At 43.5% G+C, this 121,896-nt stretch overlaps 1 protein-coding gene across 3 annotated transcripts; it reads right to left on the bottom strand.

The window, feature by feature from the left end:
• Positions 1 to 5,094: 5,094 nt before the first annotated feature.
• RIPK2 (receptor interacting serine/threonine kinase 2) lies at positions 5,095 to 83,067 on the bottom strand. Of its 3 annotated transcripts, none has more exons than XM_077270785.1 (12): positions 82,719 to 83,066; positions 67,041 to 67,194; positions 56,121 to 56,276; positions 52,212 to 52,363; positions 36,903 to 36,952; positions 35,801 to 35,962; positions 34,848 to 34,927; positions 33,876 to 33,965; positions 22,555 to 22,606; positions 22,374 to 22,466; positions 20,472 to 20,546; positions 5,095 to 8,004 (listed from the first exon to the last, which is right to left on the bottom strand). In XM_077270785.1, exons 1-12 carry the CDS (start codon positions 83,009 to 83,011, stop codon positions 7,718 to 7,720), a joined length of 1,644 nt encoding a protein of 547 aa, XP_077126900.1. In that variant the 5' UTR covers positions 83,012 to 83,066; the 3' UTR covers positions 5,095 to 7,717. The 3 variants fall into 3 exon arrangements, with proteins under 3 accessions (XP_077126900.1, XP_077126902.1, XP_077126903.1); XM_077270788.1 differs by having other exon boundaries at positions 7,912 to 8,004; positions 20,438 to 20,546; positions 82,719 to 83,067; XM_077270787.1 differs by lacking the exon at positions 20,472 to 20,546 and having other exon boundaries at positions 7,586 to 8,004; positions 82,719 to 83,067.
• Positions 83,068 to 121,896: the final 38,829 nt, after the last annotated feature.

Here is a 121,896-nt window from a genome sequence, read left to right as displayed (position 1 = left end):
TTTTTATGACCTGCATGCCCATATAGATGGCTATGAATTACTGTATCTCCTCTGTATGATGTTCTCCTGGCAGACCTGACTGCTTTTTAACATAACAGGTTCCTATTAAATTAGATGTATATATGGTTGATATTGATATTATCAAGACACTCTTTGACGATCGTGAGACAATGGACGTAAACTTGTTAATTTTGGTTGTTGTTTTGCAAAGTAAATAAATGGAAGACTTTTTTCTCAATTTAAAATTAACTTTTGATAATAAAAACAACCTACAACACAGAGTCTACCTGTTTCCCAACTTACAGTTCAAATGAGAAAGGGAAAGCGAAAGAAAGGCAAAACAGCAAAAATAAAAAATAGCAATTTATAGCCCTGAATATTTTGCCAAGTATTTCACTTACAGCCCCAGTCCGCATGTTTTAATGAGTGCATTGTAATCGCATTATCCAAGTACAGTGTCACGAAGGGCCCATTTTCACGAGCCAACTTCAGCTACATGCAAGCCAATTGATGGTTGGTCAATGTCCTGTTAAGACCGGCAAATAATTATAATATCTGCACAGAGCGATCGTTAGCATATTCAGTGTGTGCACAAAAAATATCATGTTATCGGCAGCATGTCACATGATTGCACAGGACAATGTGCTGCAGAGAACAATGAGTTTTAAGCAGGCTTAAAAATCATTGCACCTGATGAACGAGTGTTTTGCTCATTCGTCGTGTAATTGCTGGCCTGTTTTGTTGAAACCTCAGATTGGGATATTTCTATGTTCCTATCTTTCAAGCACCTAAGATCCTCCATAAAAAATGATATGAGACTTAAGTGCATCCATGCATAAAGCTCTACAAATGTCAAAAGCGTCATACCAGTCTTTAACTTCTAGGCCCTGCAGATGATTAGAGCCACATAGCCTGACAGGGTGAAGTATGTTAAGATTAAGACTAATTTCTCCATTTTCAAATGCTGTGTGCAAAAATCTATTCTAAAACTCTCTTGGATTTTTTTTTTTAGGAACTTTATACATATTTGTTGCAATAATTCCTGAAAATATTTGTTCAATTATCAAGTATTTTCATGCATTTTTTTTTGTTTAAGTAGCTCTCCACATGAGGTTTGAGGGGTAACATCTCTCCATGGGGACAGTGACACGCCTGACATTCCAGTTTAAGGAGACTTGTAGGCCATTCAACACTCCGCTGAGAAATTATATATGCATATTGCCTTTTCACAGAGGAATAAGACTTGAACTCTAGTGAGTGCACCCTACTGGAATTAGCAATCTTAAAAGTTAATATTGACCCTTTAACAAGTCTTGCAATATGATTTATGATAAAAGCCCCATCAGAATTTGTATTTGTGTTACATTTCCTCAGTGCAAAGCATTAGATCTGATTTAGCTGTATGACATGCCTCTGACTGGGATCTAAAGGGTAACATAGCTCCTTGTGGAGAGGGACATGAATGACATTCCAGTGTAAAGAGACTAATAGGCCATACAATGCTCCTCTGAGAAAATAAATATGCAAATTGCCTCTTCAGTCACACTCATTAATTAATTGTTTAATTCCAACTCAGTTTGATCACCAGTCTAATTCATGCTCTCCTGTGTAGATGTACACAGGAGCTCAGTCTCGGGCTTCCCATAAAATACAGGATGACATTATCACTGTTCAAATTTTTCCTGGCATCTTCCAGATTCTTCACCTCTCCACCCAGCGTTTCCCTCTTAGGCCGGGGTCACACTTGCGAGTGTGATGCGAGAAACTCGCGCGAGTCTCTTCCATCAATACCCAGCACTGTTGCTGGCATTTGGGACCGGAGTGTGCGGCTGCATGCATTTCTATGCAACTGCACACTCCAGTTCCAAATGCCGGCGGCAGTGTCGGGTATTGATGGAAGAGACTCACGCGAGTTTCTCACATCACACTCGCAAGTGTGACCCTGGCCTTAGTTTCACTCTATGACCTCCCTTGCAGCTAAAGATGGAGGACATGTATAAGACTGTTTAACCTCTTAGTGACAGAGCCAATTTTGTACTTAATGACCAACCCAATTTTTACAATTCTGACCACTGTCACTTTATGAGGTTATAACTCTGGAACACTTCAACGGATCCCACTGATTCTGAGACTGTTTTGTTTGTGACATATTGTACATCATGTTAGTGGTAAAATTTCTTGCCCTCTTCTGAATGTTCTCATGAACTACAGCCTTGGAAAAGTTTCCACGCTCGAGTTCATGTGAGTTCATCCTGCAGAGGGCGCCTCACCGCGACTCAATGTAAGTACAGATCACCCAGCTTTCCTTTCAGCACCCGGGGTTTACAGGTACGAGCGAGTGCTTTAGCACAGCTCCTGCCTGTAAATTGATTTAACCCCTTCAGATGGATTTACTTCGTGGGACGTGACAGTTCATCAGAAGGTATGTATATTGTTGGTTTATTATTTTGCCAAGCGAGGGTCTTCAGGTGGATTGAGAGAGCAATAAAATATTAAAACAACCTGTGTGTTTATTTCATTAAAATAATTTTTAATAATGTGTGTGTGTGTGTGTTTTTTAACCCTTTCATGCAATTGGATTAATAATGGATAGGTGACATAATTGACACCTCTCCATTATTAATCTGGCTTAATGTCACCTTACAATAGCAAGGTGACATTAACCCTTCATTATCCCATATCCCACCGCTACATGGGAGTGGGAAGAGAGTGGCCAAGTGCCAGAATAGGCGCATCTTCCAGATGTGCCTTTTCTGGGGTGGCTGGGGGCATATGTTTGTAGCCGGGGGGGCCAATAACCATGGACTCTCTCCTGGCTATTAATATCTGCCCTCAGTCACTGGCTTTACCACTCTGGCGGAGAAAATTGCGCGGGAGCCCACGCCAATTTTTTCCGCCATTTATCCCTTTATTTTAGCAGCTACAGCACCCAAATTTTGCACATACACACTACTAACATTAGTAGTGTGGAATATGCAAAAAAAAAGGGAATATGAGATGGTTTACTGTATGTAAAGCATGTCTCATATCCTGTCGGGTTTGTGAAGGAGAAATGAAAAGCCGGCAATTGAATTACCGGCTTTTCACATATATTGCGCTGAATTAAATATAAATACAGAATATATATATATGTGTCTCAATGACATATATATATATATATATATATATATATATATATATATATACACTGTATATATTTTTTAACGAACATTTGAGCACTTAAATCCATTAGATGTCGGTTTTGCAAGCCTGAGATAAAATATCGCAGTACGGATGCCATACGGATTACTTACGGAGGATGCCATGCGCAAAATACGCTGACACACCCTGCCTACGGATGACATACGGACCACTATTTTGAGGACTTTTCTGCGTATTACGGCCGTAAAAAATGGACCGTATTTTTATATGCTGAGTGTGAGGCCGGCCTTATAGACGCCTCTTCATTACTAAGCCGTGGACTTGATGTCACCGGACAATACACAGGTGACATCAACCTCACAAATATGAATCCCTCCTGTCACTACTACAGGGCAAGTGGGAAGAGCCGGACAAAGCCCCAAAACTGGCGCATGTAATAAATGCGCTTTTTCTGAGGCCGCTGCGGGTTGCTATTTTTAGGCTGTTCCCTTACCAGCCTGAGAATACCAGCCCCCAGCTGTCAGCTTTAGCTTGGCTGGTTGTCAAAAATGGGGGGACCCCAGGCCATTTTTTTTTCAATTATTTATATAAAAATTAAAAAAAAACAGTATGGTGGCCTCTGTATTTTTGATAACCAACCATGCTACTGATGACAGTTGAGGGTTGCAGCTTGCAGCTGTCAGTTTTGCATGGCTGGTTATCAAAAATACAGTTGAAACCACATCAATTTTATTTTTAATTATTTATTTATAGCACAATTGATGGGTCAATTGATGTAACTTTTCCTGGTGTCTGAACCTAATTTTAGCTTTTTTGGCCCCCCTAAAGGTGCTGTCTATGTGTTTGGTTTTGTCTCTCATTGAAGTCACTGGGGTTCAGGTACATTCGTCGAACCTTTCGATGAACATGTTCGCCAAACATCAAGACTTTCACTTATCCAAACCTTGAAAGGTTTGCTCATCTCTAGACCTTACATGACAAGCAGTTTATTTTTACCTATTGTGTCCCCTATATCTTCATAGATTTTAAGCTTAAAAGCAGGGTCCTCACTCCTCTTGACTCCTCTTGGTGTGCATTGAACTATGTGTTACTATGTCATGTTTTTATTCTTTGTAAATTTCATCTTTGAATTGTAAAGTGTTGCTAAATACGTTGGCGCTATAGTAATAAAAAATATTACAATATTATAAATCACACCTTTGTCCATAAGTGAAAGTGGGGCTCCAAAAATTCATCCCATCAACCATTCTGGCACATAATATTTTTTGGAGGCAACCATATGATCCTCAGTATCACAAGTACAAACTAAGGGCACGCTCACAGGAGCGATGATTCTCTCTTCCTAGAGAATAGGGCCTATTATTGTATTGACACTCGCCTCAAACTCTATTCAGAGTTTGATCCGAGTGTGATATTACTATGATCCGATTCTCTCCAGAGAAGACAGAGAATTTAATTTCTCCATCTTCTCCATTGTCAGTGTCCGCTTTAAATTGAACTGCACTCGGATGATATCCCAGTGCAGTTTTATGTTTTATACACAGGCATAGACTTGAATGAGATTTGAATGAGAAATAAAGCGCAGATCTGCACTGCCCGATAGTGTAACATTGGTCTGAATGCTATCTGATAAAACATCAGATAGCACACGGTCGCATTGTCTTAAATCAGATATCCAGTATAGTATAAAGGGAGAAAAATGTAAATATGAATTATTTAGTTACAATATGTTTGTTAGAGATCCCAACAAAATAATTATGCTGCTATATATGAAATTATTGTTTCCCACTGCAATTTTTTATGGAATATTGGAGGCAGTGTCCAATTAAAACATAATTTTGGTATGTTTGAGTCTGACGCTAGATGTGGTCAATCCCTAGTCGCCACGACCCCCAAAGCCATCCCCACACTTATAATTTGTCCCTATGAAAACTAAAGAGACCACAATTTGGAATGACTTCGCTACAGCAGCCTTTTATTAAAAACAAATAATAACATAACAGAAGTATTTTCACTAACTTGTTCTAAAAGACTAAATTCACTCCCATCAAATAATACAATGGAAATTAATAGTACAATGAAGAATGGTTCTTGGAGCTACAAAGATTTGGCTACTAAAATTTCAAATATGAAAGTTTTGACCCAAGTTATTGTCAGGACTCTGAACATTTTTTACCTTTTGTGCATTACTGCCCTCTTCCAAGATGGCGTCTTTGGTCTCATGTGCACTGTGTCTTCCTGCTATAAAACTCCACCCCAGCCTTCAGTCTGTGCTAGAGTATTCTGCCTTGCATCCAGCTTATGACCTCTGATTACTCCCTGGCTATACACCTGCTCCTGTGAACCTGTGTGGTGATCCTGCTACTCTGCTCTGAGTTCCTGCTGCATACACAAGTTTCCAGTAATCCTCCTTCATCTGCTGCTCGTGTTTACTTCATCTGCATTTGCTGGACATGTAAGCTGCTGCTGCTTTGCATTAACCTGAGACTATTAAACAGGCCTCCCTGGTTGAGCTAAGATATGATTTGAACTGCCTATAAGCATATCTATCTGTGTCTGGACTAAGACAAGGATTTATTCGTGTCAAGTATCCTCAAGAATAACTGTGCTTCATAGACTTTATGCTTGATTGCATTTTTCTCTGAAGACTGCTAAGCTGCGTTTATTATTTCCACCAAGTGTTGTGGACTTGAGTTTCTCTCTGCACCTGTTTGAATCACCGTGTGATAATATAGACTTTACCACTTATAAAACTGTGTCCTGTAGTTGTCTTGTTCCACGCAAAGAGTCTCCTGAGTTATCCCCTATAATTATTACAGTTATTGCCACTGGCTCAGTGGCATGATAGAACATTTAACATGAGTCCCAACATTTACCAAACTAACCAAATTGTTCTCCATCAAATGAGGGCCCATAACCTCGAAATATCCCCAGACAACCACTTTTCTACCAACCTCAAGAACCCAATAACAGTGGCAGTAACCCAGATATAACCCATGTTCCTCACTATGTTAAGTCAAGCAGCCCATTGAGAAAATAAAGCAGCATTCATCATAAAATACTCAAGGTAAATCAAACAAAAGAGTGGACTTTCCCACTCTGCACCCTGTCTTATATCTGGCTACCAAAATTTCAAATATGCCAGCTTTGACCCAAGTCATTGTCACCGGCTCAGGAACATCATGAACCCCATAAAATGAGCCACAACATTCACCAAACCAACCAAATTGTTCTCCATAAAATAAGGGGCCCATAGCCTTGAACGATTCCAAGATAACCACTTTTCTACCAACTGCAAGGTCCCAATAACAGTTACAGAAACCAAGATATAACCCATTTTCCTCACTAGATTAAGCCAAGCAGACCATTGAGAAAAGAAATATCCAAGTGGGCATTTTTCCTACTCTGCACCCTATCTGATGTTAAGCATGCTCCAATCTCGCCTTTCCTACTCTACTTCTCTCCCTACCCTACAAACACCACTCTGGATCTACTTTCATTGCTTTCAGCCTGGACTCCGGTCCTCTTCATGTAGGAAAAGCTGACTCTGCTATGTTTAAAGCAGGACCTCCGGAGCAGTACTTGACACAGAGATTCAAAGACCACCACAGACAGAAGTCATGTATTTCATCCTTCAGACCTAGCACTAGGCAAAACTAATAACTCCAGTATTAGTTTTACCTCGAGTTTTCCTAATACGGACATGCATATTAGGCTGTTTCTGTATCACCCATTCATTTCAATGGGGAATGATCATGCACTACTCACCACACATAAAGACTGGGCTCCAGTCTTCAGTAGAACAACTCCTTTAACATCCAGTAATGACTTTGCATGTTATACTGTGCAAACGTTTTAACCAGAAGTTGAAAAATGTTGCAAAGAATGAATCCCTGGAGTACTGGGCAAAGGGCACACATGACCGTAGGAAGTGGAGAACCCTCAAATCCGGGAGTTTTATATTGATTGTATTAGATTGGGTGTTTCCCTTTTTAGAATCAGGAGTCCTTTTCACACCAAAAAATAAGATGTGTATATTATTTTATTAGGCTATATAGTTTGGGTTATGTGCTAATAAGTAAGGGTCCATCCAATACCCAGAAGTCATTCTTTTTAAAATAGAAGTGTTAATAGCCTATTTTTATTAATGAAAAAATGCAAAGTGAATGAAGAAAAGAAAAACCTAAATCAGATCAATATTTGGTGTGATCGCCCCTTTGTCTTCAAATCAACATAAATTCTTCATCATTATCACCTGTATTATAATTGGTTACTCATACATGTGACTATAATCCTAATAATCCTACTAAATCCTTCATTTTCTGTAAGTGTAACTAGAAGAATTGATGCTGTTTTGAAGACAAAGGGTGGTCACACCAAATATTGATGTGATTTAGATTTCCATTTTCTTCATTCACTTTGCATTTTGCTAATTGATAAAAATGAACAATTAATAATTCTAGTTTTAAAAGCGTTCTTACTTTACAGCATGTTTTTCAACACCTGTTTAAAACTTTTGCACAGTTTGCATATTTTCAGGTCATTTAAATACACAAATCTTAATATGAGAATTTCCTCAAATTTCTGGAAAGGGACAGAGATCGCTGTGCCTATTTTCTTTCAGTTTTTGCACAATAATCCTGGCAAACGATTCTCCTTGCAAGTCACAGGTGTCCATAAGATTCCTGACTTTTCCACTTCTTGTACTCTTCGATTTTATCAGTTCGTAATCTTCCATGAAAATAATCGAATGTGAAATGAGAGCGTCCAGGCACTGATTCAGACAGGCGTCCGTCATTTGTTTTACGATTTGATCTCTCTTCTGTTGGACCCACACTAGCGCTGCTGACTCCTGTTCAGGATCTATTAGGGCACATTATTACAAGGATGAGGACATAAAACTCAATCTACTGTATATACTATATAATGTAGAAAGAAAAACAAAAAACATATTATAGACTGCGACTCTTGTGGAGGGACAAACCATCAGGCCAAACTTATTTCTCCTTATTATTGTTCTTGTCTTATATTCATTTTTATCACTTAATATTGAGCAGAATTAAGTCTATTGCCTAGCTGCTATTGTTAATGCATGTTGCAATAGGGTTAAATTAAAGCCATATACCGTAATTTGATGTTTTTTTTTCTAAAGTTTATAAAAAAAATAAGTCATACTTCTGTTCTTCAGCGCTTGTCCCTTGATCAAAAGTTCCAAACACAATATGATGCCCCCAAAGTCCTCTACACAGTATGATTTCCCACATAGCACCTCACACAATATGATTTCCCCTCAAAGCTCCTCACACTGTACGATGTCCCCTCACACAGTATGATGCGCCCACAAAATTTTCCACACAATATGATGTCCCCTCACACAGTATGATATCCACACAAAGCCCTCTCACATAGTCTGATGTCACCACATTACAATGTCCCCACGGAACATCTCATACAATATGATGTCTCCCCACTCAACCCCCTCACAGTATAATGTCCCCATGCAATGATGTCTCTACAAAGTTCTCTATGCATGTTGATGTCCATACTAACTCCTTCACAGAATAATGTCCCTACACAGTCCCCTAAGCAGTATGATGTCTCTACAAAGTCCCCAAGCAGTATGATGTCTCTACAAAGCCCCCAAGCTGTATGATGTCTCCACACAGTCCCCAAGCAGTATGATGTCTCTACAAAGCCCCCAAGCAGTATGATGTCTCCACACAGTCCCCTAGCAGTATGATGTCTCCACACAGTCCCCAAGCAGTATGATGTCTTTGCAGAGCCTCCCACGCAGCATGGTACCCCACACAACCAACCATGCAGTATGATGTCCCCACACAGCCCCCACTTAGTGTAATGTCCCCTCACAGTATTATAATGTCCCCACACAGCCCCTCACAAAGTATGATGTCCCACTAGGGTTGAGCGAAACGGATCGAACAATTTCAAAAGTCGCCGACTTTTGGCAAAGTCGAGTTTCGTGAAACCCGACCCGATCCCAGCGTGGGATCGGCCATGCTGTCGGCGATATTCGCGCCAAAGTCCAGCACCGGCTTACACGGTGACACAAAGGAAGGTGCACAGGACATAGAAGAGGAGGTGATAGATGACACAGTTGTTGACCCCGATTGGCAGCCATTGGGGGAACAGGGTGCCGCTGGCAGTAGCTCTGAAGCGGAGGAGGAGCCGCAGCAGGCATCAACATCGCAACAGCTTTCATCTGGCAGGCCCGTATCTGGCAAAAACGCGTGTCAAAACCAAAATCAGTTGTAGGACAGCGTGGCCATCCGGTTAAAGTAGCACAGTGTGCAATGCCTGAAAAGGTATTCAATAGCAGGAAGAGTGCAGTCTGGCAATTTTTTAACCAAGATCCGAATGATCAGTGCAAAGTGATCTGTAAGAAATGCTCAAGGACCTTTAGCAGAGGTCAGAATGTCAAAAGTTTAAATACAACTTGCATGCGTAGACATTTAACCACCATGCACTTGCAAGCCTGGACTAGCTACCAAACATCTCGTAACGTTGTTGCACCCGCTCAGAATGAAGGTAGTCAGCAACGCTACATTGCTTCCCTCACTGTAAGCCCACCGGTTAGGACACCACCAGCAGCAAATGTGGAGGTATCGTCGCAAGGCCAAAGCAGTCAGGGAATCAACAGGTTCTTGGTAGGAAACACTGTATGTAGGCCAACAGCAAGAATAACATCACCAACCCTCTCTGTCTGCCATGTCCACCACCACCCCCGCTAGTTCCACCATATGCAGCTCTCCAGTCCAGCTCACCCTACAAGAGACTCTCGTTAGGAAAAGGAAGTACTCATCCTCTCATCCGCGTACACAGGGTTTGAACGCCCACATTGCTAGACTAATCTCGTTAGAGATGATGCCCTACCGGTTGGTTGAAAGCGAAGCTTTCAAAGCCCTGATGGCCTACGCAGTGCCACGCTATGACCTACCCAGTCGGCACTTCTTTGCGAGAAAAGCCATCCCAGCCCTCCACCAGCATGTCAAAGACCGCATTGTCCATGCACTCAGGCAATCTGTCAGTAGAAAGGTGCACCTCACAACAGATGCATGGACCAGTAGGCATGGCCAGGGAAGTTACGTGTCCATCACAGCACACTGGGTTAATGTGGTGGATGCAGGGTCCACAGGGGACAGCGATATTGGGACAGTTCTGCCTAGCCCACGGTCTAGGAAACAGTTGGCTGTAGGCGTTCGCCACCCCTCCTCCTCGTCCTTTAGCAGAAGCGAGAGCTCGTCCACAGACCGCAGTCGCACGACCACTCCATCCGCAGCTGCCAGTGTTGCACACGAGGTGTCCCATTATGGAACAGCTACTGGTAAGCGCCGGCAGGCTGTGTTGGAAATGCAGTGTTTGGGCGACAACAGACACACCGCGGAAGTTCTGGCCAAGTTCTTGCAGCAAGAAACTCAGTCATGGCTGGGCAGTGTACATCTAGAGGCAGGCAAGGTAGTCAGTGATAACTGAAGGAATTTTATGGCTGCCATAGCCCTTTCACAACTGAAACACATTCCTTGCCTGGCTCACACCTTGAACTTGGTGGTGCAGTGCTTCCTGAAAAGTTATCCGGGGTTACCCGCCCTGCTCCTGAAGGTGCGAAGACTTTGCTCGCACATCCGCTGTTCGCCTGTACACTCCAGCCGTATGCAGAACCATCACCGATCTTTGAAGCTTCCCCAGCACCGCCTAATAATCAACGTTGCAACAAGGTGGAACTCCACACTGCACATGCTTCAGAGGCTGTGCGAACAGAGGCGTGCTGTTATGTATTTGTGGGAGGATACACATACACGGGCAGGCAGTTGGATGGCAGACATGGAGTTGTCAGGTGTGCAGTGGTCGAAGCTACAAGACCTGTGTCAAGTCCTTCAGTGTTTTGAGGAATGTACATGCCTGGTTAGTGCAGACAACGCCATCATAAGCATGAGCATCCCCCTAATGCGTCTGCTGATGCAAAGTTTGACGCACATAAAGGAGCAGGCGTCTGCAGCAGAGGACGAGGGAAGCCTTGATGACAGTCAGCCATTGTCTGCTCAGGGAAGTCTCCTGGACGAGGTGGCGGACGAAGAGGAGGAGGAGGAAGAGGATGATGGGGATGAATATTTATGGGAGGAGGAAGCTTCTCAGGGTTCAATAGAAACAGGTGGTGTTGCAAGGTCAGGTACAATGCTTTTGAGGGAGACAAGTGATGTTCATTTGCCAGAAAGTGCTCCTCAACCCAGCACAAGCAGTGAATTGACACCTGGAACATTGGCCCACATGGCGGATTATGCCTTGCGTATCCTAAAAAGGGACCCCCGCATTATCAAAATGATGACCGATGACGATTACTGGTTGGCCTGCCTCCTGGATCCACGCTATAAAAGGGAAATTGCAAAATATCATGCCACATGAGAACCTTGAGCAAATATTGGCTACCAAACAAGCAACTCTTGTAGACCGCTTGGTTCAGGCATTCCCAGCACACAGCGGCGGTGATGGTTCTCACACGAGCTGCAGGGGGCTACAAGGCACAGGTGTTAGAGGTGCACAAATCAGATGTGGTGTTGGACAGAGGGGTTTTATGACCAGGTTGTGGAGTGATTTCGCAATGACCGCAGACACGACAGGTACTGCAGCATCAATTCAAAGTGACAGGAGACAATATTTGTCCGGTATGGTTACTAACTATTTTTCCTCCCTTATCGATGTTCTCCCTCACACGTCATTCCCATTTGAATACCGGGCATTCAAAATAGACACCTGGCCTGAATTGGCAGAATATGCTTTACAGGAGCTTGCTTGCCCAGCTGCTAGTGTGCTATCAGAAAGAGTATTCAGTGCTGCTGGTTCAATACTGACCGAAATAAGGACTCGTCTGGCTACCCAAAATGTTGATGATCTAACCTTCATTAAGATGAACCAATCATGGATTTTGAATTATTTTGCCCCACCTTTCCCAGCTGACACCTAGCTTTCCTGTAAAAAGGTCGTGCTTTTGGACTTGTCTTACTGACTGCTCCAATTTCTCCATTTGCAGCTGCTATATGTCCACCTTAGGCCATTTTTACACCTCCCTAAATGGGCTGACTCCCCCCATGGGGCCGTGGTCACCACTTGGTGCACCGTTTGGCTGAACAGGTGGGTGTGCCCACTTTTGGGCGCCGGCACTGGCACAGGGTCCCTCATAGTACAATGAAGTGTCTCCGGCGGTGGTGGTGCACACCCAACGTCAGACACACCGTCGTAACATGAGGGGCCCTGGGCCAGTACCGCCGCCCACGAGAGAGTGTTCCCCCCCAGCTCAAATTGTGCTCAACCACTTGCAAAATTTCCTCTCACTGCTCCACCACTGTTTAGTCTGTACTGTTAAATCCTTCAATGGCACTGCCAATACCAATTTGTTGACAAGATTGATGCTAGTAAAAATATTCAGGGGCCCTGTCCTACATTTACACCAGTTAATACTTTGCGCTAGCTACCACTGTCTGCAAGTCAGCAGAGGAGCCCACCCCTGTACCTAGGTATGCCACCTGTTTATTTGTGAATTTTGTTTTTGCCAGACATTAACCTCACTTTATTATTTTGGCCTACTAACTGTGTCAGACACTCCTTACAGTTGTCCTCCACTGAACAAAGCTAGGCCGCCTGCGTACTCCTATAACCTATTTTTAACTGCATTTTGCCTATTACTTTTTTGGCCCTACTAACTGTGTCTGCCCCTCGGTGAAATCGTCCTCCACTGACCACACCAATGCTGCCTGTGTACCCCTGTAACCAATTTAAAACTGCATAGAGCCTCGTTTTTTTATTTTAGGCCTAGTAAGTCTGCGCCACTCCTTCCAATCGTCCTCCGCTGACCACACCAATGCTGCCTGTGTACCCCTGTAACCTATTTAAACCTGCATAAAGCCTACTTTTTTATTTTAGGCCTAGTAAGTCTGTCTGCGGTCCCTCCTTGCAATTGTCCTCCGCTGACCACACCAATGCTGCCTGTGTAACCCTGTAACCTTTTTTAAACTGCATTGAGCCAACTTTTTTGTTTAAGGCCTACTACCTGTGTCTGTCTGCGCCACTCAATACAGCTGTCCTCCTCTGAAAAAAGCTGAGCTTCAATTGTGAGGTTTTCAGCCTATAGGAATTTGAAAACTGCATTGGGGCTAATAGTTTGGTTGGGCCTACTAACTGTGTCTGCCGCTCATTGGTGTTCTCCATGTTTTTTTTCGTGAGCTTCAATCTTCAGGCTTTCGGCCTATATTTTTTATATGAAACTGCATTTGGGATACTAGTTTGGTTGGGCCTACTAACGGTGTCTGCCGCTCCTTGGTGTTATCCTCCACTGAACAAAGCTGAGCTTCAAACTTCAGGCTTTCGGCCTATATTAAAACATTTTAAACTGCATTTGGGATACTAGTTTGGTTGGGCCTACTAACGGTGTCTGCCGCTTCTTGGTGTTCTCCAGGTTTTTTTTCTTGAGCTTCAATCTTCAGGCTTTCGGCCGATATCAGATTTAAAACTGCATTTGGCCTACTAGTTTGGTTGGGGCCTACTAACGGTGTCTGACGCTCCTTGGTGTTCTCCTGTTTTTTTTCTCCTGAGCTTCAATCTTCAGGCTTTCGGCCGATATCAGATTTAAAACTGCATTTGGGATACTAGTTTGGTTGGGGCCTACTAACGGTGTCTGCCGCTCCTTGGTGTTCTCCTCCACTGAACAAAGCAGTGTCACCTGTTTACTCCTGTTAACAATTTTGAACTGTATTTGGCCCACTTTATTATTTGGGCCTACTAACTGTGTCTGCCTCTCATTACAGTTGTCCTCCACTGAACAAAGCAATGCCGCCTGGTTAGTCCTGTTACCAATTTTGAACTGCATTTAGCCCACTTTATTATTTGGGCCTATATCTGTTTCCTCCTCATCCTGCCCATTGCCCAGCCAGTGCTACATGAGTCTGCTGGTACACTGACCCAGACCACTACATTCCCCTTGCACTCTACACAGCCAGAATCTGACCCTGCTGAAAGTCAGGTTCCCCTTCCCGCATACTATACCACCTTACACGGGGACAAAGAGGAAGGCGCAGGTGAAAGTGCAGGTTCCTTCATCAGGTGAGGAGGGCATACTCGTTGGCGACGTCACTGTCACAGGGCCCCTCATAGTACGCAAAAGTGTCTCTGCCTGTGGGAGGCGCCCCCGCCGTCAAACACAACGCCGTACTTTGAGGGACCCTGTGCCAGTGCCAATGCGAACGAGTGGGCCCCCCTGCTTGCTCAGGATCACATCACTTGCGAAGTTGAAATACTTACCTCTCCCTGCTCCACTGCCGTGACGTAGTCCGCGTTTCCTGGGCCCACGAAAAACTTGAGCCAGCCCTACCCCCCCTCAACTTTAGCCAAATGACTCCCAATTTTCAATGCCTAACTATTATTATAAGGTAAATTAAGATTCACAAGCTTAAGTGACACGAATTGATGTTTTTGACATTAAAATGGGCACTGTAGGTGTTTTCCTGTCCTCCACACACTGCCGACTTTGCTCCCCATTGACTTACATAGGGTTTCGTGTTTCGGTCGATCGCCGACTTTGCTCGATAATCAGACGCTTTCACTCAACTCGACTTTTGACAAAGTCGGGTTTCGCGAAACCCAACTCGATCCTAAAAAAGTGAAAGTCGCTCAACCCTATGTCCCACAGTTTCCTCATAAGTACTGATAATTAAAAAAATAAACAAAATTACTAAACTAACACTCTTTCTTTGCTGCTTTGATCTTCACTGTGTACTGAGGCTCCACATACCAGTTGCAACAAAGTGATGTCATTATGCCTGCTGCGCTCTCAGAAGCACAAGTTCAATGGTGGAAGAAGAATCTGACAACTCTCAGTTCCATCATTGTATTTCTGATATCTACATCCCGAGGATAATTTAAATAATATCTCATTTTCTGAGAGTAACTTCAATTCAAAGCAGCTGTCTGTAGATGGATCTGGTTAGGTTAACCCATTAACCCCCGGGGCTTTTTTCGCTTTTGCTTTTTTCATTTTTCGCTCCCCTTCTTCCCAGAGCCATAACTTTTTTATTTTTCTGTCAATATGGCCATGTGATGGCTTATTTTTCTCAGGACGAGTTGTACTTTTGAATGACACCATTGATTTTACCATGTCAGGTACTAGAAAATGAGAAAAAAATTCCAAGAGCGGTGAAATTGCAAAAAAGGTACAATCCCACACTTGTTTTTTGTTTGGCTTTTTTGCTAGGTTCAATAAATGCTAAAACTGACCTGCCATTATGATTCTCCAGGTCATTTTGAGTTCATAGACACCAGACAGGTCTAGGCTCTTTTTTATCTAAGTGGTGAAAAAAAATTCCAAACTTTGCTTAACAAAAAGAAAAATGCGCCATTCTCCGATACCCGTAGCGCCTCCATTTTTTGTGATCTGGGGTCGGGTGAGGGCTTATTTTTTGCATGCCAAGCTGATGTTTTTAATGATACCATTTTGGTGTAGATACATTCTTTTGATCGCCCACTATTGCATTATAATTTTTGGCTCTGCTATATAGAGGCGATGCTCAGATTGCCTCTATGTAGTAGAAATTCAGCATTGCTATGAGCGCTGACCAACCTCTGGTTGTCATACCGATGCGCCGATGACCCCTGATCACGTGACGGGGGTCACCAGTGCGCGCTTTTCCGGCCCAATGGCCGGAAGCGTGCGTTAAATGCCGCTGTCTGAGCTATGATGCAGTGTTGTGTGTAAGGGTCATACATTGACTTATAGGGTAGTTAAGTCCAATATATGGCATCAGGTGGATAGGCTTATTCATCCTAGAGGACAGCTAGTTTACTTGCAAAAAATATTATGGGCAGTTCATGAATCTACAGGGGTTTGTGAGTATAAAAGTTGAACTTTACAATCCCATGTCTTATGTCTACCCACTAACTATAGGATTTCTTTAGTGACTAGAGGTGATCTTTTTTTGCCTTGTGTAGTTGCAATGGTTGCTGTTAACCCTGTTAGCTAAAGATCGGGCAGCTCCCTGATTCCTATTGACAATGAAAACATTTTTTTTCTGATACCAATTACTTAAGTAAATAAATTCTGATTAAAATTAGAAAAATATAGCTGAAAGTCAACAGTATATACCATACCTGACAAGTACAGTCTGAAGGACACATCCAACTCTTTTGCTGTCCCTGTCAAGCCTCTGAAGAGTGATCGCCAGAAATCAGACATACCGTATATACTCGAGTATAAGCCGAGATTTTCAGCCCATTTTTTGGGGCTGAAAGTGCCCCTCCCGGCTTATACTCGAGTCATGGTCGGCAGGGGGGTCGGCGGGTGAGGGGGAGTGATGACTGTCACATACTCACCTGCTCCTGGCGCTCCTGGTGTGGTCCCTGCATGTCCCATGGTCTCCGGCACCTTCTACCTCTGTTCAGCGGTCACGTGGTACTGCTCATTAAAGTAATGAATATGACCGCTGAAGAGAGGAAGCGGGTGTCGGTGCCCGGAGACCATCTGTCCGGGAGAAGCTTGCAGGGACTGTGTCGGGAGCAGGTGAGTATTTCATATTCACCTTTCCCCGTTCCACTGCCGCTCCGTCTTCCGTGTCCTCTGCAGTGACTGTTCAGGTCAGAGGGTGCGATGACGTGTGAGGCTGCCGTCACACTAGCAGTATTTGGTCAGTATTTTACATCAGTATTTGTGAGCCAAAACCAGGAGTGGAACAAATAGAGGAAAAGTATAATAGAAACATATGCACCACTTCTGCATTTATCACCCACTCCAGGATTCGGCTTACAAATACTGATGTAAAATACTGACCAAATACTGCTAGTGTGAAGGCAGCCTTAGTGTGCATGCCGCCCTCTGCCTGAACAGTCACTGTGGAGAGACGGGACGCTGAGGAGCAGCGGGCAGCAACGAGAGGTTAGTATGTAATTTTTATTTTATTGCAGTAGCATTACATGTGGCACATTTTTATATGGAGCATCTTATGGGGCCATAATGAACTGTATGGAGCATTAGGCTGTGTGCACACGTAACAGATTTTTCGCGTGTTTTTCGCTATAAAAACGCTATAAAACCACGAAAAAAACACTCACATTAAGCATCCTATTTAATGGAATGCAATCCGCATTTTTTGTGCACATGCTGCGTTGTTTTCCTGAGCTGAATCGCATTCCAAAAAAAAGCATGTTCATTCTTTGTGCGGAATCGAGGGGATTCCGCACACCTAGGAATGCATTGATCTGCTTACATCCCGCATGGGGCTATGCCCACCATGCGGGAAGTAAGCAGATCATGTGCGGTTGGTACCCAGAGTGGAGGAGAGGAGACTCTCCTCCACGGACTGGGCACCATGTAATTGTTAAAAAAAAAAAATTAAAATAAAAAATAGTGATATACTCACCTTCTGATGGCCCCGGAGTCTTCCCGCCTCTCAGCGGTGCACGCGGCCGCTTCCGTTCCTATAGATGCTTTGTGTGAAGGACCTGCGATGACGTCGCTGTCACGTAACCGTGATGTCATCGCAGGTCCTGCACACAAAGCATCTATAGGAACGGAAGCCGCTGTGGAGATCGGCTGCCTTCGGAAGGTGAGAATGACCATTTTTTTTATTTTTTTTAATTATTTTTAACATTATATCTTTAACTATTGATGCTGCATAGGCAGCATCAATAGTAAACAGTTGGTCACACTTGTCAAACACTATGTTTGACAAGTGTGACCAACCTGTCAATCAGTTTTCCAAGCAATGCTACAGATCGCTTGGAAAACGCTAGCATTCTGCATGCTAATTATGCTTGCAAAACGCTAGTTTTTAGCAGGAATATGCATGCCAATTCCGCATGCGTTTTACCCGCGGCAGTAGTTGCAAAATTGCCACGGAAATTTCCGCTGCAATTCTGCGACGTGTTAACTTAGCTTTATACGTGGCACATTTTTATATGGAGCATCTTATGGGGCCATAATGAACTGTATGGAGCATTATATGTGGCACATTTTTACACTTAATCTGCTGATGTCTCAATCAATTTTACTTTTATTGGTATCTATTTTTATTTTTGAAATTTACCAGTAGCTGCTGCATTTCCTACCCTAGGTTTATAGTCGAGTCAATAAGTCTTCCCAGTTTTTTGTGGCAAAACTAGGGGTCTCGGCTTATACTCGGGTTGGCTTATACTCGAGTAAATACGGTAATAGTCAGCAGTGATTTCACAGTTCTAGGACACATTGTGCTCATGACCTTTATAGGGCATAGACCTGGCCCTTAGATGGAGCTCGGTGCACATGCTACGCTGAACGCACCTGTCTTCTGCCCCCCGCCATGCCGCCTCAGTAAAAAGTAGTTTAGGTCCCCGCAATGTGCCTGTGGATAAAGTCTGATAATGTTTGTACATCTAAGTGCAGCTGTATTCGTTTGTTTGTGTATTGTGTAGTCATGGCATTTTGCGACTCTTCTCACTTGCTTTATGTTACGAGGTCTTGGTCCTTTTTACTTCTTCTTCAAGTATACTATTAAAGGTAAGGTAATTTAAGCCTCCATGTTTGACTGAGCTCACTTCCCATCAGCCTAACGCCCCCTTCACACGTCCATTTTTCATGTTCACATGCGGTCTGTGTTTTAAGGACTGCAAATACGGACACGCGCACACCCATTGTACTCAACAATGGTGCGCACATGTCAGGTTTTTTTTACATGGACCATGTGTCCGTGTGAAAAACCAGCAGACATGTCCATTTTTAACCAGCACCACGGATGAAATCCGCACTGCACACATGCACACTGATGATATACGGATGACATCAGTGTGTCATCAGCATGACACGCATCGGCGCCTGGGAAAAACCAAACAGTTTGTGCTGTTTCCTGGTGCTGGGTGCTAAAGGCAGCTCTCATCATTGTCGCCTGCTCTCCCTGTGATCAGCGAGAGCAGATGACTCTCATGATAGTTGTAGTCAGTGGCCGACGTATGTATATATTGCAAGCTGTAACTGTCCTCATTGCCGCCTGCTCTCCCTGCCATCAGAAGGCAACACTGAATGGAGTACTATACAATTTATAAAATTATATATCACAGTTTTTTTTTATTAATACACAATATTATAAAATTATTTTTAAATGTTTACAACAAGGACAGAAAACATAGTATAAAATCCTAGGTCATGGGTCTGACAAACAACTTAGTCACAGTGGACAGCAGTTAATGATGAAGCGCCACATAGATCCTAAAAAAGTCATAATCTAGTTGATTCATGACCTATACTCCAAACATAATCATTTTTTCTTATAATTGCCATCCCATAGAATTTTCAGGCTAATAATAAGTATTTGGTATATTATTTATCCCATTTTCCATGTAGACAATAAAAAATTCCACTGCCAAGATAGTTTCTCCATCATTATAATAATATAGTGGAAATACAGAGGGTTATGTGTTGATGTCCCCCAGGACCTGGCTCAATCCCGGATGCGCATTTTGCGGTAGCTTTTCCAACAGGGACCTATGTTTTTGTACAAGATTCTCTGTCCTTGTTGTAAGGATTTCAAAATAATTTTACAATATTGTGTATTAATTAAGCAAACTTTGATATATAGTTATTATAAATTGCATAGTACTCCACTCTTTCTTGAGTTTAATATAATATAGGAGTTTACTTTCGCTATATATCCTTTAAAAACTACATGGGGGCACATAAATTGGCTTCAATAAAAATATGTTCCCAGCCTTTTGGTATAAAATAATTTTCTGTGAGTTTAATGTTGCCAACGCTAATGATAGTTGTAGTCAGCAACCGGTGTGTCTAGCGGTAATTAAATAATTAAAAAAAAAAATACTATGGGCGCCCACATTTTTCACAACAAGCAGAGGGAAAGCCGACCAGTGGGGACTGATATTAATAATCTGGGAAAGGGTCTATTAGCCCTAAATGTTCCTAGGCTATTAATAACAGCTCACAGCTGTTTGCTTAGCCTTTACTGGTTAGATTACCTGGTACAACCTTATTTTTGTGTAATGATGCAAATCAATTACATAATCATAATGTCTAAACCTACCCTTAAAGTGGTTTTCACAATTATTTTTTTTCTGTTCATTGGCTCGTGCAGCCTTAAAAGTAGAAAATGAGCAGTTCCTCAACTCCGCTGCAACGGTGTTAGACTAAACCATAAAATGTACTGCTTTTATAAAGTTGGAAAAATATTTTTTTAGCAAAATTAAGTTCATCTGAACTGAAACTCCTCACAGTCCTAGTTTCCCATGTGGCCAATAAAGAAAATTATTTGCCCACCTCTGGTTTATTGGGTAGTTTAAAATCTACTTACATATACGATGAGGAAATTCTATTTCATCTCTTGGTTTACTTTCATCACTTAGATTCAATTTAATTCTTCCTTTTTCTACAAAATAAAGCAGTAAATAACTTTTCTCATCCTAATATATACATATATATATATATATATATATATATATATATATATATATATATATATATATATATATATATATATATATATATATATATATTGTAGCATAGTGCCCACTACGTGTCTTGGGGGACACTCGCTTGGCACGGGATTAATGCAATCAGGCACTATTTTCTATCAAAAACACAGTCTCTTTGGTTTATTTCGCACAACATAAACCACATCCACAGGAACTTAGTAACAGCTTGAACACCATCTGGACATATTCAACTTTACCACAGTTCGTCTCTGACCCCGGTCAGCATTACACACGGTTTTCAGACCGTTACCCGTTGGCAACCTTCACGGGTTCCTGGACACCTTTTGGCCTCAGAGGTGCCCCAGACACAATGTCTCTCTCTTCTTTCACTCTGACCCCGGTCAGTACAACACACGGATCTCCATCCGTTACCTGTTGGTGCCACACAGGTTCTCGGATACCTCTCTTCCTTAGAGGCATCCTGCAGACATTCACACTCTGTGTTTCCTTTTCTCCGACCCCGGTCAGTACAACACGAATCTCCATTCGTTACCTGCCATTTCCGCACAGGTTATCGGATACCTCTCTTCACCAGAGGCATCCTTCCGACATTCTCACTCTGACGCCGGTCAGTACAACACTGATCTCCATCCGTTCCACAGTCTGGTCTGTGCGAGGTCCATGTGCTCTCCAGGGAGCCGACACTCCCAACACAAGGGGCTCTCTCCAGGACCTTCCAGCACAGACCATTCAGATCCACACTCAGAGCCCATGTGACCAAACCTCAGTCACATTATATGCTACTAACCACTCCCTTAGATGGGAGTGTGTTTGTGTGGCTAGTTTGTCCCGCCCATCTCACACAACTAGCCTAGTAAATCTCCCTTACAACTATACCCTAGATATACACACTCCTGAGGGACTACAGGTCCCAGAACAACAACATTGCATCAGACTTACCACGCATACTCCCTCTGCGACACATATCGCCCATTCACAACACTGCCAGTCACTGTTTTACCACCATTATCACAACAGATATGCCTCCATGCATATCCCAAGGAACACACACAGTGCCCCCTAGCTGCCACAGGGGTCACTATACTACAATAAATATATATATAATTTTATATGAGGCAGTGACCTGTGTCATATGCGAGGGCCAATATATATCCCCCAGGATGCAGATGGAGTCCTATTAGACCCGCTGGAGTGCCTTGGGGTCACAGCAGGAAGTCTGTGAGTCACAGGGCAAATTAAAAGTAAGTGTGGATCTGGTCAAGCTGTTTGTCCTGGGCATTATTCAGGGGAAGCTGGTATAGGCTTTTATTTTTGAAACTGACTGCAGGAAGGAAGTTTCCTCCAGGCTGGGTCTTGGAAGTGGCCCATGGGCAAAGATTCCAGTTTGAGAGAAAAACTCTTACAGCAGAGGGTTGGGTGTGTCAGTGCGGAGTTGCATGGTGTAGAGCAGACAGCTCTGCAAGAGCACTACCTGTGTGAGGGAACACAGAGCACAGCGAACTCATGGCACCCTGCAGCGCAATATGGTGGTGCGGTCGCCCTCGGCAACCGGATGCATTTATGGACTGTTTTGTTTCCCGGCTGCGATCCGGAGAATACTATTTATTTTGTTTGTAAGTTTTTGGACATTAAATCTACATTTAGTTTGAACTTTCCTGGGCCACTGCCACATCACTGCACAGCAATGAAATAGTTTGAATTCTTGTACTAAAAGTTAATAATCCAATGACATCCCTGATATTACTGGTGCACAATGATACCTGTAGTGACCCACGGCAGGTGACCCTCATCATGGAAAGGGTGTGAACCATGTCTGACTCCAGAGTCCGAGATTGGGGAACACTGTATGGGAACTTTAATAAAAACATTAAAGAAAAGGTTGTAAATGTCTACTGTACAATGGGCAGTGATTTAAAAAATAATTTGCTATTAAAAACTTACCATCTAAATTTGAGGATGCGGAATTAAATCTAGAATAAACCGGGCTGGACATCTAATGGAATGAAAAGACAAAAGTAAACTTATGTGACAAATAATCTTCATCACTGCATTGTAAAAGATCTAGGATTTTTTTTACAGTTTTTGACATAGATGTAATAATACGGTTGAGTGTGGTCGCGTGGTGCAGGCTAAGGAGTTGTGCTTGCTTTACACACGGCTAGTGCCGACTGTTACATATTCAGCATTTTTCGATCACTGTTTTTTAGCCTCTGTAGTGCCGCTGTCAATTTCTGACAGTAACAACTAAATGCTGCAATCCTTCCCAGGCTCCCATCAGCCCACAACAACTGATCACTAGGTGCTGATTAATTGCTTAGGCCGTTGTGGGCCTGCTGAAGGCATCCATGCCTGCCATTTTGGTACTCTTTTGAAGCTCATCCACAGGCTGGGCTTTATAGTGTTGCAGTGTAGAACAAACAGTCAGATAATTGTCCCCTCTGGGGACAAAAAATAGGCCATAAAGTGAAAAAAAGGTTTTTAAATATTTTGAATAAAAAAAAAAAAATACAATAATTTGTTTCCTACTTTAAAAATAAAGATATTAAAAAAATAAAATAACAAATTTAGTATTTCCGCAAGAGCGGAAAAATTCTGACCTATCAAATCATAAAATAATGTAACTCGTGAACGATGTAAAGCATAATAAAGATTAAAACGCTAGAACTGTTTTTTGTCCACACACCTCATGCAAAAAATGCAATGAAAAGGTATTAAAGCATTGTATTTATCAAAAAATGATATCAATAATGATGTCAGCTTGCTGCTTAAAAAAAACAAGCTCTCATGCTGCTTCATTGGCCAAAAAATAAGTTAAAGATCTTGATACCAATTTTTTTTTTTCAAATTCTGATTTTTTTTTGCCCCATTTAAATAATAACCAAACCGCATAAGCTTTGATATCATCGAGATAGCAATGACCGGAGGAATGATGGTGCTAGGTCAATTTTACTGTAGAAGTGAAACCCAAAACTTGTAATCGAAATCATCTTTTTTCACCATTTCTCCACACTCATTCCCCAAGAAACAAGCCCTCGTACGGCTGTGTTGAAGGGCAAGTAAAAAGTTTACAACTCTTTCAAGGGGTGGAAGAAACAAAAGCGCAAAAATGAAAATCGGACGTGGAGGAAAGGGGTTAAATGGTAGCATAAATCTATGCTCTAACTTTATTGAGATATGCTTCTTGTGTTTTCAACTACGGTAAGTTAAGAAAACCGCATTTTTTGGTCTGAGATTCTGAGTGCTGCTCATGATAAAACTGACATCACACAGACAACACTAGGATCAATGTCCTTTAATTGGGCTGTCTGGATAATTTTTTTACAGACCAAAGCGGAGTCTGAAAAAAATGTCATCATACGTTAGTTTCTTCAAGTTAAGTGCACAAAAATCCTCATCCTCCGATTTTTACGGATACCTTGCAGTTCTTAAAAGAAGAAACTATATTTATTTTTGTAAATGTTAAAGGGGTAATCCCATCTCCAAGATCCTATCGAAATATCTAGTAAGTGTAATAATAATAATATTAGCAAATACTTCCAGTTAGAAATGTGGTGTAGTTCTTCTCATTACCTATGTCACTTACCCCATGTGTAGGGCATTGCAGTAGCTTAGGTATCCATGGTTATGATCACTAGCAACTAACTGTCACTAAGTGGGTGTAACCATGGATACATAAGCTACTGCAGTGCCCTGTACAGAGGGTAAGTGACATGGCGAATCAGAAGAACTATGCTACGCTTCTAATTGGAAGTAAGTGCTAATATTATTATTATTATTATTATTATTACACCTACTACATGTTGGGATAGGATCTTGGAGATGGTAATACCGCTTTAATAAACGTAGATGTAAAAAACAGATTGCATATGGATTACCATACAGTTAAAAAAGAGTGTTTCTTTTTTCTTTTTACTGGATAAAACTCTGACATTTTTTGATACATGCTGGTGTGAACTTAGCCTACGAGGATTACACCATCCTCCATTCAGACTGTTATTTATTCTATTAGTCTGGCAAAACGTAACTTTTATTGTGTCGTGTGATTTTGCAAAAAAAAATATTTTGCTTATTGTGTTGAAAGAAAGTTCTTTCCACGGAGTAATAAAAATGAAGAAGTACATCTCTGATGGAGAAGGAAAATACATGGAGGAATATTAAATGTACTTTTGTGGTTTTCTTTGTGTTCATTGCTCTGTAGTATGGATGACTCTTTTATTTGTTTGGAGTCCCGAAATAGTGCAGTCCTTTTAAGGCCGGGGTCAGACAAGAGTACTAGAGCGTAATTCTGACCGATGCTATGCCATAAAAAATCGCATAGCACTTGGACCAATGTTAATCTATGGGGCAGCTCCTATCATCCGTTGTTTTCTCGGCCGTATTATACAAGCGAGTGAAATCGCAGCATGCTGCGATTGTCACCGTATTATGCCCGAAATACGCCAATGCAAGTCTATGGGTGCGAGAAAAACTCACACACCACACGGACCATCAGTGTGACTTGTGAGAAATAATCACCGGTGTTCTATAGAAAAGCCGGCAATTCAGTGCGGTGTACAGTAAAATCACACTGACAGGTTAGGATAGAATAGAAAGAATAAATGTCCACACATAGTATAGGTGGCATGCACTCATATGAACTCTGTAGCGTGGGAAAATATTCAGAAACTTTCACACGCTACAGAGTTCATGCCACCAGAAGGCGCAGCTTCGCTGACGGCACTGCTAGTCACCAAAGCTCCATTCCCTGCATTTTATTCATTCTCTAGTCTTTAACAGCCAGGAGCGGACGCATTTAGCAGCGCTCCCAGTTGTAACTGTATTTAACCCCTTGAGATGGATTTACAGCGTGGGACTTGACTGTATGGTGGACAGGTATCGGATATTGTTGCTTTTTTATTTTGGAATTTTTTACAGGAGAACGAGGGTCTTCAGTTGGATTGAGCGTACAATAAAGATAATAAAACCTGTGTTTTTGTTTATTTCCTTAAAATACTTTATTCTTAATGTGTGTTTTTTAAACCCTTTCAGACTAGTGGCTTAATAATGGATAGGTGTCTTATTGACACCTCTCCATTATTAACCAGGCTTAATGTCACCTTACAATAGCAAGGTGACATTAACCCCTTATTACCCCATATGCCAATGAATTGCCCGCCAGGGCCGTGGGGTACTCGGTACCGGGTCCGGTACTCACAGGGGGATGTCATGGTGGTGGCGACCCTGTCCGTGGCCCTGGGCTCCCATGTTAAAGGGAATGTCCTTAACCCCTTCATGCCGCGGCCCTTTTTCGTTTTTGTGTTGTCGTTTTTCGCTCCCCTCCTTCCCAGAGCCATAACTTTTTTATTTGTCCATCAATATGGTCATGTGAGGGCTTGTTTTTTGCGGGACGAGATGTACTTTTGAAAGACATCATTGGTTTTACCATGTCTTGTACTAGCAAATGGGAAAAAAATTCCAAGTGTGGTGAAATTGCAAAAAAAGTGCAATCCCACACTGGTTTTTTGTTTGGCTTTTTTGCTAGGTTCACTAAATGCTAAAACTGACCTGATATTATGATTTTCCAGGTCATTACGAGTTCATAGACACCAAACATGTCTAGGTTATTTTTTATCTAAGTGGTGAAAAAAAATTCAAAACTTTGCTAAAAAAAAAAAAAGCGCCATTTTCTGATACCCATAGCGTCTCCATTTTTCGTGATCTGGGGTCGTGTGAGGGCTTATTTTTTGCGTGCCAAACTGACGTTTTTAATGATACTACATTTGTGCAGATATGTTCTTTTGATCGCCCGTTATTGCATTTTAATGCAATGTCGCAGCGTCCAAAAAAACATAATTCTGGCGTTTCAAATTTTTTTCTTGCTACGCTGTTTAGCGATCAGGTTAATGCTTTTTTTTTTATTGATAGATCGGGCGATTCTGAACTCGGTGATACCAAATATGTATAGATTTGATTTTTTTTTTTATTGTTTTATTTTGGATGGGGCGAAACTTTCATATTTTTATTTTTTTTTCATATTTTTAAAAACATTTTTATTTTTAACTTTTACCATGCTTCAATAGCCTCCATGGGAGGCTAGAAGCTGGCACCACGTGATCGGCTCTGCTACATAGCAGCGATCTGATGTTCGCTGCTATGTAGCAGAAATGCAGGTGTGCTGTGAGCGCCGACCACAGGGGGGCGCTCACAGCAGGCCAGCATCAGTAACCATAGAGGTCTCAAGGACCTCTATGGTTACCATCCTAATGCATCGCCGACCCCCGATCATGTGACAGGGGTCGGCGATGACGTCATTTCCGGCCGCCCGGCCGGAAGCGCCGGTTAAATGCCGCTGTCTGCATTTGACAGCGGCATTTAACAGGTTAATAGCGGCGGGTGAATAGCGATTTCACCCGCCGCTATTGCGCGCACATGTCAGCTGTACAAAACAGCTGACATGTCGCGACTTTGATGTGGGCTCACCGCCGGAGCCCACATCAAAGGGGGAGACACGACATGCGCTGTAATAGTACGGCGCATGTCGTGAAAGGGTTAAAGGGGTTTTTAATAAAGTTTGTGTTCATGACGCCACCTGTCGTATTCGGTCAGTGGGGACCAACGTGATATTATGGCAGCTAGGATGGTACAACTTCCCACAGGTGTAGTGGGAAGTGGTTCCCCAGGGCTCCCGGTGTAAAGATGAGGATGGTGAGTGGTGCAGTAAAGAATGGAGGACACAGGTTTTCAGTCTCTTTACTTGGTTGCCTAAAGGCTACAGGCAACCGCAGTCCAGGGCACCAGATCGCAGGTACAGGCAGGGTGGGTCCGGCCGGCTTGGAAGCGAATTCAGAGTCCCCTTTACCAGGTGGAGTTAAAAGCCTTCCTCAAAGCGCAGTGGTTTTGTAGTTCCTTACTGCCTATGGCTTCTGGCAAGGTCCTCACAGTTCTCTCTGTCCTCCATAAAAGTGGGACACAAACCCATATGACAGGTGGCTCGAGCCTTTTTACAGGGTCTCTATCATGACCCGGGCTCTATGTGCCACTGTGCCTCCTGGGTATTAGGGCAGACAGGTGATGTGTAATCCAGCTGTCCTGCCGGTTTCTGCTGTGCCTCCTTGAGTCCGACACAATCTTGGTTTTCCGGATACTGGGAATCTGCGCTCTGCAGGGAGGTAGCCCAATCGCAGCTGTCCTCCCCAGGTGTCAGTCTACTGTGCTTCACTCTCCTGCATGGTCACTAAATGCTGTTCTTTCCTTCAGTATATCACTATCCAGGAGCTGCAGCACCTCTGGCTGCACAGCCCCTCACACGTCCTTCTGCCTCAGACTGCTCCAGTCTGCTGTCTGGCACTAACTGTTTAACTTTCCCTCCAGACCAGAATTTATATATAGGGGAGCCACCCATAAACTTGATCAGAGCTCCCCCTTCTGGCCTGGAGTGTGAACATGTTGAGTGCTTTGTGATTACCTGATAAAAGGAATCCTTCATCGCTTCCAAGTGTGACATCACTCTCCCCTTGAGAAAAGCAATGCCACTGTGACAACCAGGACCCTGGGGCGTCACACCAATGCCACAGGGCAGTGGGAAGAGAAAGGCTAAGTGCCAGAATAGGCGCATCTTACAGATGCGCCTTTTCTGGGGTGGCTGGGGGCAGATGTTTTTAGCCACGGGGGGGCCAATAACTATGGTCCCTCTCTAGGCTATTAATATATGCCCTCAGTCACTGGCTTTCCCTCTCTGGTGGAGAAAATTGCGCGGGAGCCCACACCAGTTTTTTCCGTGAATTAATCCTTTAGTTTAACCCCTACAGATCCCAAATTTTGCAATCACACACTGCTCACATTATTAGTGAGGGATATTTAAAAATAGAACGGATATGCAATGGTTTACTGTATGTAAACCATGTCTCATATCCTGTCGGGTTCGGTAAGGATTTAGCAAAAGCCGACAATTGATTTACCGGCTTTTATGCTATCCAGCTCTGTGTGAAATATAAATATATATATACAGTATATATGTGTCTCACTGACATATATATATATATATATATATATATATATATATATATATATATATATATATATATATATATATATATACAGTATGTTTTCACCAATATTTGAGCCCATGGATCCATTATATGTCCATTTTGCAAGCTGGCGAGAAAATCTCATCATACGGAAGTCATACGGATGACACACGGATACTTTTTGGAGAAAAAATCGCATCCGTGCATTGAATACGGATGACATACAGTTCACTGTTCATGAACATTTCTGCGTATCTCGGCGGTAAAAAACGGACCGTATTTTTATACCTTAGGTGTGACGCCAGCCTAAGGGTGTCATTGAATGTTTTGGGGTGGTTCCAGTTTTCTTTATAATGTGTTTCTTAGTATTTTTACTCGGCCAGATGTTACTTAAAAATCTACAGTTTATTAGGAAACACCTTATATACAAAAGGATCAGATTTATCATTTAAATTTTTTTAAAGTCACTTTTCCTTTTGCGTCTTCTGGTATTCATTGACATTTATTGAGCCAAATTCTTCAAAAAGGAGGACATGGTTCATGAAATTTGTACAAAATAAAAAAATCTCTTTAATTTTGTCTTTTTTTCACCGTTTTCAAGCAAAAGGTTCAGTTAAAATGTTGCAAAATTTGAGCACAAAAATCACTTTAGTGGGGGACTGGAATAAATTTGCAAAAATTATTTGCAACTTCTGAAAAAGTCACAAGTAATCAATTGGCTGCAAACATCTGGAAAATAAAAATCATGCCCATATTGGCAAACTTATAAAAAAAGACAAAAAGTCAAAGGTTAAAAAGAAGAATTTGGCACAAATCAAAATAGGCTAATATAACCAAAAACTAGACAAAAAAAACCCTCGCACAACTACAATAATGAATTGGGTCCAAAGTGTTTTATGGGGAGTAGTTTCTATATTCCATTTTTAGTGTTTTTGCAATTTTTTAGATATGGTGCTTTCTTTCTTATATTTTTCTTTCAGGCTTCTCTATAGCATTTAATATATCCCAGAATAAAAACCAACACATTTTAATGCTGGATCTTACACTATAAGGCATGATTGAGACTGATAAAGGAGTTTTCCCACAAAATTCATTTTAATTAAAAGATCTTGGCATAAAAATAATTTCCACAAATTGATGTGCTAAGAAAAAATGTTTCTAGTCCAAGATAATCTTATAAATGTGCCCCTGTTGTGTACTGTGTAATGGCTGTGTCTCACCGCACAGGAACATAGTCTGATTATATACATACATACAGGGAGGAAAATAAGTACCATATATACTCACATATAAGCCGAGTTTTTCAGCACATTTTTTCACCCCTCTCAGCTTATACACAAGTTATTGTCCCAGAAAGATGGCAGGGGAGGGGGAGTGGTGGAGCAGTGGGTCACAGAGGCAGGAGCCGGCTGCTGCGGCTAAAGCCTGTGCTCGCTGCTAAAGAGAAATGAATATTCACTGCATTGGCAATGAATATTCATTTGTCTTATTGCACACACAGTTACAGCCGCAGCTGCTGGCTTCCAGCACACATCCTACTTACCTTCCCTGCGCGTCCTCACTGCATATCGTTCCAGTGCCAGCAGCTCTTCTGGCTGAGCAATCACGTGTCCCCCGCTCATTAAGGCAATGAATATTCACTTTTCTCCACTCCCATAGGCGTGGAGTGAAAATTCATTACCTTAATGAGCAGGGACATGAGATCGCTCGGCCGGAAGAGCTGCTGGCACCGGAACGAGATGCTGTGAGGGTGCGCAGGGAAGGAAAGTAGGATGTGATTTTTTTTATTCTTTTATAGGAACCATGCATACAAGGACAGGGATGGGGAGCCATGCATACAAGGACAAGGAAGGGGAGCCATGCATACAGGATAGGAATGAGGGGACAATGCATACCCGGCTTATATTCGAGTCAATAAGTTTTCCCAGTTTTTCGTGGCAAAATTAGGTGCCTCGGCTTATACTCGGGTCGGCTTATACATGAGCATATATGGTATGTGATACACTGTTGATTTTAAAAGTTTCCCCACCTATAAAGAATGAAGAGGTCTGTAATTTTTATCATAGGTACACTTCAACTGTGAGAGACAGAATTTAAAAATAAAAACCAGAAAATAACATTGTATGATTTTTATATAATTGAATTGCATATTTTTGCATGAAATAAGTATTTGATCATCTACCAACCAATTCTGGCTCTCACAGACCTGTCAGTTTTTCTTTAAGAAGCCCTCCTACTCTGCACTCATTACCTGTATAAAAGACACCTGTCCACACAATCAATCACAATCCCACCTTTCCACCATGGCCAAGACTAAAGATCTGTCTAAGGACACCATGGACAAAATTATAGACCTGCACAAGTCTGGGATGGGCTACAGGACAATAGGCAAGTAGCTTGGAGAGAAGGCAACAACTGTTGGCACAATTAAAAGAAAATGGAAGAAACACAAGATGACTGTCAATCTTCCTCGGTTTGGGGTTCCATGCAAGATCTTGCCTCGTGGGGGTAAGGATGATTCTGGGAAAGGCCAGGAATCAGCCCATAACTACACAGGAGGTACTCGTAACTGACTTGAAGAGAGCTGGAACCACAGTTTCAAACATTACCACTAATAACACTACGCCATCATGGATTACAATTCACCAGGTCCTGCAGATTTTAGCCAACAACCTTCTTCCCTCAGTAAGAGCATTGAAGATGGGTTGTGTCTAGGTCTTCCAGCATGACAGTGACCCTAAACACACAGCCAGGGAAACTAAGAAGTGGCCTAGCCAGTCTCCAGGTCCTGAACCCAATAGAAAATCTTTGGAGGGAGTTAAAACTCAATATTGCCCAGTGACAGCCCTGAAACTGGAAAGATCTGGAGAAGAGCTGTATGGTTGAGTGGGCCAAAATCCCTGCTGCAGTGTGTGCAAACTTGGTCAAGAACAATAGGAAACGTCTGATCTTTGTAATTGCAAACAAAGGTTTCTGTACCAAATATTAAGTTCTGTTTTTCTATTGTATCTAGTGTTGAGCATTCCGATACCGCAAGTATCGGGTATCGGCCGATACTTGCGGGTATCGGAATTCCGATACCGAGATCCGATACTTTTGTGGTATCGGGAATCGGTATCGGGATTAATATCAATGTATAAAAGAAAGAATTAAAATAAAAAATAGGGATATACTCACCTCTCCGACGCAGCCTGGACTTTACCGCCGTAACCGGGAGCCGTTGTACCTAAAAATGCGTGCTTGAAGGGCCTTAGATGACGTCACAGCGCTCTGATTGGTCCGTAGCGGTCGCGTGACCGCTACGCGACCAATCACAAAGCAGTGACGTCACCTAAGGTATTTCAAGCGCTTGAAAGACCTTAGGTGACATCACTGCTTTGTGATTGGTCGCGTAGCGGTCACGCGACCGCTACGCGACCAATCAGAAGCTGCGGACGTCTTTTAAGGTATTTCAAGCGCTTGAAAGACCTTAGGTGACGTCACTGCTTTGTGATTGGTCGCGTAGCGGTCACGAGACCGCTATGGACCAATCAGAGCGCCGTGACGTCATCTAAGGCCCTTCAAGCGCGCATTCTTAGGTACAACGGCTCCCGGTTACGGCGGTAAAGTCCAGGCTGCGTCGGAGGGTGAGTATATCCCTATTTTTTATTTTAATTCTTTCTTTTACACATTGATATGGATCCCAGGGCCTGAAGGAGAGTTTCCTCTCCTTCAGACCCTGGGAACCATACAGGATACCGTCCGATACTTGAGTCCCATTGACTTGTATTGGTATCGGGTATCGGTATCGGATTAGATCCGATACTTTGCCGGTATCGGCCGATACTTTCCGATACCGATACTTTCAAGTATCGGACGGTATCGCTCAACACTAATTGTATCATACACTTATTTTATACAATAAAATGCAAATTAATAAATTAATTATGTAAAAATCATACAATGTGATTTTCTGGTTTCTTTTTTGGATTCTGTCTCTCATAGTTGAAGTGTACCTATAAATTACAGACCTCTCCATTCTTTGTAGGTGGGAGAATTTGCTAAATCATCAATGCATCAAACACTTATTTTATCCACTGTACATACAATATCACGTGATTGGCAGGACATTGTCTGTTTACATTGGACAGTGTGCTTCCAATAACAAATGAATTTTAAGCTTGCTTAAAAAATCATTGCAACTACCAGACAAGCATCTTACTAATTCTTTGGGTGTTTGCTGATCTGTTGAGTTTGCAGTTAGTCGAGAATGGGAATGTTTAGGAATGTACATTCCCTGATTATTAGCTGCTCTAAATGGGCTTTACAGGGGTATTCCCATCTTCAAGATCATATCCCATTATGTAGTAGGTTGAATTATAATTATATTAGTAATACCTCCAAATAAAAATTTAATATAGTTCTTCTGACTCGCCATGTCGCTTACCCCATGTGCAGGGCATTGCAGTAGCTTAGGTATCCATGGTTACGACCACTAGCAATTACCGGATTTTGTCGAGATCTCAATCTGCACATGCGCAGCCTCTGGCGGCCATTTTCCCAGAGTCCACTTCACTGAAAACAATAGCAAGCGGACTCCACCGGCATCCTGGGACCCACCACCACCTTCTAGCTCCGGCCGCTGCCAGCTTCCTGCAGCAGCAACCAGGCCTCTTGAGACTCTGCTCCGCCGCAGCCCCCACCCCTGGTACATTCAGATAAGATGCACGCCCATTTTCCCCAAAAATTTTGTGGAAAAAAGTACATTTTATGATCTGAAAAATGCAGTAACTAACTAACTGTTACTATATGAGTGGGTGTAGCCATGGATGCTTGAGCTACTGCAATGCCCTGAACACGGGGTAAGCAGCCTAGCTAAGCAAAATAAATATATTACATTTCTATTTGGAGGTATTTGCAAATATAATTGTGACTTGTCCTGAGGAAGAAGTTTGTTATACTTTGAAACACATTGACAATAAACCGCATTTATTTATCCTGGATCCTGATTTGTTCTCTGGAATTCCCATTGGCATTTTTGGCAGCGCAGAACAAAATCCCTTTTCTCCTTGCTGTTGTATCATGGACAACCTTGTGGGTCTACAGCAGCCATATCAAGGGCAGTGTATGTTGTGGTTTCACAACCCAACCTGGTGAGCAATTCCCTGTACCGTGGCATCCTTGTCACTCGGATAAGACACTATTGCGCCATTGTGTTTTTCAGCTCCTCTGCATTTCATTACACATTATCATAAAAAGATGCATGCTATTACTTACCAAAGAACTGCTCTGTGAGAAGATTACTGGAGGTACATATTCATCCATGGATTGTCTTGATGTTGAGCTGCAGGAGATATTGTTTCTTGACTGTAAAGATAGATAGTATATGTTGATATAAAATAGTAATCTGCATTTACTGAAATCGGAAATTTAATATAAGTAGGAAATTCTATATTAAAGAAGTTATCCCACCCAATGTGATACATGAACAATATGATAGTTTGGATCCATCAGCTGAGACCTTGATGATCTAGAAAAAATTATGAATGACGCTGTAGTGCACAGGTGCGACCACCACTCTATTCCCTTCCACAGGTCCATTGGAGCAAGAGTGAACATGACAGTGAATGGAGCGGTGGTCACGCATGCCCACTACCATTCTATGCAGAGAGGAACCAGGAACACTAGTCTCCACTGATCATTGGGGGTCCCAGTGATCAGACCCCATCAGTCTATTTCCAAGAACTGCAAACTGTTTAAAATAACAAAAAGCATGGTTCTTTGATCCCCTCTTGATCAAGAGCAGATGCTGCAGCCTATCCATCATCGTCATTTGTAAGCAGCAGGCAATGATGTGCTGTGGTTGCATGTAACCACTATCGCGGATCTGTGGCCTCAGCAGTCACATGTAACATACAGTATGGCACCTGTTGGCTGAGGACTCTAATCAGCGGCAGCTGTCATATGTCCGCACAGAACATCATTGCTGGCGGCTTGTAAACCAAGACTGGAGGGGGAACCCCGAAAACATCTGTGCTGGAACATCAGAGCCTTGAAGAGGTGACAACCCCATCAATACCGTAAGTTAGCAAACTTTGTTTATAGGATGATTTTGGCTGAAGTACTGCTTCCATTCTGGACCTCAAGACAAAAACCATATACTAAAGACAATGCACACGGCCGGCGCAGGAGAGGTGTAGGACTATGTCAGCGTATCACATCAACTAGCTGTAGACAGTGGTAACTTGCTTTTTTTATTTGCAGTATCCCCTCCAGCATCGAGATGTCATCATATTTTGTAATCACTGGCTCAAGATCCAGTAGACACTCTGAAAGCAAGTCAAACAAGAAAAAGCATTATTAATAATAATAATAATAATAATAATAATAACAAAAATAATAATAAAATGGTAGCTGGAAATTACATATGTCGAAGTAAAAATGACCCCAGTCTTTCCTCATCTTCTTAACTTCTACAACACTACCTTATTTGCCAATAGTCCTGATTTAACCTTGCCGCGAATTATGCTAATTCGCTTTATGACAGCCTACATAAAAGCTAGGATTGTGCAAAGCAGATCTATGGTCCTTATAATAGGTTATCATGTAGGCAGACTACCGAGTATACACCCTATAATTTAATCAATACTTACATCAGTGTCCGTTAACCAGTGGCTAAGAGCTACATGTGACTTTCTACACCCCCACATGCTACAAGCTGTTGGCAGCGGTGGGCGCTGCATTAGTTTCACTGGGGGATCTCATAGTATTCTTGAATCTTGGTTAAAAGACATCTTTCTGGGCTAGAGAACTTGTAAACCCTTGTTTTACACATAGAAAATACCACTTATTTTTGCAATAATCTCTGGAGGCAGATTCTCAGGGAGATCTAAGTCCTGACCATAGATCTTAACAGATCATTTGCATAATAAGAAAAACATGTATTTCTCTGGAATAATATATGAGATCATAGATATCAAGGTATCATTTTATTCAGCTTCCTATAACCTGCATGCCTTGTAGATGGCTTAGGAGGGTTAATCCCACTGACAGATTCCCTTTACACACTGTATAATGGTTGTTAAAGATTTTGAGAAACTGTTTTCTTTTCAATGTTTTTTTTTCCTCTATGTTCTCTAAAAGTGTTAATATAAGCAGCACATCTTCTCCCAAAAAGACATTCATGTGATAATTTTACTCACTTAGAAAAGCAGGTCTATCATTGGGATCATTGGCCCATCCGGACTCCATTAATGACACAAATACGTCCCTGTCGGGAATATCAAAGGGTAGATACTCCTCAGTAGTGTCTGGTCTACTTCCTTTTGCTACACTGAACATTATCTGCATTGGATTTATAGCACCTGTTCAAATAAATCAAAGTTGAATTAACAATCCCATAATATAATCATCACTCATATAAAACAGAACAACAGTAACAAAAATACCATAATATATGCAGCAATATCCATAGCTATTACATATCATATGGTGTGTATATTTCTATATATATGATGCAAAACACCAGTCTTAAAGGGGTTGTCCAGTGTAATATGAAATGTCTGGAGTCACTCTGTGTGACTGCAGACTTTTGAACACCCCAGCTTATGCATTGTGCACTGCATGGATTTGCCGTTTTTTGAGCCAGGAATGCCGATAATGTATATTTAGCGAGGCCGTGCCCACAGAGCAGCCGCGTCCATGGGACAGTTGCACCCATGGGACAGCCACGCCTACTAGACAGCCACGCCCACTAAACTGGTTCCAATCGGGAGTTTGCATATCGCCTTTCAAGGAAATCTGTCACCAGGTTTTTGCCCCCTAATTTGACAACAACATAATGTAGAGACATAAACCCTGATTCCAGTCATGTGTCACTTACTGGGCTGCTTGGTAAAGTTTTGATAAAATCACAGTTTTATCAGCAGGAGATTATCACTAAAGGACTAGTAAAGTACACCCGCTGCCATGTAGGTCAACCCTGCCCCCACTACGGATTGCTCTGGTTATTCACATGTACACAGAAGGCTGCTAATCAGTTATGTGCATTGGTTATAGAGATCTCAGCATTTAGAGAACTGGTCGATCTTTGATTTTCTTCAATACTGCAGCAAGCAGCCCAGTAAGTCACACGTTACTGTAATCAAGGTCTCTGCCCCTATATAATGTTCTCAGATGGGGTAGCAAAAACCCGTTGACAGATTCCCTTTAATGAATCGGACCCTTTAAGAACATACTGAATACTATAAAGTAGCGGAGCATTAGTGTTACATAGCACAGATTGCAGTTCTCTTTGGTCATTACCTTCATACGGTTGTCTTCTGGAGAGAACTTCCCACATAATAATGGCATAGCTAGAACATAAAGCAGACGTGGCGCTCAGTTATTTCTAGTCATCACATTGGAATACATCACAGCATTGCACATTTCTAAGGCCAGATGTTTAGAGACATAACAACACGTGACTTATATGACAGATACAACATGGCAGGTAACTTGATTGCAGCCATTTTTTTTCTCCATTTGAAGTCCTTCTGTATCTGTTAATTAAATGACATCGCTTTATGTCGCTCTGACAGATCTCACCAGGCGCTCACAGACAATAATGCACTAAGAGGTGGGAGCAGAACATGGTAGGATGATTCAACTCATTAAGGAAAAATTAGTTTCGAACAGGGAGCAGCTATAAGTGGTGCCCAAAGGTCCCTATGCCAGGTAGGGAGAAAACAGTGTTATGATAATGGCAGGATGGGGCCTCTTACAGATATTTTATTAGTGTCCTTGATCTTAAAAGTGGATATGTCACTATATTTCACAATACAAACTACATATTAAATCAATCTCTTAGACCTGATGAAGCTGCTGTATTTACTTTTTGATAATCCATGTTAGACTGGCTGTAAAATCCTTGATGAAAGTCAATCTCTGCCCACCTAGCCTGATTTTCAGCTTCTCAGTGTCCCTCCTCATTGCTGCTGAGTCTCACAATGCTCTGTACAAGCTGCAGCTGACAGACAAGCTGACAGGGCAGAGAGTGAATATATCTGGACTCATACTTTCTCATAATATAGCTGGACTCGGTATCACAACTGTTCAGCCATTGTGACATGGATTTTCAAAGTAAATTAATCAGTCTCAGGTATAGTAGATCTCTTTAATAATCTATGCAATTTATATTGTGAAGTCTGGTGAGAGGTCCACTATAAAGAAGTTGTTTCACTACATTTTATAATGCCGCTATCTTTTTGTAAATACATACTGCTGCCTTAAGTGCCTTTGAGCAATGTTATCACTGACAGGTCAATCTGCATCACATGACCCTGAAACTCCACCCACAGCCAAGTTAATCAGGAGAGTGCCTGCAACTGGGTCATGGCTGGCTGATGCAAAGGATTCTGGAACTTGACGTGATATTAGCAGTAGTGATGAGCGAGTATACTCATTGCTCGGGTTTTCCCTGAGTATTTTGGCGAGCTCGAGATTTAGTTTTCGTCGCCTCAGCTGCATGATTTGCAGCTGCTGGACAACCTGAATATATGTGGGGATTCCCTAACAAACAGGCATACCTCACAGGTATTCAGGCTGTCCAGCAGCTGCAAATCATGCAGCTGAGGCGACAAAAACTAAATCTCCGAGCACGCCAAAATACTCGGAGATCACCCGAGCAACGAGTGTACTCGCTCATCACTAATTAGCAGATGCCAGTGGCAGCTGCAGCCTGGGTCCTGTGATGTAGACTGAGCAGTCAACGATAGCGCCGCTCAATGGCAGTAGTATATACTTACAAAAAGACTTATATACAAGGTTTAAATTGATAGCAGCATTATAAAATGAAGTGGACAACCCGCTAGAGCAATGGTTATTGACAATGACTTCCGTTCTTGGGACAAGTTGGTGGGATGAAAAGACTGGTATGCAAATAAATAGGAAAGAAAGAAAGATGGTGGTGTAGAGCTAATATACACTGCTCAAAAAAATAAAAGGAACACTTAAGCAAGAGAATATAACTCCAAGTAAATAAAACTTCTGTGAAATCAAACTGTCCACTTAGGAAGCAACACTGTTTGACAATCAATTTCACATTATGTTGTACAAATGGAATAGACAACAGATGGAAATTATTGGCAATTATCAAGACACACTCAATAAAGGAGTGGTTCTGTAGGTGGGGACCACAGACCACATCTCCATACCAATGCTTTGTGGCTGATGTTTTGGTCACTTTTGAATGTTGGTTGTGCTTTCACATTTGTGGTAGCATGAGATGGACTGTCAGGACCCTGAACATTTTTATTACCTTTGGTGCATTACTGCCCTTTTCCAAGATGGCGTCTTTGGTCTCATGTGCACTGTGTCTTCCTGCTATAAAACTCCACCCAAGCCTTCAGTCTGTGCTAGAGTATTCTGCCTTGCATCCAGCTCCTGATCCTGGTGACTCCCTGGCTATATACCTGCTCCTGTGAACCTGTGTGGTGATCCTGCTACTCTGCTCTGAGTTCCTGCTGCATACACCAGTTTCCAGTAATCCTCCTTCATCTGCTGCTCGTGTTTACTTCCATCTGCATTTGCTGGACATGTAAGCTGTTGCTGCTCTGCAAAAACCTGAGACTATTACCCAGGCCTCCCTGGTTGTGCTAAGATATTATTTGAACTGCCTTATAAGCATAGCTATCTGTGTTTGGACTAAAACAAGGACTTATTCGTGTCAAGTATCCTCAAGAATAATTGTGCTTCATAGACTTTCTGCGTGATTGCATTTTCCTCTGAAGTTCACTATAGACTGCTAAGCTGCGTTTAATATTTACTCCAAGTATTGTGGACCTGAGTTTCTCTCTGCACCTGTTTGAATCACCGTGTGATAATATAGACTTTACCACTTATAAAACTGTGCCCTGCAGTTGTCTTGTTCCATGCAAAGAGTCTCCTGAGTTATCCCCTATAATTATTACAGGATACTCTAGCCAGAAAAGAGGAGACTGCTGGAACAATGACTGCAGAAAGCAGATTAGAGCAGGTGTTTTCCATAATTAGATCACTGCAGAAAGATGTGGAAGGTCTGCAAAAGAAGTTTGGAAGCTTTGAACACAATCAACAAGTGTTTGGACAAACTTTGCAGGACTTAAGCACCCGCATGGCAGCCCAGGAAAACAAACTTGCTGGCATAGAGTCCCAGTATGTACGGGCTTTTCAGGACATAAGCATGCAAATAGCTGCACAAGCGACTTTACCCTCTGGGCAACCGCCACCAGCTAGCCCACCTAAGTTGCCCCCATTCAGATTTAATGGTGATCGCGACAAATTTCGTGGCTTTGTGAATCAATGTATGCTATATTTTGATGTGCATGCTGACCATTTTCCTACTGATAGATCCAAAGTATTGTGTGTAATAATGCTGCTGAACTCACGAGCGCTCGCCTGGGCAAATCCGATGATTGAGTCTCGTGACCCACGGTTAAATTACTTGGATGATTTCTTGGCATTAATGTTTGATGACCCTAATCGCCGTGCAACCGCTGAATCTGCTTTATTGTCTTTAAGCCAGGCTAAAAGTTCTGTTATTGAGTATGCCACTGAATTCAGGAGATTAGCGGTAGATACCAATTGGGACAGTTATGCATAATTGCCTATTTTTAAGAGGGGTCTGTCTAGTATTGTAAAAGATGAATTAGCTTGCTCTGAGTCACCACAAGAGCTAGAAACGTTTATACAGCATTGTGTGCACATTGACATTCACCTTACTGAGCGTAGGCAGGAGAAGTTTGCTGCATATAACTGTATTTCTAACTTTTCCCTTCCTTCCAAAGAGCCTGCAGGTAAAACCTCTCGGGAGGTGGAGGAGGTGCCCATGCAAATTGATTCCGTTCAGAGGCGCAAGATTAATAAGCGCCGGGAGCATCGCCATCGTGAAAGTCTATATTTCTACTGCGGTCAGTCTGACCACTTTTTAATCAACTGTCCCAAGTGTCCCAAGCGGCCAACAAGGTGCTAGCAGCGGTAGGAGAATTTGACAACTGTGATGATGAATCTGACATCTCTGAATGTAGCCTGCCTTTAAACGTTGTATTCCATTCACTTTCTATGACTTCACCCCCCAAGGAGCTTAAGGAAAAGAACGCTCACTGTTCTCTCCCTATTAAGATCCTGTGTTCAGGACAGTGGATTTCCAGTGCAGCTATGATCGACTCTGGTGCAGGTGGCAATTTCATGGATATCGCATTTGCCAAGGAACATGGTATTGAAATTCAGCAAAGAGCCTCTTCACTTACCATGGAAACAGTGGATGGGTCACCTTTAATCTCTGGGCCTGTGGATCAGGAGACCATACCCCTTGAAATTTTGTTGGAGCCTAATCATTAGGAGCAACTTTCTTTCTTGCTAATTTCTTCTCATTTTCCTGTGATTTTAGGCATTCCTTGGTTGCGTTCTCAGAACCAAATTATCAACAGGGAGACCAAGGAGATTATCTTCCCAACAAGGAGCAACTCAGCGTTAACTGAAGCTGTCCCCTAGTCCACAGCTATGGAACCACCTGTACAGGTATTTACTTTACCTTCAGCATATAAAGAGTTCTCTGACATCTGTGACAAGAATAATGCAGATCAGCTTCCTCCACACAGGCATTATGACTGTCCCATTGAGCTGTTTCCTGGGGCAGCTATTCCTTTTGGTAACGTATACCCGTTGGCGGCACCTGAGCTTCAAGCCTTAAAGGAGTATATTGATGAAAATCTGGCCAAAGGCTTCATACGTCCTTCTTCCTCACCAGCAGGGGCACCTATATTTTTTGTAAAAAAGAAGGATGGGACCCTGAGACCCTGTGTTGACTATCGGGAACTCAATAAGGTAACCATACGAAACCGTTACCCTTTGCCTCTGATTCCCGAATTACTGGAATGAGTCCATCATGCTAAGGTGTTCTCTAAACTGGATCTTCGTGGGGCTTATAATTTGGTGCGTATTCGTCCAGGGGATGAGTGGAAGACAGATTTCAGATGCCGGTATGGACACTTTGAATATCTTGTGATGCCCTTCGGGCTTTGTAACGCCCCTGCAACGTTTCAACACCTTGCTAATGACATTTTCAGAGATTTGTTGGACCAGTTTGTGGTGATCTATTTGGACGATATACTAATCTTTTCTGACTCTCTACAGAACATGAAGAACATGTCAAAACTGTTTTAAGACGTCTGAAAGAGAACCATCTGTATATTAAGCCGGAGAAATGCGAGTTCCATCGTTCTGAGATACAGTTCTTAAGTTATATCATCTCTCTCCAGCGGCTGAACATGGAATCTGGTAAGATTCAGGCTATCCTTGACTGTCTGGTACCCAAGAACGTTAAGGAGGTCCAACGTTTTATTGGTTTTGCAAATTTCTACAGACGCTTCATTCAAAATTTTTCTGATATTGTCCGTCCCATTACTTCCTTGACAAAGAAGGAAAAGCCCTTTAAGTGGTCATCACAGGCTCAAGAAGCTTTTGATTGGCTTAAGATCTGTTTCACCTCAGCACCACTGTTGATACACCCAGATCCAACACTTTCTTTCATTGTGGAGGTGGACACTTCTGATAATGCTTTGGGGGCTATTCTCTCCCAAAGAAATGGAGAGAATGGTCTGCTACATCCTTGTGCTTTCTTTTCCCGAAGACTAACCTCAGCAGAGAAGAATTACGACGTGGGAGACAAGTAATTACTGGCTATTATTGTGGCTTTCAAAGAATGGAGGCATCATCTGCAAGGAGCTGCACAACAGATTATAGTGCTAACTGACCATCACAATATAGAGTTCCTTAGATCCGCTAGATGTCTATCTCCTCGTCAGGCTCGTTGGAACTTATTTTTAAATCAATTTAACTTTGTTATCTCGTACCGTCCAGGTTCTCGTAATGGGAAGGCTGATGCTTTATCCCGAATCCATGCTGCGGATTCCGTACCTGGAGCCCCATCCAAGACTATTCTATCTGATGCCAATTTCATCGGAGATATCCACGATCAGGACTTGTGGAAGGAGTGCAGGGAGGCTTATGACGGTGATGTATTTCTGGCCAACCCACCTGTGGATATTAATCTTGTCTTTAAGGGTGGCATGTGGTTCAGAGATGGACATATCAACGTCCCTGAGGTCGTCCATCTGCAGATCCTCAAGTTGGTACATGACTCCAAGTTGGCTGGTCACAGGGGGGTACAGAAGACACAAGAGTTCCTGAGCCAATTCTTCTGGTGGCCAACTTGCCTGAAGGATACCAAGGACTATGTTCTCTCTTGCGAGGTATGTGCTCGTTACAAGACTCCTCATGTGGCACCTACGGGTCTTCTACAACCATTACCTGTTCCAACCCGCCTGGTCTATATCAATGGACTTTATTGTGGAGCTGCTTACATCGGGGGGCATGAATACAATCATGGTGGTAGTTGATCGCCTGACTAAAGCAGCTCATTTTGTTCCGTGCACCGACCTCCCTTCAGCTAAAGATACAGTGAACTTGGTTATACAGAATGTATTTCGGTTGCATGGGGTCCCGGATGAGATCATCTCTGACCGTGGAGTACAGTTCACTTCAAGATTCTGGAAGGGGTTTTGCTCTGCACTCAATATTAATGTCTGTCTCTCTTCCGCTTACCATCCCCAGACAAATGGTCAGACTGAGCGGACCAACCAGACGCTGGAACAATATCTAAGATGCTATGTCAGCCATCTCCAGGATAATTGGTTGGAGTTGCTGCCGTTAGCCGAATTTTCATATAACAATTATCAGAGCGCCTCCACTAAATATACACCTTTCTTTGCCAATCTGGGTTATCACCCGTGTATCTTACCTAGGTCTCCAGTTCTCCGGTTCCAGCAGTGGAGGAAAGGCTGACAGCGATGAGGCAAAATCTGGAGGTTCTGAAAGAATCCCTGACCACAGCTCAAGAACGTTACAAGAGATCGGCTGATAGATTCCGTAAACCTGCACCCATGTTCAAGGTAGGAGATTCCGTGTGGTTAGCAACTAAGAATCTGAAGTTAAATGTTTCTTCACAAAAACTTGGACAGAAATTCATTGGCCCTTTCAAGATCAACGGTATTGTGAGCTCTGTGGCCTGCCGGCTGAAGCTGTCTAGGACTATGAAGGTACACCCAGTTTTTCATGTATCTTTACTAAAGCCTGTATCTCCTAATACCTTCCAGGGACGTGTTGTGCCACCTCCGCAGCCTGTGGTGATTGATGGGCAAGAACAATTTGTGGTGGAAGAAATTATTGATTCCATGATTCGCAGGAATCTGCTTCAATATCTGATAAGATGGCAGGGATATCCCCCCGAGGAAGACTCTTGGGAACCTGTGGAAAACATCAATGCCCAACAGAAGATTTCTTGTTTTCATCAGAGATTCCCTGAGAAACCAGGTCCAGGATCGTCCTGAGGCCGCTTCTAAGGAGGGAGTAATGTCAGGACCCTAAACATTTTTATTACCTTTTGTGCATTACTGCCCTTTTCCAAGATGGCGTCTTTGGTCTCATGTGCACTGTGTCTTCCTGCTATAAAACTCCACCCCAGCCTTCAGTCTGTGCTAGAGTATTCTGCCTTGCATCCAGCTCCTGACCCTGTTCACTCCCTGGCTATATACCTGCTCCTGTGAACCTGTGTGGTGATCCTGCTACTCTGCTCTGAGTTCCTGCTGCATACACCAGTTTCCAGTAATCCTTCTTCATCTGCTGCTCGTGTTTACTTCCATCTGCATTTGCTGGACATGTAAGCTGTTGCTGCTCTGCAAAAACCTGAGACTATTACCCAGGCCTCCCTGGTTGTGCTAAGATATTATTTGAACTACCTTATAAGCATAGCTATCTGTGTTTGGACTAAAACAAGGACTTATTCGTGTCAAGTATCCTCAAGAATAATTGTGCTTCATAGACTTTCTGCGTGATTGCATTTTCCTCTGAAGTTCACTATAGACTGCTAAGCTGCGTTTAATATTTAGACCAAGTGTTGTGGACTTGAGTTTCTCTCTGCACCTGTTTGAATCACCATTTGATAATATAGACTTTACCACTTAGAAAACTGTGTCCTGTAGTTGTCTTGTTCCATGCAAAGAGTCTCCTGAGTTAACCCCTATAATTATTACACGGACTCAACAACCCACACAAGTGGCTCAGGTAGTGCAGCTCATTCAGGATGGCACATCAATGCGAGCTATGGCAAGAAGGTTTGCTGTGTCTGTCAGCATAGTGTCCAGAGGCTGGAGGCGCTACCAGGAGACAGGTCAGTACACCAGGAGATGTGGAGGGGGCCGAAGGAGGGTAACAACCCAGCAGCAGGACCGCTACCTCAGCCTTTGTGAAAGGAGGAACAGGAGGAGCACTGCCAGAGCCCTGCAAAATGACCTCCAGCAGGCCACAATGCATGTGTCTGCACAAACAGTTAGAAACTGACTCCATGAGGATGGTCCGAGTGCCCGACATCCACAGATGGGAGTTGTGCTCACAGCCCAACACTGTGCAGGAAGCTTGGCATTTGATACAGAACACCAGGATTGGCAAATTCACCACTGGCGTCCTGTGCTCTTTACAGATGAAAGCAGGTTCATACTGAGCACATGTGGCAGACGTGACAGAGTCTGGAGACGCCGTGGAGAGTGATCTGCTGCAAGCAACATCCTTCAGCATGAACGGTTTGACAGTGGGTCAGCAATGGTGTGGGGTGGCATTTCTTTGGAAGGCTGCACAGCCCTCCATGTGCTCGCCAGAGGTAGCCTGACTGTCATTAGGTACCGAAATGAGATCCTCAGACCCCTTGTGAGACCATATGTTGGTGCGGTTGGCCCTGGCTTCCTCCTAATGCAGGACAATGCCAAACCTCATGTGGCTGGAGAGTCAGCAGTTACTGCAAGATGAAGGCATTGAAGCTATGGACTGACCCGCCTGTTCCCCAGACCTGAATCCGATTGAACACATTTGGGACATCATGTCTCGCTCCATCCACCAATGTCACGTTGCACCACAGACTGTCCAGGAGTTGGCGGATGCTTTAGTCCAGGTCTGGGAGGAGATCCCTCAGGAAACCATCTGAAGCCTCATCAGGAGCATGCCCAGGCGTTGTAGGGAGGTCATACAGGCACATGGAGGCCACACACTACTGAGCATCATTTCCTTGTCTTGAGGCATTTCCACTGAACTGTAACTTTTTTTCCACTTTGATTTTGAGCATCATTCTAACTCCAGACCCCCGTGGGATATTAGTTGTGATTCACGTTGATAATTTTTAGGTTTTATTGTTCTCAACACATTCCACCGTGTAATTAATAAAGATTTACAACTGGAATATTTTATTCAGTGATATCTAGGATGTGGGATTTTAGTGTTCCCTTTAATTTTTTGAGCAGTATATATACACTACTATTACTACAAATTTTTGATCTCATTTTATTCTATTTTATTTGGCTGTATGATGAAAGAGTATAGTTTTTTGTCACATTTTTTTTTTTTTTTTTTACGGTGTTCATTGAAGGGATTAAATATTTGGCAGCTTTGGTGATACCAAATATGTGTACTTTACATATTTATTTTTGTTTTTTACATTAATATACATATTTATTGGTATAATTTTTTTTTTTTTCATTTTTACTGTTTATTTGGTGATTTTTAAAAAATATTTTTACAATATTTTTGGGGGGCTTTTACTGTTTGTTTTTACTGTTTTTACATTCCTTGCCCTGATCGCTGATATAATGGCCTGGAATGCTTTTGCATTGCAGGGTATTTGATTAGCCAACTGCACACAGGCAGGACCTTGCAGGCCACCATACCTGTGTAAGGGTAGGCCAGGCCGGTAGTCGTGGCTGAGGTAAAAGTCTCTTGCACACCCTGACCTCCCCTCACGTACACTCCATGTCAGCATACCTGCTGCTCCTTTAGTAAGTGTACCTGTTTCTCCAGGTCCAACTCTTTCAGAGTCTCCTCTCTTCTTCAGGGGACTCTCTTCAGTCGATTTCACACAGAGACACAGTCCATTGAACACTTGAACAATAAACTTTACTAAAGACGGGCACATAGCGGCTCTCTTCAGCATTTTCAGCAGGCTTTACATTAAACAGTTTCCTTGCTGTGCCATTTATATCTGGCTTGGATTTATACAGCTTCTTCTCTTTCTCTGCCTTTCCTTCATCTTTACTAAGCCCGCTTCTGGAACGGACCGTGCCTATCGGTCCTTCAGTGTCCTCTGTACCCAGTCTTACTTTAGTAGGGATTCTTCTAAACCATTTCGCCCTGGTCCCGAGTACATCCATCCACTTAGCAAGTCGCCTGAGTGACCTGTCCGTACTGCTTAGTTCTTTCCTCCCTGTCAGCCACAGTCCCACTTATATTGCACTGTCAGTGACTCTTTCAATGCCTTCCTGGCCCTGATGCTGCCTGACTGGATCTTGGACTTCTGCAGAGCTGACGGCCCTGACAGGGCGCTCCCGCCCAACAGATTTAAATTTCCAGATGTTTCCCAGATTAACAGCCGTTAGATCCTCCCACTTAACTATTTACAAGCTGAATAAGTCTGCACCCCCATCTAGTGGCCAAACTAGGGTACTACGCTTTCCCTAGAACTATAACAGTAATCATACATAGCATTTACACCATGGGTACCATAAATATGTTCAACATTAATTATTTACAATAGCATAACAAGGAAGGCAAACATTCATATTTACGGACACCTCCTTGTGCCCCTTACACCTGCTTGACCCGGCAGCTGTCTTTCAGCTTTGGGTCAGAATGGCTTTCATTGGCAAAATCGCAATTGTGCCGATCAGTGCCAAATTATGCCGCTGTCTCTATTGACAGCAGCATCAGAGGGGTTAAACACCAATCGTAGGTGTTACTGCCAGGTGTCAGGTGTGATGTATCGCTGACACCCACTGATGATTGCGCCGAATCTGCGAATGAGCAAGCACGGTCATTGCGCCAAACATGTACAGTGGTTTGTAGAAACGTATTTCCCTCTACGCCGTATATGTATACATTTTTGTGGAGAAAGTCAGGTTTCAAAATAGCAAACTAGGTTCCTTATCAGAAGAGTTTTCCATTAAGGCTGGAGTCACACTTGCAGTATAAAATAATCGGTCAGATTTTGACGGCCAAAAATCGCACAAATGTTCACGAACAGTGATCCTTATGTAATCTGTTTGCAATGCGAGGATGTGATTTCCTCACATTTAGTAACATTATGACATCCGTATGCAATGTGATTTTAACATGAGCTTTAACATACAGCAGTTCTCTCTATATAAAAGCTCATGTTAAAATCGCATTGCATACGGATGCCATACGGATGTGACACTGATGGTCCGTGTGGTGTGCGAGTTTTTCTCGCACCCATAGACTTTCATTGGCGATTCTCAGACGATATACGGTGAAAATCGCAGCGGCCAAGAAAAAATCGGATGATGGGAGCTGCCCCATAGATTAACATTGGTCCAAGTGCTATGCGATTTTTTTTCATCAAGATAACAGCTGAGAAAAAAAAAGTGCAGATGTGCTCTAAATCAATGAATAACATTACACTGTGTTCCAAATTATTATGCAAATTGGATTTAAGTGTCTTAAAGATTTAATTGTTTTGTTTTTCAAATAAACTCGTGGATGGTATTGTGTCTCAGGGCTCAATGAATCACTGAAATCAATCTTAAACACATGTGATAATTAGTTTTCCAGGTGATTCTAATTAAAGGAAAACTACTCAAAAATGATGTTCCACATTATTATGCAGGTCACAGGTTTCAAGCAATATGGGAAATAAAAAGGATCTCTCTGCTGCTGAAAAGCGTTAAATAGTGCAATGCCTTGGACAAGGTATGAAAAAATTAGATATTTCACGAAAACTTAAGAGTGATCATCATACTCTGATGAGATTTGTGACTGAAACAGAGCACATACAGAGTTCATGCAAATAAAGGCATAATGAGGAAGTTTTCTGGCAGACAAATCCATTGGATTAAGAGAGCAGCTGCCAAAATACCATTACAAAGCAGCAAACAGTTATTTGAAGCTGCTGGTGCATCTGGAGTCCCTCGAACCTCAAGGTGTAGGATCCTTCAAAGGCTTGCTGTGGTGCATAAACCTACTATTCGGCTACTCCTAAACAGTGTTCACAAGCAGAAACGGTTGCAGTGGGCCCAGACATACATGAAGACTAATTTTCAAACAGTCTTGTTTACTGATGAGTGTCGAGCAACTCTGGATGGTCCAGATGGATGGAGTAGTGGATGTTTTGGGCTGGAATCATGGGGAACCAGCTGGTAGGGCCTTTAAGGTTCCTGAAGGTGTGAAAATGACCTCAGCAAAGTAAATAGAGTTTCTGACTGACAACTTTCTTCCATGGTCTAAAAAGCAGAAACGTGCCTTCAGGAACAAAATCATCTTCATGCATGACAATGAATACCTCTGAGTAATTGGCTGCTATGGGCATAAAAGGAGATAAACTCATGGTGTGGCCACCATCTTCCCCTGACCTCAACCCTATAGAGAACCTTTGGAGTATCATCAAACAAAAGATCTATGAGAGTGGGAGGTAGTTCACATCAAAACAGCAGCTCTGGGAGGCTATTCTGACTTCATGCAAAGAAATACAAGCAGAAACTCTCCATAAACTCACAAGTTCAATGGATGCAAGAATGGTGAAGGTGATATCAATGAAGGGCTCCTATGTTAACATGTAACTTGGCCTGTTAGGATGTTTTGGAGTTAAATAGCTTTTTTGTTCAGTGAATGTGACCTCCTAATGCTGCAAATTCCACAAATGAGCATTTTCAGTTCTTTAAAACATATCAAATGTTTAGAAATACTACTGTGCCTAATAATTTGGAACAGTGCATTTTGAGTTTTTATTCATTTTGGAGATTATACTGTTATCATTGGGAGGTTTCGTCAATAAAATTCGATGTATACTCTAAAGCGTGATGACTTTTATTAGACTGACTGTCATTTGCACTGACCATTTAGGAAAATCTGAGAAAAATGTCATTTTCCATAATAATTTGGAACATAGTGTAGTCAGAGTGCAATCTGATTTTTTATGCGATCGCACTTGTCTGATTTATATGCAGATAAGTATGAACTCTTAAGGAGTTGCTCAGCTTTGCAGTGCCTTCCTTCTTGCCATCATGGATGTCTCAATAGTGGAACAAATCACTAAGGAGACAAACAATTACTCATTTAAAGGTTGCTAAGGCTACATAAGCATTGAGGACGACCATCTGTTTAGCTTCAGATTGCTTTGCTCACTGCAATTTAAACATGTTAAAAGGATTCTCAATTTATTCATTAACTTGTTTTCATTAGTTTGGAAGCATGAAAATAAGAAAGTTTGCAATTGACTTGCTTATTATTATTATTATTTTATCTGTCGCTATTCCCCTGCTGTGAAAGTTGTTATATTGCATAGTGTCCAGATGATTTACATGGCGCTAAGCCACTTGTGCCTGCCCAGATCTTGTTCAAAAGTGAGTAGTAGCTAAATTTCAGGAGGGAGGTTTACTCCTAACATACCAGCCACCTCTCTCCAGCTCATTGATATCTATAAAGCAGTTAGTTGATCACCTCCCTCTCCCTCCATCTCAGCTCCTGAAATGCTGCTGTTATAAACCTTGCAAAATCATCCACCTTGCAGCGTTCAGAGCAGGCCTCTTAACCTGCTGTTCTATTCGTTTCCACTATACACTTGTACTGCTCCGGTCATTTTTGACCGGACCTATTAAAATGCTGTTTTAGCTACTTAAATTTTTTTTTTAATACCTGTTGCATTATTATACTGTATGTGAACATGGTTGGTCATTCTAGAAATAAAATATGTAAAAACTAATTTTTTTTATTTATTTTGTGTTTATAAAGGTTACAAGGGCTTATTGAATTCTGCACAGAAATTACAAATTTGAGCTTATCTAACTAACTATAACAACTACTACTACAACAACTATAACTAACTGTAACTACAACTAAAATTAACTATAGTATAAAATTTAACTGCGTGCAAACATTTAAAAAAAAATAGTAATAGTAAATAGTAAAAATAATAAAAAAAAAACACTGTTGTGTCTTGAGTGAAATAAAGCATGGAAATATGTACACCACCTCTTTTGCTGAGAATACCTTGTTGGAAGCTCAGGCTTGTTTGTTCAACAAAGGAGTCTGATATATCTTGGACCTCTATATGCCTCCCTTCCCCACCCCCATGATTTTACCATATGCTTTGGCAATGCTAATGTGTACTTAGTCCTGCCAATAAAGCTCATTTGCATTTGAATTTGAAATGGCTGGCTGAACTGCTTACTTACTGATAAGATAAGAAAAAAGACACCAGACACCAGCCCCTGGGCTCCAACACCACAAGGTCTGCTTTGCACAGAGAACCAACCCAAGGAAAATAAAAAAAAGCAGGGTAAATAACATACAGAGAAAAAAAATTGCACAGAACTGTACTGAAAGCCAATGCGTATAGTTTGTACTGAAAGCATGTGTAAATCTGCACCTAAAGCAACTGTTTACTTCATAAACAATAGTAGATGCAATAAGTAGTCTCAAAAGAAATTATAACTCATTTATTTTACTCAAAAAATGCTATTCGGTCATTTTTGACCTGGAACAGTACAAGTGTAAAAAAAAATGTTGCGCAAAAACTAAACCAAAAAAAAGAAAAAAAGGTACCCTTAGAAAGAACCCCTCTAATTAGGAAAATAGATGTAACCACAAGTTTCAGAATCGCATAATGAATTTTAAAAAAAATATCAAAGTTCAAAAACGGTCATTTTTGACAGAACATAACAGCAGGGTTTTAATCATAGCTCTCCAGAGCTTTGTGCTAGTTCAAATGCCCTGTTCTCTCTATATGTAAACATAGTGATAACAGTGTAGACTCAGAACAAACCACTGATAGCTGAATGTGTTACTGCAAACCTTCTGCAGAGCTTTATTAGGCTATATGCACACGTTGCAGATTTGACTGTGGAATTTTCTGTGCAGATTCTGCATTTCTTGGCAGAAAACGCAGGTCAGAATCTGCGCCTTTTTTTGATATGTGCACACGTTGCAGATTTTTGTGCGGATTTCTTCCTTTTTTTACCCTTGCAGATTTCTATTATGGAATGGGTGCAGAAACGCAGCAGATCTGCAAAAATAAGTGACATGCTCCTTTTTTGAATCTGCTGAGTTTTTTGTGCAGATTTTTCTACACCATTAGCACAGCATTTTTTTGCCTTTGATTTACATTGTACTGTAAATCACTTGCAGATCTGCAGCGTTTCTGCGCGGAAAAAAAAGCTGAAGATCTGCAGGAAATCTGCAACGTGTACACATACCCTCATAGTTCTAATACTACTGCTTTACAGAACTGTCACTCAAAGAGGAGTGTACAATCTGCAAGAAACTAGAAAGTAAGGAGACTGCATTGCTCTGAATTGCTCAAGAGACATCTTGAGAAAACCCCTTTAACTCAGCAAAACAAATTGTACTCCCAGTGTTCCATTGTCTGTTAGGTGGCAATCACACAAAGTATTTCTGTATACATTTTCCTGTATTTCCGGCGGCTTTTTTTTATTAGATACTGTATATGTGAATCCTTGAGATGTTCTGTTTCTTCATTTATACCTGTACATATCGTGTTTAACACTTCCTCTGCTGTTTTTGATGCTTGGCTCATACATCTCTGGGGGCATATAAATGATCGTTCCTCCCGGTGGATTCTGATCACTGTATGACTGCGACAACTTGCGCCATTTCGAAAGACCAAAATCAGCAATCTAAAGTCAGAGGAAAGAAAAAGAATCTGGCTTGTAATATGATTAGATATAATATTGGCGTGCACTTTATATTGCCTAAATTATTCTTATAATTTGGGCACTATCACAGCTAATACAGGAACTGTGGGAATACAGATGCTCTGTGGGAAAAGAGCCTGCTTTTATTTGCAATGCACTCCCATGGCCTCAATCCGCCTCCATGTGCATCCTGGGGGGAACATACAGTGATCCTCACATGTGACACCAGTCACTGCTTCACATACTACCCTCTGTTCAAACTTGTGGGGTTGAACACTTGTCACCCCACATGGGCGAGTGACAGGGCATCCGCATGTCCCTGTGACATCCCCTCCTGACACTGTACTAAGAAACCAAAGAAGGAACCGGAACCATCGGTTGACGCAAACATCCCTCCCCTTTACGTCTCTCTTTCATATTTTGTTACCCGACCAACCACCTCCCCATTCTTCGTTGCAGACGACATACCCTCTTTCCTGACTGACAGTAGACTTGAGCCAGTTTCTGGTGTCTTCGACCCAGTTTATTTGGGGTTCACTAACCCCGCAGCTCATCCCATAACCTAAGTACCTGCCTTCGGGCACATGGTACCGTTTCCTCTGTACACTTACCCATGCCTCGGTGACTACGTCCTGCTGAAAAGCCAAAGTCCACCTTGACAACTCTGAGCATACATTCGTAAAACGTGGCACCTGAACCTAAGCCTCCTGAAGCTGCTGTCTAGTGACAGCTCGATCCATTTTACCCACATCCTTGGCAGGTGCCAGAGGGATCCTCGTGCCTACGTCCTTAGTCGTCTCCGCGACCACACACTCCCGGTTCCTCCCGGCTTTCTTTTTATGCATGCGTCTCTGCGTGGGACCCTGGATCTGAACTGTCCTGAACTTACTAGGGGATATTTCCAGCTTGAGGATCGGTGGGGTCTCCTCGACCTCTCCTGCCACAACCTCTAGGGGAACCCTATCAAGGTTACACTCTGTCCGTAGGTTGGCAACCCCTATGGCAGGTATCCCTGACTCGGGAATTTCGAGTTCTGCGCCCGTAACATTTACCTTGGGTGGGATAACCCAGTTCTCCCACAGGGACCAGAAGAGGGTCAAGTCTCTTCCCAACACAGTCCCATATGGAAGGGTCTTCACCACTCCCACCACATGTTTAATGTCCCCACATGATGTGGAAAAATTATCCTCCATGGTCAGGTACTCCCTGATTTCCCAATGGATACCCATCACCTCCACTTTCTGTCCTTTAGGGTTGTCCCCAGCAACCAGGGACCCATGGACCAAATTCACTCTGCTCCCCGAGTCCAGGAGTGCTTCTGTTTGGTACATGTTTACCAGTACTTGGCACAGCTGGGGTTTGATGCCGGCCGTGCCTGTAGTGATGGTACAGAATGGCTGGGCATACATAGGCACACGGCGAGTATACCCGCAGTCCATGGGTTCAGATATCCAGGGCAGTTGACAGCCACATGTCCGGGCTCTCGGCACCGCCAATACTTCATTGTTGTGACATGACTATACCTTGAAGCTGCTTTAGGGGAAATGGAATTTTTGTCACCCAAACTTCGGGCTACCCCCTCATCACGGGCTCGATCCTTGTTAGCCCCAACAGTGGTTTGTGGACTTTTCCCATGCTCCTGTACAAAGTCCTAAGTGGCTGTATACCACTCAGTCCATCCTACTAGCTTGTGTAGAGTGTCCAGGTCCCTTTTCCCCACCCAACGCTGCATGGCGGCCGGCAGAGCCCTCATCAGCCGATCGTCCATCACCCTCTCTACCATCTGGGCTGGGGTCAAAGTCTCAGGCTGGAGCCATTCCTCCACCAACTGCAATAAGTCATACGCCTGAGACCGGGCAGGATGATTCTCTGCAAAGGACCTCTGGTGAACCCTCTGATCGCCCCTTACCTTAGGGGTCTCTTCTTTACACCGCTGTTCATCCCTCACCTTAGGGGTCTCCTCTTTACACCGCTGATCAAGCCTCATCTTAGTGGTCTCATCTTTACACCACTGATCGCCCCTCACGTTAGGGGTCTCCTCTTTACACAGCTTATCGCCCCTCATGTTAGAGGTCTCCTCTTTACACCACTGATCAATCCTCATCTTAGTGGTCTCCTCTTTACACTGCTGATCGCCCCTCACCTTAGGGGTCTCCTCTTTACACCGCTGATGCTCCATTTGCTACCACTGCATCTGCAGTGCCTCTTGCTGTTGCTGATGTAACTGTAGCTCCTGCTGCAGCAACTGCAGCTCCTCTTGCTGCTGCCACTGTAACTGCAGCTCCTACTGCCACAGTATAACCTGCTGCTGCTGAATGAGGACCACTTGTTTCAAAAGCTCAACCATTTTTCCAACAGGCTTGTTCACTGACATGGAGCACGCTTTGGGGTATGCCTCAGTTCACACTGCCCGCATTCTCCACCATATGTAGTGCAGCGGTAGCACCCTATGCAGTGATGAGGCAGTGACCTAGCAAAGTTCAAAGCAAAACATGGTTTAATGTCCAATTCACCGCAATAAACAGTACACGGTATCCTCTGGATCACAGATGGTAACCATATTCTCCATATTGCAGCCACAAACAGACTGCCCTACTACTATCTTGTAGTTCGCTTCAAAAATAAAAGCCAAATAGCTTGTCCAAGACCTATACACACTGATTTTGAATTGCAATCACAGCTACACGTGTGAATACAATGCCCTCCCATGGCCTCAATACACCTCCGTACACATCCTGGGGGCAATATACAGTGACCCTCACATGTGACACCGGTCACTGCCTCACAGTAATCATAGATTGGCTAGTCTAGTCTGCTATTATCCTTGCTATTCTGGGCATCAGCTGTCCGTGTGACTATGACTAATATCAAAGATAAAAGCAGTAGTTTGTCTGGTTTTTCTACAAACGGATACAAATAAAATCTATTATCAATGCTTACCACTCTGTGAGTAAATGGAACTTGATAAAAACACTTTGTGAAACTGCCTTAAACTGTGGGCATGGTTGGCTCAATGTTTTAACAAGGTTTTGTTGAATGAGGAGTTAAAAGTGAATATAAAAAAACTTGTTGTAACATATGTTATCAGAGAAATATAATTTTTTCTCCACTTATGAGCCACTAATTCTCCTACTGCTATCTACTGAAATTATCATTCACTTATAAACACTGCTGAACTCTGTCTTGCTCAAGACAAGACAGATGGTCAGCTCACTGAGGGATCGGATTATAGTTATATATATTTTGAAGTCTACAGCGCAGGAAGGGAGGAGAAGAATGAGAAAGAGAGGCACCTGTACATACAGATGGTGCAGCTGCTTTCTAGTAAGTGTTTTATCACACTAGTGCTGGATTCGCAACTGCACCGCTCAGTACTGTAATATAATATCCTCTAAGCTAGTGCTGCTGATTATGACTATGTGCTACATAGGAATGTATAGCAGAAATCTCTGATATCTCTGCAAACTGTGTATGACAGATAATATAGCTAGCCTCTTCCTACTAACTCAGAGAGAGATGAAAATTAGAAACATAGCCTGCAGGAGGAACACTGGTAAAAATTCAGGATAGCACACAGACACACCCCATGTAATTGGTAATCACCTATAATGCTATAATGACAGATATGATAAGACTGCACATGCTTAGTGATCATATTTGAAATTTATTTGTAACTTAAGTGCATTTTGTTGACACATTAAATCAATAGAAATAATTTAAAAAATGCAGTTGAACTTACCTTCGCATGGAATTCACTATCCAGTAATATATTTGGAGTCTTTAAATCATGGTGCAGCAGTGGTGGAGTCATATTATGCAGAAAATTAACCCCTAATGCAATCTCGTACAGGATGCGGTATCTTAAGGGCCACACTATCTCTGTAGAGAGGTTGTCCTAAAAATAATAAAATTGTAAGAATAATGAGCAAAGGCATATCTGTGCTTAAACTATTGTAAACTCATATACTATAGTCTACACCTTTATTCTTGGAATTGTTCTCTTACATGCCAATGAAGAAAAGGCTGGCAATTATTTGTCCTTCCTCTAGACCTATGGCAAAAATATTCACCACTTCTCATTTATAGGAGTTGTCCAGGACTATGAGATTGATGATCTATCCTGAAGATAGGCTATAAATGTCAGATTGGTTCAGGTGCGACACTTCCAGGGCCGGCGTCAGCACCTGGCGCACCCAGGCAAGTGCCAGGGCCCTAAGCAGACTGGGGGGAGGTCCACTCACCGTCAGGGACACCGGTGCGCTATGGGGGCTTGGTGTATGTGCCAGTGACGGCACCCGTAATTGGGCCCCCCTTGCCTGCTATGGGACCTGTCACTTGTGATACTTACCTATCCCGGCTCCACCGCTGTGGCGTCCTCCACCTCTCCTGACTGTGATGTTCAGGTCAGAGGCTGTGATGACATCACGTCTGTGCACCCTCTGCCTGCACAATCACAGTCCAGAGAGCCAGAAGATGCCTAGGAGTCTGGAGCAGAGCAGCAGCCAGCGAGAAGAGGTGAGTATTTTATTTATAAGTTTGGAGCACTATATATGGGGACTCTCGTAAACTGGAGCATCATATTTGGGACCCATCATACACTGGAGCATCATATATGGGGCCCATTATACACTGGAGCATCATATATGGAGCCCATTATATATGTAACACTATATATGGGGCCCATCATACACTGGAACATCATGTATGGGGCCCATTATACACTGGAGTATAATATATGAGGTCCATCTTACACTGGAGCATCATATATGAGCTCATCATGCACTGGAGCATCATATACGGGGCCCATTATTTATGGTACATTATATGAGGCCCATTCTGTATGGAGCAATATATGGGACCCATCATATACTGTATGAAGCATTATTTGGGACTCATTATACTATATGGAGCAATATATGGTGTTCATACTCTACGGGGCCAATCCTATACTGTATGGAGCATTATATGGGCCCATTATAATTAGAGTAATATATGGGGCCCATCAAATACTGTATGGAACATTATATAAGACCTATTATGTAAGGAGCGATATATGGGGCCCATCATATACTGTATGAAGCATTATATGGGACTCATTATACTGTATAGAGCAATATATGGGGTTCATTATACTCTATGGGACAATTCTATAAGTATTTATATGGCCTCATTATATATGAAGCAATATATGGGGCCTATCATATACTGTATGGAACATTATATGAGACCTACTATGTATGGAGCACTATATTGGGCTCGTTATTCTTTATGGAGCATTATTTGGGGCCCATTATACAGTATGGAGAAATATATGGGGCCTATTATATACTGTATGGAGCAATATATGGGGCTCATTATTCTGTATGGAGCATTATATGGGGCCCATTATTCTGTATGGAGCAATATATGGTGCCCATAATAATGTATGGAGCAATCAATGTGGCTCATTATACTGTATAGAGCATTATATTGGCTCATTATACTGTATGGAAAATTATATGGGGCCCATTATTTTGTATGGAGCAATACAGTTAGGAAAAAAAGTATTTACTCAGCCACCAATTGTGCAAGTTCTCCCACTTAAAAAGATGAGAGAGACCTGTAATTGACATCATAGGTAGACCACAACTATAAGACTCAAAATTAAGAAAACAAATCCAGGTGAAAAATAAGTATTTGGTCATTAAGAAAAGTTCATCTCAATTTTTTGTTTTGAAAGGTTTCAGGCTCTCACACACCTGTAACTTCCTCTTTAAGAGGCTCATCTGTCCTCCACTCATTACCTGTAGTAATGGCCCCTGTTTGAACTTGTTATCACTATAAAATACACCTGTCCACAACCTCAAACAGTGTCACTCCAAACTCCACTATGGTGAAGACCAAAGAGCTGTGGAAGGACACCAGAAACAAAATTGTAGCCCTGCACCAGGCTGAGAAGACTGAATCTGCAATAGGCAAGCAGCTTGGCATGATGAAATCAACTGTGAGAGCATTAATAAGAAAAGGGAAGACATACAAGACCACTGATAATCTCCTTCGATCAGGGGCTCCACGCAAGATCTCACCCTGTGCAGTCAAAATGATCACAAGAACGGTGAGCAAAAATCCCAGAACCACACGGAGGGACCTAGTGAATGACCTGCATAGAGCTGGGACCACCATAACAAAGGTTTCCATCTGTAACACACTACGACACCAGGGACTCAGATCCTGCAGTGCCAGACGTGTCCCACTTCTTAAGCCAGTATATGTCCGGGCCTGTCTGAAGTTTGATCTGATAAAACCAAAGTAGAACTGTTTGGTAGAAACAAAACTTGTCATGTTTGGAGGAGACAGAACGCTGAGTTGCATCCAAAGCACACCATACCTACTGTGAGGTAGGGGGGTGGCAACATGATGCTTTGGGGCTCTTTCTCTGCAAAGGGACCAGGACGACTGATCCGTGTACATGAAAGAATGAATGAGGCCATGTATCGTGAGATTTTGAGTGCAAACCTCCTTCCATCAGCAAGGGTATTGAAGATGAAACGTGGATGGGTCCGTCAGTATGATAATGATCCCAAGCACACTGCCAGGGCAACGAAGGAGTGGCTTCGCAAGAAGCATATGAAGGTCCTGGAGGGGCCTAGCTATTATCCAGCTCTCAACCCCATAGAAAACCTTTGGAGGAAGTTGAAAGTCCATGTTGCCCAGCGACAGGCCCAAAACATGACTGCTCTAGAGGAGATCTGCATGGAGGAATGGCCAACATACCACCAACAATGTGTGCCAACCTTGTGAAGACTTACAGAAAATGTTTGACCTCTGTCATTGCCAACAAAAGACAAATAGCAAAATATTGAGATGAACTTTAATATTAACTTTTGTAAATGACCAAATACTTATTTTCCACCATAATTTGAAAAAAAATTTTTTGCCAAATCAGACAAGGTGATTTTCTGGATTTGTTTTCTCAATTTTGACTCTCATAGTTGTGATCTACCCTTGATGTCAATTACAGGCCTCTCTAGTCTTTTTAAGTGGGAGAACTTGCACAATTGGTGGCTGACTAATACATTTTTCCCCACTGTATGTGAGGCTCATTATTCTGTATGGAGCACTGCACTATGTGGTGTCCATAATGCTGTATGGAGCAATATATGGGTCTCATTATTCTGTATGGAGCAATATATGAGACTCATTATTCTGTAAGGAACAATATGTGGTGCCCATAATACTATATGGAGGACTATACTGTCCGGTTTCAGAGCTATGGTAGAATTTACAATAGATATCACTCATGTAATGTAAGAAATGAAATCTTTGGCATTGTACTATACCTATATTTCTCTGCCATATCTGTGCACCATAAATTGTGGTATGTGTTAAAGGTGCCCACTGAGACTCTTTCGCCCAGGTCCCAAGAAAACCTGGAACCGACCCTGCCTGGTACCCCCACCACTCAGAAGATAGAAAGTCACAAAGCAGCTGGAAGTTCACAATGTTTGGAGCTGTTTTGAAACGTGCTGGTGTAAAATCCCCCAGAAACTCATCAGGATTCACTTCCATGTCCAAATCAATCCTTCGTCCGAAATGAAAAATATTATTTAAATGCCCAGTAAAACTGTTTTCCATGTATCCCACAATGTAGCCTGTGAATAAACCGAACTTTCCCCCCAACAAGGTCTCAGGGTCATCTGGAGGTGCAACTTTTATTTTAGTGTTCCATACAGTTTATACGTTTCGCATTATCTATGCTAATGTGTATTCTTATTTTCAGATGCTGATTTAAGCAATTTTTTTGTTATATTTTCTTTAAGTGACACTTGACTTTGTTACATTACAGAATTATCCCTATTTGTTCCATATACTGCTCAAACTCTTTTTTTCAGGCGTTGTATTTAAGCAATGGTTAACTATGAATATATCTACAGATATATATGATTATTTTGGTTGAAAATGTTAATAAAATTGTTTGGAAAAACAATGTTTGGAGCTGCTGTTCAGCTTCACATTCAGTTAGGAGCTGGGTTGCAGTGCCACTACACAATGAATAAAGCACCGATATGCTGTTTATTTCCAGCAACCTTGGGAACCTGTTAACAGCTGACTAATAATAATAATTTTTATTTCTATAGCACCAAATATTCTGCAAAACTTTACAATTAAGCAGGAACGTGTACAGACAATAAAAACAATACAATGTTAACACATTTAAACAGCTACAGGAGTAGTGTTGGCCCTGCTCACAAGCTTATAATCTATAAGGAAATAGGGGACACAATAAGTAGAACGTGCTGTTATTTATAGTCCAGCCATCACTATAATAAATAAGGGTTTTCATATTAAGCTGCTAGATCTGGTCATCAGCTAGGATCTGTCTAAGGCCCCCTTCGCATGTCTGTTTTTTTATGTCCATATGCGGTCCTTTATTTAACCCCTTAAGCCCCGAGGGTGGTTTGCATGTTAATGACCGGGCCAATTTTTACAATTCTGACCACTGTCCCTTTATGAGGTTATAACTCTGGAACGCTTCAACGGATCTTGGCGATTCTGACACTGTTTTCTCGAGACATATTGTACTTCATGATAGTGGTAAAATATATTCGATATAACTTGCGTTTATTTGTGAAAAAAATGGAAATTTGACAAAAATTTTGAAAATTTTGCAATTTTCCAACTTTGAATTTTTATGCCCTTAAATCACAGAGATATGACATGCAAAATACTTAATAAGTAACATTTCCCACATCTCTACTTTACATCAGCACAATTTTGGAACCAAAATTTTTTTTTTGTTAGGGAGTTATAAGGGTTAAAAGTTGACCAGCAATTTCTCATTTTTACAACACCATTTTTTTTTAGGGACCACATCTCATTTGAAGTCATTTTGAGGGGTCTATATGATAGAAAATACCCAAGTGTGACACCGTTCTATAAACTGCACCCCTCAAGGTGCTCAAAACCACATTCAATAAGTTTATTAACCCTTCAGGTGTTTCACAGGAATTTTTGGAATGTTTAAATAAAAATGAACATTTAACTTTTTTTCACACAAAATTTATTTCAGCTCCAATTTGTCTTATTTTACCAAGGGTAACAGGAGAAAATGGACCCCAAAAGTTGTTGTACAATTTGTCCTGAGTACGCTGATACCCCATATGTGGGGGTAAACCACTGTTTGGGCGCATGGCAGAGCTCGGAAGGAAAGGAGCGTCATTTTACTTTTCAATGCAAAATTGACTGGAATTGAGATGGGACACCATGTTGCGTTTAGAGAGCCCCTGATGTGCGTAAACATTGAAACCCCCCACAAGTGACACCATTTTGGAAAGTAGACCCCCTAAGGAACTTATCTAGATGTGTGGTGAGCACTTTGACCCACCAAGTGCTTCACAGAAGTTTATAATGCAGAGCCGTAAAAATAAAAAATCATATTTTTTCACAAAAATGATCTTTTCGCCCCCAATTTTTTATTTTCCCAAGGGTAAGAGAAGAAATTAGACCCCAAAAGTTGTTGTGCAATTTGTCCTGAGTATGCTGATACCCGATATGTGGGGGTAAACGACTGTTTGGGCTCATTGGCAGAGCTCGGAAGGGAAGGAGCGCCGATTGACTTTTCAATGTAAAATTGACTGGAATTGAGATGGGACACCATGTCGCGTTTGGAGAGCCCCTGATGTGCCTAAACATTAAACCCCCCCCACAAGTGACACCATTTTGGAAAGTAGACCCCCTAAGGAACTTATCTAGATGTGTTGTGAGAACTTTGAATCCCCAAGTGTTTCACTACAGTGTATGACGCAGAGCCGTGAAAATAAAAATTCTTTTTTTTTTTCACAAAAATGATTTTTTAGCCCCCAGTTTTGTATTTTTACTAGGGTAACAGGATAAAAAACAGTTGTTGTCATGTTTGTCCTGAGTACGCTGATATCCCATATGTGGGGGGGAACCACTGTTTGGGTGCATGGCAGAGCTCGGAAGGGAAGGAGCTCCATTGGAATGCAGACTTAGATGGATTGGTCTGCAGGTGTCAAGTTGCATTTGCAGAGCCCCTGATGTACCCAAACAGTAGAAACCCCCCTCAAGTGACCCCATATTGGAAACTAGACCTCTCAAGCAACTTATCTAGATGTGTTGTGAGAACTTTGAACCCCCAACTGTTTCACTACAGTTTACAATGCAGAGCCGTGAAAATAAAAAATCCTTTTTTTTCCCACAAAAATGATTTTTAGCCCCCCAAATTTTTATTTTCCCAAGGATAACAAGAGAACTTGGACCCCAAAAGTTGTTGTCCAATTTGTACCAAGTACGCTGATACCCCATATGTTGGGGTAAACCCCTGTTTGGGCACACGGGAGAGCTTGGAAGGGAAGGAGCACTGTTTTACTTTTTCAACGCAGAATTGGCTGGAATTGAGATCGGACGCCATGTCGCGTTTGGAGAGCCCCTGATGTGCCTGAACAGTGGAAACTCCCCAATTCTACCTGAAACCCTAATCCAAACACACCCCTAACCCTAATCCCAACGGTAACCCTAACAACACCCCTAACCCTGACACACCCCTTAACTCTAATCCCAACCCTAATCCCAACCGTAAATGTAATTCAAACCCTAACCCTAACTTTAGCCCCAACCCTAACCCTAACTTTAGCCCCAACCCTAACCCTAACTTTAGCTCCAACCCTAACCCTATCTTTAGCTCCAACCCTAGCCCCAACCCTAGTCCTAACCCTAGCCTTAACCCTAACCATAGCCCTAACCCTAGCCCTACCCCTAGCCCTAGCCCTAACCCTAGCCCTAACCATAATCCTAGCCGAAACCCTAGCCCTAACCCTAGCCCTAACCCTAATGGAAAAATGGAAATAAATACATTTTTTTAATTTTTAAATTTTTCGCTAACTAAGGGGGTGATGGAGGGAGGTTTGATTTACTTTAATAGCGGGTTTTTTAGTGGATTTTTATGATTGGCAGCCGTCACACACTGAAAGACGCTTTTTATTGCAAAAAATATTTTTTGCATCACCACATTTTGAGAGCTATAATTTTTCCATATTTTGGTCCACAGAGTCATGTGAGGCCTTGTTTTTTGCAGGACAAGTTGACGTTTTTATTTGTAACATTTTCGGGCACGTGACATTTTTTGATTGCTTTTTATTCCGATTTTTGTGAGGCAGAATGACCAAAAACCAGCTATTCATGAATTTCTTTTGGGGGAGGCGTTTATACCGTTCCGCGTTTGGTAAAATGGATAAAGCAGTTTTATTCATCGGGTCAGTACGATTACAGCTTTACCTCATTTATATCATTTTTTTATGTTTTGGTGCTTTTATATGATAAAAACTATTTTATAGAAAAAAATAATTATTTTTGCATCGCTTTATTCTGAGGACTATAACTTTTTTATTTTTTCTTTGATGATGCTGTATGGCAGCTGTTTTTTTGCGGGCCAAGATGACGTTTTCAGCGGTACCATTGTTATTTATATCAGTCTTTTTGATCACGAGTTATTCCACTTTTTATTTGGCGGTATGATAATAAAGCGTTGTTTTTTGCCTCATTTTTTTTTTTACGGTGTTCACTGAAGGGGTTAACTAGTGGGACAGTTTTATAGGGTGGGTTGCTATGGATGCGGCGATACTAAATATGTGTACTTTTATTGTTTGGGTTTTTTTATTTAGATAAAAAAATGTATTTATAGGAACAATATATTTTTTTTTTTGCATTTTTTGGGGAATTTTTTTTATTTATTTTTTTACACATGTGAATTTTTTTTTTTACACTATAACATTGCCCCAGGGGGGGCATGATGTTATAGTGTAAGATCGCCGATCTGACACTTTGCTGTGCACTGTGTCAGATCGGCGATCTGACGTGCACAGCTCCTGGAGGCTTCCCGGCGCCTGCTCTGAGCAGGCGCAGTGAAGCCACCTCCCTGCAGGACCCGGATGCCGCGGCCATCTTGGATCCGGGCCTACTGCAGGGAGGAGGAGGTAAGAGACCCTCTTACATGTTTGATCGCAGTGTGCCGGGGGTTAATGTGCCGGGGGCGGTCCGTGACCGCTCCTGGCACATAGTGCCGGATGTCAGCTGCGATAGTCAGCTGACACCCGGCCGCGATCGGCCGCGCTCCCCCCATGAGCGCGGCCGATTGCATATGACGTACTATCCCATCACTGGGAATTAAGTCCCAGGTCACCTTGATGGGATAGTACGTCATATGGGATTAAGGGGTTAAGGACTGCAAATATGGACATACGCACATCCATTGAATGCATACATGGTGCACATACAGGGTCGGCATTAGGGGCAGGCAGACCAGGCAGCTGCCTGGGGCCCCCGCTCCCCCAGGGGCCCCCAGGTGGTGGCAATTCACGCAGCCATTCTTGGGAAGGGGGAATGTGGGCTGTGCTGTATACTACTGTGTGGGCTGTGCTGTATACTACTGTGTGGGTAGTGCAGTATACTACTATGTGGGCTGTGCTATATACTACTATGTGGGCTGTGCTATATACTACTGTGTGCGCAGTGCTGTATACTACTGTGTGGGCAGTGCTGTATACTGCTGTGTGGGCAGTGCTGTATACTACTATGTGGGCTGTGCTATATACTACTGTGTGGGCAGTGCTGTATACTACTGTGTGGGCAGTGCTGTATACTACTGTGTGGTCAGTGCTGTATACTACTGTGTGGGCAGTGCTGTATATTACTATGTGGGCAGTGCTATATACTACTGTATGGGCTGTGCTATATACTACTGTGTGAGCAGTGCTGTATACTACTGTGTGGGCAGTGCTGTATACTACTGTGTGGGCTGTGCTGTATACTTCTTTGTGGGCAGTGCTGTATACTACTGTGTGGGCTGTGCTATATACTACGTGGCTGTGCTATATACTACTATGTGGGCTGTGCTATATACTACTATGTGAGCTGTGCTATATACTACGGGGGTATATTATATTCTATGGAGGAGGCTGTGTTATATACTATGTGGCTGTGTTATATATTTGGGGGTACATTATATTCTATGGAGGAGGCTGTGTTATATACTATGGGGGTCTTCATTATATTCTGTGGGGGGCTTTATTAGATTTTATGAGGGATGATTGCATCATACTCTTTGATGGGGCTACATTATTTTCTATGGGGAGGTGGGCTGTATTATATCCTGTTCGGGGCTACATTATATTCTATGGGGAGCTGTATTATATTTATATTCTATGAGGGGTGATTGCATCATACTCTATGAGGGGGCTACATTATACTATATGGGGGGCTGAATTATTCTATGGGTTGGTTACATTATACTCTGTGGGGGGTTACATTATACTTTGTGGGGGGTTACATTATACTCTGTGGGGTGGCTGCATTATACTCTGTGGGGTGGCTGCATTATACTCTGTGGGGTGGTGGCTGCATTATACTATATGTGGGCTGAATTATACTGTATCGAGGACTATGGGGAATACATTATACTATATGAAGAACTATGGGGTGCATTATACTATGGGAAGTGAATTGTACTACATGGATGACTATGGCGGTGCATTATACTATATGGAGCACTGTGAGGAGTGTATTATGCTATATGGAGGACTGAGGAGCATATTTTAATATATGGAAGACTCTGAGGAGTGTATTATACTATATGGAGTACTATGGGAAGTGTATAATACTATATGGAGGACTATGAGGAGTGCATTATACTATATGGAGGACTATAGGGCACATTATATTATATGGAGGACTATGTGGTGTGCATTTTACAATATGGAGGACTGTGGTGCACATTATAATATATGGAGTATGGGGTGTATTATACTAAACAAGCAACATGCTGCATATTCATTGGGTGATTGGATTGTTTATGTCGGAATAAAAATCATTGTTCTCAGCAGGACATTGCCGGTGTAAACTGTAGATGTGCTGCTGATAATATGATACTGTATGGTGATCTGTTAGTGATCTATTAGTGATCGTTCTGTCCCCATCATTCTTTCTCAGACGGTGGAAAGAGGCCGGGAAACAAGCGTCTAACGACTTCAGTATTGTCGATCACACTCGTTTAGCGGCCTGAGATCAGCGCATGTAAATACAACCAAAATGCTTCTGTGTGGTGTGCAATATGTTAGCATTTGGGGCCCCATTTTAAACTTTGCCTAGGGCCCCACTTTGCCTAAAACCGGTCCTGGCTGCATGCTCACTTATGTTTTCGGCTTTTCCTTCTTGGTGTTGCAATATCAATGTTGAGGAGTGTATATATTATAACACTTCAGTATGTCATTATATAAAGAAAATAACATTGTCCTATGAAGCCCACATTGACCTTTAGCAGGCCCCCAGCTGCCATCACAACCCATTGGAACCTTACGATCGCAATGCTGGGGAATCGTTGGGAGCTGGTTCACACATGCACAGGTAATTAGCCTACTTAAATGCTGCTGTCAAATGGTTAAATAGCAGCAATTGGAGCTGCTGTTACAGGTAGACACCAGATGTATAACAAAGCCGGCATCGACCGTATATAGTGCGGGCTCAGCTCCTGAGCCTGCTCCATGCATCCGCATCCAACATAGGAAATACTATGTCCTACATCAGGAATGGGCTGTTTGAAATAATTTTGTGAATTAAATAGAAATAGCAATTAGTTATCAGCAGGATCGTGTGAGTGTACACCTACCTCGTGTAACAGCTGGTTCAATGATCCATTCGGCATGTACTCTGTCACAATCCCAATGTTATCTTCATTATAACAAATTCCCAAAATTGGAAGAATAAAGCTGAACCTGGCTTTATGTAAAATTTCTGCTTCTTTTAAGATTTTATTTCTTTCACTGCAGAACACAAACAGAACGAAAACCCTATAAGAATAAAAGTCAGGGAAGTGTGTGTGTGTGGCCTTATCCATATGTTCTGGACACATGTACACTTACTAATATTTACGATAGATTGCAAAATTTGTGACGTTTAAGCCTCTCCCCCCTTCCCAACGCCATAAAAATCGACAGTTTGGATGTGGTTTTGCTAAAAAAAAAGGTATCCCTTTGGTGGTCTGGTTCCCAGAATTATCACCGCAAAATTGTAAATGTTGGCAAGTATGGATTTATGTGTTTGCTCTTGGATGTATCACTGTACAAGCAGCAGTACCCTAATTTATAGCTACTGCAAGCAGGTATATAATATGCAAGTGCCTCAGTAAAAAGATATATTATTGAGATAGAAAGGGGAAAATACCTCCCTAATAAAACGCATGTATTACATACTGTAAAATATAAGGATGTGTTGGCAGTTCCGCCATTATAATGTGCTCTTTTTCCCACTGTTTTTGTGAAATGTTAAAGCTCAAAATTAATTCATAATCCATACCTGTCCCCTAAATAAAGATTCAGACCAAATCAAAAAATTAATTCACGCCCTATACCAGACCTCTAAAATGAATTCAGACAACCAGACCACAATCTCTATTCAGACATCAGATCAGACCACCACATTTACTTGGAAAGCATCAGAGCACAATGCAGCAGCACCTGGATCTGAAGAAAACCCGTCCTGGGAGATGTAAGGTAAGTAAATGAAGGCGTTACTGTGAAAGCTACACAGGGTTATTTTTAGACAGAGAAAATGCCCATACTTTGTAAGCCTCAGCTCATTTGGGGATGGGAAATAGGGATGAACAGGATTAAAGATGATCACAGGAAGAACTGTAACAAGGATCTCATCAATACATCTGTATCTGCTTCCTCTAAGTCTTCTCAATCGTGGCCAATTGAAAATCATAATATATACAGCAACTTTTTTTTGCAGCTGCTGAAGAAATGCTGTAGAGTAAGAATGCTTTTTAAAAGAGAAATGTTAATAGTTTACTTTAATCAATTAACAAAATACAAAGAGAAAGAACAAAAGAAAAATTGTCACAACTCTTGTCGGGTGATCTGGGACCAGGGGCTCCTTCCCTGTCCCTAACATTAGGGGGTGCCCTAGCTCGCCTTGTTCCCTGGGTTACTTCTGAAGGTGAAGATGCCAGGGCCATGTATCTCGCCTTATCTCCTGAATCTGCCCTCAATCTGTACCCTTCCCCCACCAAGGGAAGAGGGGAGTAGCAGCGTGCCGTAGTACACCAACCAGATGAACAAGGTAACGCGAACAGGGGAAATGGAAAATATCAGGCATACAAATATATACTCACATGTAACAGAAGTATGCATCGGGGAGAGAAGGATGGGGTAAAACCAAAGTAGGAGAAGAAATCGGATTATCACACTCACAAAACCAAGCAACAGTAACAGACAAATCCACTAAAACGCCTCCTCCAATAATCACCAAGTACTATACTCCCAGCCATGAAGCATAAGCTTACTCTGACGATGTGTGTCAGTCAGAACCCAAATTATATAGGGGACGGGACTAGCTAACAGTGCTCAGCTGAGAGACTAAGCTCCCAGAGCTCTCAGCAGAACAAATTAACCCCTGCACTGCCAAAAGAAATCTACACAGTTTAATAAGAAGGTAAAGTGTTTCTATTCCAAGAGTAGGAGCAATCAGATACTGCAGTCTTCTGGCTCCTCTCTGTTGCGGTAACCCAGTGACAGAAATATAAATCTCATCAATATTTGGTGTGATCGCCCTTTGCCTTCAAAACACCATCAATTCTTCTAGGTACATTTGCAGATACTTGTTTAAGTAACTCAGCAGTTAGGTTGTGCCAAACATCAAGGCACACTAACCACAGATCTTCACTATATGAGGCTTGGTCAAATCCTTCTGATTCTTCATATAGTCACAGGAAGACTCCATGATGTTGAGATCAGGGCTCTATGGAGGCTGCATCATCACTTCCAGGACTCCCTGTTCTTCCTTATGCTGAAGACAGTTGTTAATGACATTGACTGTATATTTGGGGTCAATGTCCTCCTGCAGAATATATTTGGAGCCAATCAAACGCTTCCCTGATGGATAAGTATCTGTTTTATGTCTCACAATTAAGGAGAACAAGGGAGAGTAAACATTGATATTATGAATATCAATGTCATTCAATTAAATATTATTTTGATTCAGATTTCTTTATTAATCCACTTTGCATTTTGATTGAGAAAAGAAAGCTATTAACACCTCTATTAGTGAAATTATTTTTTTCACACCTTCCGAAAACTTTTGAAATGAATTGTAATAATTTATTAAGGATGGATAGTTCCATACTATGATGAATTATGGAGGCACTGTGAGAGTGTGAGTTCCTGGACTCGTTGGTAAACATATATATGCTTTTATACAGGTTTCACGGTCAAGACACTTCTCAAACACAGTATTCTTAAAAATGTGTAGATCTTACAATATGGAGGAGTTTCACTTGACAACATTTCAGGGCTAGAATTTTCAGAAAACACATAAGCAGTCACTTTCATTCTGTGGTTTGTGTTGTGGTGCTCCTGGGCTTTCGACACCACGTATACTCTGACTCACTCTCTCGCAGCTCCCTATCCAGGTATCAGTGAGGCCACTCTCACACTTGCACTTTTCATCAAGCAACTCAAGGCAATCTCATTCACTGATATCTGACAATAGTCCCACTTGGCCATTGACCACCTGTCTAAAGATGGTCCTCTCCTGGAATCTTATTTTTTAGGCCTTAGGCCAACAACCCAGCTATCATCCTAAAGGCCTTCACCAAACTTCTCACTTTAAACATTGATTCCAGTACAGTCGTCCCTGGTCTGAAATTAAACTACCTCTCACTGTGGGGACTCTAACCTTCATCTATAGACTGTCTTCACTGTGATATTCCCCCTTTCTGCCCGTGGGTATGGTGGGGACTATGACCTTACTAACTGCATTTTAGCATGTCTTTAACCCTGTAGCCATCTCTATTTCTTCAGGGGACTACTCTCTACTTTTCTCCAGTACTGCACATCCTTATTCTGTTTTATATCAGACATTCACATGACTCACGGTTAGTCACTCACAATTCTGCACCACAAAATATCACCCACTCTAGTTTAGACAGTTGCCGATTGAGCTGCTTGTTACTGCATATACAGTGAAGGTCCCAGACCCATTTTCAAATGAAATATGTTTTATCAACTAACAAAATGTTCAACTTCCACTAGGCCAACATGGTAGATCAAACGTGCATCCGGCCCGGTCATACATCATTACACAATTTTTACATAAAGATTTATAAGGTGTAAAGTTCTAGCCAACAGCAGTAACAGCTCAACATAAAGACAAAAGGAAAAAAGGGATAAACGTCTCTCGTGTACTTACAGCCTCATACGGTGTCTGTGGCTCAGCGAGCAATACTATTTCCCTAACAAATTACTGGAACAGCTTCGCTTCGATACTGATGCTAAACCGTTTCCGTAACCTGACTCTTTAAATCCCTGAAATTAAGCCCTTGAGATTTGTCATTATCAATGTAACATTCCAACACTAAATATTCTAAGAATTTCACCATAGGAAATCAAATACTTACAGATTCTCATTACAGAGTAACTAAACTTTATTATTATTATTATTATTATTATTTTTATTCTAATGCTAGATGTGTAATTTGCATGAATATATTAAAATGGTTATTTACTATATTTTCCTGCCTTAATGTACAAAACAGATGCTGAACTGTGCGGTAACAAATACTTAGCTCTACGCATCAAGGCAGCAAAATATGGTAACAATATTTATGCATACTACTTATCTAGCATCAAAGTGAAAAATAAGTTACTCTTTTGGATGGCAAATTAAAGGCATTGTCAGGCCTAAGGGTGCACATAGAGTGACTGCAGACTTGTGAATCCTCACATCGTGCACACTATGTGCTGTGAGGATTCTCCGGGAGTGGGAAGTCATGTGACAACAAGCATTCCTGACCACGTTCTGACTAGATGGGCACGGATTCACTCAATGCAAGTGTACTGAGCGAGGCCGGATATAGTCTAGCCGGAATGTGGCTGGAAGTATGCATATCCCAAACATGCGGTCACTTGACTTGGTGCTGGCACTGGAGAATCCTCACAGCGCGCACTGAACAAGATATGAGGATTCTAAGTGAGCAGTCACATGGAGTGACTGTAGACTTGCAGCTTTGGAGCGGACAACCTCTTTAAGGAAACTGCCACTGACTGCAACACCCCCTCCCCTATTTTTTGATGATTGATCAGATATTGATTGATATTGATCGTAGCACCTTTTTTATCCTTACTTCTCACTCTTCCCTCTCCCTTTTCTTTTTTCACACTTTTGTTGTTTGTACAATCCTGTACTATGGGGCGATTATCCCTCTTTATAGTCCTTTCCCTTCCCCCTATAAGCTGGATCGGAGCTTGGCTCTTCCAGTCTGGTTTCAGAGGTGCTCGTTTCATCCTCCCTTCCCTTTTGGAGATGATTTGGCTGTGTACGGTGACTCGCCTGTTGGTGTTCAGCAGTTGGCATTTTAACTACACACCGCTTTACTTTATCACTTTCAGAAAATAAGTGTTTTCTTTGCTATCGTTAAGACGATAATTAAAATAGTAACCAACCTTCACCCAACAAGTTTGTCTGCGCAGTATTCTTATCGTATGAGTTTATTATAAGTCGGAGCAAATCTGGGTATGTTTTTCTGGGGTCTCTGTATTCAGGCGTGCACATCATGCACCACATGTGCTCTGAGGCTACATTTCACGTTATTTTAAAGAGTATCTCTCCCTTATTAATTTATGGTAAAAGATGGGACAACTACCACCATAATGGCAGAAAGAATCAGTGCTGTTACCGGAACCATAACCCCTATTTTTGCCATTTGTCTTTTAGCATCTGTAGAAGGTTGAAAATGTAACTATTCCTGTCATGCCTGAGCAAGTAAATGGCCATTGTGCGGTGCAAAAGAGGGAGGAAAAGATAAAGGGTGCCCTAACGATAGGGAAAGGTGAGGGGGGACCCTTAAACACTCATGTGAGACTGAACCCTGACAGGTCCCCCCCCCCCGTGCGCGATCCCGTACCTAAACCCTAGCTGGCCCGAAGTGAGCACTAACTAGTGAGTGGGGCAGCAAGTCAGTGGTCTCACTATCAATGTAAGAAAACACATTGATGGAGACAAACAGGGAGAAATCAAACAAATGGACAGCATAGAAAACCTATAACTGGCAGAGGAGCGAGCTAGGAGAGAGTTTAAATAATGGAAGGGAGCGGCAACAAGATTAGAGCCATAAGGAATCCCAGCAGGATCAAAAAGGAATTCTTAACTCCTTCCACACCACAAGTGAAAATCAATCCACTCCACTCAAGTTAATCACTGAGTGTACTCCAAAGAGGATCTGCGATCCACCAGTCACTGTGATCTTCTGATCCCACATCCAAAGGTCTTAGAAGGATATGGCACATTTTTGACAATTCCTCTTCATCGTTTGCTTCCTTGCACTCTTGTCATGGGTTACAAATAGTTAGGCTTGTTTATGTTGTTTGGTTACAACTGCATTATGATTGCATATTGTTAGCAAATTACATAAGCAGCATGAGTATTATTTAGTAGTCATGTTATGTTATTGTACACTGTATTGCAGGTTGCAGAGGTTGGCTAATTCTAAGTCAATGTGAGGGCACTCTCTAAAGCAACCTTACCCCATGTCTCTAGGTTAGAAGCTGTAAAACATGGGGCCTAAGAAAAGGGGAAGACTAGTGCTCGTCAAATGGTGAATCACCATAGGGCAGTGTAGCAAAAGCAAATGTATGCACCTCCACAAAAGTAGCAGTACGAAGACTTAAAGTTTGTCAAGGCCACACAAGTTGGGCAAGAGAAGAATAAACAGCTTACTGCATTATGAAATGATAGTCGACTCGTGAGTGAATGCCCTTGTGAAGTCATGGCTAGAAGGTGGCATTGGTATCCAGTGTGCATGAACTAAGTTGTGGGCAGAAGGGCAGATGTGAAAGACTGAATCTGTCACTCATTTTATAATGAAAAGTACAATTAATGAAAAACAGTAAAAAATGCTGGCACTGCTTCACCCATGGTAATTAGTAACAGTTTTCTACTCTTCAGATTTTTTGTCAAACGTGGTAGTGCTCAACTTTGTAAAGTGAATGAATAAAATTCTCCCATAAGACAGGAATAGGAGACAGTACTCGTATCTGGTCATCAGATGAAATCTGTGATGGAAGAAGCAATGAATAAAAGATAATATTTGCTTTGTCACTTCCTATTTCTGCCTTATGGGAATATAAAGTATATATGTAGTTGTTAACGATGACGGAACTGCGATACATCAATTCTCTATAGAAAGGTGGTGTCCAGGACAACATTGCAACACAGTGAGTTCAACATGTGGAGCAATACAATGCCGCAGTGAGTCCTCCATCAGAACATGTGAGTGAAGCTTGTTTGGCACCCAGTGTTTGCCACCTCAGTGCCTGTGGCCTGTATCTGGACCCGTGGAAGCGCTTATTGCGCAAAATGGCCGTCGTCCTGTTTCATTTGCCTGCATAATCTGCACTTGTTTACCCGCAATACCTTGTCCATGATTTTTATAATGCAATAAGGGACTAAGGTTGTTTTTTCACCAATATTTAGAGTGCTGCTGCTGTTTTTCTTGCTTCTTTGGCCTGTATAAGAGACTTTGTAACCTCCATGCCTGTTGCCTCTTCTGGAAGTACTGTAACCACCATGTTGATTGTCTCTTGCTAAGTAAACAGTTTAGTTATCCATATATCAGGCTGTTTGTAGGTGTTTTGTGTTTTCGCTAATAATACCTGGTAAAGTATGACTTTCCTATGCATCCATAGATATTTCCATTGACTTCAGTGAAACAGTGGTGTACGTTCATATTCAGATAAATTAATTTGCTGCTAACCGTGGTCATTTATCAAAATCTGTCTTAACACCATATGAAAAAAGAAGTACAAGTGAAAATAAAGCAAAAAACCCCCCAAAATATATAGGTTGTTTACTTTATATACTGAACTCATGGAGGGCCACATATTTGATGGTTTAGTACATTATGTTCTTAAAGGGATTTTCCACTTTCAGGAAAGTGGGCCCCAAACTCTGTAAAATATCTAAAATAGCAAACTCACACTTTATAGGTCCAGTGCCACTGTCCCGATCCTGGTGTATTGCTGCTCTGGTGACATGACGTTAATAGTGTATGTCACCGCTCTTGCCTGTCACTGAGCTCAGGTTGAGGGCTCAGGTCAGTGACTGGATAGAGCAATGACGTGCGTTTTCGATGTGAAATCACCACTGCAGCCAAAACACTAGGACTGGAGATTTGCCCGTTGCGTGTCAATTTTAAGAGTTTTACAGAGTTTGTTGAACACTTTCCTAAAAGTGAACAACCCCTTTATACCCATACACTATAACCCATTGAAAACAATGAGTGGATTACAGTAAATGTGAAGCAGATTAGCCGGTTCTGTCATGTTTTTGGTTCATGTCTCTAGATACACAAAGGCCCAGCGTGCTTATTGTGTCACTCTTCATTCCTTCCTGTTCTTCAACCACATTTACTCATGTTTCTTTGTAAGATCCTGCTATACTTATGTTATAACTGGCAAAACATACTTTATGTGTAATAGATTGCTGTAAGTACCATGCCATACCATACCATAGTATTAATTGTACTGTTCATCATAAAGAAAACAAAAAGCTATAATGAAATATAAGTCACATAGAGAAGGATGGGGCAGATTTAAGGAAGGATTTACACAAATTTTATGGCCTTTCAAAATCTGGCGTTTGGGTTTAGCACCATATTTATAAAGCCTTGAAGGACTTTTGTGACATATATGAATGTGTTAGAAATAGTCAGTTTTTCAAAGTCATGTGGAGAGACTGAACTTGCATTGATGACTATGGCAGATTAATAAATTAATCTTTTGCATTGCACATGAGGGAGAGTATGGGTTCATCGCTCATGTGGTGCACCAACATTTCTGTGTCTTCCCTTACAAACTCTGCAGTGGAATGTACAGTATCATAGATATGTCAAGGGATAGGGTACAAAAAAAACAAACTAACAAAACATTACATTGCAACATGAGAAATAGTAGTATTACATAAAAAATGGTGGAACTTGAAGAACTGGCTCAGCTTGGTAGAACTTCAGAATATTTTTAGTTTTCCAAAATTAATTTGGTAAAGTATCTGCAGGATAAAGGTAAAGGTATTCTGCAGGAAAAGTAATCTGGTACCTGAAATTTTATATGGACACTAACGGTCTAGAATCATATATGTGGATAGATTATAATTAGGGAGTGAAATGATACTGTTAGAACAGGATAATAACATTAAGACCTAAGGAAGATTTTGTATAGGGGATACAATTCTGTGGGGGAGAAATACAGATCAGAGGAAAAGTAATACTTAGGGAGTGAGATGATACAAGGAAGATAGTAGTGTGGATGAGATGAAGCCTTGGGGGGGAAATGATACCTGGAGTGGGAGAGTAGAAGCAAAAGAAGCAATATAAGGGGAAAGAAGTTGGGATGGATTCAGAGGAATAACAATCCAACTGGGCCCATGCAGAAGGGGGGCTTGTCAACACCGGCATCGAAGTGTATTGTGGCACAGAGACCCAAGGGGTCCCTGCGCTGCAGAACACGCCGCCACCCAGTCAGAGGACAGCAGCTGACGTCTGTGTGCAAGTCACGAGCAACGCATGGCAATGACGGCATATGCTGCCTCTGCTGACATGCACTGAAGTCCACTACAGTAGAAGATGCCATATGTCGTGGGAACAGAGGAAGGTAAGAAGAATTGCTTTTTTTATTTAATGTATTGGAAAAGAACAGCAGAACATTATACCAGGAAGGGGCCGAGGATGCGGAGCATGATAAAAGAAAGGGGGCCAGGATGGGTGACATTATACCAGGATGGGGGGCACTATACCAGAGTGTAGCCAAGAATAGAGAAGATTACACCAGGACGGGACCCAGGGTGGGGATTATTATACCAGAATTGGGCCAAGGATGCAGATCATTGTACCAAGAAGGGGCCCATGGTAGGTGAAGAGGTCCAGGATAAGAGCTATTATAACAGGAATGGGCACAAGATGGGGGACATTATACCAGGATGGGGCCTAGGCTGAGAAACATTATTACAAGATGGGGGCCACAAGAGTGGAGATTATTACAGGAAACAGCCAGGATGCGGACATTATTACATGGGGAGGTAAACACACATGTCATTATAGGATCTAGAATGCCAGGTCCAAATTTTGCACTGAGGCCCATTGGACTTTAGTTACGCCACCAGATGGATTAATAAATAGGATGGAGGAAATCATAATTAGACGATAGTCAGGAGAGAAAAAAAATATTCTAAAATGATCCGGATGATCTATGATCTACAGAGAGAAAACAGAGACTCTAACGGCAGCATCAAACTAGACAGAATTTGCTTGTAGTCTGTTGCCATGGAGACATTATGACCTGTATGTGAATAGGAGCAATATTGAAAAAAAGTATGAACAATATGATGAATAATAAGAAAACTATTTTCAAAGGAGCTTAATGGGAAACCATCTTAAGCTGTCCATATGGGAATTTAAGTAATAGAAAGTTTAATAAAATGATACCTTGATATTTGAGATCCGATGTCCAATTCCAGAGAAATTAATGTTTTTCTTATATGTGAATGAGTTGTTAAGATCTATGGGTGTGACATAAATCTCTGAGCCTCAAGTGCATAGTTTAAATGAAAAGGAGAATTACCAGTGCGAGACGTGTAATGATGCATCTTGCTATAGAGCTCTGTGTGATTACAACTAACACAGTACAGCCGATCTAAGCTTTATCAGAACACAGATAACAATGTATGATTTGATTCTACTTTTTATGACCTACATGCCCATATAGTCGGCTTAGAAGAATTGATCCTACTGAGAGATTCAGTTGAAAGGTATATTCAAACAACTGAACATGATAGGGGAACTTGAAAATAGTTCCCTGAATTAATGGTGTAGAGATGTTCATATAAGTAAGTGATAACTTTCAATTGTTGCACTACCCCTTTCTTTCTCAATTTTAAACGCATTGGCACAGTAAAAAAAAAAAAAAAAAACACTGATTGTAAGGTAGACATAGTTTTATTTTTTTCCTCTATGGCGGTTGTGTAGGTGATAGGAGCACCTAAGTAATCATTGACAGGGTGCCATGTAACTAAGGGACAGTCCAACAGTCTGCACTTTTGCTTGACCAGGGTCAACTTCTTCATTCAACCTCTCACAGTTTACTAATTCTCCTACGCATGAGGACGGAAATATTCTGGACCTGGTTTTCTCCCGTCACGGATCGCTGCACGACTTTACTAACTCCACTCTCCCGCTCTCGGATCACAACCCTCTTTCCTTCTCTGTCAAGGATTCTCTCCTCACCCAGGACACCCCCACTTACCACACTTGTCGGAATACACGTACCATTAATACCCAGCAGCTTATGGACAACCTCCACACATCTTTAGCCCCCATCTCCTCCCTCTCCTGTCCAGACTTAGCATTGTCACACTTCAATATTACACTGAAGAATGCCCTGGATGAAGCAGCACCTTCTACACGCAGAAAGACCCGACACAGACAACGGCAGCCCTGGCACACTATGCAAACACGCTTTCTTCAGCGTTGCTCAAGGTGTGCAGAGCGGCAGTGAAGAAAATCTCTCTTAGCAGAAGACTTCATCCACTATAAGTTCATGTTCAAAACCTATAACTCTGCCCTTTCTCTGGCCAAACAATCCTACTTCACCACCCTCATCACCTCACTATCCAACAACCCAAAACGACTTTTTGAAACCTTAAACTCCCTCCTGAAACCTAAAGTACAGGCCCCCATCACCAACCTCAGTGGCGAGGATCTGGCCACTTATTTCCTAGAAAAAATCAACCACATCCATCAGGATATCTCATCCCAATCTCCTCAGTGCCTGGATCCCCTTCCCTGCCGCACCTCAAGCTCACTAGACATCTTTGAGCCTGTTTCAGAAGAAGAAGTTTCCAAGCTCCTCACTTCTGCTCGGCCTACAACCTGCAATAGTGACCTCATTCCTTCACCTCTCCTGCAGTCTCTCTCACCAGTGGTCACCACTTACCTGACTAAAATATTTAACCTCTCTCTTTCTTCAGGTATCTTTCCCTCCTCATTTAAACATGTCATCATTACCCCTTTACTTAAAAAGCCATCCCTGGACCAGAACTGCACTGCTAACTACAGACCTGTCTCTAACCTTTCCTTCATCTCCAAACTCCTGGAACGCTTGGTCCACTCCCATCTAATCCGCTATCTCTCGGATAACTCTCTTCTTGACCCCTTACAATCTGATTTCCGCTCTTTACACTCCACTGAAACTGCCCTCACTAAAGTCTCTAATGATCTAATAACAGCTAAATCCAAAGGTCATTGCTCTCTGCTGATTCTCCTGGATCTCTCTGCCGCATTTGATACTGTGGATCACCAGCTCCTTCTCACTATGCTCCGCTCCATAGGCCTCAAGGACACAGCCCTCTCCTGGTTCTCCTCCTACCTCTCACTGTATCTTTTGCCGGCTCCTCTTACTCTCCTCGTCCCCTTACTATCGGGGTTCCGCAGGGCTCAGTCCTGGGCCCCCTCCTTTTCTCTCTATACACTGCCCCTATTGGACAAACAATCAGCAGATTTGGGTTCCAGTACCATCTCTATGCTGACGACACCCAATTATACACTTCTTCCCCTGACATCACCCCCACTCTAATTCAAAATACCAAGGATTGTCTGTCTGCTGTCTCTAACATCATGTCCTCCCTCTACCTGAAACTAAATCTCTCCAAAACTGAACTACTTGTGTTTCTCCCTTCTACGAACCTCACTCTACCCAACATTGAAATTACCCTGGAGGGTTCAACCATAACTCCCAAGCAGCATGCCCGCTGTCTTGGGGTCATATTCGACACCGAACTTTCCTTTACTCCCTATATCCGATCACTCACTCGCTCCTGTCACCTGCATCTTAAAAACATCTCCAGAATCCGACCTTTTCTCACCTTTGAAACTGCTAAAACTCTTACTGTCGCTCTTATTCATTCTCGTCTGGACTACTGCAACTCTCTTCTGATCGGTCTCCCTCTTTCCAAACTTTCTCCTCTCCAATCCATCTTGAATGCGGCAGCCAGGGTCATATTTCTGTCCAGCCGCTTCACCGATGCCTCCATCTTGTGCCAGTCATTACACTGGCTACCCATTCGCTACAGGGTCCAGTATGAACTCTTCTCTCTCACCCACAAAGCTCTCCACAGTTCTGCACCGCCTTATATCTCCTCTCTCATCTCCGTCTATCGCCCTACACGTGCCCTCCATTCTACAAATGACCTAAGACTAACATCCCCTGTAATCCGAACCTCGCACCTCCGTCTCCAAGACTTCTCTCGTGCTGCGCCAGCTCTCTGGAATGCACTTCCCCAGATGATCAGACTGATACCTAGCCCCGACCTATTCAAACACGCTTTGAAAACCCATCTCTTCAAACAAGCCTACCACATCAACTACTCAGTAAACTAACTTTGTCCTGTTCCCTCCTTCCAAATATTATCTGCATGTGAATCTGCACCCTACTATTCATCTGTCTCCACACCCTCCATGCACACGATAACTGCACTTGATACTTGACTATTGCACTTAAACACACGGGCTGATGACCGGATCATGCAGCTTTGTATGAAAATCCCTATTTATTATAATTGCCAGACCTGAAATAACAAGCACTTTTCACCTATTGTGTCCCCCCATTTCCTTGTAGATTGTAAGCTTGCGAGCAGGGACCTCACCCTTAACGTCACTGTTTACATTTTTAAACTGTCTTAACTTGTACTGAATTTATTGTCTGTACATGTCCCCGCTTAATTGTAAAGTGCTGTGAAATATGTTGGCGCTTTATAAATAAAAATTATTATTATTATTATTATAACTTTATGTTGGATTATGCCTTGTAGTGCTTCTTCTGTTACAACCAGTCTTTGTAGTACCATATAGTGCCCTAAGTCTACAGATATACAGTGCAGAAATAAAACTGCTATACTGTTACTTTGCTCATATAATAGTGTCATAAAGTGCCCAAATTACACTGTTAGTCACTTTATTAACACTGCCTAGGGCCAGGCCTGCTAGTAACCACGGTTATTGTTTCTATCACATGCACAGTATTGTGTAGTCAACAATAGAGGAAGTGACTGACAGCTGAGGAAGAGAACATGGACATGGGTACTGGCGGGTCTAAACAGCACAGTAGTGAGGGGCATGGGTGGGCACCTGTGCAGTGTATGCAGCTGCACAGGTGCCTAAGATGTAAGGATGGGCACTTCTGGATCCAAAGCAGCAAATAGCTTCTGTAGCAGACACATAAAGTGGTGAATTATGATAAGCTATTGGATTGCAAAGAGGCAAATACTGTTCTTACACAAATTCCCCCTCCTGTCTGTGTCTGCCCTTGCTGGTGGGGGTAGACATGCTCCTGTGAAAATTGCAGTATGCTCTTGAAACAATCTTACCACTACCATGTCACCAAGGAGTGGCATAATTGAGAAAGCAGCAAACAGTATATGCACCCTGTGTGCCAAGGAGGGAACCATCAAGAGACTATACCTTGGCCTAGGTATTTAGGCATCGGGAAATGAATAGAGCTTTTGGCCCAAGTGATGGTAAGCCTAATGTTGGCTATACTAGTAAGGATCTGAACTACTGCAAAAATGCCATCATGATGCTTGCCAAGGCTGCCAACGGTCCAGAAATTCCAGGACAGTCCATAAAAACAGGGCACTATTTTGACTTGTGCGTGAATTTTTTTTAAGGAGGCTGTGATTCTCTTGAAGCTGATGAATCCTCTACAGATTATTTTGACTGTAATGATCATTATTGTACAGTTTACAGTTGTGGCGCCACTGGGGTCCAGTTGCCACAGAGGTACTGCATCTCACCCAGAGGTGTGGTATCCCACTCTCAGTTAAGGAGGGAGCACTACCCAGGACTATAACACTCGCACCCAACACACACTAGTTCAGTCGGGAATCTGGGTGTACCCTTAGGGAGGAAGGCCTCATCCCCGGCTGGATAGGAAAGGGTGTTGGGTGAGTGGGGTAGGTAGAGTAGGGGAGGAGCTTATTAGGAAGAACAGTGCAGTGAGCACATTATGAGAGAAGTGGAGTGGAGCAGAACTGTAGGTCTGCAGCTCCTGAAAGACAATCAGAGGGAGAAGGAGTGGAGCAGATGTACTGAGAAGGAGCTCCCAGTTAGAGGGAGCTAGAAAGAAAGAGAACAGACTGAAAAGCGAGATTGTAAAGAAGCTCCCAATAAGACAGAAGGGGTCCTAAGGGCATGGGTAGTGCTAAAGCCACCCATGGGGCCCATATACAGATGTGGAGGGACCAGTGAGGGACCGGCCCTCAAACTAGTGGAGAAACTAAGGACTCAGCTAGCTAACCAGAGGCTGCAGCATCTGCATGTGCTGCAGCCACATCCAACTCATTTGCTGAAAAGGCAGCCACATAGGATCCAGGGGACCAACAGAGACTGTCACCAACAAGATCTGAGGCTGCTGGATTTGGACAGTGTGTGTGAAGGCGCAGGGCAGGAGGGTGGAAGCCAGTGTATTGAGACAGCCAGATTAAGGCATACGAAAGGAGTTGTGGAAAGGTGTTTCCCAATCTACCTGGGAGTTTGCTGGACCACTGACCTGAAGGACACGGCACCAGGCTTGCGTTTGTGGACTGGAGAACTGTGAGTAAAGTGGAAACTGCACCTTACTGTGTCCTTGCGTTATTCTTACAACACCTGCCCAGCCTACCACAACCAATATTACACATGTCCTGGTGTTAGCTCTACCTGTGGAGAGCTGTGCCAACTCTGCTGCATCACCAACAGCCCCAGCGGACTCTGAAGCAGCGTCGGCTAACATCTTTATTGCCGAATACCACAGGTGGCGTCACGAACAATAACTTTTATAAACTTTATTTCCCCTTTTTCATCATCACCACATCCCCTTTTATTGGATGCCAAGGCCACGGACTGGGTCCCTGCTGCTGTGACACGTTCCCTTTAAGAACCGGCCTGGTTCTACCCCACGGCCCTTGGAGGTGCTCCACAGTGAATGCAGATAATGTCTACATATCAGAATTATGGGCTTTAGATATTTATCACTGATAATCATAATGATTTATTGTGGTTTTCCAATGTGTCTATAAAAAATATTCCTTGTCAATGAGTTTTTGATAAGTCGTGCAGTAAAAACTTAAAATCAAGTTGGCCACCCTGATGCTTGTCATTTACTGTTGGTGTCTCCTAAAGTTCAACATTTGAAATTTTAGTTTGACAAGTTAGTGAACCCCCAGGTTTAGAGATTTACTGTGAAGACATGTAGATAAAACTCACCTGTCTACTAGATGGCGCTCTGCCGGAAAGAACTTTACCGCAACGCTTGTCCTCCAATCAGAATGTAAGGCGCTGTGTACGGTCCCATACGCTCCCTTGTTGATAAACTTGAGTTCGGCAAGCTTGTGATAAGGTATAACCTGTAAGTTGCTGCTGATACAAGTAGTCCCTGGGTAGAAGTTCTCCCCCAAGCAATGCGCAGGACATGGCGAGCCAGTCTCCTGACTGCTGCCGGTGCTGGTGCTGCTGCCGCTACTCATCATCCTGTAAGTCTTATTTATCCCGACCACCATCCAGTCTGCCAGAGACCTGCAGCACTCATATAAATGGACTCTTCTTCCTGGAAGAACTTAGTTCCCTCCTTCTCCAGCTCTCACGTAATAAAGCATTTGTTTGGTAGGTGAAAGTGAAAGAGAATCAGCAGTTCCTGTTGTGCAATGGTCGAATACTGAACAAACGACTTGTGAGATAATTTCTTAAAACAGCATATTCACCATATTCTTCCACGCCCGTGTATGATGGCGGGGGACAGTCAGGTATTCCCCTGTCACTGCTGTTTCCACTCTTTTCATCAGCTCTAGGCTATTAAATGTATGAGAAATTCCCAGATTGTGCCAGAAGTCTGAATCAAAACATGGCTGGTATTCCCCCAACTTATGCTACAGTGATCATGGTAAATATCTTATGTCTTATCCTTCAACCTATCTCTGTATCTGTCGGTCTATCGAAAAGCAAAACAGATTATTTTAGAGCAACGAGGAAACTTCATCTGTGAGAAGAAAGACATTTTGTCTTAATATTGCTTTTCCATGGAACAAATGGTGTCATGCTGTCATATAACTAGTTACGCCCATTAGCCAATCATATAAAACTAATTACACGACTTAGACCATGTTCACACATTGAGTATTTGGTCAGTAATTTACCTCAGTATTTGTAAGTAAAAAATAACAGAAAATACAAAAATGGTGACGTGTTTCTATTATACTTTTCCTCTGATTGTTCCACTCCTGGTTTTGGCTTACAAATACTGATCATTATGCCTTTGCTTACATAGCGCTATCATATTTTGCAGCCCTTTACATACATTATCATTGCTGTCTGCATTGGGGCTCACAGTCTACTGTATATTTCCTATCAGTAAGTCTTTGGAGTGTGGGAGGAAACCGCCGAAAACACGGGGAGAACATAGAAACACCTTGCAGATGTTGTCCTTTGTGGGATTTGAGCCCAGGACCCCATTACTGCAGTACTAACCACTGAGCCACTGATGTAAAATACGGACCAAATACTGAATGTGTGAATGTGGCCTAACATTAAGGCTTGTGCATCCAAGTGCGATCCGACAAAACATCAGATCGCACTCAGACCAATGTTATTTTATGGGCTGTGTATATGTCCAATTTCTTTTTTCAGATAGAGTTGGTCCAAGGAAAATAATCGCTGCTTACCTGAATTTGCATCCACTATTTGGATGATACTTGCAAGTCAATGGGTCCATGAAAAACATCAGACTGCACTCGGATGACATTTGAGTCCAGTCCAATTTCTTTGGACTGAGAGAATGGAGACATTTTTTTCCTCATCTTCTCCTCATCCAAGAAAATCAGATCACACTATGCTGACCCTCTCTGGGAACACTCTGATCAGAGTGTGATTTGCATAATCAACCCGATTCCCTCTGATGACAGAACATACACTTTTGTGTCCCTGGCCTAAGGCTGCATTCACATGCAGTAGTCATGTTGTAGCTTTTAACTGCAGTAGGCCTGTTTTGCTGCAGTTTTTCTACTGTTACCCTGCACAATCATCTAGTTTAGCGCTACACAGTACACAGCTGGCAGTATAATTTGTCACATGGTTCCCTCGATGTCGCTGTTACATGATAGTGCAATACAACAGAATGGGGTCGATTGAGACACTGAGGGCACTGTGGCTGCAGCAAGCAAGTTGCGAGGAATCCAATCTTGTTGGATTTTTTGTGACTTGCTGATCGCAGTCGTAGTGTACTCGGGGTCAGCTGTATTGTGCCACGATTTAGCAGTAGCACAGAGCGAACCCTGGTAGCGGGACAGGTGTCATGGCCAAAGTTGCTGTGTATCTCTAGCCTAAATCTTGCAGATCCATTATAATTAGTGATGAGCGAATATACTCGTTACTCGAGATTTCCCGGGCACGCTCGGGTGTCCTCCGAGTATTTTTTAGTGCTCGGAGATTTAGTTTTCCTCACCTCAGCTGAATGATTTACATCTGTTAGTCAGCTTGATTACATGTGGGGATTCCCTAGCAACCAGGCAACCCCCAAATCATTCAGCTGCGGCAATGAAAACTAAAACTCCGAGCACTAAAAAATACTTGGAGGACATCCGAGCATGCTCGAGAAATCTCGAGTGGCGAGTATATTCGCTCATCACTAATTATAATCGGCCGTACGATTTTACCGATGAAGCAGGTTTGATTGCATTGCAGTCTTTGTTGTTTCTACTTTAAATACACAGCGCCTTTCAGGGCCAATTCAAATAGATTCTATTTCTAATAATAGTGATCTTTTCTGCAATTCGTTGAGGGTTTTCTCTCATTGTCAGACTATTCCAGACACTGCCTGGGCACTGAGAGGGTCTAATGAAACTGTCCAAGACCTTTAATAGTGTTCCACTGTCTCTGTTGGACCTGGCGTGTGTCTCCCTTGTCTCTGCTCCTTGGTTGCCCAAAGATCTATAACCTCCACCGCTAGCGTTGTCAGATAGGAATTTTTGTACTAATTATTTGACTACCGCCTTCTGGTATTGCTTCATTTACCTTGCCTTCTCTAATGCAGGAAGGAGAGATGGAAAATTCTCCTTGTAGCGTGGGTAAAGAAAGGAGAACAACCAGTAATAATTGTGCACCAAAATTCACATGAATGTAAAATGTATTAGTGATGGCCACCGGATGGCCCTCCAAAACTTAGGACTGATGGCCCTCCAAAATGTATGTGGAGCGGCCCCCAGACGCAGGACAACGGGGTACTCGGTACCGGGTCTATCGGTTCTGAGGATGTCACGGTGGCCTGACCCAGTCCGTGGTCCTGCTAAGGGGCGCCCAATAAAAGGTATCTAGGAACAGTCTCTTCAAAAAGCTCCTTCTTTTGTAAAACCAGTAGAGGGCACCTTTAAGAAGGTGCAACTATTTACAACACAGTTTGTGAACCATTCACCGTCCATGATTCGGTAGTCTTTTGAAAAGAATGATGAACTTGGTGCAAAACAAGAACAAAAACAATAGGGATCCCGGGTCAACTAAGGGATCCCTTTAAGGACAACCCTGGTCGGGTATTAGCAGCAAAACAGCAGGAAAACAGTTAACTATTTACAGTGGTTCCAGTTCTGAGGTTTACTCCTGTTCAGGCAGCTGCAGCTCCACAGGTAGCAATGGGTGAGGCCACCCGCCCGAATAGCTGCAACCACCGGGTGTTGTTCCAGGAGCCCCTTCACTCCAGACAGGGGTCTGGGTACCCACAGTTTTAGATCCCGGAATGGCGTGGGCACTAGCCATCACCGCAGTCAGTTCTCTAGCCACCACAGTGGCGGTGGTGGCAATAGTGCAGGTCGTGGTCTTGACGATGGTGCACGTCGGGGTAGCAACGGTGGTCTTGGTGGTAACCGTGGCCTGACCACAAGGGGGCGCCTTCACCACGGGGGACAATTTCACCGGCACCTTAGTCGGGGGTGTCACAAGGCTTCGCCTCTTGTGGACGTTCAGGGCGAACCACCCCTTTTCCCCAAAGTGCCGGGTGTAGGTGACTTCATCCTCCGGGTAGAGATCCCGATCCGGGTGGCCCTCTCTAAGGTGGGACTCTACATCCCTCCGATTCACAAAAACTTCAGTGTACAGGCCCGGCTCCTTAATAAAGCCCCAGCCCCCACGGAGTTTAAAGGCAGTAATGATGCCCTGCCTGCGCGGGGCCTGGTGGGTGGTGCGGTCCTTGCGGGCCCGGTCCTTCACCGCCAAGTCCCGTTGGTGATGGGCCTCCCGCCGGGCCTGGTAATCCTTCTCCTTCTCCCACCGTTGGTCTAGCTGGGCCTGGTATTCCACCCAGCTAAGGGCCTCCACCATCTCCCCTTCCTGCGTCTTCACCCCGGGGAATCCCACGAAGTCGGATCCCAGGTTCACCCAGCGGCACACTGTGCGCTCCGCATAGACCTCGCCCGGCAAGGTGATTGGCGAGATCAGGGCCTTTAAGAGGTGCTCCATACCCGTGGCCTGGTCCCAGGGGGTAAGGTGTTGGAGTCTATAGGTCCCAGGGGGAGAGGGTGCCGTGACAGGACCTATCAGCAGGTCCTCTGCTGGCGGGGCAGGGTCGGCAGACTCACCGGCCGATGCGGCTTCCTCTATTGCGGCTGGCTCCGCCGGCGGCGGTGTCGGTGTGGGCATCGGCAGGAGCTCTGGCAGCAACACAGGAATCGACGTCCTCTGCCGGCGCCTCCTTGTATAAGGCCTTGGCCTCCACCCGCAGTTGAAGGAGCTGCTCGATTAATTCCTCCATCTCGATCTACAGGAGGTCAGTGCCGACTGTGGAGATTTGACCGTTCTGCTCTTCTGGGTAGCTGGGGGAGTCCTCCGCTTCCACCCCACACTCTGGTTCTGAGCTATCAGCCATGGCATTCTCCACGTGGCGCACTTCCTGGTCTTTTTCCCGCTCTCTCCTTCGTGGGCGGTTTCGCTTTCTTTGTCTCCGCCCTCCATTGAGAATTAGGAGGCGGATCTCGGCTGCTGACGGACACGTCCTCACGGCACAGAGGTATTTAGACTGGGCGGCCATTGTTCTTCGCGCTCTTCAGCTTGTTCACGCCCACAAGTCCATGCCCTTCTTCTGCGCTCCGCATTGCGCTGTAAAGGCGGCGGTTTTGGCGGGAAATAGCAATACACAGTCTTTGCAATAAATCACGGTTCAAGCACAATTCAATCACAGTTCCAAGGCACACATGACCTGATTCTTCAGGCTTAAGTAGATCCTGTTCGTGACGCCAAGTTGGAGCAGCCCCCAGACGCAGGACGACGGGGTACTCGGTACCGGGTCTATCGGTTCTGAGGATGTCATGGTGGCCTGACCCGGTCCGTGGTCCTGCTAAGGGGCTCCCAATAAAAGGTGTAGGTGATGGTGTAGGTCGCAGTAAATAACGAGGACACAGGGTTGCAGTCTCTTTACCTCTTTACTCAAGGCTTCGGCATCCGCAATCCAGAGCACTGTTAACAGGGCTGGCTGAGACCGGCCGGTCCGAAGGCACATCCAGAGTTCCCTTTGCAGGTGGAAATCAGTGCCTACCTACTAGCGCCTGGGTGTTGTAGTACTTCCCTGCTGAGCACCATGGGATAGTCCTCACAACTGTCGTGTATGTTTCTGTTCTTTCTCTCCGTCCCCCAGATGATATGGATAGGATGCACCCATATGATGGGGTAGGCCTGGAGTTATTTTATAGGGACCCTAGAGATGCCCCTCTCCCACAATTGCTTCCGTTGTCTTCATTAGGTGATTTAGGTGAGGCAGCCAACCTAAAATTAACTGCCCTGCCGTTGGTTTGAAGTAATGCATGGAGCCCAATGCTTCCTCGGCGTTCCGGCCACCGGCTACGCGCCTCAGTAGGATGTTGCCGATCTCGGGGCACGACTCCTACTGGTTCTATCGCCTTTGTGCTGTGATCTCGTTTCTCACTTCTCCACAGTATACTTCGCTTCGTGTCCTTTCTTAAGATGCCGCCGCAATGAAGTGCAGGCGCGGCTCCGTAACGATCTGTCCTTTTCGCTAGGCCTCTGCCAGGATCCCACCCCTGACAGGGACCCCCCTGAATCTTCCCAAGCAACCTCTTCTCTCACAAGGTGTTACCTGGGCAAAACCCAGTCAGCTTCTTTCTAACTTCCTATCCAGCCCCCAGTTTTACCAGAGTGTGAGGAGTGGCCTAATACATAGAACCCTTTGCTCCCCCTGGTGGCCGGAGTGTGAAGTGTAATGTGTGACTGTGATACCTGGTCAGGTGAACTCCTTTGGTGCCATCAGACGTACCATCACTCCCCTTAGTGGCGGAGTGTCAGTACTGCAACGACCAGGACTCTGGGGCGCTGCATATGACTGAGGGCCAACTGATGGCCCTCCATAAATTTGAAAAGGACAAGAAAAATAACAAACCATGAACTGTATACACTTTTAGGGATGGGAAGGGATGCATGGGAATTCACCAGAAAAAACATTGAAAGAATCTATTGTGAGGGGTTGCCTCGCTCCGCTGCTTCCTCAGGTAGACCCAGGAACACTTTGCTGGTTTATTAATGTCCGCATAGATCAAGACAGGTTACAGAAAACAAAAACTAAAGCATCCCTGGCTTAATGGAAAAACAAAACAAAGTAAGTTCAACAGAGTCCTTTCTCTGCAAATTTCAACCTGCAGACACAACACACTGTCCTCAGCTCCTCCTTGGAGCTACATGAGAGTGCTTCCTCTCCCAAGACACAGCCCAGACTAAACCACAGGTCCAGGTATATACCACATGTACTAGTCATGTGATCATAACATCACTGCAGGTCCTCATACACCTGCAGGTTCTGCAGAGAAAAGGGGTACAGTGAGCACCCTCCTGCGGGTGCTCACATAAAACCAGCCCATTAAACTCTGTACCAGCTTCTCAGGACCTAGTGTGCTGGAAACACAAAAACATTCCGGTTTCACATCACTGACCGCAGTGCCCTTCCTCCACAAAGCCAGTGACTCTATCAGATATTCACCCCCTCTGCCCAAAGCCGGGGGGTTTTGCACCATTGAACACCAGACAGGGAATTCGGAAGAGGACATCCGAGTTGCCATGTAACTTCCCCGGCCTGTGTTCGATCTGAAGCGAGAAGTCCTGAAGAGCTAAGAACCACCTAGTTACCCTGGCTTTCTTACACTTTTTCTCACTCAACCATCTCAGCGGGGCATGGTCTAACACTATTTTGAATCTACAACCCAGAAGGTAGTACCTTAGTGTATCTATTGCCCACTTTATTGCCAAACACTCCTCCACAATCGCATAATTCTTCTTGCAAGAAGAGAGTTTTCAGCTCAGATACAGGACGGTATACTCTTCTCCGTTTATTTCCTGTGAAAGTACCACTCCTAATCCAGCCTCTGAAGCATCGGTCTGTAACATGAACTCCTTTTTAAAGTTTGGTGTGACCAGGACCGGATGCCTACACAGAACCCGCTTGAATTCCTGAAACGCCTTCTCTGTGTCAGGAGCCCATTTTACCACAGACGGCTTGGTTCCGTCGAGGAGGTCTGTTAATGGTGTGGCAATCGTGGTAAAATTCAGGAATAACTGCCGGTAATATCCCACAATACCAAGAAATGCCCTCACATGCTTCTTGGACAGTGGTTGCGGCCATTTCTGAATTAGCTCTATCTTATTCCATTGGGGCTTAATTACTCCTCGCCTGATGATGTAGCCCAAATACCTGGCCTCCTCCTTCCCGATGGCACATTTCTTCAGGTTTATCGTAAACCCCACTTTCCTCAAGGCATCGAGGACCACCTGTACTTTTGGGAGATGTGAGCTCCAGTCATGGCTGAAGATGACGATGTCATCCAAGTAGTCTGTGTTATACTTCCTATGTGGTGCCAAGACCCAATCCATCGCCCTCTGGAAGGTAGCTGGGACCCCCTGCATACCGAATGGCATCCTGGTGTAATGGAAGCAGCCATCCAGTGCCGAGAAAGCCGTCTTCTCTTTGGCGCTCTGTGACATGGGAGACATGGGACACAAAAAGCAAGAGAACAGCGCCACACTGGATGGTGAAAAAATAAAGGCTTACATATTTTATTCTGCCTCCTGTAGCGACGTTTCGGTCACAAGACCTTTTTCAAGCGCTCCTGACCTGAAGCACTTACTCCTGTTTTGGTTGGTGTCTAAACAGTCCCACAGCACATAACCGCTGCAGCAGGTTCTATATCCTGGATGCTCATTTGTTCTTTTGCTTATACCGAGCATTCCTCGGTATCCAGTTCATGTTAAAGAATGTTTTGATGAAGGTCCTGTGACCGACCGAAAACGTTCATAATTTTTGTCTGGAAGCACAAATAAAAAGAAGCTCTAATTTCTCTACACACTGAGTGCCAAGTTCTTTACTATACTTCTATGGGTTGGATACCTGACTTGAGCACCAAAAGCACCATTTCTACAGAGTGCCGTGTTTTTCTCTACTAGACATGGGAATCTGCCAATACCCATTCGTTAGGTCGAGGGTGGTGATTTACCTCGCAGGTCCCAATCACTCGATCAGTTCATCTATGCCGGGCATCGGGTATGAGTCAGCACTGGACACGTCGTTGAGCTTGCTGTAGTTGTTGCAAAACCGGCACTGGGCTTTGGTTCGCAGCGGAGCGATCTGGAGGACTCTACACAGCTCCCGCATCACCTTGCTCATAAATGGGTTTCCCTTTTTGCAATTTTCAAACTTAGTTTTATGCCCTTAAATCAAAGAGCTATGTCACACAAAATAGTTAATAAATAACATTTCCCACATGTCTACTTTACATCAGTACAATTTTTGAAACATACTTTTTTTGTTTGGAAGCTATAAGGGTTAAAATTTGACCAGCCATTTCTCATTTTTACAACTAAATTTAAAAAAAACAAACATTTTTTTAAGGACCACATCACAATTGAAGTGACTTTGAGGGTTTATATGACTGAAAATTGTCAAAAGTAACACTATTCTAAAAACTGCACCCCTCAAGGTGCTCAAAACCACATTTAAGAAGTCTATTAACCCTTCAGATGCTTCACAGGAATGTTTTGAATTTGGAAGAAGAAAATCAACATTTAACATTTTTGTCACAAATATTTTACTTTAGAACCCAATTTTTTTTATTTTTGCAAGGGTACCAGGAAAAAATGGACCACAAAATTTGTTGTGCAATTTCCCTTATGCATGCCAATACCCCATATATGGGGTAAGACCACTGATTGGGCACATGACAGGGATCGGAAGGGACAGAGCGCCATTTGACTTTTTGAATGTAAAATTTGAAGGATAAATTAGCGGACGCCATGTTGCGTTTGGAGAGCCCCTGATGTTCCTAAACGGTGTAAACCGCCACAAGTGACAAAAATGTTTTTTAACCGCAAATTTTCACAAGGGTAACTGGAAAAATTGCACCATATAATTTGTTGTGCAATTTTTCCTGAGTATGCTGATACCCCATATGTGGCTGTAAAATACTGTTGAGGCAGACTTTGATGGAATGGTCTGCTGGTGTCATGTCGTGTTTGGAGAGCCATTGATGTGCCTAAGCAGTGGAAAAGCCCCACAAGTGACCCCATTTTGGAGGCTAGATCTCTCAAGGAATGTATCTAGATGTGTAGTGAGCACCTTGAAACCCCATCTGCTTCATAGAAGTTTAAAACGTAGAGCAGTAAAAATAAAAAAATCACATTTTTCTCTCAAAAATGTTATTTTAGCCCCAATTTTTCTTATTTTCACAAGGATAGCAGAAGGAAAATGGACCCCAGCATTAGTTGTGTAATTTCTCCTGGGCACACCGATACCCCATATGTGGTTGAAAACTACTCTAGAGGCACATTACAAAGCTCAGAAGGTAAGAAGCACCATATTGGAGTTCACATTTTGCTGCGCTGATTTGAGCCTGCCGTGTCACATTGACAGAGCACCTGAGGTGCCAGAACAGCAGAGCCCCACCATAAGGGCTCATTTCCACATGCGAGGCACAAGTCCGTATCTCGCATGTGGAAACCAAGCTGTGGAGCCGGCACTCCAGAGCGGAGCGTGCGGCCGCATAGGAACACATGGAGCTGCACAGGTCCGCTCCAAAGTGCCGGCGCCAGAGCTTGGTTTCCACATGCGAGATACGGACGTGTGCCTCGCATGTGGAAATGAGCCCTAAGAGACACCATTTTACAAACTACACCTCTCAATCAATTCATCTAGGGATGCAGTGATCATATTGACACCACAAATGGGTAACAGAATTTTATACCATTAAGCAATGAAGAAAAAAGTAACTATTTTTACCACCGAAATTTTGTTTTAGGTCCAGATTTTACATTTTCTCATGGGGAGATGGGTAAAAATGGCACCAAAATTCGTCCTACAATTCCTGCTGAATGTAGAAATTCCCCATATGTGGCTGTACAGTGCTGCTTAGCCACACGGCGAGACTCGGGAGGGACAATGCGTTATTGTCTCACTGTATGGCTTAAGCAGTAGTGTTATACATGAGGCATCATGGAGCAAAGAATTTTCTATAATAGTTTGCGGAGACCATATACAGATCCCCTAAGTGCTAGAAGAGCAGAATCCTCCCTCAAGTGACCCCATTTTGGAAATTATACCACTTTACCAATTTATCTACAAGTGCTGTGATGCTTTTGACGCTATGTGAATTTTCCAGAAACAAGCAGCAGTGGATATTGCTAAGTAAAAATTGCAAACTGCCGTTGTAGCGACCAGTACTTTACGGTGACCAGTACACTGCAGTAATCAGTATGTTGTACCCAGCTCATGCACATGTAAATTAGGTGGGCTCTCAACGCTATAGAAATGTCAAACATGTGGATGCTATATGTGGTTTAGGCACACTGGGGCTCAGAAGGGAAGGGGGCATTTGGATTTGGGAGCACGGAATTTACAGGATTTCGTTTGGGTGGTGAGGAGCCATTTTGCTTTCCCAGAGCCTTAGTGCTACCAGTAACCTGGAAGCCCCCTATATTTCCATTGACAAGTGACAGACTTGAGTGGGGACTTGCTTTTTTGTGGATTGAGTTGAAGCTTTTATTGGGAACATTTTACATAATGTTTGGGATCACATTTATCTGGCATTCTATGCTGAGCACTTACATTGGAGTTTCCCTTGAAATCTCCAAGTTAGGTAATTCAGATGAACCGCCCACGGGATCCATTCATTATAAAGAGGCAGCAGAGTTACTTTGGATTTCATCTGGCCTCTGTTCAGTGGTGTCCTTTTTTCAGAGGTGCAAAAAACTGTGGCCGATGACCCTTTTCTGCACTCCAAATAAAAAGACAGACACCGCTGGATCATAGGCCAGACGGTGTTCACAGTGCCTTCATCTGCCTCATTATAGGGAATCTTCCGCCAGAGGTCCCGTCTGAATCACGTATTTCAGAGATATACACAGAAACCCTAATGTAAGCGCTCAGCGCAGAGCACAGGATAAATGTGCTCCGAGCCTTACTGCGATCTTTGGGAGGCAGAATGAAAAAATTAACAAGAGGTGAAGAATTGGTTTGATTTATTTTTAGGCCATTCCTCATGCAGTATAAGTGATTACACAACTTTATTCATCAGGTCTGTGTGTGAACCCAGAGATACCAGATTTATGTTGGGTTTTTATGTTTGGCTTCTGTCACACACTAAAAGATGCTTTTTTTGTTTTCAAAAAGCTTATTTTTGCATCACCATATTTTGAGAGCTATAATTTTTCCATATTTCTACTGACAAATTCATGTGAGGGCTTGTCTTTTGCGGAATGAATTGACATTTTTATTGGTACCATTTTCAGGCACATGAAATTGTTTGCTTGCTTTCTATTCTGATTTTTGGGAGGCAGAATGAACAAAAATCAGCAATTCAGGAATTGTTTTTGGGGCTTTTTTTTAATGCCGTTCCACGTGCAGTAAAATTGATAAAGCAGCTTTATTCTTCTGGTCAGTATGATTACAGCGATACCTCATTTATATAGTTTTTTATGTTTTGGCACTTTTACATAATAAAAACTATTTATAGAAAAAATAATTATTTTACAGCACCCTAACTTTTTTATTTTTTGGCTTTTTGAGCTGTATGGCAGCTTGATTTTTGCAGGACAAGATGATGGCTTCAACTGTACCATTGTTATTTACATTTGTCTTTTTATCTCGTTTTATTCCACTGTTTGGAGGTATGATGATAAAGCATCGGTTTTTGCCTGTTTTTTTTTTTTTACCGCATTCATTAAATGGGTTAACTAGTGGCACAGTTTTAAAGATCAGGTCGTTCTGGACATGGCGAAACCAAAATATGTGTACTTTTATTGTTTGTTTTTTTCATAATACTTATTTATGGGTACAATATTTTTTTTTTCTAATTTTTTAAAAAATATTTCTACAACTTTTGTTTTACTTTTTTACTTAGTCCCACTATTGGACTTTCACTTCTGCAGTCTGATCGCAGTTATAAAGTATAGCAATGCAGTAACATTGCTATAACCTTATAACCTGTCAGCCCAGCTGACACAACTTGCGGAAATCGCCATGACGTACAAGTACTGAATTGGTCGGGCAGTCCTTCTTGATTATTTGTACTGCAAATGTCTGCAGGTGGTTACAGCCACATTCACATGTTCAGTTTTTGATGAGTTTTTTTTACATCCATATCTGTAAGCCAAATCCAGGAGTGGAACAATCAGAGGAAAAGTATAATAGAAACATATGCACCACTTCTGTATTTACCACCCACTCCTGGTTTTGGCTTACAAATACTGATGTAAAATACTGACCAAATACTGCTAGTGGGAACATGGCCTAAGGATTGGCCACCACGTCTGGGCCATTGCTTTGTGTTTGCCCTTCCTCCTGGCTAAAGTTTACCAGCCCCTGCCTAAACGGATCCTATAATAGACAGAGGGGCCCTTTTTCATCCGTGTGTGTCTGTTACACAACTGATCCATTTTGAAAATGAATTACATCAGTCTGTTCCTAGACGTAGAAGGAAGTCTGACAAAAGTTATGGTCCCATCAAGGAAATAAACATCATGTGGCTGGTGGGCTCAGACACATTGGCCAATTGTGCACCTCAATAAGTGTAGTCCATGTGGCTGTAATGCAATTTATAATTCACATATTCGATGGTCGCTTACATCTTGGTGGAGACAATGTGCTGCTGTATTTCTTGCATATTGCATATAGCTTGTAATTTATTCATAGGTGTACGGTACAGTTTACTATTCTTCCTTTATAGAATATATTATCACGAACCCTTTTAAATAATTAGAATCCAAAATCACAAAAACATGACTACTTTCTTCCAGAAACAGCTCCGCACCGTCCTTGGTTTATGTTTGGGATTGAAACTCTGCTTTATTCAAGTGATTTAAACTGAGCTACAATACCAGACACAGCCTGAGTACAGATGGGGCGCTGCTTCTCGGAGAAAGTAGTTTTTTTTTAATACTGAACAACTCCTTTAAACCACAATGTATAAGTAAAGAAGTTTTAAAATCTTGTTGTGTCCATGCAGAGCCACCTAGTGGCTGTTTGCTAAAACAACACTACACTTTCCTTTTTTTTTTTTTTTTTTTTTAAGAAAATGCAAGCTGGTTTTTTAATCCACATGCAGAAATAAGAAACATTAGTTATTTCCTTTAGAGAAGCACTCCATATTCTATTATTGACAGTTGGTGCTCATAAGGTTCTATGAAGAACTGTAACTGTTGTTTCAGGTGAACTTGCAATAGGATGTCTGTGTCTCCAGCTAGCTCCTCCGCTCTCCATAGAATGTTATGAGCACCCACTGTCAACTCCTATCCTATGGAAAAGGCTGTCCTCACTGAATACAGACTTTATTCATGATTTGGAAATGAAAGATCAATCTAGGAGGTGAAATAATTAAATGTCTCCGATATGATTGATCAAAATCTTGCTTATTTTATGTATGCTATTACTTACTAAATAAAAATGGAAACGCCAGTTACTCTAGAAGTATTGTGCCTGCTATCATCTGAATGATGATAAGAGGTTAACGAGATTATACAGTAACAGAAAGTTAATCTTTATAATTTGGAGTCTCTTCTTTCCTGATATCACTCTGGAATTTCCAGGTGTAATAATAAAATCCCATTCATTCATTTATATTTTCCTCAACTTATTTTCTGTTAGGACTCCGAACCAGTTACCTAAATAACTCATCAATGTTCTTGTATCTGGTGCCATCTAGTGGACATTTTTAGGAATACATTTTGGTGCAATTTGTAAAAATAATCTAGATTTTGTTTTATAATAAAGCACAAGATATCCTTTGTCAGCTGCTCAGGATTGCCCACCTACTGCACCTCAACATCACCCACCCTAAAGCCTCAGCACCCAGGAATGTCCACCCACAAGCTTCAGTGCCCAGGATCACCTGCCCAAGAACCTCAGTACCCAAAATCAACCACCTACCTATGAGCCTTATTGTACCTGATCATCTATTTCAGTCAATACTTGGGTCAACTACCCTGGACCTTAGCACTGTCCACAGACACACTCAGGATCCTGGGAATGTCATGACATTTGAAGCCACAAAGCAATTTTTCTCTGGGTTTTGGTGTACCCAAAGTGAATTCAAGGTCATGACGAGAAATGTGCATGAGACTGCATTCAATTGCTGCAGAAACCTTTACATGTCAATAACACCTAAAAAAAAAAATGATTGCGACCCCTGCTAATATTAGTGATGGCCCTTCATGGCAATATGGAATGAGACTAGGACTGTTAAAGCTTTTGTTACACTCCTGGTCTTAATCCATTCACCCCAGGGGATTTTCCGTTTTCACTTTTTCTTCCAAGATACATAACTTTTTTTAATTTTCCTGTCTCCATAGCTTTTTTTTTTTTGCAGGACGAGTTGAACTTTGAATTGACATCAATCGTATTTATTATGTGATGCACTGGAAAATGGAAAGAAAATTCCAAGTGCAATGAAAGAGCAAAGAAAAGAGCAGTTCTACAATAATTTTTTTTTATCTACCATGTTCACTATATGGTAAAACTGACCTGGTAATATCATTCTCCACATCAGTACGAGTATGCAGATGTAAGGAGGTGGCGGGGACCCTCACGTGCCTTCTCTCTCCTGAACACTGAACCAGTGGCGTATCCAGGGGGGGGGCAGCCGGGGCATGTGCCCCAGGTGCAGCCGACAGGGGGACGCCAGCCGGCCGCCTGATGATGCGGCGGTCCAAGGAGGCTCCTCGTCCTGTATTGAGCGGTCACATGGTACCGCTCATTACAGTAATGAATATGCGGCTCCACCTCCCATAGGGGTGGAGCCGCATATTCATTACTGTAATGAGCGGTAACGGTGACCGCTCAGTACAGGAAGAAGCTGCCGGCGCCGGGGAAGCAGGGACTGCACCGCGCCAGGAGCAGGTGAGTATAACGGGGAGGGGAGCGCAGCGCAATATTCACGTGATCCCCGTTCCGGCGCCGCTCCGTCTTCAGCAGTGACGCTGAGGTCAGAGGGTGCGGTGACATAGTTATTGCACGTGCTCTGCCTGAATGTCAGTGCTGAAGATGGAGCGGCGGCTGGAACGAGGAGCAGGTGAATATTGAAAGTGCCGGGGGCCTGAGCGACGGAGAGGTGAGTATGTGATTTTTTTTTTTTATCGCAGCAACAGCAAATGGGGCAAGTGTCTGTATAGAGCATCTTATGGGGCCATAACATTTGTGCAGCACTATAATGGGGCAAGTGTCTGTATGGAGCATCCTCTGGGGCCATAACATTTGTGCAGCACTATAATGGGGCAAGTGTCTGTATGGAGCATCCTCTGGGGCCATAACATTTGTGCAGCACTATAATGGGGCATGTGTCTGTATAGAGCATCTTATGGGGCCATAACATTTGTGCAGCACTATAATGGGGCAAGTGTCTGTATAGAGCATCTTATGGGGCCATAACGTTTGTGCAGCACTATAATGGGGCAAGTGTCTGTATAGGGCATCTTATGGGGCCATAACATTTGTGCAGCACTATAATGGAGCAAGTGTCTGTATAGAGCATCTTATGGGGCCATAACGTTTGTGCAGCACTATATGGGGCAAGTGTCTGTATGGAGCATCTTATGGGGCCATAACGTTTGTGCAGCACTATAATGGGGCAAATATCTTTATGGAGCATCTTATGGGGCCATTATTAACCTTTATGCAGGATTATATGGGGCTCCTGATTCAATATGGATATTCAAAAACACTTAACCTACTGATGTCTCAATTAATTTTAGTTTTATTGGTATCTATTTTAACATTATGGGGATTCGGGAATGTACCTTGGCTTGGTCATTCAGTTTCAATAGAGTTAAGGTTCAAATGGGGGAGGTTGGGGGGGGAGACAAACTGATCCTTTGCCCCGGGTGCAGGAAAGGCTAGATACACCTCTGCACTGAACAAATGTGTCATGTGCGACACCCTGATGTTTTATTAATGCTATGTGTAGTTTTCTAATGTTCGTGTATTGTGTGTAAACTGTAATGTGATGCATTTGCTATGTACTGCGTGTAAGCTTAGGGACAGTATATGGCTATAGGGGGATTAGAATATAGGGGGGCATCATAGAGATAGGATAGCATAGAATAGATAGAAGTGTTAGTAAGGTACAGTCAGCATGGGAGTTGGTTAGTGGGGAGGAGTTAGAACAGAGCAAGGCAGAGTCATAGGGATATAGAAGAGGTACTTCCTGGATAGGCAGCAGAGCCCAGGGAGCTTTGCCTAGGGCAGGTTGTGTAAGGCAGCAGTAAAGCAGACAGTTTACAGGCCATGGGGATAAAGCTGCTATGGCAGTAAGGGGCTCCAGGTTGGGGAATACTGCAGTCGGGCACCAGCTAAAAAAGGACCATCCCCAAGAAGGATTCGGGGTCTAAGACCAGGGCGGAAGCAGCTGAGATGGTGTTCCCGACACCTTTCCCTAATGGAACCACATGAGGGGCTGACAGGGAGCTGGCGACACTGAAGATACTGATGGGACACGAACTGTCCAGAGATACGACAGGGATTGCCAGGAAAAGGGAGACAGAGGTGATGGAGGTCAGCAGCAGAATATCATAGGCAAAGGGCCAATAACAAATGGGTAGTCTGAGCGCAGTCCAAAGTTTAACCCCTTCCCCCCAAGCCTGTTTTCAACTTCCAGACCAGGCCATTTTTTTCAATTCTGACCACTGTCACTTTATGAGGTCATAACTCTGAAACGCTTCAACGGATCCTGGTGATTCTGAGAATGTTTTCTCGTGACATATTGTACTTTATAATAGTGGTAAAATTTATTTGATTTGACTTGCGTTTATTTGTGAAAAAAATGGAAATTTGGCAAAAAATTTAAAATTTTGCAATTCTTAAACTTTTAGTTTTTATGCCCTTAAATTAGAGAGTCATATCATGCAAAATAGTTAATAAATAACATTACCCACATGTCTGCTTTGCATTACCACAATTTTGGAAACATAATTTTTTTTGTTAGGAAGTTATAAGGGTTAAAAATTGACCAGCGATTTCTCATTTTTACAAAAAAATTGCAAAACCATTTTTTTAGAGACCACCTCACACTTGAAGTGACTTTGAGGGATCTATATGACAGAAAATGCCCAAAAGTAACACCATTCTAAAAACTGCACCCCTCAAGATACTCAAAACCACATTCAAAAAGTTTATTAACCCTTCAGGTGCTTCACAGGAATTTTTGGAATGTTTTAAAAAAATTGAATATTTAACTTTTTTCACAAAATTTTTACTTCAGATCCAATTTGTTTTATTTTACCTAAGGTAACAGGAGAATTTGGACCACAAAAGTCGTTGTACAATTTGTCCTGAGTACGCCGATACCCCATATGTTGGGGTAAACCATTGTTCGGGCGCATGGCAGAGCTCGGAAGGGAAGGAGCGCCGTTTGACTTTTCAATACAAAATTGGCTGGAATTGAGATCGGACACCATGTCGCATTTGGAGAGTCCCTGATGTGCCTAAACAGTGGAAACCCCCCACAAGTGACCCCATTTTGGAAAGAAGACCCCCTAAGGAACTAATCTAGATGTGTGGTTAGCACTTTGAACCTCCAAGTGCTTCACAGAAGTTTATAATGTAGAGCCGTAAAAAAAATCATTTTTTTCACAAAAAATTATATTTTCACATCCAATTTTTTATTTTCCTAAGGGTAAGAGGACAAGTTGGACCCCAAACGTTGTTGTGCAATTTGTCCTGAGTACGCTGATACCCCGTGTGTGGGGGCAAAACACTGTTCGGGCGCATGGCAGAGCTCGGAAGGGAAGGAGCGCCGTTTGACTTTTCAATACAAAATTGGCTGGAATTGAGATCGGACACCATGTTGCATTTGGAGAGTCCCTGGCAGGGCCGGACTGGCCATAGGGCACTTCTGGCAAATGCCAGAAGGGCCGGTGCCAGTGGTGGGCCGCTCAATCCGCCGCCCCCGCCGTCGCATTCAACTATACCGGCGTATAGACGCCGGTACAGTTGAATGCAATGATGGAGGAGAGAGCGTCTACAGACGCTCCTCTCCCATCATTCCCCGCTCTGCCTCTGACACTGCGGGTGCGCGATGATGTCATATGATCGCGCACCTGCTGTGTCCCGGGCAGACTGCAGCTGCTGAGACAGGAGCAGGAACCAGGAAGCAACGCTGGGCACGAGGAGAGGTGAGGAGAGTTTTTTTTTTTTTCTGGACTGTGGGGCCATTCTCGGAGGAGGTGAGGGGAGGGGGTGGAGGAAGGGAAGAGATGTGGGCTGTATATAGTTCTCTGTGGGCTGTGCTCTGTGCTGTATACTACTGTGGGCTGTATATAGTTCTCTGTGGGCTGTGCTCTGTGCTGTATACTGCTGTGGGCTGTATATAGTTCTCTGTGGGCTGTGCTCTGTGCTGTATACTACTGTGGGCTGTATATAGTTCTCTGTGGGCTGTGCTCTGTGCTGTATACTGCTGTGGGCTGTATATAGTTCTCTGTGGGCTGTGCTCTGTGCTGTATACTGCTGTGGGCTGTATATAGTTCTCTGTGGGCTGTATATAGTTCTCTGTGGGCTGTGCTCTGTGCTGTATACTGCTGTGGGCTGTATATAGTTCTCTGTGGGCTGTATATAGTTCTCTGTGGGCTGTGCTCTGTGCTGTATACTGCTGTGGGCTGTATATAGTTCTCTGTGGGCTGTGCTCTGTGCTGTATACTGCTGTGGGCTGTATATAGTTCTCTGTGGGCTGTGCTCTGTGTTGTATACTGCTGTGGGCTGTATATAGTTCTCTGTGGGCTGTGCTCTGTGCTGTATACTGCTGTGGGCTGTATATAGTTCTCTGTGGGCTGTGCTCTGTGCTGTATACTGCTGTGGGCTGTATATAGCTCTCTGTGGGCTGTGCTCTGTGCTGTATACTACTGTGGGCTGTATATAGTTCTCTGTGGGCTGTGCTCTGTGCTGTATACTACTGTGGGCTGTATATAGTTCTCTGTGGGCTGTGCTCTGTGCTGTATACTACTGTGGGCTGTATATAGTCCTCTGTGGGCTGTGCTCTGTGCTGTATACTGCTGTGGGCTGTATATAGTTCTCTGTGGGCTGTATATAGTTCTCTGTGGGCTGTGCTCTGTGCTGTATACTGCTGTGGGCTGTATATAGTTCTCTGTGGGCTGTGCTCTGTGCTGTATACTGCTGTGGGCTGTATATAGTTCTCTGTGGGCTGTATATAGTTCTCTGTGGGCTGTGCTCTGTGCTGTATACTGCTGTGGGCTGTATATAGTTCTCTGTGGGCTGTGCTCTGTGCTGTATACTGCTGTGGGCTGTATATAGTTCTCTGTGGGCTGTGCTCTGTGTTGTATACTGCTGTGGGCTGTATATAGTTCTCTGTGGGCTGTGCTCTGTGCTGTATACTGCTGTGGGCTGTATATAGTTCTCTGTGGGCTGTGCTCTGTGCTGTATACTGCTGTGGGCTGTATATAGTTCTCTGTGGGCTGTGCTCTGTGCTGTATACTGCTGTGGGCTGTATATAGCTCTCTGTGGGCTGTGCTCTGTGCTGTATACTACTGTGGGCTGTATATAGTTCTCTGTGGGCTGTGCTCTGTGCTGTATACTGCTGTGGGCTGTATATAGTTCTCTGTGGGCTGTGCTCTGTGCTGTATACTGCTGTGGGCTGTATATAGCTCTCTGTGGGCTGTGCTCTGTGCTGTATACTACTGTGGGCTGTATATAGTTCTCTGTGGGCTGTGCTCTGTGCTGTATACTGCTGTGGGCTGTATATAGTTCTCTGTGGGCTGTGCTCTGTGCTGTATACTACTGTGGGCTGTATATAGTTCTCTGTGGGCTGTGCTCTGTGCTGTATACTGCTGTGGGCTGTATATAGTTCTCTGTGGGCTGTGCTCTGTGCTGTATACTGCTGTGGGCTGTATATAGTTCTCTGTGGGCTGTATATAGTTCTCTGTGGGCAGTGCTCTGTGCTGTATACTGCTGTGGGCTGTATATAGTTCTCTGTGGGCTGTATATAGTTCTCTGTGGGCTGTGCTCTGTGCTGTATACTGCTGTGGGCTGTATATAGTTCTCTGTGGGCTGTGCTCTGTGCTGTATACTGCTGTGGGCTGTATATAGTTCTCTGTGGGCTGTGCTCTGTGCTGTATACTGCTGTGGGCTGTATATAGTTCTCTGTGGGCTGTGCTCTGTGCTGTATACTGCTGTGGGCTGTATATAGTTCTCTGTGAGCTGTGCTCTGTGCTGTATACTGCTGTGGGCTGTATATAGCTCTCTGTGGGCTGTGCTCTGTGCTGTATACTACTGTGGGCTGTATATAGTTCTCTGTGGGCTGTGCTCTGTGCTGTATACTGCTGTGGGCTGTATATAGTTCTCTGTGGGCTGTGCTCTGTGCTGTATACTGCTGTGGGCTGTATATAGCTCTCTGTGGGCTGTGCTCTGTGCTGTATACTACTGTGGGCTGTATATAGTTCTCTGTGGGCTGTGCTCTGTGCTGTATACTACTGTGGGCTGTATATAGTTCTCTGTGGGCTGTGCTCTGTGCTGTATACTACTGTGGGCTGTATATAGTTCTCTGTGGGCTGTGCTCTGTGCTGTATACTGCTGTGGGCTGTATATAGCTCTCTGTGGGCTGTGCTCTGTGCTGTATACTACTGTGTGCTCTGTGCTATATATAGTTCTCTGTGGGCTGTGCTCTGTGCTGTATACTGCTGTGGGCTGTATATAGTTCTCTGTGGGCTGTGCTCTGTGCTGTATACTGCTGTGGGCTGTATATAGTTCTCTGTGGGCTGTGCTCTGTGCTGTATACTACTGTGGGCTGTATATAGCTCTCTGTGGGCTGTGCTCTGTGCTGTATACTACTGTGGGCTGTATATAGTTATCTGTGGGCTGTGCTCTGTGCTGTATGCTACTGTGGGCTGTATATAGTTCTCTGTGGGCTGTGCTCTGTGCTGTATATAGTTCTCTGTGGGCTGTGCTCTGTGCTGTATACTACTGTGGGCTGTATATAGTTATCTGTGGGCTGTGCTCTGTGCTGTATGCTACTGTGGGCTGTATATAGTTCTCTGTGGGCTGTGCTCTGTGCTGTATATAGTTCTCTGTGGGCTGTGCTCTGTGCTGTATACTACTGTGGGCTGTATATAGTTCTCTGTGGGCTGTGCTCTGTGCTGTATACTACTGTGTGCTGTATATAGTTATCTGTGGGCTGTGCTGTATATAGTACTCTGTGGGCTGTGCTGTATATAGTACTCTGTGGGCTGTGCTGTATATAGTACTCTGTGGGCTGTGCTGTGTATAGTACTCTGTGGGCTGTGCTGTGTATAGTACTCTGTGGGCTGTGCTGTATATAGTACTCTGTGGGCTGTGCTGTATATAGTACTCTCTGGGCTGTGCTGTATATAGTACTCTCTGGGCTGTGCTGTATATAGTACTCTCTGGGCTGTGCTTTATATAGTACTCTGGGCTGTGCTGTATATAGTACTCTGGGCTGTGCTTTATATAGTTCTCTGTGGGCTGTGCTGTATATAGTTCTCTGTGGGCTGTGCTGTATATAGTTCTCTGTGGGCTGTGCTGTATATATTACTTTGTGGGCTGTGCTGTATATATTACTTTGTGGGCTGTGCTGTATATATTACTCTGTGGGCTGTGCTGTATACTACTGTGTGGACTGTGCTGTATACTTCTACGTGGGCTGTGCTGTATACTACTGTGTGGTCTGTGCTGTATACTACTGTGTGGTCTGTGCTGAATACTGCTGTGTGGGCTGTGTTATCTACTACGCGAGCTGTGCTATAGTATGCAGGCTGTGCTGTATACTATGCGGTTTGTGCTATATAATATGCGGGCTTTGCTATATACTATGGGGAGTATATTATATTCTATGGGGGAGGCCATGTTATGTACTATGTGGCTGTGTTATATACTATTGTGGGGGTATATTATATTCTATGGGGGAGGCTGCGTTATATACTATGGGGGGCTGCATTATATTCTATGGGGGGCTACATTATATATTATGGGGAGGTGGGCTGTATTATATTCTATGGGGGTTACATACTCTGGGGTGGCTGCATTATACTCTGTGGGGTGGCTGCATTATACTCTGGGGTGGCTGCATTATACTCTGGGGTGGCTGCATTATACTCTGGGGTGGCTGCATTATACTCTGGGGTGGCTGCATTATACTATATGTGGGCTGCATTATACTATATGTGGGCTGCATTATACTGTATCGAGGACTATGGGGAATACGTTATACTATATGAAGAACTATGGGGTGCATTATACTATGGGAAGTGAATTGTACTACATGGATGACTGTGGCGGTGCATTATACTATATGGAGCACTATGAGGATTGTATTATGCTATATGGAGGACTATGAGGATTGTATTATGCTATATGGAGGACTATGAGGAGTGTATTATACTATGTGGAGGACTGAGCAGTGTATTTTAATATATGGAGGACTATAGGGAGTGTATTATACTATATGGAGGACTATGGAGCACATTATAATATATGGAGGACTATGGGGTGTATTTTACTAAACAAGTAAAATGCTGCATATTCGGATTGTTTTTGCTGGAACAAAAAGCCTTGTTGTCAGCAGCACATTGCCAGTGTAAACTGTAGATGTGCTGCTGAAAACATGATACTGTATGGTGATCTATTAGTGATCGTTCTGTCTCATCATTATTCCTCAGCTGGTGGAAAGAGGCCGGGAAACAAGCGTTGAACAACTTCAGTATTGTCGATCAAACTCGTTTAGCGGCCTGAACTCAGCGCACGTAAATACAACAGAAAGGCTTCTGTGTGATGTGCAATATGTTAGCATTTGGGGACCCATTTTAAACTTTGCCTAGGGCCCCACTTTGCCTAAAACCGGCCCTGCCTACAAGTGTACAAAGATATTATACAGTCACCATGTGACAAGTGGGCCTGTGTAACTTCAAATGCCAGGGCTGAATTTTAGTCCCAGTCCGGCCCTGGTCCCTGATGTGCCTAAACAGTGGAAACCCCCCACAAGTGACCCCATTTTGGAAAGAAGACCCCCTAAGGAACTTATCTAGATGTGTGGTGAGCACTTTTAACCCCCAATTGTTTCACTAAAGCTTAGAATGTAGAGCTGTGAAAATTAAAAAATAATTTTTCCTTTCCATAAAATGATCTTTTAGCCCGCAATTTTTTTTCCAAGAGTAACAGGAGAAATTGGACTGCAAAAGTTGTTGTCCAATTTGTCCTGAGTACTCTGATACCCCATATGTGGGGGGAACCACTGTGTGGGCGCACGGCAGAGCTCGGAAGGAAAGGAGCGCCGTTTGGAATGCAGACTTAGATGGATTGGTGTGCAGGCGTCACGTTGCATTTGCAGAGCCCCTGATGTACCTAAACAGTATAAACCCCCCACAAGTGACCCCATATTGGAAACTAGACCCCCATGGAATTTATCTAGATCTAGATGTGTTGTGAGAACTTTGAACCCCCAAGTGTTTCACTACAGTTTATAACGCAGAGCCGTGAAAATAAAAAATCCTTTTTTTTTTCCACAAAAATTATTTTTTAGCCCCTGGTTTTGTATTTTCCCAAGGGTAACAGGAAAAATTGTACCCCAAAATTTGCTGTCCAATTTGTCCTGAGTACGCTGATACTCCATATGTGGGGGTAAACCCCTGTTTGGGTGCATGGGAGAGCTCGGAAGGGAAGGAGCACTGTTTTAGTTTTTCAACGCAGAATTGGCTGGAATTGAGATCGGACGCCATGTCACGTTTGGAGAGCCCCTGATGTGCCTAAGCAGTGGAAACCCCCCAATTCAAACTGAAACCCTAACCCAAACACACCCCTAACCCTAATCCCAACCACAACCATAGCCACACCCCTAACCCTAATCCCAACCCTAATCCCAACCGTAAATGTAATCCAAACCCTAACTTTAGCCCCAACCCTAACCCTAATTTTAGCCCCAACCCTAACTTTAGCCCCAACCCTAACCCCAACCCTAAATTTAGCCCCAACCCTAACCCAACCCTAAAGATCTATTATTGAATAAAAAAAAGATTTGTGATGCAATTTCTTGTCCAACATCCTCTTTTACATTTGTCCAACCCACACTCAATTACACACAGATAGACAGATAGATAGATAGACAGATAGAGAGATAGAGAGACAGATAGATAGATCTATAGATAATATCTATCGATCTATATATAGATCTATCTATAGATCTATCTATCTATCTCATTCCTTCTATCTATATATCTAATTATCTCATTCCTTCTATCGATAGATAGATAGATAGATAGATAGATAGATAGATAGATAGATAGAAGGAATGAGATAGCTAGATGATAGACAGATCTATAGATAGATAGAAGGAATGAGATAGTTAGTTAGATATGGGATAGATAGATAGATAGATAGATAGAAGGAATGAGATAGATCGATACTGTAGATCTATAGATAGATAGATCTATATATAGATAGATCTATAGATACATAGAGCTATCTATTCATATATCTATCTATAGATAGATAGATATATGGATAGTTAGGTAGATATATGGAAATATATATCTATGCATCTGTAGATATATCTATCTATAGATATATCTATCTATAAATATATCCATAGATAGATAAGATATATCTATAGATAGATATAAGCATATCTATATAGATATATCCGTAGATATATCCATAGATATATCCATAAATATCCAGCTATAGATATATCTATAGATATATCCCTAGATATATCTATAGATATATCCGTAGATATATTCATAGATATATCTATAGATATATCCATAGATATATAAAAGCAAGGCCGATGTTTATTAATGAACAATATGTTTAATTTTGGAAAAAAATGGGAAAAAAATGGCATGGGCTCCCGCACAATTTTCTGTGCCAGAGGGGGAAAGCCGACGGCTGGGGGCCAATATTTGTAGCCTGGGAAGGGGGTAATACCCATGGCCCCTTCCCAGGCTATGAATATTAGCCCGCAGCTGTCTGCATAGCCTTTTCTGGCTATTAAAATAGGGGGACCCCCCAAAAAATGACATTGCGTCCCCCTATATTTTATAACCAGAAAGGCTACACAGACAGCTGCGTACTGATATTCCTAGCTTAGGAAGGGGCTACAAACACCAGCCCGCAGCCGCCCCAGAAATGGCGCATCTGTACAATGCACCAATTCTGGCACTTAGCCCCTCTTTTGCCACTGCCTTGTTGCAGTGGCATTTGAGGTAATAAGGGGTTAATGTCACCTTGCTATTGTAAGGTGACATTAAGCCCGGTTAATAATGGAGAGTCGTCAATAGGACGCCTATCCATTAGTAATCTTATAGTAAGAAAGGGTTAAAAAACCACACACACATAAGAATAAAGTATTTTAATGAAATAAACAAGACACAGTTTTTCATAATTTTTATTGTACTCCTATATCCATTCAAAGCCATCCATCACTTGCAAAAAAATTAAAAAAACAAACCAACAGTATACTCCCTATCTGATGTAGTCACTATTTAATAACGATTGTCCCATGACGATCTCCCCTGACACACTGACCGGAGATAACCCTCCTTCAGTGTGTCATCGGAGATAAGCCTCTCGCTTTATGGCACTACAGCGTGAGAAAATTCTCATGTTGTAGTGCTGCAAAGTGACAGGTGAACTCCAATGACCTGTCAGCGGTGGAGTGATACAATGCGGAGGATTATCTCCGTCACTGTATCACCAAAGCCCCTGGAGAGCGGTCGCATCATCCGATGTGACAGCTCTCCATGGGAGATCATCGTGGGACAATCATATTCATTGAATTACGTCAGACACAGGGAGTATATTGTTGGTTTATTATTTAAATTTTTTTTCAGGTGAGTGAGGGCTTTGGAGATTAGGTGTAGATGGTGAGTATGAACTATATATGTACTGTATGTGTTTTTTTTTTAAATTCAACACATTAGCTGGATGATGGGACTATTACTGTCCTATCATTGGCTAATGTGTCAATCACTGTCACTGTAGCAGACATAGCTGGATGGGACTTGTAGTCCCATTGGATGATGCCTGCACACACACACACACACACACACACACTGACACAGCTCCGGCAGACCCCGCACAGCCCCGTAGACTCCCGGACAGCCTGCAGACCCCTCGCACAGCCCCAAAGACCCACGGACAGCCCACAGACCCCCACACACAGCCCCGCCGACCCTCGCCGTCCTCACACACAGCCCCGCCGACCCCGTACACAGCACCGCAGACACGCAGACCCCACCCGCACACACAGACATGCACACAGTCACCGCCCACACTCTGCCCACACACTTCCCTCCTCCCGGGCCACAGGGTTTCTCGCATCCACATCCGCAGCAATTCTGCAGATCTTTTTTACATCTGTGGGTTTGCTGACACAATGGAAGTCAATGTGCAGAAACGCTGCAGTTTAGCACAAAGAATTGACATATTGTGGTAAAAAAAAGCTGCAAATCCATGCGTTTTTTTCCGCAGCCCAGGAAAACCTACAATTGATTGTTAAATTTGATGTCGGAAGGATAATTCTATGGAGCTGTTTCCATGATGTGGGCTCATGACAGAAGGGTATCCGTGAGTCAAAGTAGCTTGGATGCTACTTAATATTTTCTTAACCATTCCCCGTACACAACCCTTCCAACCCGGTGACCATCTCCAAATAAAAACTTTACACTGAAATTGGATTAAATGGCCACAGCAGCCTTTTATTAACACTTAATAAAACAATTTAACAATAAAGTCCAAAAGGGGATGGTCCTCGAAGCCCCAAAAAACACCTAAGCCGAAGTATCCACAGCCCACCATGGCCCCAGGTCAAGTCTTACCCCCAGCCGCTATACACCAGCTCGGGGGCAGATAATAACCAACCTGGCCAAACCACTAAACCATTGATGGGTCCCTTGATTAACCCTTCCATAGGATTGAACAGACCCCGTCCATCCAAAATTCACTTAGGGGAGTCCAGGACCTCGTGAGATCCCCACTTACCAATCCACCATTTCCATTTCCACCAACTTCGAGGACCTTCCCCTCCACGCCACCAACATAAATGTTCTGACCCCTCAAACATTTATGTCCCTTCACACTTTTAAAGCTGTCTCGACGCCTTCTTGTATGGCCAAGCATCACATATCCGTGCCTACCGCGTTTAAATGGACGCCGTCCGCTCTCCAAAAACTTCCTTCTCCTGATTCCAAATCCACATGATGAACTACCACTGCGCCATTCCTTCCCATTAAAAGAGAAACAGCTTTATTCAATTTAAACCTTGCTTTATTAACCCCTACCACCGATCTCGCTCCCCGCCATACCTTCCGCGGAATAATATTAAACCAAACCACCACCACGTTAGGAAACATCGCCCATAGCCTCAAAATGTCAAACTTAATGTCTTTTATTAACTCTCTGCAGGGCCTCTTGCTTAGCTTGTTCCCTCCTAAATGTATAACAACTATATCAGGAACCCGGTTCAACCGAACAAAACTATGAAATTCAGGTAAAAACTGCCCCCAAACCATCTTTCTTTTACCAATCCACCGTAGGGTTGCTGATTCCTGAGGAAAACCCAATTGTCACCCAAACGGGCGCACCGCTGCCCTCAACGCCGCCCAGAAGACGAACGAGTGTCCCATTATCCAAATTAACCGTTGAAGACATTCTGCAACAGAAAAAAGGAGGGAAGACAAAATCCTATTTAAAACTGCAAATCGTAACATAACCGCCAACTCTCAAATCAGATTTGGACGAACATATGACCAAAATCTCTCCGATTCCCAGTGCCCAATCTTCTTCACAACATCCTCATTTAGGCCCATTCTAGCAGCTTCCGTCGCTGCCCCAATCCTGAACGAATGATCATTATAATCAGTGGCTGAAATGCCTCCAGACTCAAAACAACGTCGGAATACCGCTATAAACTGGAACCTAGACAAAAAAGAGCCGTCCGCATGTACTAACAATGGTTCCGTTAAGGACCAACCATGTTGCATAAAGTTCCTCCAACAAACCACCGGACACGACGGAGAAACAACCCCATACAATACCACTCTACAACATTTTCCATTCACATCTGTTTTTGATGAGCGAAGGAACACCACCACCCTATCTTCATAGACGTCCACATCCTCCCTCAACAAGCCTCCTCTTATAGACCTTGATGGACTAATCAGCTCCCCTTAACGAAAAGCCCCAAAGAACGCCAAAGAAAGTGCGGCGCTAAACAAATCAATTTCCCATGCAAAAGAACATATAGCTGATAATTGCCTTCCAATCACCAATAATTCTTCATATGAAACTGGCCGCCTACGGTCCAATGACTTCCGCCCCCTTCTCATGCCTTTTACCACTTGCTGCACTAAAAATGATTTGGTTCCGTCCGTAACACCTCTCACTTTAAAACCAAATGATAAACCTGCCAAAAAACCTATCCACTCTCGACACCGACCAACCTAATTCCCAGCCATGACCCAGTAACAACAACAATTTACTCTCGTCCTCAAGATCTGCGCTTACTGACGCCTTTCAAGCCTCCCACATGCTCCAGGCTTAGCCATACTGTTTCCAAGACCTGTCTGCCAGTGACCTAGAAAAAAGTTCTCTCACGGCCCGCAGGGCAGGTTCCATAATTCCGCTGGACACTCTGTGCCCCCCGAGTCCGACTCCAAAGGTCGATTCCACTGTGAATGAAAAAGAGAATCAGCAACAGGGTTAAAAATGCCAACCCCAACTTCCGCCACAATCCATAAGTTAAATTTCAAACCCCAAAACACCAAGTGTTGCAATACTTTCACAACTGCCGGTGACGCAGCAGATAGCGTAACTGCACCCGAACACTTCCAAGGAAAAAGGATCTTCCTGTTCTGCACCATTTCCCCCCACTGTGACAATGCTATGACTCTGGGGAATAACTGAAATAAGATGCGGTTTGCCAATAAACCCGAATCTCGCCATGCCTGAGGCCAATTTGCCATCAATGAATTACCACGAAAATAAAGACCAAAACCGCGGTTTTCATCCACACTGATGAAAAAAACCCAAAACATCAGCATCCACAATTGGCCGTATCCAAATGGAACGACCATAATATTTTTCCAAAAAATGTGCCCACACCTTCAAATCTTCTCTCATCTCCTTTTTAAGTCTGACAAAATACAGCGGGGATTTCACCCCCGCCTTTGCCAACAATAGCTGCCGGCAAAAAGCACGTCCCATCGGCAAGATCCTGCAAGCAAAATTCAGCTTGCCTAATAAAGACTGTAACTCCCTCAGAGTTAATTTACGTGAACAACGATCCACAAAAAATCCCTCATCCCAAAAACAACCCAACAAATGCATGCTCTCTGGGTGTACTGGCAATAAACGGAATGCTGCTTCAATATCTGTTTTTGCTAGCAATGCCCCTTTTCCGTATAGACTAACCCAGTCCATGGCTGCGTCAAATGACGTATACAAGACCGAACACAACTGGGGATCAATCCCATCATTCACTGATGACCCCTTTGGAAACGATAAATGATGAATAAGTCTAAATTTTGGGGGTTCTTTTTTCGGAACTACACCAAGTTGTGAAACCCTGAAATTGCTGAGGGGCGCCTCTTCAAAAGGACCAGCCATCCTGCCCAAGGTGACCTCCTTTTTTAACTTTTCCGAAACCACATCCAGAAACTGCAAAGCCGATTTTAAATTATTTTTCGACAACCTAACTTCTTGCTCAACAAAAGGAATCCTAAAACCCTCCTTAAACCCATCCTTCAACAACACTGCCGCCGCCACTTCCGGATACCTATTCAGATATGCCTCCATCTCGTCCAGCCGCATCGTGGTCTCCCCTTTTTTCAATTGTATCACCTTCCTTCTGCCTGCCTCCTCGAAAACATTTTGAGGCCCTGTGTGTACCCCCACAAGATGAATATTCGTGCCTGAATTTACATTTTCCCCCAAATCTATAGTTTCCCTCATTGAAGGAGAAACACAATTCTTTTTGAATGGTCACTGAGTGTCCTGACTGTCCTGAACCACCAGTGCCCCCTTGAAAAGGCTGACCTGACCTAGAAGGAACCATCACCTTCATCCACAAGGCAATATCCTAGTGGTCCCACTTACTACTGGAACGCACTGCTTTTCGCTTGCGAAACTGTTCATCATATCTCAACCAGCCCTGTCCCCCATAAACCATATAAACCTCGCCTATAGCATACATATAAGAAAACAGGCCTGAACAATTTTCAGGGGCCTTCTCTCCAATTACACTTGCCAGAATGGCGAATGCTTGTAACCAATTAGAGAAAGTTCTAGGGATTAACCGATACCTCCTCCTTTCTTCGTCTTCTTTCTTAGAATCCTCCCTCCTGACCCTATCCAGATAAAAACGCTCTAATGGCAACAAAGAAAAAGTCTCTATATAGTCCCCTTGCCATATTTTTTCTCTCACCTCATGTTTTAAATGAGCCCCCAATGGACCCTCAAAACATACATGGACTTCCCCCTTTGCTGCGTCATCCAAACGTACCGTATCATCTTTTTCCTTTTCGCCACCTGTCCCCGCATTAAAACTGGCACTAGCCGAGTCATCTACAACTGTAGTGGCTCTGGATGCCCTACCCCCATCTGCCACAGAGGGAGTACTACTAGAATCAACGACTAAAGTACTTGAAATTCCCCCATTTCCAACGGAACACATAACACCCATAACAGAACTCGAATCCCCTAGCCATGCTGCTGATGGGGAGGTTCCTCTTTTGACACCCCTGGACCCTAGTAACATGGCTAAATCCCTAAGACCATGCAATATTAAACCCATGCAGCACCTTCTACCCCATACTCTCAAAAGAAGGTAAGCAGGGATTAAAAGGAAAAATACTCTCACTCTCACCTGGCTGCCTGGGTGCTGTGAACCCACCAGCCGCAGATCCTGATTCCTGGTGAAGTTGTCCTGCTTCCATCATGGATCGATCCTCTGCTCTTTCTGTGGCTTCAGGTTCTACCTGTAAGCCAGGCTGCCGAATCCCTTCAGCTGGTGCTGTGGCTGCCTGACCAGGGACCCATGGTGCTGATGCTGTGCTGGCTATGACTCCTGTCGCGTTGTGTGCTGCCACGAATGAGCCCCCAGGTGCTTGTGCTGGGTGTCCGGAACTGTTGCCCGAGGCAGCCGATTGCTGCCCGCATCCCAGAAAGGCCATGGGAACCGACCCCCCTTTGGCCTGAGCTGCACTGCTGCCCTCCATGTGGCGCTGCCACTGGCAACATGCTGAAGCCTGAGCTGGCCGGCTGCTGCCAGCTATTTTTTCCATGCTGAGGGGCTGCCCGGTAAGGCCCCCACCTCCCTGTTTCCCGCTCGCCTCCCCGCCGGCCCGGGTCCCGATATCATCTGTTGCTCACTCACCGCCGCGAGGGAGGCTGACACCTCCCCCTTCTGCAGGCCCTGCCATCTGGTTGGATTCCTCCCGGCTCTCTGACGAGGCGCCACTGGCCTGCAGCCTGCATCAGGAACCGGAGGGTCCCCGGAGGGGCTCCTTACTTGGCGCCAGACCCGAGGGGTGGCATCTGGGCTAAGGCGCGCTGGAGGCCTGGATCTCCGCGGCTGTCTGCCATCAGATGGAGCTTGCAAGTCTCCTACCGCCGTCCCCTGCAATAAGCTGCTGATGGATGTCTGCAGCCATGCCGTTCCTTAAGTGCCCGCTGCATCCCTCAAGCATTGAAGCAAGGCCTCCACTTTCATATGTGCCAGGTACCACAGGGAGCTTTTAACCTAACCGGTTGGTACCTAAAATGGTTGCCCCACTAATATGGCTTCCTCTATTTATATTCCCCCCCTTTAGACCACCTCTGCCCCCTCCCACTCCGTGATCTCATCGCCCCCACCTAACACAACACTGCCATTAACCCCTTACTTACTTTTTAACCTAATTTGCTCCTGTATTCCCACGTCTCCTTGTTATGCCGGCCTCCCTTAAAGGGGCCGATGGCCCAGTACCGCCTCTCTTTATTACCAGTGAAAGGTAATGGTACTGCATACAAAGACATTTTAGGCAGCTGCAAGCTTACAGTTTTGTGACACTGTGGAAGGTCCTTTCTTGTTCCACTATGACTATGCTCCTATACACAATGAGAAGCTCATATAGAATTGAGACGAGACCTCAACCCCAAACAAATTTTTTTTGGGTGAATTAGAATTCCTACCGACAGCCAGATCTTGTCTATCCTTATACCTATCTTAGCACATTTTTCATCTCCCTCCCTTTCTCTCATTGTCTTCTCCATTAGTCTGCCCTTTTTTACTCTTTCTGCTGACTTTTTTGTATCTCTGAAGAACTGGTGTGAAGAATGGCCATGCAAATGTTAATGAATCTTGGCATAAGTGCACACAATCTTGGTTTAATTAGAGGAATGACAACTCATTTCGGAAAGTGCTGATCACACGTACTTTGTAAGATTCATACCACCCTGTGGGCTCAGTTGTTATTTGTTCTCTGTTAATTTTCTCCACTCTGAACGCTCTCAGGATTCAGTATATTCTACAGGCTTCTTTAGCTGCTCCTGTATCTTTTTTAGACAATGTGGCTTTTGCTTGCAAAATCTTGAAACTTCTGATTAAACACAGAACATTTTAGTTCCAAATTCTTATCAGAACTGACCAATAAAAGTAAATGATATGGGGATGGTGATTTGCAGCATTGCATTTGTTTGTCTCTGGGCTGACTAATAAAGTTTCAGCATTCTCTGCTTAACTAGTCAACAGTAAAGTAATGTACAGATTTCAGCAGGGAACTGGCTTCATTATCTGCGTTTATGTCCTGAACCGTCATTCATTAAGCTAAACACATTGCAGAGTCAAGGTAGCATTTGCAACATTAAAAAATGGCCCTTACATTACCTGTACTATATGTCTAAATAAAAAAAATCTCAGTGTAAAAAAAAATTGTGTAGGTCTGTTTTTTCTGCAGAAGTAGCAATATTGGTGTTTTGGATAGTCGGAATTGTTATTAAAGAAGCACTCCCACTAACATTTAATGTAGTTTTAGTGTGTTAATATACCCACGTACCGCCGCTCTCTCTGATGTCTAATACCATCGTCCTGCTCCAACAGGAAGACTACAAGAGTTAGGTACCAACCCGATTGGGGGTACACCATGTTGCACTTTCCCACTGGCAGGTGTCTGAACAGTCGGGACACAGGCTCTACTCTGCCGAAACAGTCAAACCTCTAGAACTTGTGAGGTAGTAACAAAAATCCAGCAATACTCATGATGGAAGACCGAGCCAAATAATGCCACATTGTTAAGAGGAAGTGCCATACTTTGTGTGCAAAAATTCAAACTGCCCTCACATCATGACACGCTATGGAAAGACTGTGCATATGAGTAACAAAATTCCAGGGCTACAACAGATGAATTTTATCAATGCATCTCTACCAAATTATGATCGATAATACGGTAACTACAGCAAAATAACAGCCGCTAAACATCCTGCAATGAGGATCCCGTAATGGGGAATGTGGAAAGTAAACCATAATAAAGGAGGTAGCCACAGTCTGACTACCTGTATAATGACATCTGTCATGCCTCAAAAAACTGTTATACTGCATGTATTGTAGCCAGCTCTAATCACCAATTCACAGATTTTGGATCTAGAAACCACCATTATGTACAGTAGCTGGGCTGTGCAGTAATAATTTCTTAAACCCACTTACTATTACTACCTGAATAGTGTATTCCAATCCAATTCACTCTACACAACTCACTTATGCCAAACTGATGCACTCTGCATAACTCATACATGGCAGCCTGATGCACTCTACACTTCTTACTATGTCCAAATATTACAGAAGTTATTTACTGGTCGGTTATAATGTGATATTATATTGTGTATGGCTTTTAATTACTCCTTATTTATAGTATAGTTATTTATAGTATCTTTCTCTTTATATACAGTGCCCTGCAAAAGTATTCGACCCCCTTGAACTTTTCAACCTTTTCCCATATATCATGCTTCAAACATAAAGATACCAAATGTAAATTTTTGGTGAAGAATCAACAACTAGCGGAACACAATTGTGAAGTTGAACCAAATTTATTGGTTATTTTTCATTTTTGTGGAAATTAAAAAACTGAAAAGTGGGGCGTGCAATATTATTCGGCCCCTTTACTTTCAGTGCAGCAAACTCACTCCAGAAGTTCATTGTGGATCTCTGAATTATCCATTGTTGTCCTGCAGCGCCCCAGAGTCCTGGTCGTTGCAGTACTGTGGCTCCGCCACTATGGGGAGCTATGGTGCGTCTGATGGCACTGAAGGGGTTCATCTGATCAGGTATCACAGACACCAAGACATTTCACAGCTGGGCCTCCGGGGGGAGCTAAGGGTGCTATTCATTAGGCCACTCCCCACCATAGTGGGTAAACTGGGGGTCAGGCAGGAAGTTAGATCAGAAAGCTGACTGGGTTGGAACCAGGCAACACTTTGTGGCAGAGGGTGTTGTAGGGGAAGATACAGTAGGGTCTCTGTCAGGGGTGGGATCCTGACAGGGGCTTGGCAACAAGAATGAACGTAACGGGACCGTGCCTGCTCCGGGTAGCGGCGGTGCCCAAGAAAGGATTGGAAGAGAGATAGATTGTGCTGAGTGAGAAACGAGATCACGCAAAGGAGAAATACCAGTAGGAGTCGTGCTGTAAGACCGAAGCAACATCCTACTGAGGCGCACTACCGGTGGCCGGAACGCCGAGGGAGTAGAATAACATTCAGCTTCAAGCAATACTCCAAACAGCGGCAGGACAGTCAGTTTAAGGCGGGCTGTCTAACACATATCACCTATGCAGTCTTGGGGGGCAACTTGTGGAGAGGGGCGACTCTAGGGTCCCTGAAGAGCTCCGAGCCTACCCGTCAAACGGGTGCCGTCCCAACCAGAACACCAGGGAGGGACGGAGGATTAGCAGAACATCATCTAATCGAGTTGTGAGGGAACTTAAGAAACAGACACAACAGTTGTGGGGGACTTTCCGTAAGCACAGCAGGGAAGGACCACAACACATAGCGCTAGTAGGAAGGCACCGATTTCCACCTGTGAGGAGAACTCTGGAGGTGCCATTGGACCGGCCGGACTTGCGCAGCCTGGTGAACCGTGTTCCGGACTGAGGACTCAGAGATCTTCAGTAAAGAGGTAAAGAGACTGCAACCTGGTGTCCTCGTTATTTACTGCACTGCACCACTACAGCGTCACCACCATCATCCACACCTGTTATTCACTGAGCGCCCCACGGCAGGGTCACGGACCGGGGCCTAGCCGCCGTGACAACCCCAGAGCAGAGACTCAGAGGCCTGGTACCGGGTACCCCTCGGCCCTGCGGCGGTGGGGGCGCTACAAACTTGGCGTCACGAACAGGATCTACTTAAGCCTGAAGAATCAGGTCATGTGTGCCTTGGAACTGTGATTTACTGTGCTTAGACTGTACTTTATTACAAAGACTGTGGATTGTCACTTGCCGCCAAAAGTTTGCGCCAAAACCGCCGCCATTGCAGCGTTACAGGGAGCGCAGAGGAAAAAGAAGGGCGTGCCATGGGAGGAGACTACCAAAGCGGCGCCAGAAGTAGCGACCGCCCCCTCCAACTCCTGCTGCGAGAGGACGACCTGCCCAGCAGCAGAGGAGAACGGCCCCCTGATCTGCAACGGCGGGAACGAAGTGAAGGAGGAGCCCGGCCTCGGAGAAAAGACAGAGCCAGGTGCATGCGTTGCCGCCGAATGCCAGACAGCGACGATGAGCAGCAAGTGCCCGAGCAACGGCGAGGAGATCCCGGCTTGCCATCACCCATCGGAGGCGGACCCGCGTCCACCGCCGGTGGAGGAGCCGAGCCTGCCTATCCCAGCCACGGAACCATGGAGGGCGGAGCTACATCAAGAGGTGACTCCGGAGGAGCCGCGGTCCGGGCTGCAGCCGATTCTAGTGTCCTTGTTAACGGACCGGAGCGACATCGGTGGAATCACATCAGGCGCAGGTATGGACGGCATCCCTACTCCCCTGGTCGATTCTGCTCTCCCGACCGATCCGGTTCCCCCGACCGATCCCGCTCCAGTGACCGTTCCTCACCCCAGCAATGATCGTTCCTTCTTGGTGGAGCTGGTCATCCTCACCTCTAACGCGATAGGAAAACTAGTGCCTCCGCTACCAACCAAGATGGGAGAACACATAGATGTGGGCCCAGACGGAGTGATTCTCCGGTGGTACACCCCCTGGACCGGGCCGGATGGGACTCGGGAGGATGGCCTCACCCTTGCGGTACTTACCTGGGAACAGTATAAGCAATGTCTAATGCAACACTGGAAGGATCGAGACGAGACCAAACGACATGACACACAACGTAAGAAGTCTGCTCCCGGTAGGAGAGACGTGGTAAAGCGGGGAACTGTGCTGGCCTACCACCCGAAGAGGGGATGGGGCTCCATACAAGAACCGGGGCTGCCCACTGACGTTTTCGTTACTAGCTATAACGTGAAGACCCCCTGCTGCAGTCGAAATGGTGACCCGTTACAAAGGGGGGATCAGGTGACTTACACCCGCCATCGGAGTGCACAAGGATGGTGTGCCCGGAACGTTCGACGGTGTGAGCCTGAGAGAGCGCCCCCTGTTGCCCCGATCATGACTGATCCCGATTTGCCAGACCTTGACCCTATCACCACAGTACGCCTGGTAGCGGCTACCGAACTCGCAAGCAGGATTAGCCTTCAAATCCAGGCCCCGGCTGATCTGGTGGCATCAGAGAGACCAACTACCAGTATGGGTGCCGAGGGACAAAGATCAACCCCAGACTTAGAAGAATAAACCTCGATACCATGAGTATGTAAATATTTACTGTTCTCTTATGTTGCTGCTAAAACCTGTCCAGGGTTAACTTTTAAAGGGATTCCTTGTTGACCTGGGATCCCTATTGTTTTGCTTTTGTTTGATTTTTCTAAAGTTTTTGCACAAGTTTCTAGTTGAAAAGAACTGCTGAAATCATGAACAGTGCATGATCCGAACTTCTTGTACATAGTTTGCACCTTATTAAAGGCGCTCCCTACTGGTTTTACTTAAAGAAGGACTCTTTGTGAAGATACCACACTGGAACCTTTGCTGAGTATGGACTGGTAGCTTGAGAAGGCGTGCTACCTCATAGAGACTTGGTCCCCTCTTAAAGGGGATGTTCATTTGTTGCGCTTAACCCATGATATTGCTTAAGATAGGAAGCAATAATGTCTTGACCAAAGAAAGGGATGATAATGTTTACATGAGAAAGTTATATGTATCTAATTAGTTAATTGTGAAGAAATACTGATGATGTTCTCTGAGAAGAAAAAGGTGAAAGATAGAAGAAGGATGCAGTGGGCCCGTAGGGATAGACGTGGTGTCCAGCATGCATGATAGGAAGAAAGAAAATGAGAAGGCTTAATGTTCAACAGAAAATGTTTTGGTAATGTTGATAGATAGTTAGGATAGAAGGTAAACCCTGAGTCCTCATAGGAGTCATGTAGAGATGGCTCAGTGCTCTTAAACTGAAAGTAATGTTATGTTCTATACTGTGTATAGTAGTTGAAAAGGCAGTAGGCCCTGGCTGAACGGGGCGGTCCTGTAACTGAAAGGAGAGGCAGAAGGTCTGGTGCCGATAGGACAGGCGGTCCTGCAGATCTAAAGAAGGAGAATGAAAAAGTTAAATTACCTTATAATGTGATTATAGGAAGGTCTTTAGTGGATTCAGAGTGTATGTCCTTAAAGGCAATGTTAAATTATTGTTCAACAATTTTGCACTTAGTAGAATACCCGGTTGGGTAAGAAGAGTTATTTATAGCATGTTGCTATGAAATTTAACCATGTTTGTAACGTTCAAGTGTCCTTACCTCCCATAAAGGGAAGCCTGTTCAAGTATACCTATTGTTATTGCACTCAACAAAATTGTATGTCTTTTTGCTAACTTGTATTGTTGTTTTCTTCCCAGTCCCGGAGTACTGTGTTTAACCAGGGGGGAGTGCAGCGCCCCAGAGTCCTGGTCGTTGCAGTACTGTGGCTCCGCCACTATGGGGAGCTATGGTGCGTCTGATGGCACTGAAGGGGTTCATCTGATCAGGTATCACAGACACCAAGACATTTCACAGCTGGGCCTCCGGGGGGAGCTAAGGGTGCTATTCATTAGGCCACTCCCCACCATAGTGGGTAAACTGGGGGTCAGGCAGGAAGTTAGATCAGAAAGCTGACTGGGTTGGAACCAGGCAACACCTTGTGGCAGAGGGTGTTGTAGGGGAAGATACAGTAGGGTCTCTGTCAGGGGTGGGATCCTGACAGGGGCTTGGCAACAAGAATGAACGTAACGGGACCGTGCCTGCTCCGGGTAGCGGCGGTGCCCAAGAAAGGATTGGAAGAGAGATAGATTGTGCTGAGTGAGAAACGAGATCACGCAAAGGAGAAATACCAGTAGGAGTCGTGCTGTAAGACCGAAGCAACATCCTACTGAGGCGCACTACCGGTGGCCGGAACGCCGAGGGAGTAGAATAACATTCAGCTTCAAGCAATACTCCAAACAGCGGCAGGACAGTCAGTTTAAGGCGGGCTGTCTAACACATATCACCTATGCAGTCTTGGGGGGCAACTTGTGGAGAGGGGCGACTCTAGGGTCCCGGAAGAGCTCCGAGCCTACCCGTCAAACGGGTGCCGTCCCAACCAGAACACCAGGGAGGGACGGAGGATTAGCAGAACATCATCTAATCGAGTTGTGAGGGAACTTAAGAAACAGACACAACAGTTGTGGGGGACTTTCCGTAAGCACAGCAGGGAAGGACCACAACACATAGCGCTAGTAGGAAGGCACCGATTTCCACCTGTGAGGAGAACTCTGGAGGTGCCATTGGACCGGCCGGACTTGCGCAGCCTGGTGAACCGTGTTCCGGACTGAGGACTC

This window comes from Ranitomeya variabilis, chromosome 6 (genome assembly GCF_051348905.1).
Source record: "Ranitomeya variabilis isolate aRanVar5 chromosome 6, aRanVar5.hap1, whole genome shotgun sequence".
NCBI classification, from domain to species: domain Eukaryota; kingdom Metazoa; phylum Chordata; class Amphibia; order Anura; family Dendrobatidae; genus Ranitomeya; species Ranitomeya variabilis.
This window is presented reverse-complemented; position numbering and strand designations above follow the sequence as displayed.

Excerpts from the sequence above, each read along its gene's own strand:
- RIPK2 (XM_077270785.1), bottom strand. The coding sequence starts at position 83,011 with ATGGTGGTCGGGATAAATAAGACTTACAGGATGATGAGTAGCGGCAGC. Across the intron at positions 36,953-52,211 it reads GTTAAACACGATATGTACAG|CTATGCCATTATTATGTGGG; the intron begins GTATAAATGAAG and ends TTTATGTTCTAG. Across the intron at positions 22,607-33,875 it reads TCTCACAGAGCAGTTCTTTG|ATGTCCAGCCCGGTTTATTC; the intron begins GTAAGTAATAGC and ends TCATTCCATTAG.